The 129569-nt window shown below is 50.7% G+C and overlaps 37 protein-coding genes across 37 annotated transcripts; 17 read left to right on the forward strand and 20 right to left on the reverse strand.

Moving 5' to 3' along the window:
• Positions 1–7296: 7296 nt before the first annotated feature.
• MYCTH_37424 (uncharacterized protein) lies at positions 7297–7506 on the reverse strand (the record flags this gene model as incomplete). Its single annotated transcript, XM_003666342.1, has 1 exon — positions 7297–7506. A coding segment is annotated over one exon (210 nt), but the record flags the coding sequence as incomplete, so codon positions are not given.
• Positions 7507–11534: 4028 nt separating this feature from the next.
• Positions 11535–12350, forward strand: MYCTH_2130296 (uncharacterized protein; the record flags this gene model as incomplete). Its single annotated transcript, XM_003666343.1, has 2 exons — positions 11535–11616; positions 12253–12350. The coding sequence occupies 2 exons, from the start codon at positions 11535–11537 to the stop codon at positions 12348–12350; spliced, it is 180 nt and encodes a 59-aa protein (XP_003666391.1).
• Positions 12351–20386: 8036 nt separating this feature from the next.
• Positions 20387–22179, reverse strand: MYCTH_2311026 (uncharacterized protein). The gene is made up of 2 exons (XM_003666344.1): positions 21836–22179; positions 20387–21746 (listed from the first exon to the last, which is right to left on the reverse strand). The coding sequence occupies exons 1-2, from the start codon at positions 22059–22061 to the stop codon at positions 20935–20937; spliced, it is 1038 nt and encodes a 345-aa protein (XP_003666392.1). The 5' UTR covers positions 22062–22179; the 3' UTR covers positions 20387–20934.
• A 393-nt stretch (positions 22180–22572) lies between these two features.
• MYCTH_2311028 (uncharacterized protein) lies at positions 22573–23263 on the forward strand. The gene has a single exon (XM_003666345.1). It carries the CDS (start codon positions 22648–22650, stop codon positions 23125–23127), a length of 480 nt encoding a protein of 159 aa, XP_003666393.1. The 5' UTR covers positions 22573–22647; the 3' UTR covers positions 23128–23263.
• MYCTH_2311030 (uncharacterized protein) lies at positions 23264–26086 on the reverse strand. Its single transcript, XM_003666346.1, has 5 exons — positions 25393–26086; positions 24969–25264; positions 24490–24889; positions 24071–24362; positions 23264–23916 (listed from the first exon to the last, which is right to left on the reverse strand). The coding sequence occupies exons 1-5, from the start codon at positions 25901–25903 to the stop codon at positions 23400–23402; spliced, it is 2016 nt and encodes a 671-aa protein (XP_003666394.1). The 5' UTR covers positions 25904–26086; the 3' UTR covers positions 23264–23399.
• An 836-nt stretch (positions 26087–26922) lies between these two features.
• On the reverse strand, positions 26923–29676 carry MYCTH_2311035 (uncharacterized protein). The gene is made up of 3 exons (XM_003666347.1): positions 29341–29676; positions 28873–29289; positions 26923–28799 (listed from the first exon to the last, which is right to left on the reverse strand). The coding sequence occupies exons 1-3, from the start codon at positions 29392–29394 to the stop codon at positions 27114–27116; spliced, it is 2157 nt and encodes a 718-aa protein (XP_003666395.1). The 5' UTR covers positions 29395–29676; the 3' UTR covers positions 26923–27113.
• Position 29677: 1 nt separating this feature from the next.
• MYCTH_2311038 (uncharacterized protein) lies at positions 29678–31257 on the reverse strand. The gene is made up of 3 exons (XM_003666348.1): positions 30877–31257; positions 30419–30803; positions 29678–30353 (listed from the first exon to the last, which is right to left on the reverse strand). Exons 1-3 carry the CDS (start codon positions 31106–31108, stop codon positions 29912–29914), a joined length of 1059 nt encoding a protein of 352 aa, XP_003666396.1. The 5' UTR covers positions 31109–31257; the 3' UTR covers positions 29678–29911.
• Positions 31258–31518: 261 nt separating this feature from the next.
• Positions 31519–32223, reverse strand: MYCTH_2311040 (uncharacterized protein). The gene has a single exon (XM_003666349.1). It carries the CDS (start codon positions 32072–32074, stop codon positions 31649–31651), a length of 426 nt encoding a protein of 141 aa, XP_003666397.1. The 5' UTR covers positions 32075–32223; the 3' UTR covers positions 31519–31648.
• Positions 32224–33234: 1011 nt separating this feature from the next.
• On the reverse strand, positions 33235–34111 carry MYCTH_98480 (carbohydrate esterase family 12 protein; the record flags this gene model as incomplete). The annotated part of the gene is made up of 2 exons (XM_003666350.1): positions 33235–33881; positions 33967–34111. The coding sequence occupies 2 exons, from the start codon at positions 34109–34111 to the stop codon at positions 33235–33237; spliced, it is 792 nt and encodes a 263-aa protein (XP_003666398.1).
• A 1195-nt stretch (positions 34112–35306) lies between these two features.
• MYCTH_2311044 (uncharacterized protein) lies at positions 35307–37202 on the reverse strand. The gene is made up of 4 exons (XM_003666351.1): positions 36872–37202; positions 36494–36804; positions 36150–36437; positions 35307–36063 (listed from the first exon to the last, which is right to left on the reverse strand). The coding sequence occupies exons 1-4, from the start codon at positions 36987–36989 to the stop codon at positions 35434–35436; spliced, it is 1347 nt and encodes a 448-aa protein (XP_003666399.1). The 5' UTR covers positions 36990–37202; the 3' UTR covers positions 35307–35433.
• A 1130-nt stretch (positions 37203–38332) lies between these two features.
• MYCTH_2311045 (uncharacterized protein) lies at positions 38333–39453 on the forward strand. Its single transcript, XM_003666352.1, has one exon. It carries the CDS (start codon positions 38398–38400, stop codon positions 39439–39441), a length of 1044 nt encoding a protein of 347 aa, XP_003666400.1. The 5' UTR covers positions 38333–38397; the 3' UTR covers positions 39442–39453.
• Position 39454: 1 nt separating this feature from the next.
• Positions 39455–41745, reverse strand: MYCTH_2311046 (uncharacterized protein). The gene is made up of 4 exons (XM_003666353.1): positions 41178–41745; positions 41016–41054; positions 40854–40951; positions 39455–40796 (listed from the first exon to the last, which is right to left on the reverse strand). The coding sequence occupies exons 1-4, from the start codon at positions 41284–41286 to the stop codon at positions 39759–39761; spliced, it is 1284 nt and encodes a 427-aa protein (XP_003666401.1). The 5' UTR covers positions 41287–41745; the 3' UTR covers positions 39455–39758.
• A 601-nt stretch (positions 41746–42346) lies between these two features.
• MYCTH_2311048 (uncharacterized protein) lies at positions 42347–44038 on the forward strand. The gene is made up of 6 exons (XM_003666354.1): positions 42347–42589; positions 42655–42771; positions 42830–42917; positions 42979–43116; positions 43170–43637; positions 43698–44038. Exons 1-6 carry the CDS (start codon positions 42499–42501, stop codon positions 43963–43965), a joined length of 1170 nt encoding a protein of 389 aa, XP_003666402.1. The 5' UTR covers positions 42347–42498; the 3' UTR covers positions 43966–44038.
• Positions 44039–44509: 471 nt separating this feature from the next.
• MYCTH_110042 (uncharacterized protein) lies at positions 44510–46101 on the reverse strand. Its single transcript, XM_003666355.1, has 3 exons — positions 45801–46101; positions 45553–45726; positions 44510–45468 (listed from the first exon to the last, which is right to left on the reverse strand). Exons 1-3 carry the CDS (start codon positions 45963–45965, stop codon positions 44977–44979), a joined length of 831 nt encoding a protein of 276 aa, XP_003666403.1. The 5' UTR covers positions 45966–46101; the 3' UTR covers positions 44510–44976.
• Positions 46102–46549: 448 nt separating this feature from the next.
• MYCTH_2311053 (uncharacterized protein) lies at positions 46550–48685 on the forward strand. Its single transcript, XM_003666356.1, has 4 exons — positions 46550–47332; positions 47389–47482; positions 47537–48213; positions 48301–48685. Exons 1-4 carry the CDS (start codon positions 46631–46633, stop codon positions 48442–48444), a joined length of 1617 nt encoding a protein of 538 aa, XP_003666404.1. The 5' UTR covers positions 46550–46630; the 3' UTR covers positions 48445–48685.
• A 159-nt stretch (positions 48686–48844) lies between these two features.
• Positions 48845–51660, reverse strand: MYCTH_2311055 (uncharacterized protein). The gene is made up of 3 exons (XM_003666357.1): positions 51314–51660; positions 49549–51237; positions 48845–49480 (listed from the first exon to the last, which is right to left on the reverse strand). The coding sequence occupies exons 1-3, from the start codon at positions 51552–51554 to the stop codon at positions 48927–48929; spliced, it is 2484 nt and encodes an 827-aa protein (XP_003666405.1). The 5' UTR covers positions 51555–51660; the 3' UTR covers positions 48845–48926.
• A 952-nt stretch (positions 51661–52612) lies between these two features.
• Positions 52613–53467, reverse strand: MYCTH_2084107 (uncharacterized protein). The gene is made up of 2 exons (XM_003666358.1): positions 52874–53467; positions 52613–52795 (listed from the first exon to the last, which is right to left on the reverse strand). Exons 1-2 carry the CDS (start codon positions 52993–52995, stop codon positions 52687–52689), a joined length of 231 nt encoding a protein of 76 aa, XP_003666406.1. The 5' UTR covers positions 52996–53467; the 3' UTR covers positions 52613–52686.
• A 2704-nt stretch (positions 53468–56171) lies between these two features.
• On the reverse strand, positions 56172–56967 carry MYCTH_39233 (uncharacterized protein; the record flags this gene model as incomplete). The annotated part of the gene is made up of 3 exons (XM_003666359.1): positions 56172–56543; positions 56629–56727; positions 56785–56967. 3 exons carry the CDS (start codon positions 56965–56967, stop codon positions 56172–56174), a joined length of 654 nt encoding a protein of 217 aa, XP_003666407.1.
• A 3135-nt stretch (positions 56968–60102) lies between these two features.
• MYCTH_2311062 (uncharacterized protein) lies at positions 60103–62220 on the reverse strand. The gene is made up of 3 exons (XM_003666360.1): positions 61873–62220; positions 60888–61762; positions 60103–60800 (listed from the first exon to the last, which is right to left on the reverse strand). Exons 1-3 carry the CDS (start codon positions 61921–61923, stop codon positions 60305–60307), a joined length of 1422 nt encoding a protein of 473 aa, XP_003666408.1. The 5' UTR covers positions 61924–62220; the 3' UTR covers positions 60103–60304.
• A 907-nt stretch (positions 62221–63127) lies between these two features.
• MYCTH_2311065 (uncharacterized protein) lies at positions 63128–64904 on the forward strand. Its single transcript, XM_003666361.1, has 2 exons — positions 63128–63753; positions 63832–64904. Exons 1-2 carry the CDS (start codon positions 63339–63341, stop codon positions 64818–64820), a joined length of 1404 nt encoding a protein of 467 aa, XP_003666409.1. The 5' UTR covers positions 63128–63338; the 3' UTR covers positions 64821–64904.
• A 1781-nt stretch (positions 64905–66685) lies between these two features.
• On the forward strand, positions 66686–67908 carry MYCTH_2311067 (uncharacterized protein). Its single transcript, XM_003666362.1, has 3 exons — positions 66686–66836; positions 67101–67659; positions 67781–67908. The coding sequence occupies exons 1-3, from the start codon at positions 66834–66836 to the stop codon at positions 67876–67878; spliced, it is 660 nt and encodes a 219-aa protein (XP_003666410.1). The 5' UTR covers positions 66686–66833; the 3' UTR covers positions 67879–67908.
• A 1223-nt stretch (positions 67909–69131) lies between these two features.
• Positions 69132–71531, forward strand: MYCTH_2311070 (uncharacterized protein). The gene is made up of 2 exons (XM_003666363.1): positions 69132–69502; positions 69637–71531. The coding sequence occupies exons 1-2, from the start codon at positions 69325–69327 to the stop codon at positions 71385–71387; spliced, it is 1929 nt and encodes a 642-aa protein (XP_003666411.1). The 5' UTR covers positions 69132–69324; the 3' UTR covers positions 71388–71531.
• Positions 71532–72532: 1001 nt separating this feature from the next.
• Positions 72533–73350, forward strand: MYCTH_2019397 (carbohydrate esterase family 12 protein; the record flags this gene model as incomplete). The annotated part of the gene is made up of 2 exons (XM_003666364.1): positions 72533–72784; positions 72922–73350. Coding segments are annotated over 2 exons (681 nt in total), but the record flags the coding sequence as incomplete, so codon positions are not given.
• Positions 73351–73434: 84 nt separating this feature from the next.
• Positions 73435–74132, reverse strand: MYCTH_61415 (uncharacterized protein). Its single transcript, XM_003666365.1, has 2 exons — positions 74082–74132; positions 73435–74035 (listed from the first exon to the last, which is right to left on the reverse strand). Exon 2 carries the CDS (start codon positions 74018–74020, stop codon positions 73556–73558), a length of 465 nt encoding a protein of 154 aa, XP_003666413.1. The 5' UTR covers positions 74021–74035; positions 74082–74132; the 3' UTR covers positions 73435–73555.
• Positions 74133–74894: 762 nt separating this feature from the next.
• Positions 74895–78020, forward strand: MYCTH_2311072 (uncharacterized protein). Its single transcript, XM_003666366.1, has one exon. It carries the CDS (start codon positions 75213–75215, stop codon positions 77829–77831), a length of 2619 nt encoding a protein of 872 aa, XP_003666414.1. The 5' UTR covers positions 74895–75212; the 3' UTR covers positions 77832–78020.
• Positions 78021–78375: 355 nt separating this feature from the next.
• Positions 78376–79537, reverse strand: MYCTH_38939 (lactate/malate dehydrogenase; the record flags this gene model as incomplete). Its single annotated transcript, XM_003666367.1, has 3 exons — positions 78376–78825; positions 78959–79188; positions 79267–79537. The coding sequence occupies 3 exons, from the start codon at positions 79535–79537 to the stop codon at positions 78376–78378; spliced, it is 951 nt and encodes a 316-aa protein (XP_003666415.1).
• An 887-nt stretch (positions 79538–80424) lies between these two features.
• Positions 80425–81267, forward strand: MYCTH_2311075 (uncharacterized protein). Its single transcript, XM_003666368.1, has one exon. It carries the CDS (start codon positions 80539–80541, stop codon positions 80893–80895), a length of 357 nt encoding a protein of 118 aa, XP_003666416.1. The 5' UTR covers positions 80425–80538; the 3' UTR covers positions 80896–81267.
• A 1057-nt stretch (positions 81268–82324) lies between these two features.
• MYCTH_2311076 (uncharacterized protein) lies at positions 82325–83545 on the forward strand. Its single transcript, XM_003666369.1, has one exon. The coding sequence runs from the start codon at positions 82558–82560 to the stop codon at positions 83338–83340; it is 783 nt and encodes a 260-aa protein (XP_003666417.1). The 5' UTR covers positions 82325–82557; the 3' UTR covers positions 83341–83545.
• A 198-nt stretch (positions 83546–83743) lies between these two features.
• MYCTH_2311077 (uncharacterized protein) lies at positions 83744–85899 on the forward strand. Its single transcript, XM_003666370.1, has 4 exons — positions 83744–84381; positions 84455–84845; positions 84923–85362; positions 85492–85899. The coding sequence occupies exons 1-4, from the start codon at positions 83848–83850 to the stop codon at positions 85600–85602; spliced, it is 1476 nt and encodes a 491-aa protein (XP_003666418.1). The 5' UTR covers positions 83744–83847; the 3' UTR covers positions 85603–85899.
• A 345-nt stretch (positions 85900–86244) lies between these two features.
• Positions 86245–87875, reverse strand: MYCTH_98500 (uncharacterized protein; the record flags this gene model as incomplete). The annotated part of the gene is made up of 3 exons (XM_003666371.1): positions 86245–86760; positions 86839–87561; positions 87651–87875. The coding sequence occupies 3 exons, from the start codon at positions 87873–87875 to the stop codon at positions 86245–86247; spliced, it is 1464 nt and encodes a 487-aa protein (XP_003666419.1).
• Positions 87876–88872: 997 nt separating this feature from the next.
• MYCTH_2068912 (uncharacterized protein) lies at positions 88873–90103 on the forward strand (the record flags this gene model as incomplete). Its single annotated transcript, XM_003666372.1, has 4 exons — positions 88873–89100; positions 89184–89509; positions 89569–89816; positions 89895–90103. The coding sequence occupies 4 exons, from the start codon at positions 88873–88875 to the stop codon at positions 90101–90103; spliced, it is 1011 nt and encodes a 336-aa protein (XP_003666420.1).
• Positions 90104–92393: 2290 nt separating this feature from the next.
• On the reverse strand, positions 92394–94457 carry MYCTH_2311080 (uncharacterized protein). Its single transcript, XM_003666373.1, has one exon. The coding sequence runs from the start codon at positions 94237–94239 to the stop codon at positions 92725–92727; it is 1515 nt and encodes a 504-aa protein (XP_003666421.1). The 5' UTR covers positions 94240–94457; the 3' UTR covers positions 92394–92724.
• A 430-nt stretch (positions 94458–94887) lies between these two features.
• Positions 94888–98434, reverse strand: MYCTH_2311083 (uncharacterized protein). The gene is made up of 4 exons (XM_003666374.1): positions 98412–98434; positions 95662–98326; positions 95076–95600; positions 94888–95022 (listed from the first exon to the last, which is right to left on the reverse strand). The coding sequence occupies exons 2-4, from the start codon at positions 98264–98266 to the stop codon at positions 94940–94942; spliced, it is 3213 nt and encodes a 1070-aa protein (XP_003666422.1). The 5' UTR covers positions 98267–98326; positions 98412–98434; the 3' UTR covers positions 94888–94939.
• A 738-nt stretch (positions 98435–99172) lies between these two features.
• Positions 99173–99448, forward strand: MYCTH_2130327 (uncharacterized protein; the record flags this gene model as incomplete). The annotated part of the gene is made up of 3 exons (XM_003666375.1): positions 99173–99185; positions 99257–99358; positions 99411–99448. The coding sequence occupies 3 exons, from the start codon at positions 99173–99175 to the stop codon at positions 99446–99448; spliced, it is 153 nt and encodes a 50-aa protein (XP_003666423.1).
• A 408-nt stretch (positions 99449–99856) lies between these two features.
• MYCTH_2311089 (uncharacterized protein) lies at positions 99857–101488 on the reverse strand. The gene is made up of 4 exons (XM_003666376.1): positions 101127–101488; positions 100925–101057; positions 100183–100826; positions 99857–100113 (listed from the first exon to the last, which is right to left on the reverse strand). Exons 1-4 carry the CDS (start codon positions 101214–101216, stop codon positions 99991–99993), a joined length of 990 nt encoding a protein of 329 aa, XP_003666424.1. The 5' UTR covers positions 101217–101488; the 3' UTR covers positions 99857–99990.
• A 146-nt stretch (positions 101489–101634) lies between these two features.
• On the forward strand, positions 101635–102798 carry MYCTH_2311092 (uncharacterized protein). The gene is made up of 4 exons (XM_003666377.1): positions 101635–101736; positions 101828–102055; positions 102188–102320; positions 102381–102798. Exons 1-4 carry the CDS (start codon positions 101717–101719, stop codon positions 102522–102524), a joined length of 525 nt encoding a protein of 174 aa, XP_003666425.1. The 5' UTR covers positions 101635–101716; the 3' UTR covers positions 102525–102798.
• A 3899-nt stretch (positions 102799–106697) lies between these two features.
• On the forward strand, positions 106698–109084 carry MYCTH_2135772 (uncharacterized protein). The gene is made up of 4 exons (XM_003666378.1): positions 106698–107131; positions 107401–107982; positions 108045–108358; positions 108416–109084. Exons 2-4 carry the CDS (start codon positions 107417–107419, stop codon positions 108484–108486), a joined length of 951 nt encoding a protein of 316 aa, XP_003666426.1. The 5' UTR covers positions 106698–107131; positions 107401–107416; the 3' UTR covers positions 108487–109084.
• Positions 109085–129569: the final 20485 nt, after the last annotated feature.

A 129569-nucleotide genomic window follows, 5' to 3' on the forward strand; every position in this document is an offset into this window, starting at 1 on the left:
GTACAAGTCTCATATGTCTCGTCCTATTCTATAGTACCTAGGCTAGGCTTATCTTAGAACTATTGTAATACCTTCTAGATTATAGGCTTCAATCTTCTAGAGCAATTCGACTGCTTTGTTTCCTATATCGTAGACCTATTCTATAGGGCGTAAGCTTCTGTCTTCATTTCCTTGTTAGGTTAGCTAGTGATTATTTTCGAATTTGTTATAGAAGTGGTATTAGCATCTATATACTATATACTAGAACTAGGGCACTTATATATATGCCTTATGTCGAGGATATAGTTATATAGCGTTGCCTAGGAGGTATTAGAATTCTTTCCTAAATCCTTCCCATTATATATAGACTATAGGTACTCTAATGCTATAGTAGGAGTGTTTCTTCTAGTAGCTTCCCTATATATGCTCGTCTTTTCCATGGTTCGCGTATATAAACTAGTATTCTAAGTTCTATATATCGTTACTAAGTTACTAATCATTAAGGTACTTAGCGTAGCTATTAGGCCTATTATATATTATAGGCTATCCTCCTTTAATAGTTTCTATAATATATTAGAGTTCCTTCGTTTTATCCCTTATCTTATCGCTCTACTAGGCAAGTCAAATCAAGCATCTATCCCGTTCGCGTGGTTCTATATTAAGTCGGAAAACTTTATTATAGTACTATTCGATTTATTCCTAGAGGAATAGAACATTAGGTCTAGGTCTTTCAATTCCTTAAGTATCGGTTATCTACGATCCATCCTACCTCTGTATAACCGTAAAACCCTACTGCCTTAAGGCTAGGAGAATCGAAATTAGCGGTATATACTCTCCTACCGTGTCCTATTCAGCAAGACCTATCTCTAGGTCTATAGTGACCAGTTCGGAGTACGGTGCTTATTCGTCTTTACCATTGCTATTGTATCCGAGACTGTCTATATTACTACCCTTATCTTTATAGCCTATAGCTACTACTTTGATAACGTCCTTAGTAGTTTCGTTAATAATCGTAATTTCCTTTCCAGGGACTATCTTCTACTCTTTCTTTAGGCTTTAATATTCTTAGTGCCCTTTTTTTCTATAGTTATAGTAAGTAATATTAGACTTATCTTTAGTTGTCTTCTTCTAGTCTTGCTTCTATACTATATCTATATCTACAGCTCCAAGGTATATCCTATATAAGGTACTAACGTATGCTCGCTTTTTCTTATCGTTAGCCTTAACTATAGTTCTATTTATTCGACCTCATTTCTATTACTCCTATATATAGAGTTAATTATCAATTCTAATAGCCTATATAATATATTTATCTAGAGTCTTAAGCTAATCATACTTATATAGCTTATCTTTGACCTTTTCTTTTAAGCTATTATAGAATAGTTATATTAATACTTTATTATTAAACTAAGACTTAAATATGTCCTATCTAAACTATATGGCATAGGAGGTTACTAACTTAGTCTATTAAAGATTAGCAAGTCTTTCTTATATATAAATCTTCTTATCTTTATCACTAAAAACCTTCTAAAGCTCTTCTTCGAAATAGTCATAGGATCGAAAGACTGCCTATATAAACGCGTCTCAGTCGTCTTCGTCTTCCTTAATAAGATAGTTATTCTATATAGGCTTAAACTATCTAAGTACCTTGCCCTCTAATCTCGTAGCTATATAGAGGACTTTAGCTTTATTATCTAGAAACTTGTTATCATTAAGCTAAAAGTAAGATCGGAGATTTATTAGGAATCCTACAAGGTCCTCCTTGGTTCCTCTGTATTTACTAGGTAGTTCGATCTTAATACGGCTTGCTTTGGCGCTCTCGAGTGCCTTGATTTTGGTATAGGCCTTGTTAACTAATTTCTACGAGTGCTTTTTACCGTTCTCGAGTTCCTTGATTTGAGCTTAAGTAGCCTTATCTCTCTAGTCTAACTCCTAGATTCACTAATGGAGTTAACCAAGCTAGGTAAGCAGCTATTTGGCTATAACGTTAGTAGCTATGTCGATATCAAGGTCAAAGTTACCTCCATTCTAAACTATGATAAAATAAAGGGAGTAGTAATAACGTGTAACGAACCTAACTTAGACTTCTTCTAAAAGGGTTTAGACGAAGGTAGATTAAGTAGGACAAGTAGGCAGGTTGTCTAAGGGATTTGGTAAAGCTAAAGGGTTTATAATAATACTAGAGTTATCTCTTATAGTAATTAGTAATGCTTGGTATAAGTACTATAATTATGATTATTACTATTAGTAAACTCTTAGAGTCTACCTAACGAGTGACTAGCTAGCGATATATATATAATTGTCTGTCCCTCTTTAATAGTTATCATTAGTACTATTTCTCCTTTTACTCTGTGATTCCGTGTTATTGACGGTGATATGTTATTATTATTAGTGAAGACCTTAGTCTTAGTGGTGATAATTTTCTGATTGGTCCGTCAAGTGATTGGCTGTTGGAATGTCCTACGTCCTAGTTATAGCCTGCTAGGCCGTCTATATGCTTATCTGTGACATTGCTACTCTTATAGTATAAGGAGTTCTATAAAATGCTATTAGATCTAGGTATGGAACTATTAGGTAAAGAGAAGTGCCTCTTCCTAAGCTATAATAAACGAGTTATCCTAATCTTCTATATTAATGACTTCTTAGTCTTCTTTTATGAAAGTAACGCTATAGTGGCTAAGTAGGTAATAGAAGGAATTAAAGCTTAATACGACATCTATAAGTAAGGTAATGTTAGTTAGTTCCTTGGTATTAAGGTAATTTGAGACCGACCTATATATAAGATATAGTTAGTCTATAACTAATATATTAGAAAGGTAGTAAGAAGATATAGGCTAGATATGCCTAGTATATATAAGCTAACTCCCTTAAGCTATAAAGAACTTAAGAAGTTCGAAGGGAGTACTACTAGTACGTAGATTAAAGAGTATTAGGAGCTCGTTAGATTAATCCTATATTATATAGTTATACTATATCTAGATATTATATATATCTGTTTAATACTCTCTCGATACCTAACTAACCTAGGACTAGACTACTTATTATAGGTATAGCAAGTAGTAAGATATCTATTTAGGAGCTCTTGTCTATTAATCTAATATAGAGGTAAGCAAGCGCTAGAAAGTCTAACGCTTATAATTACTAGGGACACTTTATATATAGATAATCTAGATATATAGTATTTATTATAGGGATATATCTTCTTCTTATTTAGAGGTCCTATTATATAGAAGGCATTATACTAGGATATTATCATAATGTTAAGCACTGAAGTAGAACTTCTAACGCTTTTCCTTATAGTAAGAGAAGCTATAGCACTTAAAAGGCTATTTATGGATATCGATCTTAAGCTCGGAGAACTCTAGAATATCTATTACAATAATTAGTAAACTATTTGACTAGTAATAGCTAAGAACAAACGTATTAACACTTGCCTATAGTATATAGATATCTATAATATATAGTTATACCAGGAAACGGCGAAAGAAACGTTTAAAGCTATATATCTACTAATTAGTTAGATATTAGTAGATAGGCTTACTAAATGACTTAGCCGATAAGCCTTCAAGCGCTAAAAGGCTCTCCTTAATCTTTAAGATATTAGTTATAGGCTTATATAACTAAGGGGTAGAAGATAAATCAAATTTATTAAATAAAATACCGCCTAATACTCCCTATTTACTACTATTAGCTATTACTAGGATTAATAGCCTTGCCCTTACCTTTATCCTAGCCAGGTAATAACGTAATATCTAATACGTCATTAGACATGTTAATATAAGCATTATAAGCCTCCTTAATCTTACCTAACTAGTAGAAGATATTATATATGGAGTAGGCGATCTTTATAAAACGCGTGAGTTTAGCCTTATCAAGCTTATACTCCTTTATATCGTCCATACTAGCACATTTTAGGTCACTCCGAAGAACTATATATAACTTCCTAAGATCCTATATATAACTATTAGTAATTTACCTATATATTAGAGGTAGAGGTTTAGGATCTAGGGACTTATAAAAGCCTTAGCTCTATCTAATAGAGCCTTTATTAAATTGTAACGAACCTAACTCAGACTTCTTCTAAAAGGGTTTAGACGAAGGTAGATTGAGCGGGACAAGCAGGCAGGTCGTCTAAGGGATTCGGTAAAGCTAAAGGGTTTATAACAACACTAGAGTTGTCTCTCACAATAGTCAGCGATACTTGGTATAAGTACTATGATTATAGGTTGCTATTACTAGTAAACTCCTAGAGTTTACTATAACGAGTGACTATTTATATGTATATATACTTCTGTCGGTCGCTTATAGTCCCCTTCTATCCTGTCCTTAGATCGCCTTCGGTAGCTAGCTATCCTCCGCTATCTTTCCCTTTTTGGCAATTGTTCGCCCGTAGTAGCCTACGCTCCCTAGCGATCCTATGTTAGCCTCGCTTTGTGCCCTTCTTGATTGGTGGCTCATTTAGCCTGCTATACCCTACTAGGTCGCGGTATATAGTTAGCTTGTAACACAATGCCCCCTTTTTAGGGCTTTTGACCCGAAAGCTTCTTATGACTTGTTTTAAGTACTACTAATACCCCCTTTTCCTAGTAGGTAATGTCCTTCTTCTACTAACTTCCTTTTGCTATAGCTAATCGTATTCCTAGGAATTGTTACAATCTTAAACGTAAATGACATACTATTGTAATTAAGATTAAGTAAGAGGGTTATAAAGTTACTATACCTTATAAGCGTTATTAGAATATAAAGCTATGAAAGTGTTATATAATAATAGAAGGTTTAAACAAGTATTAAAATTATATTTATATAGGTAAGAAATATAATAGTCTAAACGTTATAGATACCTATAGGTTCCTTGTTATTTTCCTTTATAATCTTAGGTTACTAACTATCTTAGTTCTTTCGAATTTGTTAGAGTAAGAGAAGGTTTCAAGGGAGATTACTAAGACCGAGGCATTACTTGCTTAGACGTTAAGCCGTTTAAGTCAATTACGTCGTTTATAGCAATCCCTACACGATCGTAGTACTAAAGTTTTTCGTCGTGGCGTAGCTTGTCTAGAGGAGGAGGAAGAGCTAGATACTCCTTTGCCGATGTCAGAGACGTAGACCCTCGTAGGTCAGGCTTAGGCGTTAGGTACTTTTGATATACTTAATTAGAAGTCGATTAGGTTAGATCCTAGTCCTAATTCTAGTAGGTTCCCCTCTTTTTCTATTGGAGAATAGGCTTTAGAGCTGGTTTTTATAGCTAGTTAGGATTCTACTAGTAGAACTACTTTAGTTTCTTAAGGCAATTTAGGTTCTTAATAGGTTCCTATAAGTTGTCTTCTAATCCGAAATCAAGCTATTTAACTAGGTACTATAGTTCTCTATTAATAATATATAAATCTAGAATTTCTTTGACGTTCTATTCTTCTTCTTTATCTTTTACTTTGATATATATAGTAACCTTAGCATTTTTCGGTGCTAGTTCGAGAAGCGAAATATAAAAAATATCTATCTATAGTTATATAGGTAATAGTAATGATAATTAGTAGTTAGATGTCGAAATTCGTTCTTTGATAACAAAGGGTCTGACCTTCTTAAAGTCTAGCTTTATATTTAGTCATTTGGTTTATAAGTTTCGTATAATTAGATAGACTTTGTCTCCCCTCTCTAGGCAAGGTCCCTTGAGCCTATATTTATTGTAGTAGTTCTTTATTCTGGTCTTAACAAACTCGAGTTCCTTTTTAAGCTTTTTATATAGTGCGTATATTTGTTCTGCTTTGACTACTACTCTTAGTACTATGACCTCTAGTCCTTGCCTAAGGTCTGCTTTATATCCGTAGTTCGCGAAGAATAGTATGACTTTGGTCGTTTTCGTTAGTGTTATATTGTAAGCGAGTTATGCTATTGGTAATAGTATGACCTAGTTATCTTGCTAGTAGTTGATATAAGAGCGGAGGTATTGCTTAATAACTTGGTTTAGTCGCTCTATTTGTCTATTAGTCTACAGGTAATATATTGTTAATAGCTTACTATTGATACCTAATCATTATATTAACGCTTACTAGAACTTTAATATAAACTTAGTATCCCTATTAGTAATCTATTCTTATAGCTAAGCATATACTAATGTAACTTGCCAATAGATTATGTTTACTAACTGTTTTACTATCTAGGACTCCTTATAGGGAAAGAAGTATACCTATTTAGTTAGGCGATCTACTATAGTGAGAATACTATTGTAGATTACTCCTATAGCTATATCCTTAGATTTTAGTAGCTTTGTAATAAAGTCTATTGTAACTAAACTCTATAGTTTATTAGCTATTAGCAGTGGCTAAAGTAGCCTATACAGCTTATATTATACTGTTTTGCTTCGATTACAAATGTCATGATTCTATACGACTTCCTTAACTTATACCGTTAACTATAGAAAGTCGTAGTGTTTCCTAACTTATGTAATAGTCTTCGTAACTCCTTTATATCCTCTAAGTTTCGACTTATAGAGTTCTCGAATCATCTATAGCTATTGATCCTGGTCGTAGATATATGCTTTGCCTTGGTACTAGAGTTTCCCTTCTCTTTCTTCCACTTTGTTAGGTACTAGTGGTCCGGGTGCTACTTAATACTATACCTCGTTAATCCTTTCTTCTCGAAAGATTATATAACACTCTAGGAACAAGTCAAGTAGATCATCTTCTACGGGTGTCTATATTTCGTAATATAGCGTTCTGTTTATTCGTTCCTTAAATAACGGTGGTGTTGTTTCTGTTTATCTTTCTATATAATCCGTTTGTCGGCTTAAGATGTCTGCTTATACGTTCTCTTTGCCTTTCTTATAGCGGATCTCAAAGTTGAATTCCGTAAGGAATTCTACCTATTGTATTTGTCGTCTGTTAAGTTCTTTTGTCGTTATAAAGTATCGTAGGTTCTTATAATCTATATATACCTATACTAGTTCAGTTATACTGCTAAGGTATAGTCGCTATTCCTTAAAAGCTTTGACAATTATAAGTAGTTCCTTGTTATAGATTAGATAATTAAGACGTGGTCCCTGTCTTGTTATCCTAATTGTCTTCTAATGGTATAGTCTAAAGTGTCTATTTCTACCTTAAATGGCTTCTTAGGGTCTAGTAGTACTAGTATTAGATCTTTAATAATGGTATTATAGATCTATATAAATGCTTACTTATATTATTTTTCCTATTGGAATTTAGTATTCTTCTTAGTAAGTTCGTATAAAAGTTATACGATTGCTCTAAAGTTCCTAATAAACATTTAGTAGAAGTTTGTAAATCCGATAAAGCTTTATATTTCTATAACTGACGTCGGTTATAGCTAATTCTTGATAGCTTTAACCTTTAAAGGTTTTATCCGAATTTGTCCTAGGGATATCTTGTATTCTAAAAACACCGTTTTCCTAACATGGAATTCGCTCTTTTCCTTGTTAACTAATAGTTTATACGCGTATAGCGTGTCTAGCACTGCGTTTACGTACTTCCGGTGTTTGTCTATTATCTTAGAGAAGATAAGTATATTATCAAGATAATATACTATAAATTTGTCAAGAAAGGGGTAGATAGCTTGATCAATTAGGGCTTAGAACGTTGCTAGCGCGTTTGTAAGTCTAAATAGTATGACGAGGTACTTGTAATAGCCATAGGGTATCCTAAAGGCCGTTTTCTACTTGTCGCCTTCATTGATCTATATATAGTTATAGGCTAATGGCAAGTTAAGATATATGAAATATTAGGCTCCTGCTAACTGATCTCGGAGCTGTAAGATTAATAGTAATAGGTATCGGTTTTTCATAGTCTATTTATTAAGTTGCCAATAGTCAATATATAACTATAGCTTTCTATCTTTCTTAGGCATAAATAGAATTAGGTAGCCTGCTAGCGATGTCGATAGACAGATATATCCTCTTCGAAGGTTTTCCTTTAAATATCGCTTAAGTTCTTTATTTTATATCTAGCTTATATAATAGATCTTAAAGAACTTTAGTTATACTCCTTCCTTAAGCTTAATCTTATAATCCTATAGGCTGTGTTCTAGTAATCCTTCTAGATGCTTTGGTTCAAACACTAGGTATTCTTTATATTCTTTCGGTACTTCCCTAATCTTGTCTCGTCTCTTAGTTTTCTAATAGTATACGAACTTGGTTCTGTCTATAGCAATACTAGCAATTTCTCCTATCTCAACCTACTGCTCTAATTACAATGCTCTGTATTTGTTAATAGAGAGAACAGCTATTAGTAGTTTAGCTTGTTCCTCCTATCGCGATATCGATATTATTATACTGCCTCTTCTAGAGTCTATAGTAGTCTGCCTGCTACTATCTATCTCTTACGGTAAATCTATAGGATATACCTTCCCTTGTCACGGAAATATGCATACAGATGCCGCCTGAGCCACTGGCACGAACGGGCCAATCAAGCCAAAGGAATGATGGACCAATCAGGACGGGATCACGCTTGGCAAGAAATGATCCCAACAGAGGATCACTGGCTCACGATATAAGCCAGGTAAGCCAGTATAAATGATCACCACGACTACTAGTAATCCTAGGAGTATATATACATGTAAATAGTCACTCGTTATAGTGGACTCTAGGAGTTTACCAGTGGTAACAATCACAATCACAGTACTCATACCGAGCATTGTTAATTACTGTAAGAGACAACTCTAAGTGTTGTTGTGAACCCTTTGGCTTCACCGAATCCCTTAGACGACCCGCCTGCTTGTCCCGCTCAATCCACCTCCGTCTAGACCCTTTTAGAAGAAGTCTGAGTTGGGTTTGTTATACGTTATTACTACTCCCTTTGTTCTGTTATGGTTCAGAACAGAGGAGACTTTGACCTTGACATCGACATGGCTACTGACGTCACGGCCAAATAGCTGCTTACTTAGCTTGGTCAACTCTAGTAGCGGATCTAGGAGTTGGACTAGAGAGACAAGGCTGCTCAAGCTCGAATCAAGGAACTTAAGAATCGCGAAAAGTACTCGCAGAAGTTGGTTAACGAGGCCTACGCCAAAATCGAAGCGCTCGAGACCGCCAAGGCGAGCCACATCAAGATCGAACTACCTGGTAAATACAGAGGAACTAAGGAGGATCTTGTAGGATTCCTAACAAACCTCCGATCCTACTTCCGGCTTAATAACGACAAGTTTCCGGATAACAAAGCCAAAGTCCTCTATATAGCCACGAGACTAGAGGGCAAGGCACTCAGATAGTTCGAGCCTACGTGGAACGACTATCTCACTAAGGAAGACGAAGACGACCGAGACGCATTTATACAGGCAGTCTTCCAATCTTATAACCGTTTCGAAGAAGAGCTTCGAAAGGTTTTCGGCGATAAAGATAAGAAGATTTATACACAAGAAAGACTCGCTAATCTTCGACAGACCAAGTCAGTAGCCTCCTATACCGTATAGTTTAGATAGGACATGCTCAAGTCTCAGCTTAATGATGAGGCGCTGATGCAATTGTTCTACAATGGCCTGAAGGAAAAGGTTAAGGACGAGCTATACAAGTACGACCGGCCTAAGACCCTAGACAAATACATCGCACAGGCCATCAGAATCGATAATCAACTCTATACACGAGAGTAGCAGAAATGAGGTCAAATGAACAGAACCACGGTTAAGGCCAATAACAAGAAAAAGCGAGCATACGTCAGTACCTCGTACAGGACGCACCCCAGAGCTATAGATATAGACGTAGCGTAGAAGCAAGATTAGAAGAAGACAACCAAAGACAAGTCTAATGTTACCTACTATAACTACAGAAAGAAAGGGCACTATAAGCGAGAATGCCGGAGCCCGAAGAAAGAATGGAAACCAACCCCTGGGAAGGAAATTGTGGCTATCGACGAAACCACTAAGGACGTCATCGAAGTAGCGGCCACGAGCTACAAAGACAAGGGCAGTGACACGGACAGTCTCGGACACGATGGCAACGGTGAAGACGAAGCACCGTACTCCGAACTGGTCACTGTGGATCTAGAGACAGGTCTCGCCGAATAGGACACGGCAGGAGAGTATGCACCGCCAATTTCGATTCTCCTAGCCTTGAGGCAGTGGGGTTTCATAATCACGTAGAGGCGGGATAGATCGTAGACAACCGACACCTAAGGAATCGAAAGACCCGGACCTAATGCTCTATTCCTCTAGGAACGAATCGAATGGTACCGTAACGAAGTTTTCCGACTTAACACGGAACTACGCAAATAGGATAGGCGCTTGACTTGACTTACCTAGTAGAGCGATGAGATGAAGGACGAAATGAGGGAACTCCGATATATCGTAGAAACCATCAAAGGAGAATAGCCTGTGACATATGATAGGCCCGATAGCTACACCGAGTATCTTGACGGCTAGCAACTTAGTAACGACGTGCAGAACCTAGAATACTAGTTTATACGAGCGAATCGTGGGAAAGACGAACGTATATAGGAAAGTTACTAGAAGAAATACTCCTATCTTAGCACTAGAGTACCTACGGTCTACGTATAATGGGAAGGATTTGGGAAAGAGTTCTAATACCTTCTAGGCAACGCTATACGACTGTACCTGTGACACGAGGCACATACACAAGTGCCCTAGTTCCAGTGTATGGCATACGAATGCCGATATCACTTCCACAACAAATTCGAAAACAATCACTAGCCGACCCGACAGGAAAACAGGGACGGAGGCTTGTACCCTGTGGAATGGGTCTACGATGCAGGAAACAGAGCGGCCGAATTGCTCTAGAAGATCGAAGCCCGCGATCTAGAAAGCATCATAATAGTTCTAAGACGAGCCTGGCCTAGGCACTACGGAACCGGACGAGATATATGGGACTCGTGCTAGAGTAACGATTACCTCTATCACGCGGACGAAAAGAAATTGCGAATTCGGGAGCTTTAGACGAAGCTATAGCACGCACGATGGAAAGCAGAACAGACCTAATAGTAGGAAGCCACAAGCACCTAATGGCTTACGGAAATGAGTACGATCGACGAAGCCGCTATTAGCCGAACAACCGAAGAGGTTAGCACTAACCTAGGAAACGGGTCAGGGCCCTTCGAGGGGCCCGAAAACCATTAACGCCCGCGTAGCGGCGAGTGGTAGCGTAGTACAGGAGGAACTGGCGTAAGAGACCACTATACCGAGACCTCCTAGCAGAAACATAGGAAATCGCCGTAATCTTTGGACGACGGCGGCAAGACAAGCAACTATGGATAATAGCACAATAGAAACGGCACGAAATGCTCATACTAGTAGATAGTAGAGCAGAGATGAACCTGATTTCGCCGACACTTGTGAATTAGCTGCGGATACCCTGGAGAATGAAGCGGAAGTATAGTATAGTCAAAGGGCCATTTCCGACGTAATAGGTACGTAGAGAGACTAAACCGATCGACATCACTATGGTAGGGAAGACTATAGCAGTCGTATTTAGCATCGTAGACATAGGTAACAATAAAGATATAATATTAGGGTTACTATAGTATGAAGATTACGACCCGGACATTAGCTAGAAGAATGGTAGCTACCTACGACCCCGAACGGAGTCGTATTCGACCAGCGAGATGGGGAGCGTACAAGGATCGCGAGAGGACGATGCTCAAGGAAAGGCATGTCCCACGGATCCACCGCAAGAGACAGACAATGGTAGGCAGACCACTACAGACTCTGGAAGAGGCGGTATAACGACATCGATATCGCGACAGGAGGAACAAGCTGAATCGCCGATAGCTATTCTCTCTATTGACGAATGCGGAGCACTGTAATAGGAGTAGTAGGTTAAGACAGGAGAAATCGCTAGTATCGCCATAGACAGAACTAAGTTCGTATACTACTAGAAAACTGAGAGACGAGACAAGACTAGGGAAGTACCAAAGGAATACGAAGGACACCTAGCATTCGAACCGAAATATCTAGAAGGACTACTAGAACACGGCCCATGGGATCACGAGATCAAGCTTAAGGAAGGAGCACGACTAAAGTTCTTTAAGATTTACTATACGAGCCAGACATAGAACGAAGAACTTAAGCGATATTTAGAGGAGAACCTTCGAAGAGGACATATCCGCCCGTCGACATCGTTAGTAGGCTACCTAATCCTGTTTGTGCCTAAGAAAGACGGAAAGCTACGGTTATACGTTGACTATCGGTAACTCAACGAACAGACCGTGAAAAACCAATACCCGTTACCGCTGATCTCACGGCTCCAAGATCAGTTGGCAGGAGCCTAATATTTCACGCATCTTGACTTGCCATCGGCCTACAACTATATACGGATCAAAGAAGGCGACGAGTGGAAAACGGCCTTTAGGACACCCTATGGCCACTATGAGTACCTCGTCATGCCATTCGGACTTACGAACACGCCGGCAACGTTCTAAGCCCTGATTGATCAAGCTATCCGACCCTTTCTCGACAAATTTACGGTATGTTATCTTGACGATATACTCATCTTCTCCAAGACGATGGACGAACACCGGAAGCACGTGAAAGCAGTGCTAGACGCGCTATATGCGTACAAGCTATCAGTCAACAAGGAAAAGAACAAATTCCACGTCAGGAAAACGGTATTTCTAGGATACGAGATATCCCTAGGATAAATCCAGATAGAACCTTCAAAGGTTAAAGCTATCAAGAATTGGCCACGACCGACGTCAGTCATAGAAGTACAAAGCTTCATCGGATTTGCAAACTTCTACCGGATGTTCATTAGGAACTTTGGAGCGATCGCACAACCTTTATACGAACTCACCAAGAAGAATGCTAAATTCCAATGGGAAGAACAACACGAGCAAGCATTCATGTAGATCCGGAACGCCATTACCAAAGACCTAATACTAGTACTACCAGACCCCAAGAAGCCATTCGAGGTGGAAACGGACGCTTCAGACTACGCCATCGGAGGACAATTAGGACAACGAGACAAACAAGGGAAGCTACATCCTATAGCCTTCTTTTCAAAGAAGCTTAACAGACCACGTCTTAATTATCCGATTTATAACAAGGAACTACTTGCGATTGTCAAAGCCTTTAAGGAATAGTAACTATACCTCAGTGGCATAATTAAACCGGTATAAGTGTATATAGATCATAAGAACCTACGATACTTTATGACGACGAAGGAACTTAATAGATGACAAATACAATGGGCAGAATTCCTTACAGAATTCAACTTTGAGATCCGCTATAAGAAGGGCAAAGAGAACGTACAAGCGGACATCTTAAGCCGACGAACAGATCACACGAAAGGACGAACGGGAACAATACCACCGTTGTTTAAGGAACAAACAGACGGAACGCTACATCACGAAACGCAGACACCTATAGAAGATGATCCACTTAACTCGTTCCTAGAATGCTACGTAATCTTTCGAGAGGAAAGGATCAACGAGGTATAGTATCAAGTAGCACCCGGACCAGTGGTACCTGACGGAGTAGAAGAAAAAGATGGGAAACTCTGGTACCGAGGCAAAGCGTACATCCACGACAAAGATCAACAGCTGCGGATGATTCGAGAACTCTACGAGTCGAAACTCGGAGGATACAAAGGAGTCACGAAGACTGTCGCACAAGTCAAGAAACACTACGACTTTCCACAGTTAACGACACGAGTCAAGGAAGTCGTACGGAACTACGACATCTGCAATCGGAGCAAAATGGCACGATACAAGCCGTATAGGCTACTTTAGCCACTACCAACAGCTGACAAACCATAGAGTTTAGTTACAATAGACTTCGTTACAAAGCTGTTAGAATCTAAGGACATAGCTACAGGAGTGACCTACGATAGTATTCTTACTATAGTAGATTGCCTGACTAAATGGGCATACTTCTTTCCCTACAAGGAGTCCTAGATAGTGGAACAGTTGGCAGACATAATCTATCGGCAAGTTACATCAGTGTATGCTTGGCCGCAAGAATAGATCACCGACAGAGACACCAAGTTCGCATTAAAGTTCTGGCAAGCGTTAATGTAACGATTGGGCGTCAATAGTAAGCTGTTAACGGCATATCACCCACAGACTGACGGACAAACGGAGTGACTAAACCAAGTTGTCGAGCAGTATCTCTATTCTTACGTTAACTACTAGCAAGATGACTAGGTCATGCTGTTACTAGTAGTATAACTCGCCTACAACACGACGCCAACAGAAACGACCAAAGTTACACCGTTCTTTGCGAACTACGGATATGAAGCAGACCTTAGGCAAGGACTAGAGGTTACAGTGCCGAGAGCAGTAGTCAAAGCAGAACAGATGTACGCACTATATAAGAAGCTTAAGAAGGAACTCGGGTTTGTCAAAACCAGAATGAAGAACTACTACGACAAACACAGGCTCAAGGGACCTCGCCTAGAGAGGGGAGACAAAGTCTACCTGATCATACGAAACTTACAAACTAAATGACTAAGCACAAAGCTAGACTTTAAGAAGGTTAGACCCTTCGTTATCAAAGAACGAATTTCGACATCTAACTACCGACTATCGTTACCGTCATCTATACGCCTACAGACAGATGTTTTTCATATTTCGCTTCTCGAACCAGTACCGAAAAACGCTAAGGTTGCTATATATATCGAAGCAGAAGACGAGGAAGAAGAATAGGACATCGAAGAAATTCTAGATTTACGTATTATCAACAGGGAACTGTAGTACCTGGTCAAATGGCTTGATTTTGGACTAGAAGACAACTCATAGGAACCAGTCAAGAATTTGAACTACCCTAAGAAACTAGAATAGTTCCACCGGCAGAACCCGGATCGACCGTAGGCACTGGCTCGGACAAAACGGCCAAGTCGGCCTCCGACAAATCCAGGCCTAAAGAAGACCAGTCAAACGGGACATCAGCACCCTAGGACCGTATATCACTAATAACGCGTACTTCGGACTCCCGCACCCTCCGTTCTTCTGCCTCTATTTCCTCTAGAGACTATATACCTCGACGAAACAGCTCGGAACCCCGCTCCTTCAAGAAACGTTTCTGGCGACAAAGGCAAGCTAATCGACTGACAGCCGTCTGAAGTTGAGTCTGAAGGACAAAAAGGGCCTCTTTAGCATCGGCCTCTTCTTGTTCCACACGCTTTTGTTCGGATATAATCTTCGTTACTATAAAGAATTAGCTACGAACATTAAGGCAACAAACTAGGTTACGAACAAGCAGACGCTACGTCGGAACCATCGTAAGAACGACCCTAACGTACGTACTCGCTACAACGAGAAGAGCCTGACGCCATACAACAAGCCAAGTTCTGCTTAAAACACCACAAATACGGTATAACGTCTACACCAGAAGAATCAATAAAAGAAGCAAGCGTAGCGCGCTGTTAGGATTTCGAAGATCGGCGCTTAGAAACACGATCTGCCATCTTGTTAGTCACCAGCAGTACGGGAAAAGGGAAAAAATTACGAGGCATACGTGGAAAGGATGTTGGCGCTATTTGAAACGGCCTAAAAGAGGGCTTTCGGGTCGAAAGCCTCGGAGGGAGGGCATCGTGTCACGGAAATATGTATACAGATGCCGCCTGAGCCACTGGCACGAACGGGCCAATCAAGCCGAAGGAATGATGGACCAATCAGGACGGGATCACGCTTGGCAAGAAATGATCCCAACAGAGGATCACTGGCTCACGATATGAGCCAGGTAAGCTAGTATAAATGATCACCACAACTGCTAGTAATCCTAGGAGTATATATGCATGTAAATAGTCACTCGTTATAGTGGACTCTGGGAGTTCACCAGTGGTAACAATTACAATTACAGTACTTATACCGAGCATTGTTGATTACTGTGAGAGACAACTCTAAGTGTTGTTGTGAACCCTTTGGCTTCACCGAATCCCTCAGACGACCCGCCTGCTTGTCCCGCTCAATCTACCTCCGTCTGGACCCTTTTAGAAGAAGTCTGAGTTGGGTTCGTTACATCCCTTAAGTATTGTCTGCTTATAATCTTTATATACTCCCTATCTTACTAGTTAAATATAACTCCGTTTAGAGTTATAGGTAGCTATTATTCTTCTAGCTAATGTCCGAGTTATGATCTTTATACTATAGTAACCCTAATATTATATCTTTATCGTTACCTATGTCTACGATGCTAAATATAACTACTATAGTCTTCCCTACTATAGTAATGTCGATTAGTTTAGTCTTCTTATATACCTATTATATTAGAAATAGCCCTTTGACTATGCTATACTTTCGCTTCATTCTCTAGGGTATTTGTAGCTAATTTATAAGCATTGGCAAAATCAAGTTTATCTCTGCTCTACTATTTACTAGTACGAGTATTTCGTGCTGTTTCCATTATGCTATTATCTATAGTTGCTTGTCTTACCGCCGTTATCTAAAGATTGCGGCGATTTCCTATGTTTCTGCCAGGAGGTCTTGATATAGTGGTCTCTTACGCCAGTTCCTCCTATACTACGCTACTACTTGCTGCTATATAGGTGTTAATGGTTTCCAGGCCCCTCGAAGGGCCCTAACCTGTTTCCTAGGTTAGTGCTAACCTCTTTAGTTATTTAGCTAATAGTAGCTTTGTCGATCGTACTTATTTCTATAAGCTATTAAGTACTTATAGCTTCCTATTATTAGGTCTGTTTTGCTTTCTATTGTATATACTATAGCTTTATCTAAAGTTCCTAAATTCGCGATTTCTTTCCGTCTATATAATAGAGGTAGTCATTGCTCTAGCACAAGTCCTATATGTCTCGTCCTGTTCCGTAGTACCTAGGCTAGGCTTGTCTTAGAACTATTATAATGCCTTCTAGATTGCGGGCTTCGATCTTCTAGAGCAATTCGGCTGCTCTGTTTCCTATATTGTAGACCTATTCTATAGGGTGTAAGCTTCTGTCCTCGTTTTCTTGTCGGGTTAGCTAGTAATTGTTTTCGAATTTGTTATAGAAGTGGTATTAGCATCTATATACTATATATTAGAACTAGGGCACTCATATATATGCCTTGTATTAAGAGTATAGTTATATAGCGTTGCCTAGGAGGTATTAGAATTCTTTCCTAAATCCTTTCTATTATATATAGACTATAGGTACCCTAATGCTAAGGTAGGAATATTTCTTCTAGTAGCTTTCCTATATATACTCGTCTTTTCTATAGTTTATATATATAAACTAGTATTTTAGGTTCTATACATTATTACTAAGTTACTAGTCATCAAGGTACTTAGCATAGCTATTAGGCCTATTATATATTATAGGCTATTCTCCTTTAATAGTTTCTATAATATATTAGAGTTCCTTTATTTTGTCCCTTATCTTATTACTTTACTAGGTAAGTCGAGTCAAGCGTCTATCCCGTTTATATAGTTCTATATTAAGTTAGAAGACTTTATTATAGTACTATTCGATTCGTTCTTAGAAGAATAGAATATTAGGTCTAGGTCTTTCGATTCCTTAGGTATTAGTTGTCTATAATCTATCTCGCTTCTATATAACTATAAAACCCTACTGCCTTAAGGCTAGGAGAATCGAAACTAGCGGTGCATATTCTCCTACTATGTCCTATTCGGCAAGACCTATCTCTAGGTCTATAGTAACCAGTTCGGAGTACAGTGCTTGTTTGTCTTTACTATTACTATTATATCCGAGACTATCCGTATTACTACCCTTGTCTTTATAGCCTATAGCCGCTACTTTAATGACGTCCTTAGTAGTTTTGTCGATAGCCGTAATTTCCTTTCTAGGGACTATCTTCTACTCTTTCTTTGGGCTTTGACATTCTTGCTTATAGTGCCCTTTCTTTCTGTAGTTATAGTAAGTAATATTAGACTTGTCTTTAGTTATCTTCTTCTGGTCCTACTTCTATACTATATCTATATCTATAGCTCTAAGGTACGTCCTATATAAGGTATTGATATACGTTTGCTTTTTCTTGTTATTAGCCTTAACTATAGTTCTATTTATTTAACCTTGTTTCCACTACTCCTATATATAGAGTCAATTATTGATTCTAATGGCCTATATAATATATTTATCCAGGGTCTTAGGCCGATTATACTTATATAGCTTGTTTTTAACCTTTTCCTTTAAGCTATTATAAAATAACTATATTAATGCCCTATTATTAAGCTAAGACTTAAGTATATCCTATCTAAATTATATAGTATAAGAGGCTACTAACTTAGCCTATCAGAGATTAGCAAGTCTTTCTTATATATAAATCTTCTTATCTTTATTACTAAAAACCTTCTAAAGCTCTTCTTCGAAACGGTTATAAGATTAAAAGACTATTTATATAAATATATCTTAGTTATCTTTATCTTCCTTAGTAAGATAGTTATTCTATATAGGCTTAAACTATCTAAGTACCTTACCCTCTAGTCTTATAGCTATATAAAGGACTTTAGCTTTATTATCTAGAAACTTATTATCATTAAGCTAGAAGTAAGATTAGAGGTTTATTAGGAATCCTATAAGATCTTCTTTAGTTCTTCTATATTTACTAGGTAGTTCGATCTTAATATAGCTTGCTTTAGCGCCCTCGAATGCCTTAATTTTAGTATAGGCCTTATTAACCAGTTTCTATAAGTGCTTTTCGCCATTCTCGAGTTCCTTAATTCGAGCTTAAGCAGCCTTATCTCTCTAGTCTAACTTCTAGATTCGCTAATAGAGTTAACCAAGCTAGGTAAGTAGCTATTTAACTATAATGTTAGTAGCTATATCAATATCAAGGTCGAAGTTACCTCCGTTCTAAACTATAATAGAATAAAGGGAGTAATAGCAACGTGTGACAAACCTAACTTAGACTTTTTCTAAAAGGGTTTAGACAAAGGTAGATTAAGTAGGACAAGTAGATAGGTCGTCTAAGAGATTTGGTAAAGCTAAAGGGTTTATAACAATACTAGAGTTATCTCTTATAGTAGTTAGCAATACTTGATATAAGTACTATAATTATAGGTTACTATTACTAGTAAACTCCTAGAGTTTACTATAATAAGTGACTATTTATATATATATATACTTCTGTCGGTTGCTTATAGTCCCCTTCTATCCTGTCCTTAGATCGCCTTTAGTAGCTAGCTATCCTCTGCTATCTTTCCCTTTTTGGCAATTGTTCGCCTATGGTAGCCCGTGCTCCCTAGCGATCCCGTGTCAGCCTCGCTTCGTACCCTTCTTGATTGGTGGTTCATTTAGCCTGCTATACCTAACCGGGTCGCGGTATATGGTTGGCTTGTGATATAAATCCCTTATTAACCTAATATAAGAAGTAAGATTACTATTATAGTTAATATAAGTATTATAAAAGCTATTAGACGTATAGGTAATTAGTATATATCTCTTTATACTTATAGGAACTATAGGTATAATAGTAATAGTAGGAGCTAATGTTAGAATAATTATAATATTTGCTAAAAGAATATTCTACTAAAGCTAACTATATATATATTCTATAAGATATCTTATAAAGCTTACTAATAGTAATGTTACTATATTTAGTTAGCTTAAACGATCTTAATATAACTAGTAAAGCGCTAGAAAACTATAAAACTAGTATAAAACTAATTAAACAGAGATAATAGGAATACTTATAGTTTAGAAGCTTTAGTATACTTACACTTTCAAGGCATTATAAGAGCAGGAGTCAACCTACTAGTAGTTATAATGTTCGCGATAGGTATATCTAATAAGTTATTTATTAATTCGAGCATAGGAAGCATTATCCTATTATTATTATCATAATTAAAACTAGTAATACTATCACTACTATAGTTATAATAGCTATATTTAATCTATAGCTTCAAAGGAATCGCTCTACTATACTCGACTCTTTCAGACTTCCGAATACAGAAGGCAGGCCTGCTAAAGGAGCTATCGAGGTAAGAGCGACAAAAGATATAACACCAAGAATAGTATCACTACAAAGCGTAGTTAAACGACTATCGCCTTTAACTAGGGGGTATGTCAGAAGCTGTAGAGCTTCCAAACGTATTAGCCACGCGTTTGCCATAGCTATATAATGTTGTTTAACGCATTGGCTAGTCCCTTTGTCTATAAATACCACTCTTTTTGTCTCCTTTGTAGATAGTTTCAATAAGGCACTCTTTCCTTCGTACAGCTACCTACTACAAACACTGCTTTCAACGCTCCTGGAGCTCCTACTGCGTTCGGCAATATCCGTGCAGATGAATGAATGCAGGATAAGAAGCAGAGCCCTGTCAAAAGCCATAATAAGTAGATTTGAAACTCGTGCTGCAGCAGAAACTCAAAAAAAGAAGCTTTTTCCAAAGATAAGGTAGCAATGCCTCAGACTTGGGCGCATCAGTGGTGGCAAGCTAATGTAACCACTTGAGCATCTAATTATCGGGAGGTAGGCTCATGGACGGAAGGGTTTTTCATTTGGTACCAGCCGGCAACAGCATGGAGTGCTCTCAGCAAGGAGTTACCCAGAATGCTACATTCAAGCCCCCGAGACGTATGAGCTCCCAGATTGCCGGGACCACTATTAAACAGGCCATGATCTAAAAACTAATCCTCTCCGGCGTAGAATATTCAAGCTGTCGTATGGCATTGTACTGCCTAGTTAGGTACTTTAGGTATACTTAGCCATCGAGGAGCTGACAATACAAGAGGAATCTCCTGAGTGGCTGGAATACTGGTGAGCTAAATACCTAAACATGCGTATTGGGAGTCTCGGACAGAATCATGGAAGTGAATCTCGATGTTAAGTCACATTGCGCTCTGTAGTCTGCCACGCCGCCCATGCACGCTAGGTAAGCTCGATCGCTATGCTATGATAATGAGTATGATAAGCCTATTGCAACGCAATTGTCGCACAGGCTGCTGCACCGCCGCCTTGAATCGGGGTATCCTCCAAACAAGTCACCTCTGACCACCGTGCGCCCACCACCACCACCACCATCAACAACAACAAGAAGCACCCGCTTGGATCCAGTCTCACTGTATCATCCTCCTCTCTAAACAAGACAAAAAAAAAAAACAACAACCGCGGCCCTTCAAAAGCCGGGCACCTTGCTATAGAGTCCGTCATAGAGCGTCCCAACCCAGCCCAAGGTCGGCCCGCCGCGCGCGACGATGCCGAGGCCGCCGGCGGCCCAGAGCGCGGTGGCGGCGAGGGCGACGGCGTTGATGGCGACCAGCCTCCTCCGGCGCGCCTTCTTGGCGGCGCGGTCGACGGCCCGGTTCCCCGTCGGGCGGTCGAGCACCCAGCCGGCGCCCTGTGCGAGGCCGACCCACCTGGCCCAGCCCCAGACCATGTGGCCGCAGCCGGCGCCGAGGAGGAGGGCGTAGGCGAGCCAGGAGACGGCGCCGTGGCGGGCGAAGCCGTGCGCGACGTAGGCGAGGCCGATGTTGGCGCTGTCGCCCTCCACCGCGAGCGGCAGGCCCCGGTTCATCCACGCGTGCGCGGCCAGCGCGCCGGCGAAGACGTACCCGGACAGGGAGATGTTGCTGAGCGGGGGCCAGCCCGAGTACCGCGCCGCGGCGGCGGTGGCGGAAGAAGGGGAAGGCAAAGGCAAAGGCAGCGGCAGCGGCAGCGACGGCGGGGGCTTGTCGCCGTAGTAGCGGCGGCGGTTCTGGGCGCGGCGGACCAGGCGCAGGGCCACGCCGGAGCCGACGTGGGCCAGCACGGGCAGGAAGACCAGGAGGGGCTCCGAGAGCGGGGTCTGGTAGATCTCGCGGGCGAGCAGCAGGTACGACTCGGACGCGGGCACGGACCGGGCCGCGAGGGGGATCAGGGAGGTCGTGGCGAGGTGGAGGGCGCCGAAGAGGCCGAAGGTGTAGGACGAGTAGCGCTGGATGCGGGTCACTAGAGAGCACAGCAGACTTAGAGTTAGTTCCTTTTTGTCTTTCTTTCTGCTGTTAAATTCGTGGAAGGGGAAACGGGGGAAGGCGTACGGTAGTAGATGGCTCCATGGCCGCTCCCACTTAGGCCGAGAGCGGTGGTGGAAGGAGAAGAGGACGGGAGAGACGGTGTCGAGCCGGCGGCTGGCCCGTCGGGCTGTTGCGGGAGCGGTGGGAGGTCCTTGTTCGTGTCTGGGGGGTCCATGGGCGCCGGGTCGAGCTCCATCAGCGACAGAAGGGTGGCCTCCGACGCCTTCGATCGTAATGATTGATTGTCCATGATGGCGGGGAACCGCGGCCCTCGCAGTCCGCCGGGGTGGAGTGGAGGGTACACTGGCTGGTGTTGCTGGTCTTTCGGGTTGTGCGTTTCACTGCATTTCTGTTGGGCCTGGGGCGGTTGCAGTTTGGTTGAGCCGGCATCTTGGCAGAGACCCCGAGAGGCGGCAGGGCCAGCCGAACCGCTTACTTACCTTACCCCACAGCGCTTGCACAGGGGCGTCTCTTGGCACACATCAGCGCTTGACACCGAATCCTTGCAACAGCAGGCAGGCAGTTCGATCAACTTTCAGCCTCGACTCTTCACAAAGTGCCGACTGCATATTTATCGCAACAATACAGAGCCGTTAACGGGGCTATCGTGCTGCTTCCCACCGCACAAACCAAACAACCATATTCATCACATAGAAGAAGAACCACCAAAATGCCACCGGTAAGACTACATCTTTCCTTTTTTTTTCCCTCCCTTTCCCATTTCACCCCGCGCCCTCGCTTCTGTGTTTCTTTCGTTCGGTCTCCTAACGGAAGAAACTATCTCGCAGCGCCACCAAACTCTCCCCCCGGCGCAGACGTCGTCGGCGCGCGAAGCCATGCAGTCCTTTTACTGCCAGCTCTGCCAGAAGGGCTACTCGCGCATGAACGAATACGAAGCCCACCTCAGCAGCTACGACCACAGCCACAAGCAGCGGCTCAAGGACATGAAGGCCATGGTGCGCGACCCGACCGCCGCCGCCCGCGCCCGGCGCCAGGAGCAGAAGGCCGACGGCGTCATCAGCATTAAGCTGGGAGCCGCGGCGGGCGCAGGAGCAGGAGCGGGAGCAGGAGCAGGAGCGGGAGCCGGCGGCGGGTTCAAGAAGGGCGGGTTCAAAAAGGCCGGGTTCAAGGCCGCCTTTGTGCCCGTCGGAGGAAGCGCAGCTCCGGCGGCGAAGGAGGAGCAGAAACAGGACGAGCAAGAAGCGAAGCCGAGTTTGCCGGCGGCGGCGGCGGCGGCGGTGAAAAGTGACCTGGTGGAGAGCGACACCGAGGATGAAGGGTATGAGGTATATGACCCGCGCAAGCCTACAGACTGAAGGAGGGAGTTAGGCGAGCAGGGAAGAAGCAGAGACGGCCCCAACAGCAACAGGCACCATCTCGGATGGGATTTTCGAAGACGGTCCTCGAAGACGAGGAGGCTATCCAGACGATAACACACTCGTCGATGACGAGACCACCACCTTCCGAGGACAGAATTCTTTATTACGCCTTCCAGACCGCCACCCCTTTGACAACGCCAAACACCGACAAAAAAACAAGCCAGCCATTCTGCTTATACACACATACACACCCGACCACGGGAAACCTTTTACTGCCCTCCCATAGCCGTCCACATACGCGGCTCGAACTCGGACAGATCCTCCTCCAGCAGTCCCAGGATGTGGGTATTCCCCGAAAACCAGTTGCCCAGCTCGCTCGCCTGGGCGGCGACACCGAGACCCGCGGCCGCCATGCCGCCGCCAAACTGTCCAGAGGCCGCCCCGGCCGGGGGGGTGTTCCCGGCGGCACCACCAGCACCGCCAAACTGGGGCATGAAGCCGAGCTGGCTCAGGTACATGTCGATGTTGTCGCCGACCATGGCCATGTCCTGGTCGCGCATGTGGGGCTCCTGCTGGCGCTGGGCCTTGGCGCGGATGCAGAGGCTGGCCACGTTGTGCAGCACCTGGCAGATGCGGTGGAACTTGGCGACGGCCTCGGACGCGTCGCACACGGGCTGCAGCGATTCGACAAAGTCGGCGAGGCGCCGCAGGTCCGCCTCGTCCGACGTCTCGACGATGTGGCAGAAGAGGATGATGACGGGCGTGAAGGGGACGTAGATGATGTTCCTGTTTTTTTTTTTTTGGGTGGGGGTTTGTTGTTAGAGAGAAACGGCGACAGGAGACAACCGTGTCGGGTTGTGCATGATGTGCTGGAGGGAATCATTTCTCAAATAGAAGGGGAGAGGGAAGAAGAGGGAAAGGAATGAAAAAAAAAAATTACCATCGGATACACCCTGCTCTGACAGCTAGGCTGTCGCCCGCCATCTCCATGTACTCCTGGTGGCACGCAAAGGCCTGGCGCGCCGCGTGGATGCACTCCTGGTTGAAGGTGCTGGGCGACCCGGGCGGGCTGGGGATGGCGCGGTAGACGAGCGTCAGGGCCGACCAGTGCATCAGCTCGTCGCCCAGGATGGCCATGTCCATGGGGAACGGGCTGTTGGCGTCGAACTTGACGCCGCGCATCTTCTCCCGCGTGTGTCGCATCAGCGGCTCTTGCTCCTTGGCTAGGTCAACTGCAGCGCCCGAGTTAATTAATTTATATTATATTAGGTGAGGAGGCAAAGAATCAAACGAAGAGGGGAGTGTTCGACGAAAAAAAAAAAAAAAAAAAAAAAAAAAAAAAAAAAAAACCCAACGTACGCATCGTCTGGACGAGCTGCCTGGCGCTCTCGGCCCTACTCTCCTGCGGCCGGGCCAGCGCGGCGGGGCTGTAGAGCTGCTCATACGCCCTCCCGAGGAAGTCGGCGTACGAGATCCACTGGTTCAGGACGACGCGCCAGGACGTGTCGGGCAGGTCGATGCCGTCGCCCAGGCCCCGGCGCACCGTGATGTCGTAGTCCTGGATGACGGGGGCGCGGCCGGAGCGGATGGACAGCGCCTTGTCGAGCAGGTAGGCCGACCAGAAGAGGACGGCCTTGGCGGCCGTGTCGGCGCCGCCGCCGCTCATCCGATGGTACCCGAGATTCTGACACAGCGTGGCCGCCTTGGTGTTGAGGTCCCGCGCGAGCGAGAACTTGGAGATCTCGATGGCGTAGATGGCCTGGCAAGGTCGTCATCATCAGCGGGAAAGCACGATTTTTAGAGTTAGAAAAAAGAAAAAAAGAGAGAGAGACACGCACGCCCAACAACAAAAGTTCGATGCTCTCCTTGCGCGCCGGCATCAGCAGCGGCAAGTTGGTCAGGGCGGTCTCGAGGTTGTCGCGGCAGAGGGACTGGTACTCGAGAAGCTGCGTCCGTTGCGGCCCTTCGGCCAGCGAGGCCTTCTCCTGCAGCAAGAAGTACAGCCCGGCATTGACGACGCCCCACGACATGAGGCTGAAGTCCTCGGTGGCGAAGTAGACCTTGCTACACCGCTCGGCAAAGTTCTCGGCCGCGACAAAGGTGCAGATAGTCGCGAAGCTTGCGAGGCCGGCGTCTGCGGAAACGTGGGGTGTCAATGTCTGCTGGTAATTATGTCTTATAGTACCTTATTTGACCAGGGAAAGGGGAAAGGGGAAAGGGGAAAGGGGGAAAGTAGTGAGGGAGGGGGGTGTGCGGGTCAACCTTTGGCCTCGCGCAGGGCGGCAACGACGACGTGGGCCGGCGGCATGGGAAGGTCGCGTAGCCCGCCTTTCGGCAGCGGCTTCGCGTTCACGAAGCGGGACTCGTGGGGGCTAGGCCGGTTCTGCATGCTGACGATCTGCTGGAGCGAGGACAGGGCGGACTGCATGTCGGGCTCGAGATCCGGGGGGAGCGTCCGGGTCACCGTGTTCTCGAGAAACTCGCTCGCGAAGGCGGTCTGGGCGGTCATGGAGGAGTCCCCTTCGAATGCCGAGACGGCGTCGTCGTCGTTGTCGATGCCGTACACAATGTCGGTGCTGTCCGCGGCTGGTGACGCGTTCGAGACGGGGCCGGCGGGTGCGCTGTCGGCGGCCGACACCGACATCGAAGGGCTCCTGCTGTGGATGGAAACGGTCAACTCGCGGAGCATGTTCTCGATGTTGGTGAGGCGGGACTCGAAATGGTCTATCTTGCGCTCACTGTCGTTACGTGACGAGGAGGGGAAAGGGGGCATGTTGTTAGTATCGCCATCGACGGAGACAAACAAGACCGCACCCGGGATCTCAGCAGCCTCACTATTGGGTCGAGATCAGCACCCGCTGGCGGGCTTCCTTGGGTCTCTGCCCGACACCGGTCGAACTACATGTCCGGTTCGCAGTCCTGCAGTTGGAACATGGTGACTCCTTATCGCATCGGATCTGAAAACAAAATCAAAACCAGTCTCAGCTTCCGATGTCAAGTGAGCGAGCGTCTCACAACGGGGAACCTGCTGCATCAAGAGACACGAATCGCCGAGCGACTCCGTTCGGGAGGGCTATTACTTGCCTTGCGGAGGCGGCATTGATCACACTTCACCGGGCCAGTCGAGTCAGCATCGACCATTGATTAGATTCCTAGCTAAAGACCGCGGTAGAAAATGAGAGGGGCCACCGCAGCCGAGTGACTTACAGCTCTCTTGGCCGTTGTATCGCCTTCGTTGGTGTCACCCTCCACCATTGCTTGTAACGTGACTAATTATGCTTTGATTTGCCGACTTTCAACGATAAATCAAACGCCGAACGAGTGGGTGACAGGTGGCCACGCTAACTGGCGTCTGGTCGATCGAGCAATACAAGACGTCCACAATGAATCTGTCGCTGGCGTCTATAGTGACTTGCACCAATCCCAAGAGGCCTAGACCTACTGCGTAGCAGTAGACTGTGAGACGGGGGCGCTAGAGTCGCACGTTCTTGGGATGCGGAGTCCGCGGGCACCGATGAGTAAGATACGAAGAGGAATATGGAGGCTGTGTTCTAGAACTGACGTCGCTAGAGAAAAGTAATAGAGTGTAGCAGGGATTAAAGCACCAGGAACAATGGAGGCGAATAATTATAGGTTCGGAGTTGAGCCCGGTAATTTTTGGTTTCAGTTGGCAACCGGCTTTCTTTGGAACAGCCAAGAGCAGAGAGACGAGGCTAAAAAAAAAAAAATACCTACGGGCTTCCCGAATAAAGCCGTATAGCCAGTCAGGGTTAGGGTAAAGATGCCATGTGGTGAGCAGCGAGGTTCCTGAGACGATTAATTAATACAATATCCAGCAAAGGCAGGCTCCACGAGAGGATGGAATTTTCTTTTTTTCCCTGCTCTTGAGTAGAATGTTCGAGGTCAAGATTCCATGCATACATCTTACACACTTGACCCCTCCCCATTTATACCGAACCCCTCTTCTAATACCTCGTTTGCACTTACCGCCCCCTGAATCTCTCGACACAGCACTCCGCCTCTTTCTCTTCCTTCCGTTCCTCTCCAACCCCGCCCCCAGTTTCAACCAACACGCTCAGGTTCCTCTCCTGTGTCGACGGCGGTACGTCCAGAGCCGGGTTCCGCTCAAAGAAGTTGACCGGCTTCAGCCCGACAACCATCTTCTCGGCCGGCATGATCGGCCAGTCCTCGACGCGGGGGTTGTGCGTGGACCCAAAGGTATGCCACACGACAATGTCTGCGTTCCTGACGCACGTATCATCCTCTTCCTCCACCACGTTCCCTTCCTTTCCGCCTTTCTTCTCGTTTCCCCTTCCCTCTCGGTTGCTGCTGCTCCCTCCGACCTCTTCTCCTCTCCTTCGCTCCCTGCGCTTGCGGATCCACGAGGCGATCCCCTCGCCGCCCGCCGACTGCATGGTGAAGCGGCCGGCGGGGAAGGCCTCGTCGTCGGCGTGGCGCGTGACCCAGACCGCGTGGGCGCCGAACTCGGACCGGCGCGCGTGCAGGCTGTCCGGATGCGCGAGCAGCAGCTGGCTGTAGCAGGGCAGCAGGCGGACGCCGACGGGGGTGCGCGCGACCGGGTGGTGCCTGCGCTCGTTGACGATCTTGAAGACGCGGTTGGTGGTGTGGTCGAGGTCCAGGCCCGTCTCGTGCTCGACGTACGTCTGCCGGGTGACGTAGCCGACCCCGTGCGGGTTGTCGGCCGCCGAGGGCGGCAGCGGGTGCGACTCCTCGACCAACAGCGAGTTGGCCCGGTAGCCGTCCACGGCCGGGTCGATGCGCAGGCAGAAGAGGTGCTGGTGGAAGGGGGCCAGCACGCCGGGGGCCACCGTCGTGCCGTAGGGGAGCGGGGCCGGGGACGAGAAGTCGGCGGGCGCCGTGGAGAGGATGCCGGTGGCGCGCACCTCGTAGTGCAGGGACGCGTCCTGACCGAAGTAGAAGCAGAAGACGTACTCGTAGTTGCTGGCCGTGATGATGGTCTGGAGGACCAGCACGCGGGACCGCGCCACGGCGGCGTTGCCGGTACGCGGGTTGGTGTGCTTCCAGAGGATGCCGTCGTCGATCTCGTGGCAGCAGATGACGTGGGGCATCTTGAGCGGAGTGCCGTCGCGCGAGACGAGCCAGCCGTCAAAGTACTTGATGTGGCCCAGGCAGTCGCAGCCCAGCTGGAGGTTGTTGGCGCAGACGCCCGCCCCGTCGTTGCCCAGGTCGAAGGCGGCCTTGCGCGGGTACGGCGTGCGGGGGTCGCCGTAGGGCACAAACATCTCGGCCAGGGACAGCCGGTAGTACAGGCTGCGGTCGTCGAAGCGGACGTCGTGCAGAGTCATGCCCTCGCGGTAGTTGAATCCCACCCGCATCGTCCACTTCTCCCAGGTGATCTTGTTCCCCTCGATGGAGAAGGACGGGCCCTCGGGCTGGGAGACGTGGTAGGGCTTCGTGGTGGTGCGCTGCTTGGTATTGAGGGTCGGGTAGTACTCGCTTCCTTCGTGGATCTTGCGGCGGTCAAACTCCTTCGGGTTGCCTTCGGTCCGCACACGATCATGCTCCCCTGACGGGAGGTGCAAGATCTTGACCACTTTGAGATCGTCGGACACCTCGACGCATAACTCGAGCGGGTACGCGTAGTAGTTGGCGTCCTTGTCGTCGGAGAGGCGCATGTAGAACCAGCACTGCGAAAAGCCTTGTTGTTAGAATATACAGGACTCACGGGCCCGAGAATTCTCCCGTCGCATTCATTCATACCATGGTCATCCGCTTGGACATGTCGTTCATGCCGTCGGGGCCGTACGTCCACGGCTCGACTACCACTGTGGACCCTTCTGGGAGGTTAAGGGCGGCCACTTGCTCCTTGACGCGGGGGTCGGCCATGCATGCCAGTTCGACCTTGCGCATGTACTCTCCGTCAATGTGCGCATGCCGGCCGTGGAGAGTCTCCTCGGCGACCACGGCTTGCTGGTCGAGGTTGACCTTGTACTCGGTGAAAGTGCTGTCGACATATGCCTGCACCCTGGCCATTCGCGCTGGAGTTTTTGCTGTCTCGGAGCCCCCATGCTCCATTTCCAGGAAAGGGACCATCTCGGACTTGGGAGGCTCCCAGAGGGTGATGACCCGGAAATGAATGTCCGTGCCAGGGACATAGCGTCGCAGAATATCAGCGGCCTGCGCCCCTCAGTATCTTGTCCCGTGATTCTTTGCGCGAACATCTCTTACCTGCCGGATCTCGCTCGACGTCAGGGGGTCAAAGGGATGATGCCGCAGACTCATCGTGAAGGCTAGGTTGATCCAGCAGCCCAATGTTTGGCCTTTCTCAATTTTTGAAATTTTGCGAGGGGGGATGCGGAATACCGGATCGAGGAACGGGGTGTCTTGCCGGAGAGACTTGCAGCGAAGAGGCGGGAAGAGGTTGACGAATTTATGCATAAGGTACGCAGTCTTTCCTCCGTTTTGGGCGGACCGAAAGCCGGTGTTGGCCGAGTCGGAGCGGGGGTGATAGCGCTAACGGTATGTGTAGCCGGCCCGAGCGGGATCGGCTCCGGAGCCGGATCCGCTAAGGTTAGGTTGAGCCGAAGCAGAGGCAAAACCTCGGTCAAAGAACAGGTCAATGTCGACTATCCTGCCACAGTGGCCGCCAACCTGCTGAGAGTCTTGTGCAGCCCCTTTGCATTGCATGTTGTCGCACTCTTCCATCTCTATCTTCCATTTCCCTGGGACGTGGGAACTCTGGGTTCATCAACCCAACTAGCGGAGATCGTTCCCCCCGGCCAAGTTTGATAAGGTTTTCTCAAACAGATTTTGCGCCGAGGAAAGCCTTTGCACTATCGACCACACTCTGGCGAAATCCAATCCATTCCCTACCAAGCAGTGATGCCGCCTTGCTCGAGTCAAATTTCCAGGTCATACGGGGATACCTCTCCCCAGGATTCCCTTCCCCGATCTTCTCTCGCCTCTCCGGAAAGCTCTCCCGCAGTACGTCGGCGATTTGCTGGGGAGATATCGGTGGCTGTGCAGTTAGCACATACCGGTTACGAGCACCCGGCTGCTCGCCGTGCTGCTCAAAGACCCTGAGGACCAGCTCGGCCACGTCGCGCACGTCGATGAAGGTGCTTCGGATGGGGGAAAACTCGGGTATGGGGCCCCCCTCGAAGATGTCGTAAACTTCTTTGATTCGAATGCTAAGACTCGAGATAGGTTCGGGGAGGTACAGCGGCGGCCCAAACACCGGCCTTGGGTTCCGTTCGTACTCGAGATCAGTCTGAGTTTGTATCAAGGAAGACAAGGGAGAACTCACGCAGGGCATAGGCTCGTCATAGCGAACTCGACCCCGGTCTCCTTCCCATATTTCCAGAACGCTCTCTCAGCAGCCGTCTTGCTCGCCTGGTGAAAGGTGTACCCGGGCGCGCTTGTTCCCAGCCTGCGGAGTTCCTCCTCAGCGACGTCATTCCAGTCGCTTTCGGTAAAGACGTGTCCTGCTGGCCTGTTCGGGGAGAATACGGCACTCATGCTAGACATGAACACCACCGACTTAAGCGCGTCTTTCCCAGATCTCTTCCTAGCCTCGACAAGGGCCGAGGACAAAAGGGAGGTGGTTCCCTGGACAGCGGCCCGCATCATGGGTGCCGGGTCTGTCTCGGTCGTGGATACAGGGCTCGCGATGTGAGCTATCGCTTGGACGCCTGGATCAACGCACGACAGTCAGCAGCTGGAGTTGTCGATCTATGATGAAAAGAAGGAAAAGAGGAAGCGAACCATCCACGGCGCGGTCAAAAGCTCCATCGGCGCTGATGTCGGGAATTTCCACCAGCTCCAGTCTGTCTCCATCGTGGTACTCATTGAGCTTGCGGACAAGGTTCTCGACGTTCGCCGTCCTCGCACGCACAGTGCCCCGAACAGCGTATCCGTCCTTGAAAAGGGCTGCTGCCGTGTGTGCGGCGATGTAACCGTTGATGCCTGTGACGAGCACGAGACGCTTGCGCGCCATTGTAAATAATAATTAGCGAAGCTTTCTGATTATTATTATTATTAGCACTGCTGATGGGAAACTGTGACAGTGTAGCTGGGAAATCCCGACCTGGCCGAGCTACTGTGCAACTACAATACGGATGATTGGGTGTGTTAATTCCGAAGTCGCTGCCAAGATGGGCATCGGGTGTGTGGGTGCATTCGAGGAGAGATGGAAAGATGGGCGCTGCTTGTGCCGCCGATGCCCTTCCGAAGCCTCAGCAGCAGCCTTTACGGAAGCAGCAGCGACACGCACACGTTCTGTAGGTGCCTAGGCATGTATGAAATCAAACCCGAAACAAACTTCGGGGAGAACTTCCTGCCAAATAGATAATTAATTAAGAGTATTTTGAGATTTGCACTGTCAACGGAAAGAAGCTGAACACAAATCAATTTTCGTTTTCCTTTCCGCTCCAGGTTATTTATTAATTTAACTCCTAAAATCCGACTCGACACCAGCGAATTCGCATAATCAACTCTCAGACAAATCTTCTTCCAATGATTTTATTTCATTCATTCTTCAGTACACAACCCATACGCCCCTTGTCATGATCTCGACGAGATGCCCCTCGCAGTCTCGGACGTACACCGACTTGCCACCTTTCTCCCACTGCATCCTGCCGGCGATCTCGACGCCCTTTTCCTGAAAATGCCTTTCCCACTCGCCGAGCTCGTTGGCGTCGGCGCAGGCAAATGCGATGTGCTGACCGAGGCCCGTGTCGGCGCCGTGCTTGGGTATGACGCCGGCCTCGGACACCTTGTCGTTTGTGGTCGTGGCCCGGTCGAAGAGGAGCAGGATCGTATCGTTTGGCAGCGAGAATCCGACGACGGCGGGAAGCTCGATAAAAGGCACGAGGCCCAGCACGTCCTTGTACCAGGCTGCGAGCTTGCCCAAATCCGAGGTGTACAGGACGGTCTCGACGATGTGGCCCAGCTTCGGTGGCATTTTCACTTTCCTGTCAAATTCCGAGTGTTGACGACTGAGATTGGTAACGGGAGTTCACTCTGCCTCTTGCTTTCCTGACCCTTAGCTGAGCCTCTGCAAGTGCGACCTTCTACGAGGGAGTGGTTTGGTGGAAGGGAAAAGAGGAAAACTGATGGAATAAATTTATATCGTTTGCTCACAGCTCCGCGCGATCCACTTAATTAGCCTTCCATGACGACGACAATAAGGGCGTAATACGACCGGTACTTCGGCATCCGTCGGTTCTCCGCGAGACAGCTCGATGTCGGAGCTGCGTCGGTAGCTACCCACTTGCCTTGCCTCCATTGCCCATTGAGGTTTGGGTTGCATGTGGGCGCCCACTGAATGGACTTTCCAATCAGCGCTCAACACGCGCATCAAGGTAGCTCAACCTAGAAGGCGTCCAAAGGCTCCAGATCAAGAAGAGGCTCCCCGGACACATTTTATTCTGGAAGCTCACAACAGCAAGAAACCGTCAAGCATGTGGCTGATTGACACGATATTAATGCTGCAGCTCAAGTTCTTCCCGGCAGCGAGGGAGGGTCCGGTACGCAATCCTCTGGCACACCTGGGGAGATGGAGACGCTGTCTTGCAGAACATGGCCAACATCGCGTTGGTGTCTCTGGAGATTGGATGGAGTAATTAAGCTCTGAGCGACACGCAACATCGAGCACAACGATTTGTGACCTCGGCTTCGTTCAGGGTCGAGACCTCCCTGATTTAGCTTGAACATTTGGGGGCGCCCGCCGAACGACGACGAGAGATCAGTGCTGAAGTGCTCCAGACACGTCGATTACCTTCGGACGGCTCATGTCGGGACAGAAGATGTCTTGGGCTGCAACTAGACAAACAACGAGGATCGAGGATGTGGCGTATCGCTTGCTCGCTCCCGACGTGAACTTGCCGCTTCTCCACGGCGAAGGGGAGAGACAGAGATAATTAGGTTTCCGCCGGTTGCTCGGGGTTCTTTTCCGTTTCACTAACACTTCCTTGCACTGACTAATAATGGAAAAGGCACGGTGCGACTGAGTTTTGAAACTATTTTTGATATCTCTTCCCCCGGATAACTGCAGATAGATGCTGGCTTGCGACTCCCCCTTCCCCCTGATGACCCGAAACGAAGAAAAACACAAGGCAAAGCTTAGAACACCTGAGGCACCGGGGTCTTGAGATACTCCTTGAGCGGCGTTGTCCCGTTGAAATCGAGGCTCACGGCCTGCACGAAGGCCTGAGCGACCAAGTCGGCGCCCTCGGGGCTGGTGTGGGTGTGGTCCTGCGGGTAGAGGCCGTTGGTGGCCGCGTTGCCGAGGCGCAGGAACATGGCGCCGACGGCCTGGAAGTGGTCGACAAAGCTGGCGCCGGCGCCGACGTTCTTGGCGGCCGTGGCGGCGTAGCCGACGAAGCGCGAGGGCGCGTTGTTGTAGGTGCCGCCCTCCCACATGTTGTTGGGCGTCTGGCTGCTGATGATGACGCGGGCCCCCTTGGCGATGTAGCTCCGCGCCGCCGCCTCGACGTAGTGGTTGAAGGTGTAGACGATCTCGCCCGTCTTGCCCGAGTAGCAAATCTCGTCGGCCGTGCCCGGGCAGTCGCTGCGGCCGTTGTCGTTGGCCGAGTTGGGCGACCCGCCGTCGTTGTGGCCAAACTCGATCACTACAATGTCGTCGGTCCGCACCAGCGACTCGATCTCGGCGAAGCGCCCTTCGTTGGTGTAGCTGCGGGCCGACCGCCCGGAGATGGCCTTGTTGACTACGGGGAGCGTGATGTAGTTCGGGAGGTACTCGCCCCAGCCTAGGTAGGGAGAGAGGGTGTGAGCCAGATGCTCCCAATCAACGGGGCGGTTTGCATCCGGCTTCTGTCCAGGCAAAGTACTTACCCATAAGCCCGTTGCCCGTCTTGGCCATGGTGCTGTCGCCGGCGAGGTAGACCGTTGGCGTCGCCCGCCGAGCGGCCTCGACCGGAGTGGCGTGAGCCCCCGAGGCAGCAAGCCCCGCGGCGAGGAGAGTCGACCACGGTCGCATGTTGTCAAAAGAACTTTTAGCGGCACTGCTTTGTCTCTTGGCTGGCGAAGCGCCCGATTCGAGCCCAGAGAGAAGAAGCAAGAATAAGGTAACTAGGTAGGTAGGTAGCTAGGTTGTACGCCGCCGCCCCCTAATATCTACGCTGCTCTAATTATGTGTATGTACATACATACAGGTGCATATATAATTATATACAAAACATGCCCCTGGGCTTACAAGACGAAGCTAGATCGCACCATAGCCCCCGTTCTCTCTCCTCACTCCCCAGTTCGGTGTATCAATACCCCATGACACCGACCTAGTCGATTCCACGTTTCTGGCATGACGGATATTGAATAGTTTTGGCGTGCTGGAGCATGCCAAGCCCGTTTTCACGGTGGTCCATCATCCGCGCTCACCCAGAGGCTGGCCCCTCCCCCACGAGCCGTAAAACAAACGGCGGCCGCGGCGTTTCATGTTTGGTATTGGAGGAAAAAACCGCCGTGTAGTAGCATTCTCGTTTACAACCTCCCCACCGCACAAAACGCAAATGGCCGAGGCACGGGCAAGCGGATGAAGAGCATACCCAACTTCGACACGGAAGTCAAGCGCAGAGTAGTTGACTTTGTAGGCAATCGGTTCATCAGCCGGCAGAGCTGGCTGCGCGTCAGCAAATACGCACCAATCGAGTGCCAGAACCAGCTCTTTGAGATTCACTTCGATGCTATCCTACATGGCCCTCATCCGCCGGCATTTACGCGCCATTCCCAGTTCCCACTTATCCCGAAAGACCGTTCCCCTTCCCCACAAAGCCATTACGAACCGGAGCACGTTTCCCCGGGAAGAGCATAAACCGAGCCTCTTAAGAAACAATCATTCGTCTTGGTTGTACCAACAACCAACCCGAGCCCGATACGGTTCCGCCTGCGAGATCATGTTACTTAACCCCCGAGAGAGAGCAGCGAGAGAGCCAAAAAAAGACAGAGCTTCTTGGAAGGCCCAATGTGTGAGAGAGAGAGAGAGAGAGGGAGGGAGAAAAAGACAAAGGAAGGAGCCAGCCACCAGGGCGAGAGGCGACTTCGTTTCGTGATTCGTTGCAGAAGATGGCAGCGCACCATCATCGAGGGTCGTTCAACAGTTACACCCTCTCAATAACACCTCGCATCTAGCTCGGTTGTGGCCGAGAAACTCTGTGAGAGCCCTGTTCGCACTGCAACCGCCCTTCCCGCCCACACCCCTCGTTCTCCTCGATCGCTCTGCAGGTGCTAGTCACGCACGAGAGAAGGAGAAAGAGAGAGAGAAAGGGAGAGGGCGAGGGAGAGAGGAACAATAACCTCCTTCTCTCACTCCACCTGCTTCTCACACCCAATCCTCCCCAGGAGCTCCTTGCGATCGCTGTGCCCCGGCAGGCTGACACCAGTAGTGATCGGGGCCTGCCGCTTCACACCCGTCCTGCGCTCCCAGTTCTTGAGGTCGATCTCCTCGACGCCGACCTCCTCCTCGAGCGGCCGCGCCTCCTCGTACACATACTCGTCCTCGTCCTCGCCGTCGTCCTCGCCGTCGCCGGCCTCGTCGTCGCTGCGCACGTCCTCGGCGGGCGCGCCCTTGATCACCTTGACGGCAACGCGGAGGATCATGGAGAACCACATGATGGTCAGGCACTGCAGGAACAAGAGCATCGAGAGGAACGACCACTTGACCGTCTCGTTGTAGCAGAACATGCCCTCCGAGTCCCACAGCGGCTCCAGGAGGTAGGCGATGCCCTTCTCCGCGGGCGGCTCGAACGGGCCCGTGAGGTTGCCGCGGGCGCCCTTAAAGCAGCCCGTCGGCATGATGTTGGGCGTGTGCGCCCAGACCGAGTAGCACACGGTCAGGTACAGGAAGTGGCGGGCAATCAGCCACGAGACCATGAAGATGCCGAACATGATGTCGCAGAGGGTGTGGTAGCCGAGGTATTTGAGGCACTTGGCAATCTGTCGCGGCAGCACAAGGCTTGGTAAGCAAAACTCGAGTCGAGGGCTTCTTCTCAGGAAGGGGTGCTTGAAATGTCTCCACGTACCCCCAGGGCCAAGTCGGACACGTCCATGAGCACGAGGATGAGGTTGCCCACCCGGGTGTGGCCGTACCGGTACGAGGTATAGATGAGCACGCTCGTGACGATGTGGTGGGTGAACATTTGCCAGTGGTCTTTCCTGCGCTCCTCGATGTTGATGACGACCATCTGCTGCAGCCAGAAGCCCAACTGCGCGAGCATGTAGCCCTTCATGAGCCCGGTCAGCTCGCGGTCCGGCCACCCGGTCCACAGCTCGTGCAGGTTGAGGTAGGCGGGGGACTGGCAATAAATGTACTGGGGATGCCTGTTAGCGATACCACGGGGAAAGGCAGATGGTCGACAAAACGTACCAGTCCCAGCGGCCAAAAAACGGCGTAGTAGATGGACATCCACGCCTGCTCGCTAAACCTGGTGATGTCCTTCCTCTTGGATATGCCCTGGGCCTTGGCGAACGGCGCAAGTATATACTCCATGGTCGCGGCGCGGAGACCGGTCAGCAGAACGACGCAGAAAAGCACGACGTGGCCATCGGCCCAGCCCAGGCCGTAGTTCCCGGTGCTTGGGTTATAGTAGGACAGGTTGAAGTATTTAGCCGTGTAGTCTCGTGCGCGAGGCATGCCGTGGGCGAGGAAAAGGAGGGCGAGCAGGTTGAACGAGAAGCCTTGGTTAAAGTTAGCTTCTCTCGTCGTCTTCGAGGGTCGGCGCGGGACTAAGGAGCCTCGACGCACCAATCTGGTTGTCGACAAACCAGCGGGTGAGCTGCTTCATCGGGCTCTCGTTTTTCCTCTTCACTCTCCGCACCAGGACGACGTTGCCGTTCGCCTGTTTGTAGAGCGGCCCGTTCATGTGCTCGGGTTTTCCACTCCTCCTCGGCGCCCGAGCTGAGCGTCTTGCTGAACCGTTTCCATTATTGCTTGGTGTCGGGGCGGTCGGGGAGCTCATGGTCGCCGCTCTGATCGACTGGCAGCCCGCCAATTGATCGTGCCGAGGTGTGCGTCGACGGGCCGGGAAGCTTGTCGTCGGGATGCTTTGCGCAACGGCTTGCCGCTTGAGCTGGGTTTCTCTAAACCGGGGAATTTGCCGGGTCCTCTTAAAAAGCCAAGGTGGTGAACGCACTGCGAACCTCGGCCGTTCGTAGTCTGTATGCCTTCTGAAAAAGCAAAACTACGAAAAGAGGATGCGCCTTGAAAGAAAAAAACAGACGAGGGCGCGCGGGACTACAATACCAGGGTTTGCGTCAACGGCGAGGAGAAACACAGCGACCGGGAACAACGAGCGACAGGAGGTGGACAAGGGCAGCGGGATGTTGCTCCACCCTGGTAGTAGTCTGCCCAGAACAAAATGTTGATTTCGGAGGCTGCCCCACTGAAGATCGAAGGCGCACAAAGGCGGTGGGCAGGTCACAATGCAGCTTCCGGGGCGTCATTAGGGGTCTGCCTCAATTGAAACGAACGATTGGACCGCCAGGGACTTCGCGTCCCCAGAGCACCACCCACAAGTCCAGCCACAATCGTCTCCAGCGATACGAAGTACTTTTGCCAAGTGCCCCCTATATTGACTTTTTCACTCCTTCGCCAAGCAGAGAGTCTGGAGAGGCAACCGTTCAACAGCGTTTGAACTGTTGTTCTGTCTAAGACGACTAAGGAATGAGGAAAAAAGGACGTTTATATTGCCAGTTATTCGATATGTCAGGAGTTGCGAGCGTCGAATTTCGCCGCCGATTGCAGAATTGGACGAAGCGGTTTGGTTACCTTGCGCATATCCGGGGTAGTTTGGAGATGCATGAATGCGTCGGGGCGGCCAGAGCAATGTGGTCAATCCCCCGCCTTTCCCCCCTCGGTGTCCGCGGGGTGCTTGGCCTCTCTCAGGATGTGTCTGCATCTGATCAGCCCCCAAGGATAGGCAACCGAACTTGCAGCTACCAATGAGATGGTCTGGTCAAAACATGCTCTTGATCTGGTGATTTTGTGTTGCCGCCTCGGGAAACCTAAAACAGCAATAGCACAACACCTTTCCCAACTTCCCACAAACAAGAGGTACGTCCGTACATTACCTTATTAACCAACCAGGAGAGGAGACCATGGCGCCTTTTGTCGAGCAACATCTCTGTGCATAACCCTAACCCTTATCTTATCACCACTTCGAACATCTGGTTCTTGGCAGCCTTGCGCCTTGGCTGACCTGAGAATCTCGCAGCCTTTCTTCCCTCCGCCAGTGAGCCATTGTTGCACACGTGCGTGGCCGCCATCCAACCATGAACCAAATACGGGCTATACAGGCGCTCAACAAGCGCGAGATTGAGAATGGCGTGTCGCCAGAAGCATCCTGGCACGCAGATTACCGCGATACGGCCTTCATCTACTTTGGCGGCCTGCCGTACGAGCTCACCGAAGGCGACGTCATCACCATTTTCAGCCAGTTCGGCGAGCCCGTGTTCCTCAAGCTGGTGCGCGACAAGGAGACGGGAAAGTCCAAGGGCTTTGGATGGCTCAAATACGAGGACCAGCGCAGTACCGACCTGGCCGTCGACAACCTTGGCGGCGCCGAGATTGGAGGGCGCCTAATCCGCGTCGACCATGCCCGGTACAAGGCGCGAGATGATGAGGATCTGGAACAGTACAAGGTCGGCTGGGAGGATATGTTGCGGCGAGAGCGGGCCGAGAAGGGGTTGCCGAGCGAGGAGGAAGATGAGACGGACGAGGAGGACGAGCGGCGAGCGAGGCCCATGATCAAGGAGGAGCGGGAACTGCAACTGTTGATACAGAACCACGACGACGACGATCCGATGAAGGAATTTCTGATTGAAGAGAAGAAGAAAGAAGTGGAAGAAGCACTACGGAGGGAGAAGAGGCGACTGGAGAAGGAAGACAGAAAACATCGTGACAAGGAGAGGCATCGGCACCGCGCGCACCACTCGCGGAGGCACGACAGCGACGAGGAGGGAAGAGTGCGGGACCGATACAGAGACAGAGACGACCTCGACGCCGATCGGAAATCCCGGTCTCGGAGGGATGACACTCCGGTCGACGACGAGCGGAGGAAGCGGCGCCGTGATACACCCGACCCTGACGAGGGTGAAGGCCGCCGGGGAGAAAGAGACCGGGAAAGGAGGGATGACCGTCGCCGCCGAGAAGACCGTGGCGATGACAATCATCGTAAACACAGGGATGACCATCGACGGCGGCATCGGGACGAGTCGCGCGACCCTGGTGAGCGTCGACATCGCGATCTGGAGGACAGGAGGCGACGGGATAGGGAGAGGAGTCGAAGCCGTTCCCCGCGTTCACGTAGAGACTGAATATGACCCTACTCCAAAAATCTGCCCAAGCTGGGCTTGTTGGCAAGGTCGATGATACGCCATTGAGCAGTACAATACTGAGATACCCATCGAATTGTAATCGAGATCAATAACAACCCAACCTTTGTACTCTAGCGATTTCGCCTAGTCTTGCCCAAGTGACTTTACCGGTTCAGTATGGTTCTCTAGTGCCCAAACCCTTCCATTAACTCCGTCTCCTGCATTCTCGCCATAAACGCCATACTTCGCAGAGAGGAGTTCGTCATTGCACAAAAACAAAACAAAACAAAAAGAAAAGACAGAAAGGAAGACAAGCTTTAGAGACCAGAGAGGTAGCGCTTCCACCCCTCCCGTACGCAACGCCTTCGCCCGTCCGGGCCCTCCTGCACGACAAACTTCTCCCACCTGGCGTCTCTGCCCGCGCCGACGACGAGCAGCGTGTTCTCGCCGATCCACCCGATCACGCCCTTGGGCGGCTTGGACGTGCCCAGCGTCGTGCTCTCCGACACGGGCAGGCCGCCCAGCAGGCCGCTGCCGGCGGTGCCGTCCCCTTCGTCGTCCACCTCGAACGGCGCCGACGCGAACGAGTAGACGTCCGAGAACATGCGCGGCATCATGGGGATCTTGGCCAGGATGCCCCACTTGCCGCGCCCGTCGCCGCCGTTGCCGCCCCCGTCTGACGCTGGGCCGGCGCCGGCGCCGGCGTTCTGTTGATGTGACTGTTGCTGTTGTTGTTGTTGTTGCAAGTACTGGCGGGAGGGGCGTTTGGGGTGTGGTATGTCAAAGATGTGCAGCGTGGACTTGTCGGAGGTGCAGGCGAGCATGGTGCCGGACGGGTTGAAGGCGAGAGAGAAGATGGTTGCCGGGTCGATCCCGCGACGGAGCTCGACTAGCCGGGCACAGTTGCTCGTTGCGAAGACGCGGATCAGGGTTCCCTGGAAGCAACCGTCAGCAGCCATGCAGGGACGGGGGGAACAACACCTCGAGCGTCGACTGACCGTCTCGCTCGCTGTAGCCAAGAGTTCGCCGTCCGGGCTCAACTGGATCGCCTTCACGGCCGATGTGTGAGCCGGGATGATGCTGACGTTCCCTGTGGCGGTCTCGACCAGCTGCACGTGTCCCGTCGTCCTCCCAGGAAAGGCTATCCTCTTCGGAGAGAGACAGCACAGCCCCCAGGGGTTGTTGGCCGTCTCGTAGGCCGACAGCAGGTTAGGCGGCTTGGCAAACTTGTAGACACGCACGCTGTTCTGCAGCACGACCACAATGTGCTCCTTGGACAGCTGGACGCCCCGTACGGGAGTGAGGGCGCTGATCTCAAGGGCCGCCTTGCTCTTGAGGTCGTCCCAGATGATGAGCTGCAGGTGGTGTTAGTCAATACTTCCTTCTTGACTGGAGATCATCCTCCTGCTCGCCTTGTTTGCGGCAAACTTTGGCTGCCTGCCTCCGCCGACGAGGCCGACGTAATTAGCTTTGCCCATCATTTGGACAAGGCCTACGCCGGCATTGAAGTCTGTTGATGCGTGTTAATAATCACCATTGGCTCTGTGAGTGCGACATCAGCTTTGGCTTCGTACCTCTCGTCGTTCGCAAAGTACATGTTTCTGCATGGAAAACTGTCCGCCATTAGCTGTCAAAATACGAGCGACGGATGAATGGCCGACAGGCTCGAGGAGCGTTGTCGTATTGCAACCTTCAGGTGGGGTCTGGATTGTGCCCTGTAGTTGCGGGGGACTCACTGCAGAATCCCGTGTTGAGTCCTACGGCGAAACAACTGCAATCATCATTGAAGGTGATGGAGAGGACGACGGTCGCGCTGGGGTTCTCGAGCGGAGTTCTGGTGTTCATCTTGGCGGCTGGCGTCGATGATCTGCTTTAACGAGTGCGAGTGGATGGTGGCCCGAGATGCGGCAACCTGCGTTCCACGGCGGCGGCGGCAGACAGCAGCCGGGCCCGTTTCTGGATGATAAGCTGCTCTTCCGACCCCAAGTTTTCTGCTGCGATGCAATTTGGTGCTACAATTTCATTCTAAGCAATGCTGCTTGGATGCTCGTGAAATTTGAACACTGATGAACTAGAGCCGATGTCCCTGCTGCTTCGACGGCAACCAAGAAGTCAACAATGGTGGAATGATTGACGGGCAGTTAAATAAATGTTCGAAAGCGCTAGGTAGCCGGACAATCGCAGACTAAAAGGCAATGTATAGCTCCCGAGCCTGGATGCACTTCTAAGATCGAACGGTGTTTCAAGATATCAAGGTGACGGAAACTTGGGTTTACAAAGGAGGCATGCCAGTGTTGTCACAAGCTGCCTGATTGCAATACGAAGCATTCACAGGCAATCAGTGACCTGGGGTGTTTCTGGAACTGCAGGCTGAGCGAGGTGCAGCAGACCAATGGGCACGCCAAGAGCCTGACAGCTGGTGGTCAGCTGGGCAGCTGGCTCTTTATGTGGGCCGTTTCCGACGAACAACCGGCTTGAGCCTGGGGTTTTGGAGCACGCGTTGCCGTATTTGCGCTAGCGCAACCTGGAAACGACCGACCCCTGAATTGCGAGCTGGCCATTGCTCCCTGGCCTTTGGGAAACAGCTCCCAGTCGAGGTGCTTGCTCCTGCTGTCCAGAAACGTTAGCACCGCAACATTTTGTGAAATTACCATTTTCCGACAACGCCCAATTCCCGAACCTCTCTCCTTTTCCAACCTGCAACTGCTGTCGTTCGAGCTCGACGACCGCACTCGCAACCACGTTTTCGACCCCGACTTTCCGGCCACTCGATAGAGCCGCTCGTCTTCTAGTTTTATCTTCCCTGTTGCGTCTATCTGGCCGGCGCTAGTTTTACCGGCGGCCCCCCCAAAACGCGACTCGACTAGGCGACTCCACATCAACATCATGTCTTCTCCGGCCGTACGTCTAGCCTTTCCCTGTCTTTCCGTCACCGTCTTGAGAACCCCCCAGCTGGACTCGCCTCGGCGTTTTGACTGAGCAACCCGCTATTCGCGACCGCGTCACGCCTCTCATCAGCGACCAATTCTCTTGTACAACTCAGGCGACGGAGCTAACATGTTCACCGCACAGAAGATGATCCGTCGAAAGAAGAATGTCAAGAAGGGAATTCAGTTCTGCCTGATGGTCTGCGGTGCCTCGGGCACTGGTGAGTCGCTGGCCCAAGCCCGCATCTACTCGAGACCCCAATTAATTGCCAACTGTGTCTTTCAGGCCGAACCACCTTTGTCAACACTCTCTGTGGCAAGACCGTCCTACCGCACAAGGACTGCGACGATCCTAGCGTCGCTCATGTCGAGGACGGCGTTAAAATCAAGCCCGTGACTGTCGGTACGCAATTCGCCTTCGGTCAGAATATGGTTGCTGGATGTGCCTAACGTATCAACAGAGCTTGAGCTGGATGAGGAGGGCACGCGCATCTCCCTGACCATCGTCGACACTCCCGGCTTTGGTGACCAGATCGATAATGAGGCCAGGTAAGCATCTGCATGGTGGCCCACGCTTTCAGTTGCTTGATCGCTGACGTTGAGCTTTCAGCTTCTCGGAGATCGTTGGCTATCTGGAGAGGCAATACGATGACATCCTTGCCGAGGAATCGCGTATCAAGCGTAACCCTCGCTTCAGAGACAATCGTGTTCACGCCTTGCTCTACTTCATCGCGCCCACTGGACATGGGTAATTGCATCCGTCGCGCCTTTCTCTCAAGAACATGCTGACCCTGCCGCCAGCCTCCGCGAGCTCGACATTGAGCTGATGAAGCGCCTTGCCCCTCGCGTCAACGTGATTCCGGTGATTGGTCGCGCCGATTCCCTTACCCCTTCTGAGCTGGCCGAGTCCAAAAAGCTCGTGATGGAGGATATCGAACACTACCGCATCCCCGTTTACAACTTCCCCTACGACATCGAGGAAGATGACGAGGACACCGTCGAGGAGAATGCCGAGCTTAGAGGGCTGATGCCATTTGCCATTGTTGGATCGGAGGAGGTGGTTGAGATCGGTGGCCGCCAGGTGCGCGCCCGCCAATACCCGTGGGGTGTCGTCGAGGTCGACAACCCGCGCCATTCGGACTTCCTGGCTATCCGGTCTGCCCTGTTGCACAGCCATCTTGCCGACCTGAAGGAGATCACCCACGATTTCCTGTACGAGAACTATCGTACCGAGAAGCTTAGCAAGAGCGTTGAGGGCGGTGCTGGAGTGTACGTATTCCCTCGTATGGTGGGTATTTGCGAGTTGAACCATGCTAACCGGGTATCCAGCGACTCTTCCATGAACCCCGAGGATCTCGCCTCGCAGTCTGTCCGCCTCAAGGAGGAGCAGCTTCGGCGCGAGGAGGAGAAGCTCCGTGAGATTGAGCTCAAGGTCCAGCGGGAGATCAACGAGAAGCGCCAAGAGCTGCTGGCTCGTGAGTCTCAGCTGCGTGAGTTTGAAGCTCGGATGCAGCGCGAGGCGGCTGCTGCTGCTGCGGCGGCGGCGGCGTCTCAACAGCAGGCTGCTGCCAACCACGAGGCCAACGGCGCCGAGTAGCGCTCAAACCCCTTTCCCTCGATTACTCGGAGGCAGCGTGATATCCGGTCGCTGCTGCACCGATATGGCCGAAACTCGACTGTTCTTAGGCGATCTCTCAGCGATCAGACCCAATCCTTCCGTGCAGGCGTTGGTGCTCCTGTTGCTTAGGGACAAGATTTTACCCGCTGTTTCTTGCGCATTTTCCAAGATATCCGCTGCTCTAGCTTATCACGGTGTGGGCGACAGCTGGAGACGACCGGCCCGGCGGTGCTGCGGTGCAATTCGAGAGTTGTGTGTTTAATGGACTTGTTATGGCGATCATTCCAATGGTTGTCATGATTACCTGGGTCCATGGTTCGGTTATCAGAGATGCTCGGCTTGTTTCGTGGTTCCCTTCGAAAGCTGGTGCCGAACCACGGAAGCTGGACTGGATGAGAAAAGGAGCTCAACACCTGACCAGACACACTCTCTTTGCTCTCAGGAACATCTCGTCGGGTCATAGCTCCGCCAGTCCTTCACTTGACCTGTTTGTTTTTCTTAATTTCTCTATTGGACTTCTAATGCAGATATCAACTAAATTCAATTTTTCTGCTCGCATTCTCCTGCCTAAGCACCAAAGCCATGGACTGTGAAATTGACCGAATGATCCCGGGAGCATGTTGGTAGGTTCTCGAAATGCGATATTATCGGTAAACATTCCAATTGCCAATCTTGGCCGTCGAACATATCATTGAACTTAGCAAAGTAGCTCCAAAGAGAAAATTATACTAAACATGCGATGGTAGGTTCCACAACGGAACCCACGACAAGTCACAGCGTACCATGCAAAGCAGTCAAACTAACAAGCTGCTCAACCCAAACAACATCCTTCAATCCGAAAGAACCGAACCGATTCCCCCCCAACCTAAAAAAAAATAAAATAAAAATTGCACAATACACCTCCAGTGTTAACAATGCCACCCAGGAGACGGTGAAGGCCACATCACTTGGCAGTTCCTCTCATCGCGTGCCCCATCAACCCGGTCGCACCTAGTTGTTGTTTTGGCTGTTGAGAATGCGGAGGATCGCCAGGAACAAGTTGATGATGTCGAGATACAAGCTGACGGCGGCAGCAATTTCCTCCTCGATGTGGTGCTTGCGCAGGACGAGCTGGGTGTCGACCAGGATGTAGCCGCTGAAGACCAGGGCGATCAGGAGGCCGTAGACAAGCTCGCCGGTGCTGGAGTATGGCAGGAAGAAGGACATGAAGCCGAAGATGAGGAGACCCCAGAGCGCGCCGAACAGGTAGGGCATCCAGCTCGTGAAGTCGTACTTGGTCTGGCAGGCAAAGGCCGTCAGGAAGATGAAGATGCCGGCCGTGAGGAAGACAGCGTTGAGGACGACAGGCGCGCTGTAGAAGGATACGACCACGCTGATGGTGTAGGCCTCTAGGAGGGTGAAGGCCGACAGGAAGAGAAGGTTTGTCGGGTAGGAATGGCGCTTCCAGTAAGTAAGGAACATAAAGATCATGGAGCCGAGGAGCTGTGGTGGAAATTAGGGTTAGGAGATGCGCGCGTCAACCGGTATCACGGGAAAGGGGGGGGGGGGGGGGAGGATGGGACGCACCGAGCCCCAGACGATCGCGGGATGTGACTGAATCCAGGACTTGTACCCATCGCTCATGAAGCTGAGGGCGCTAACGACGCCAGTGGCGATGAGCTGGACGGTCAAGATCGTGTAGACCTTTCGGATGAACTGATTGCGAATCTCGATGGTCGCTTCGGCGACGGAGCCTCCGAACTGCGGGGACTGGTTTTAGCAACGCTGAGATGGAAGACAAACGCGGGACAACGGTATCGCGACGGCGCGCCTACCTTGAAGTCATCGGGAATATTGTCCTCGCTGCTGCGCGGGCCTCCAAAGAGTCGTTCCTGGTCCTGCGCGGAGCTACTCTCGGCCTGGTAGGACGGGGGCGGCTGCGTGTAGAGGTGCTCCGGGTCTTCCTGTGGAGCGGGCGTGTACTTGACGTTGGCCGACATGGTTGCTGATGGCTGCAAGAGAAATCGCAGGGAACTCGGATCGTCTCGGTTATCACTCTGCCGTGGCTATTGATTTTGAGAGAGTTGCCAACGCGCCGTCTCTGTCAAACGGGTCAAGAGAACGGATGGATGCTGCGATGACGCTGGTGTTGGTTGCCCCAGAAGGTGCTGCTGTGGAGGTGGGGGTGCCTGCTATCAATCAAGCTAGCAGGTGGCGGGCCTGTGACCACATTGTCTGCAGGTCCGAACGTTCCAGATTGAACGCTGGGTGGCTCAGCTCGAAGCTTGGTGATTCGATGCAGCAACCCAATGCACGGACACCCTCAGGGTTCGGGTTGAGCTAGTGTAGTGCTCGTTGTGCGGTCTGCTGGCCTGCTGCAATTTGGGGGCCCCCCTGACTTCCTCCATCCCGCAGAGATCCACTCGCGATTTCGAAGGTCAAGTCGCGTCTCCGTGCGTCTCAACAGCGAATCGTGTTTCGGCAGGACGGAACGTCCCCTGAAGCTGACGCACCTTGGAAGGCATGCGCAAAACGAAGTCAGACGGCGAGCCAGCAACTTGAGCCTCGATCTGGCCTCGTGTGCGGCCTTCCTTCATCCTCCTTTTCGACAAACAACCGGTTACCAATGCGCAAGACCGCGGTTCAACGTTGAGCTAGCGCAGCCATGGCGGGCAACACGAATCGCTATTCGACCTACACGACGGCCTCGGTCGGCTCCGGAACCGACTCAAAATCCGGGGACAAAGGCGAGAAGAAGGAGCTATGGAACTCGATGCTGTCCTCGGTGGCCAGCGGGCGGCGGCTGCCCGAGAAGAATCTCATAGTGCTCGGCGGCTCCGTCGACTCGCAGCGCGAGTTCTTCGAGACGCTCTCCAGCAATGACCGCCGCGCACACGACCGCAACGCCTCGCGGGTGCCCCCCGTCGCAAATAGTTTCGCTTTGGGTTACACGTACTACGACGTCCTGGATGCGGACCAAGAAGACACCTTGGCACGCATTTCTCTCTACACTCTCACAAGCCCCTCTCCCGCCTTCGCCTCTCTACTTCAGCCGATCCTCACTCCCCAGTCGATAGCAAACACCCTGATCGTGATATTGCTCGATTGGTCTCAGCCGTGGAAGTGGATGCGACAGCTGCGGGAGTGGATCCTGCTCTTGAGGACAGTGCTGGTCTCCCTGAGCAACGAGTGCAAGGAGACCATGGAGGAGGTAATGCTGGCGTGGCGTGATCGGGGACGGGGCGGCGGAATAAATCTCGACGGCACCGCGGCCGTTCCTACAGGAGACAGTGAGATAGGCCTTCCCCTGGGGCCGGGAGAGTGGGAAGACGCGCTCGGTTTGCCCCTGTGCGTCGTCTGCCAGAATGTGAGGGCCTCCGATAGCCGCGCCAACTTTCATTTCGTCAGTTAACAAATGTGCAGGCCGAGAAGATGGAGTACTTGGAAAAGACCCAGGGTTGGAAGGAGGAGGAGTTTGACACTGTCCTGCAGTTCATGCGAACGGTGCTATTGAGGCGTAAGTATGCCGCCACCCAGCCGGTTTCGGATCCTGCTAACCTCGCTGTTAAAGACGGGGCCTCCTTGATCTACACCACCCCTTCCGTCCCCTCTCAGCTTCCGACACTCATCCATTCCAGCCTGGGGATACACTCTCTTCTCAAAAAGCAGCCTCTCAGACACAACGTCATCGACCGGGACAAGGTCGTCATACCGCCCAATTGGGACTCGTGGGGCAAGATTCGGGTCCTCCGGGACGGTTTCGATGTCGACCGCGTGAGCAACGGCTGGTCCATAGATCTTGACCAACCGTTCCCGCGCTCCCGGCAGAACGGCACTGAGGGCGGAGACGGAGAGTCCAATGGAGCCGACGAGCGCGAAGTGGCCGAGCCCGACCCCGAAGGATCCACGGTCGCGCTGTATGAAGAATCCGTTCATGATCCCAGCATGGACGCGCTCCAGCTCGCAGGGCGCAACACCCACTCCACGGAGCTCGAAGTTGAGACGGTCGACACGCAGACATTTCTCGCCCAGCAGCTCAAGGTCCTGGAGGCGTTCAAGCAAAAGAACGAGGAGGCCGCCCGGGAAGCGTCGCACCATAGACTCCACAAGAAGTTGGCCGACGACGACCACCTCGGGGACCACTCGGACGCCAAGACAGACGCGAGGGTCCTCGAGCACATTGGCCCCGTGCAGTTCAATATGGGCGGCATTCAGGTGGATGCCGACGATATGGTGCAGCGTCTGAAGGTGAGCCTACTCTTTTGCCGTCGCAGTCCTAACGCGCGCGCACACACTCTCCCTCTTTCTCTGCGAAAATGCTAACATCGCGTTTAGGAACGTCAAGCTCTCGGCTTGTCGTCTGAACCCGACAGCCCAACGGCCGAGGAAGCCGTGGACTCGACGCCCGCCATGAACACGGAGAACCTCCAGGCCTTCTTCCACGGCTTGATGAACAGGAGGGGAGCGTCGGCTAAGTGAACCCCATAGGAGGCGCTGATTCCCGCAATGAAACGAGGCTGTGGGACCACGCATCGGATTGAAGAGCCCGCAACGTCATGAGTCGGGCACAACTCACGGCTATCACATTTGTGGGCAGTTCCTGTGCTGTCCCTCCTTCCTTTGTTATTGTATCGCTGCGAGTACATGGACAGAGGGATAGTAATCGTGCGGTGGTGGTGTTGAGCGGAGATACGAGAAACACATTGAGAAATTGTAGACTAGATACCCCATTTGGAGAAGTTAATCGAGAGAAAAGACGGCGTCGGGCATCACTTGTCAGCATCCCTACTCTCCTCATTGCAGCTAGTTTACCTGCGATGCAGCCCTTATGGAGGGCCTATGTGAACTAGTTCTCTAAATCTCACCATTTGTTTTTATGCAGCCCTCCCTCCCATGTCTGATGCAAACCTCAAGAACGCCGATATCATCAACGTAGCACGAACTTTGCAGTTCCGTCTTGGTCACTCCTCACGACCCGATCGATCCCCAATCGCCAACCCTTTCACCCTCTCCTCGAGCCCCGCTTCTGACGAACAGCTCTGTCCTTGCCCCTTCGCAGTGGTCTCCTTGGACTCCTCGTCCCCGACCAGGATCAAGACGGCGGCCTCGGCCCTTGGCGTGGTGTACCACCTCTGCAGACCCTCCTCGTCCCCCTTCCTCAGCTCCACCCTCTTCACGCCCAGCCGCGCCGTGACGACCCCGGTCAGCAGGCTGACAAACAGCCACGGGTACTGCAGGATCTCGGCCTCGAAGGCGTTGACCGTCTCCCGCGCCTGTATGAGGTAGGCATCCACCCCCAGCAGCGTGCCCAGCCGGAACAGGTTCGACGCCGACACGGCGTTGGTCGAGGGCTGAGACTTGTCCATACCGCTCTTAAGGCGGAGGATCGTTGGGCTGAGGGTCTCCGACTCGGTAGAGTAGAAGCCGCCTGAATGGGCGTGTCGCGGAGAGGGAGCGGTGTCGGTGGAAACGGGACCTGTTAGGGGTGCGTCGTAAAAAAGATTGGTCTGGGCGTCTGTATATTCCGAAAGGGGGGGCCGTCTGTTAGTGTTTAGTCTATGAATTGGAAGGGATGTTCCGTACCTTGCAGTTGTCTTGCCCAGTCAACCCACTCCTGCTCCAGGGTCGCGTTGTAGAGATCAAGAAGACCGTCGATCAGAAAGGCGTAGTCATCTGCGAAAGCGAGCACTTGACTTGGTCTCTCCCAGAAGAACCGATGTAGTGGGTTACCTTTGCTGTTGGCTCCATCCCACAAGTTCTCCTTGATGAAGGCGGCCGCATCTCTCGCGGCCTGGAGATACCTGTCCGCTCTTTCGCCTTCAAGCGACCGAAGAGCAGCCGCTGTCCTCGACAACGCCGAGATGACCATCCCGTTGGTGCTCACGACGATCTTCTCGTCCCTCGGTGGACGGGGACGCTCCTTTTCCCGGTGCGCACGAAGCTTCTCGCGCGCAACCGAGACAAGATGTTTGATCTCGGATGGGGGGATGCCGAGCTGCTTCGACAGCTCGGCGGCACTCGCCTTAACCGAGAGGATATTCTGGTTGATGAACTCGTCGAACGGGTCCTGCTCTTGCGCCACGTTTCCGTCCTCCTGCACGTCCCAGTACGCCGCAGCAACTGTGCTCGCGTGGTCGTCGCTGGATCCGCCACCAACCACCTGGTCGAATTCCCTGCGCGTCCAGGTGTAGAACGCTCCTTCTCGCATATGCCGGTCGCCTTTGCGGTAGAAGGAATCTGCCGCCTCGCTCGACACGAAGCCGCCTTCGGCCACGCGCACAATAGGGCTCGTGAGGTAGTCGGCGAGTTCAAGGACCACGTCGGCGAACTCGTCGTCCAGCGCCGGCCCCTTGCCAGCGTCCCGTGGAAGCCCTAGCCAGGCGTCGAGAAAAACGCCCAACAGCAGCGCGTTCTCTCCGACCATCTTTTCAAAGTGCGGCATGCTCCAGTTGCTCGTGACACTGAACCGCATAAAGCCGGCGCCGACGTGGTCGCGCAGCGCGCCGTCCCGGATGCGCCGCAGCGTGCCCAGCGCCATCCTGACCGCGTTCTCGACCTCCTCGTCCCCGATGACATCACGTACCTCCCCCGGAAATTGGGCCAGGCGCAGCAGGAAGGACAGCCGGGCCGGGTTGGGGAACTTGGGCGTCCCGAAGCCGTAGTCTACCGGGTCAAACATCTTGGTGATCCTGGCGAGCGCCTCGTCGAGCTGGTCTAGATCCAGATCCCCGGGGTCCACGCTCACCGGGGCCGGACCCGCGCCGGCGCTCGCCACGGGGGTCGCAGAAACCGGGAGCGTGGCGCCGGCGCCAAAGGTCCCCTCCTGCGCGAAGTCCTGTAGCTTGTGCAGCATCTCGAATGCCTCTCGCCGGCACCGCTCCTCTTGCTCCACCCAGAACTTGTGTATCTTCTTGGCGATGCCCAGGAAGTCGCTGTACGACTCCTCGCCCGCCGAGCCGCGGGAGATGGCCCCCGTCCCGCTGCCCCCGCCGCCGCCGCCACCACCACCACCTGCCGCCGATGCCGCGGCGCTGCTGTGTTCGGTTCCCGGGCCGGGCCAATAGGTGCCGCCAAAGATGGGATACAGATCCGGAGTGAGGAAGAGGTTGAGCGGCCAGCCGCCTGTCGCGTTGACGGCCTCGCTATAGTTCTGGTAGATCGTATCGAGGTCCGGGCGCTCCTCGCGGTCGACGAGAATGGGAATGAAGGAGTTGTTGAGAAGGGCAGCGACGGATGGGTTGGAGAAGGAGTCTTGGGTTGTCAGGTGGCAGACTGGTTGGAGTTTGGTCTGGTTAGATCGGGCACATGGAGAAAAAGGGTGGTGACGCAGGCTGATGCGGGGACTCACAGTGGTCTGCTTGGAAGCCGATGTGCATGAAGATCGGCTTGTTTTCGGCCGTCGCCCTGGCGAGGGTCTCTGCATCGAGCACCTGCCATGCTACGGGGGTATCGGCGTGGCGGCGGACATAAGGGCTATCGCTTTCGCCAGCCCGGTTCTGTAGCGGGGGGAAGGCGGAGCCGCTGATGCCGGCAGCACCACGTTCGAAGTGCTGCCGCTGCTGCCTCTGTTCAAGGTGTGCCCTCATCATCTTGTTGGTGCGTATCGGACACTATGGAGGGATGATCAGGACTCGGGAGTGAGCGAGGCGCCAGTTTGCCAAGTGTCTGTGTGGGCGACCCAACGCTGCGGGGTAATTAATCAGAGAGAAGCGAAAAGTCGGGCAAAAAACTTGAACGTTTGCCGAAAGATCCGTTGTCAGTGAGCAAATGCACTCGAGAAGGAATGAAGGAGGGGTCGGTGTTATGAATAAGTTAGGATGTTAAATTGACCGGGTTTGGGGAGGTTGCGGGCCAAGACGATAGGAGGGAAACATGCTTCTCCGGCGCTTTGAGCGCTATCAAAGTCGCTGGGCCAGGTCGAACAAGGCATGGTGCTTGATGTGTGGGTTGGCGATTGACATGGTATCCCCCACAACGAAGACGACGGGATTCCATGTTAGTACTGTAGTATAACTGGTAGGTACCCTGCCAAACTTTCGGAACAGGTGTAACCGATGTAGATTAGCTAAGGTATGTATGTACGGATTGCTCACAGTAGCATACTGCGAAGCAAATCACTAGTTTCGTTGCCACATTGGTTGGAGCCTGGACTTGGGATCAGGGTTAGGGTTTGAACTTGGGCTCTCACACATGGAAATGCTTTTGGCCTGGTTGAAAACCACACGGCCCAGAGCCGCAAGCGATCCTTTCGGCGACTGCAAAGGGGAAAAGGAGAGAAGGGGGAGGGGGGGGACATGTTTCCGCACGGGCACGCCCAAGGCGAAAAGTGGTCTATATTTTGTACTGTACTGGATATTTGCAGCTGCTGTAGCTCTATGTGAAGACAATGCCCTAGACAATCTCGACAGCCGACCATCAGACGCAGTGAATGAACTGATGAACAAGAAATCCAGCGCTCAGAGAGGTACGGCATGCTTCTCCCTCCCGTTTAATCCCCAAAGAAAGAAACCGTAATCAAAAGAGATGGGATGTTGCCTCTCCTCCTCCATTGCGCCCCCTCTTCAACACCTTCAGATTCAGACCAGACGCCAGCACAACCCGAATCCAAACCCAAACGCCAATGCTAGCACGAGTAAACAACCGAAGTCAGGCATCTCTGCCTGGACACTCGAGAGCCAAAATACAAGCCAACGCCATACCCCAGCCGCAGTAGAACGAGTGTTAGAGAGAAGAGATGGCGCGATTGTTGCTGTGTCGCTTGATCATAGACTCCCATGGGACAGGAGGCTGGTTCTTCGCCTTGCAGTCGCCGCAGAGTAGTTGTGGGACACTAGAGTTGCGAGATTCCGTCAGTCACACAATTGTATGAGGCCTTGGTGGAGAGCTCTCTGGCCCTGGAGAGACGTACTATTCATAATGTGTTATCTCGGGCGGGCATCGCTTGTGTGTCATGGTGTAGACATCGCACCATTCCGAGGCGATGAACCGTTGATGTCCGCAGAGATACTCCCGCTGGATAAATTTGCACATGTTGTTCGAGAAAAGCTGTGATGAATGCAGTGAGAATCCGGCAGCGGGTCCGAGGCGCGACGGCAAGGCGATGTTGGGAAAAAGAGCGGCACACTTGAATTGACGGGAAGTCTTGAGAGGTAGAACGGAGGCCGGCCTGTTGGTCTTGTAGCGTAGGGAAGTTAGATACCCGCTGTAATCGGCTTGAGAGGAAGGTCACTTTTTCAGGTAATCCTCAATTGCACCTAGCCGCCTGACTCAATTGCTCGATTTGTCGGGCTGCAGCGAGGTGAGAACGAGGCGCTCACGAAGGATTAAGGTTGCGCCGACTTTGGCCCAGAAATCTCCGATCGGGGAACGGAAGGCAATCCGGGAGTCCCAAGACGGCGACTTGGAACCGGCTGGTGTCACCGAAGACGTTGGGACAGGGGCTTGCTCCATGCCATTCACAGCAATCTTTTGCCGTACACAAGACACGCCATGAGGCGCGCGCATGCCCATGGGGTAAAGGTTCAGCTGACCGTGGCGAAGAGGAGAAGTCGTAATTTGGGCCCTTGTCGCTAACTTTAGCGCAGTGGGCACTGATCCTTTTGGTGCCTTTTGCTTTTGGCGTATCCAGGTGGCCGGCCTGCCGGCTTCCCGGGACCAGGGACCTGGGAGCAGGAGGCGTTTCGTCGAAGGGCAGCAAGCACGCCACCATACGGAGAGTAACTACACAGTAGTGTTTTACACCAACTACCTACTGTAGTAGGGAGCGCTGGGGAAGTGGAGTTGACCTTTCTGAAACGTGCAGGAGCCCCGACTCTAGTGTATATCAGGTCTCCAGTAGCTTTCACTCCGGCGCGCTGCCCCGCAGCTGTCTTCAGCAGGCTATTATTTCGAGCTACAGGACAACCAAACTTGGTCGATTCCATTGGTCTCGGAAAATAATCGCGATCTGAGTCTTGGAACGTTGTTCAACCTCGCCACTGCAAAGTTCGCTGTGGGGGCAAGACATATCAGACACGGCGCTACGTTTGAAGCACAAGAAGGCAATGGCGTACACTTTACGAGTGTTGTGCTGATCAAGATGTATCCCAATTAGACGATGATTATCGCAGCTCACGACAAACGAGACAAAAAGCAAGAGCGGATTGGATGATTTGTCAAGCAGCGCAAGCCGAGGGTTTGCGCCTTTGCTTTCCCAAGATGGCAGGAGCCTCCCGCTCTCTGGGGTTCTGGACCCCCACGAGACAAGGTTTGGAGAGAGTTGGTTCCCCGACGCCGCCCAATTGCGTGCTGTCAGTTGACCAGTGCTGCATTGATCGCCCTGAACCCCTGTATGAGGTAGCAGCAAGCGAGGCCGACGCGAGATCACGCACCAAAGCCGCTGTTGCGCGGATCAAGGGTGCCCGCGGCCTGGCTCCGACCAGCAGAGATCCCTCAAGCGTTGGAGCAGCCGAAGAAAGGGGGGAAAAGAGCCCAGCTCGATAGCCAACGATCCATCCCAGCTGTCACTCTTAAACCTATCCAAGTGGGTAAAGCTGTCATTTTGTGAGTGAAACTGAGCCTAAAATTCGAACAGCGTTGAGGGAACCAGTGCACATCTCAGCACCAGCAACGCGACTTCCCTGCCCTCAACCAAAGCGACTATTTTTCTTTCCTCTGTATCATTTGCTCTTTTCTCCTTTCCTGCTCTTTTGCTTTGTTTTCTTTCCTTCCTTTTTCTTTTTCTTTTTCCTTGTCTTTTCCCTTTCTAGTTATTCAAGTTAACGCTAACTATTCACTACGGAGTATTCCGCACATACGTAATTACTGCATGGTTGTGGTGCACACGCACAGCATGGGGCGAATCTCGTCCCTCCCGCAACTAACCAGTTTCACCATCGTCATTTCCGGGTGCCGGAACCGAAACATGGATATTACGATTAAGCAACTTGCAACGCCACCTCCAAGCAACTTGGGACACTATTACCCTGCCGTTTTATAAACCGCAGCAGCAGTAATCAAAAATCATTGGCGGAACAAAGGCCGACCATGGCATCAGCATCCGACATTGCACGCGAGCAGCTTCTTAGCCAACCGAATCCAGGGATCTCTTTTCCAACACTTCATTACGCTCCGAGCTCTCCCCTGTCGAACCCCTTCTCTGCATGCCTAGCCCAAGCCGCATAAGGGCCATATGTCCATACGGAGTACAGCGTTGGTTTGTGCTACGGAGTAATTATAGGGCATTGCCTTACGCTGCTGCCCAGCTTGAAGCGATACCCACACTGGAAGACAAACTTTAGGCGACCCAGGATGCCAGCAACCCTCTTTGCGGCATCTCACCAATGTTCAACATGGCACGCGCTGGAAACACATCCCTCGTGAATGGTCCAGAGTGGAGCTTGCCACGAGAGTTCTACGGCGTCACGCCAACCCCCACCGGGACATCCGAATACCCACTGCCGATTTGGTCTACATGATCACGATCTATCCCACTCTGGTTCTCCCAAAGATCTGGTCTGGTTACATCCAGTTCTTAGCTGGCCTGTTCTGCCCTTGTGCGTTAATGAGGCAGCCTGACTTTCCCCACCGGTGGTCAATGCCTCATGAGTGAAGCTCAACGCTGACAAGAAGCCTCCACATTGAGTTCTCCGGATATTGAGGTACTGGCACAGCAAGGATACTCCTCTTGCGAGTCTCTCGGCCCATTCTCATTTGCAGATAGCAAGCTACCCGGTCGACGGATTTAACACACTGCTTTGCTGGGCGAAGTCACTCCCGCCCGATATGCGGTTATTTCGTTGTCGACCGGACAATCATATGTCACGCACCCTCGGAGACCAGTCCAGCATTGTGTGATCGGCTTGATTGACTTGGGCTACTAACAGAAAACTCGAGACATTGCGGAAAAAAGGAAATAGGAGGGGAATTTCAAGAAAGTGAGAAAGCGGACAGTCCCGCCCAAGGACCTCCCAAGGCGATCAAGCGTCCCGCCCGGTTCAGGCCACTGCGTCTGCGCTTCGGATTACATCCGTTTTGGTTCCGCACCCGCCATCTTTGAGGGATGGAAGACCGCTGAAACTGCCAGCCACGCGTCCCAAGGCCTAATGCAGTCGTATCTTCCGAGTGGGAACGGGTGACCACCACCATACCGCCCCTCCCAGGCCTCCAAGAACCAACCACCAGGTGGACTACCCTATCCGCCCACGACGCAGACGACTGGGGAGCACTTAGTTGCCGCACGAGCGCCACGCGATGTTGATCTGCTGAGTGAGGGCAACGGTGGCATCGTCGTCAGTGATGAGGCCGATGGCGGACGAGTTGGTGCTGGTGAGGGCAATGCGGTTGTTGATGTTGAGGATGCCATTGGCGCCGCACGGCGAGAAGATGTAGCTGGCCGTCGGGATCTGGTCCGTCTTGGTGTACACCTGGCCCTGCTCCCAGATGCCGCCGCCCGTGATGGACGTCTGCGTCGTCGTCGTGGCCGACGCGTCCTGGCTGAAGTAGTACGTGCTGTAGAAGGTGCCCGTCACGCCCGTCTCGAGCTGTGCGTAGCCGTGGTACGTGCTCTCGAGCACGGCAAACTGGAAGCCGCTGGGGTACTACGTGGGAGGCGAGACAGGTCAGCATCGCGTTTTTGGGCCGCCGTCTCTCGAGAGGAGATACTGGTCAGCTGCTGCCACCTACCTGGAGGTTCAAGTGGAGCTGGCAGTTCTTGCTCCTCTCAGTGGGGTTGAAGCCAGGCCCGATGTAGGTCTGGAACGCGTCGAAGCCGAAAGTGATGACCTATACGGGGTTGTCAGTGTCCGGTAGATCGAACCGTGGAAGGCAAGAGAGACGCACGGTCTTGTCGGGGGAGATGCTGGTGGACACGGTTCCCTGGGGGCATCCGTTGCCAGAGAAGCTGGCCGAGACGATCTGGATCTCCTTGGGGTCCGGAGCATCGGCCCAGCCATCATTGCCAACGACCGGACCGATGGGGCCGGCGGCGACGAGCGCGGGAAGGAGGAACGCGATGGAACGCATTTTGGCTGACTTGGAGCAACGAAACCGGGTTGTTCAAGACCTGAGGATGCTTTGGGGGAGTTTGAGAGTGCGGACAGGGGCTGTGCTGGTGCTGGAAGAAGGAGAGAAGACGGCGTTGTCGATGACGATGATCGGTCTTTATATCCCTTTCTCGCACCTCAGCTCTGGCAACCAGACTCTCTTCGTGCTCCCCTCGCCAGCCCCGCCTCCTCCCACATTCCGTCCACATTGCGACACAGACGGCAGCCCTCCCGACCGCGGAGGGAATGTTGCGCGCGTCGAGGTCGTCCTTGGCGCCCCAAGTCTGACTTCGTTAATTTGCATATCCAGATTGATGCATCCGCCCTATGGGGTCCAGCGGCCTGCGCCGATGTCCCTGCCTCCGTCCTTGCGGAGGCCGCTAGAGCCTGTTTCCGGAACGTAAAAATTCGCGTCGTCTTTGGTGGCTGGTCCGGGCCCCGAGGTCGTTCTCGCACGTTCGTTAGGCTGTGGTGGTTCGGTGGTTCGCGGCAAGCCGAATTTGCGGATGAAGTGAGGATAAATGAAACAGATATTAAGACGGGACGCACAGCTCTTATGTGCTCGCCTCACAGCGTACCATCGACCCGACCTAGCCCGCTTCGAGACCCAAGTCGGTTCGTGTCGGTTCGGTTTCGCGGCCTGGTCGCTGACAAAACCCCATTCACTTCATGAAGCTGATTCTTTTTATAGAAACCGTTTCCAAACTTTGCCATGTCAACATCGCCGCCCACCGGATCGGGGGCCAGTCCCTGAACCTTGGAGTCTCGGGTTTGCCGGGCGGTGAGCTGCACCGTTGCATCGCCCCGAATTCCAGATCCAGCCACGGGAGGCGCCGGGCTTATACAGTAGACGTAGTCTCGAGTCTGCGTGGCAATGGCAGGGCGAGTCGAAGTTGCAAATCAGCCCATCGATCTTCCCTGAGCTGCTCAGACCCGGCAGAGTGGGCAGAGGCGACATCCAACACATCGACGGGGAAATTCCCGTGCTGATCTGTTCCTGCAACCCGGACCTGGCAGCCCGCGTTGAGCCGTCCCACCGTGCTACACAGAGACTCACCTGGCTCCGTCAAAAGGTACTATTTTTGTGGCGGCGCAAGGGGCTGGTTGATTAAGCTTAATTGGGGATCCACTGGGGACGTTCCCTGCATGGCAAACAAGGCGAGTCTGAGTCGTGGCATGGTTGCATCTTTGCTGCGTCGGGGTAAGCTGGGAATGCAAGTCAGCTGATACAAGTGCATGAGGGCCCCAAAGGTCCTGCTCACCCTATCTCCGCGTCCGCCGGCAACGGCAACTCGGCATACGCCCTCACGAGTGGTTTGGATTGGCTGTGGACGTCACCGTCCCTCTCATAGGCACCATCACAATCGACGGTTTTGCCACAAGAACGGCGTTTGCCCGTTGCAGCCTGGGCTTGCCTCTCAATAGCTCGCACCAACTTTCGCTCAACCATGGTTCTGCCATACCGTTCTTGCCATACGGAGGAGTAATGGGAATACCTGGTCGAGCTGCCAGTCGCTGCCCGGAGCGTCCCTCAGCCTGCACTGCATGTACGAGGTAAGACACACACCACTCCATTTACCGTGATACCCGCCTCTTCGGCTTCCTGTCAGAGAAGTCCGGTTATTCATAACGCCTCATTTTCCAGAGCTTTCTAGGGCTGCTTGGCCTGTGCAATTCTCCCCTCAATTGCGGAAGTCCGGGTCTGAATCTCGGGATCGGATCCAGACAATGCCCCTGGCCCACAATCAGCAGGATCAGGTTCGATGTAACGTCGACCAACCCGGAACGGTCCTTCGTGGCATGCAACAGAACCTCGGACGAGTAAGTCCCGTTTAGGAACAGTCAATGAATAGCCGGCCAAAAAATGAAGCCGACTCAAGTACCAGCCATCACGGTCCTTCATTCACTCCGCAACCAACACCGCTGGGGGAAAAACAATCCAAATACGGTAACCCATGTTGGTGCCAGGCTAGAATCCGGGGCTGAGCTCCCAATATTCCCCCTCTCATAACCATGGAAACGCCATATTGCAGTTGCAAGTTGAAGTTGCAGTCCTGTCAGCCACCTGCACGGTACCGCTCCTGCTGCTCCACGCACGAGGGGGAGGCAGTTGGCGCGCATCGTACCTAGGGGTCGTCTACGAACTTTCGTGGCTGATCTTGCTCAAGGACCCTCTCGTCATGGCAATCTCCATGGACGGCCCTCTCACCACTGGTGCACTTATTTGGCACGGAACCCAATATGCCTTCCACGATTTTGCTGGTACCCTCCCTCTTGAGTCGTCGGTATCACAAAGATAAGAATAGCAACAGGGTATATTGTAATCCGTATATATTGTGTGATGCCAGTCGGCGAAGCAACAAAACCGGGCTCGATGAGAAGAGTGAACCGAGTCGTACGCTTCGTGTTCGCTGTGATAAATCGACGTTAGTAGCGAAGGTCCACGTCCTGTTCGCGCAGACGCTGCACACTGCCTGCCTACTACCACCACCATGTACATAAGAGCAGTACGGATCCACGGGCATGAGAGCACGGGATCGAAAATATCGTTCGCCAGCACCAGAACGGTCAAGTTCTGGGCCCTGGACCTGGTACACATGTGCTCATGTCCTCCACGGGCAGGACCCCGTTCCGGATAGTTACCAGGCTGAGGAGCAGCGGATGTGAAGGCGAGCTGCTAACCGTAAGGGGATGAGACCCCGGGGCTCGACCGGAACGCCGGAAGACACAAAGTGACCACTGCCCATGACTGACCGTCTTGGGGATGGTTGACCGCGCATCAGATCGGATTACGGAAACCGCCATGCCGTCTGCTGCACCCATGATCGACATGATCCTCCCGCCAAGAACCAAGGGGAGGGGGGTAAAAAGGGGGGGGGAGGCCCCCATCCCAAAAGACTGGTACCGCACAGCGCATGAAGCATCTTCATCCGCCAGGACGTTGGAATGGATGCGGAGAATGCGGAGAAGCAAAGGGGTTACAACGATACGACAACCTCTGAACCACCTCCCTTCTCCGCTCCCCTCTTCCCTTTTTTTTGTCTGATCTATCGTCGGGCGGAGGCTGAAGGTCGGAGAGAGGGTTAACGTAACAGACAGACCATGGAAGACGCTGCGGAAGTGGCGTGACTTGACAAACGCCAATGCATTTTCCCCGCGCAAAGACGGCGCAGAGACACAAATGCATGCCGCCTGAAGCAAATGCATTGCAATAATAAGTACGTTGTACATACATCTCTCAACAGAGCACGCTACATGATCAACTTTTCCCATCCTCATTGACTTCCCCGTCTGCTGGCCCCAGATGACCCAACCCCTTACTGCTTCTCAACCTCCTTGAGGATACCAGCCAGGTTGATGCTCTTGGGCCGCTCAATTGGCAGGCCAAGGGCCCGATCCCAGATCAGCTGGGCCAGGGGACCCAAGCCGCGGCTCACGCCAAAGGTGGCAGTGTAGTAGAGGGTCTCGTGGAAGCCGTAGTGGTGGAACAGGACGCCGGAGCTGCTGTCGACGTTGGGGTAGGGGTTCTTTGTCTTGCCGTGCTTCTTGAGCACCTCGGGCGCGATGCGGCTGTTGGTCTGGACCAGCTTGAAGACCGGGTCGCGGGCAATCTCCGGCCGCGCGGCGGCGTAGTCCATGAGGGCCTCGAAGCGCGGGTCGGGCTTGCGCAGGACGGCGTGGCCGTAGCCGGGAACGACCCGTCCCGAGTTGAGAGTCGCCCAGAGGTAGTCCTGCACGTCTTGGTCGGTGTAGGACTCCGGAATGGCTTCCTTCATCTGGAGGATCCAGCGAAGGACTTCCTGGGCGGCGAGGCTGTGTGGGAGGTATGTTAGTTAGTGTTTCTGTCTTGTCCACAAAGAGGGCGAGCCGGGACTGAGGATAGGGGGGGGAGAAGCATACCCGTGCAGCGGTCCGGCCAGACCCTGCAGACCGGCGCTGTAGCTGAGGAAGGGGTCGCTCAGAGCGCTACCCACTAGATGTGTCGTGTGGGCCGAGACGTTGCCGCCCTCGTGGTCGCCGTGCAGGGCAAGGTACAGGCGCAGGAGGTCCTGGAAGTTCTCGTTCTCCGGGCCGCCCTTGCCGAGCATGGCGGCGAAGTTGTAGGACCAGTCCTGCTCGAAGTCGATCTCGGCAGGCAGCGGGCCGCCGCCGCGGTAGGAGTTCTGGTAGATCTTGGCGGCAATGGTGGGCAGCTTGGCGAGCAGCGAAATGCAGTCGTCAAAGGTGGGCTCCCAGTAGTCGGCCTTGCTGAGGCCCTTCTCGTAGGCCTTGGCAAACTTGGAGGTGTAGTTGAGGGCCGAGACGGCAATGGCAAACTGGGTCATGGGGTGCAGGTCGCGCGGGAAATTGTCGAGCATCTTGTTGACGAAGTCGGGCAGTTGACCCTGCTCGGCAAGCTCGCGCGAGAACTGGCGGACCTGGTTGACCGAGGGCACCTTGCCGGTCAGCAGCAACCAGAACATGGCCTCGGGCAACATCTCGGTGCCCGTCTTGCCCTTGGGCAGCTCCTTCTGGCAGTCCTTGATGGTGCGCCCGTGGAAGCGGATGCCCTCGTTGGCGTCGAGCACGGAGCCCTCCCAAACCATGGCCTTGAGCCCGCGCATGCCGCCAATGGTGTTCTCAACCTTGACCTCGCCGATGACCTTGGACCCGTGGGCCTTGACCTTCTTGAGCAGCTCACGCTTCTCGGGGATAACCTCCTTGAGCGTCGTCTTAAGGTCAGGCTCGGCGGTCGCGTATGACCGGCGCGCATGGCAAAGGGGAGTCACAAAGGGCTGCTGGCAGTCAGCGATTGCTATCCTCTCGACGTTTTCCTCTCGATCGGCCAAGACAAACGGGGGGATGAGGAGAAAATCCGGGGCATCACTATATTCGTCTGGCTTACCCGCAGGGCCCCGGTCAGGGCGCGCCGTCCCGTCCTCAGATTCAATGCCATTGTGTGATGTTATGATGTTCCTCCTGCCACGAAATGCGGACTTGATGATCGAGAGAGATTTGGCCGGTTCCCAATTTATTTACTCGGGTTCTGGCAGCGGCGTGCGGGGTGCCGAGCTATCCCTGTTGCTGGCGGCTTCGCGAACGTGACAAGCGATCGCGGGTTAGAAGGCGTAGTTGTCTTACGACAGCTTTCGAATTCTCTATAATAGGGAAAAACAATTGAATTCAAATTCTCGAGTGATCGGAGAGTTTTAATTGTCTCAGCGAATGCCCCTTCTTCTGCATGTGCAACTGCAGCCGGGGGCCTCTTTGATTTGCCGACCCCAGCCCTTCGCACGTCACGCATCCCCAAGCCGAGGAAAGCCGTCGGTGCCCCGCATGGGCTGCCGTTCCCCGGACAAACGGTTCTGGGGAATAACCCATTGGCCAATGGAGCTGGGGCAGCATCCCTCGGCTTTTGCGGCTCGCCACTCAAGCTGACCGCTCCCCATCCCCGACCTTGTGAAAGGAGGACGGATTTCACTACGATTGCCCTGACTCCACAGCAAAGCCCGAGAAGGCAGTATAATTACACTGCAATGTGTGTGTGCGAGCCGTGCCCAAGTGTTAACTGCTGGTTTTTATTGAGCCATCAAAACAAGTTGATCAATCTGCAGGGTATCTCTCTTGGCCAAGGTCCGGATCTCGTTTATCTCACAAGCAACTCCTTATCATGAATTGCACGTGGAGTGTGCCAGTACGGATGACGGACTCCCCACCACGCATTCCGTACCTGAATGTCCTCGAATGCTACAAGTTTTGGACCCGAGATATGATGCATATTGAAGCATCAAGACAGACAAAGATTTAAACGAAGAATATTATGTTTTAACCTTGGTTTTAGTGCCACCCTAGCAGGTCGTGTACACCTCCTCCAGGATTCTGAATCCTAGCGTGGTACATGGGTCGCCCGCAAAATCTCCTATTGGCGCAAGTACCGCGCTAGGATTCAGAATCCTGGAGGAGGTGTATATCCTCCTTGCCTTCTTTCCTGTCCTCACCGCCAAGACCTTAATCAGTATGGTTCCTTGGCCGGGCCCCAGCGCATGACGCTTTTTTGGGGTTCCCACGAGCGTGTCCACATCCTTGATTGGCCAGTTCAATTCATCAGCTCTGCCCCTCCAAGAACCCTTATCGCGAGACCCTGCGCATCTCCTCTCTGCCCCCGCTGACGACATCAACAGCAAAAGGTTCGACCTTTTCTCGGAGGCACATTTGTTATCTGCATGCGCAACTTCTCACCGTGGTCAGATTTTTTTTCCTCGGTTTTGTGACCCTTTTTTTTTTAACTGCGCATCGTCCGAACCTACAAACGCCCAACGATTTTTCCACTGCGAGATTAGGTAGTCGAGACGCGAAATAGAACTCTTCACCATGGAGATAACCGTAGACGACTTGCCGGGCCTGCTTGAGAATGACACGTCGGTTAAACTGGCCGGTATTGACGCCGATGGCATGCTGCGCGGCAAGCTCGTCTCCAAGAAAAAGTTCCTTTCCATCGCCCAGAGCGGCTTCGGTTTCTGCTCCGTCATTTTCGGCTGGGACATGCACGACATGACCTACTTGCAGGAGCTGAAGGTCAGCAACAAGGAGAACGGGTATAGAGACATCATTGCCGTGCCGGACCTCAGCAGCTTTCGGCGTATCCCCTGGGAGAACAACGTGCCATTCTTCCTGGTCAGCTTCTTCGATCCCCTTACCAAGGAGCCGGTGCCGGCATGTCCGCGGGGATTGCTCAAGACGCAGCTGGACAAGCTGGCAACCAAGGGCTTCGGCGCCATGGCCGGGGGTGAGTGACGGGGATGGGGATCAGATCGTCCCGTTACACCAGCGATCGGGACGCGCAGCTGACGCCGTCATGCCACAGCCGAGTACGAGTTCTACCAGTTCAAGACGCCGTTATCCAACGGCAAGCAATCCACCGCCGCATACCTCCAAGAGAACCCACCCCACTCGCTCCCGTCCTTGACTGAAGGCATGTTCGGCTACAGCCTGACGCGACCCGTCCACAACCAAGATTACTACTACGACATCTTCAACACGTGTCGGGCATTCAAGTGCGACATCGAAGGGTGGCATACCGAGAGTGGGCCGGGCGTCTACGAGGCCGCGCTGGAATTTGGTGAGCTTGGACAGATGGCGGACCGGGCGAGCCTGTTCAAGTATGTCGTCAAGTCATTGGGGATTAAGCACGGCATCACGCCTTGCTTCATGGCCAAGCCCAAGCAGGGGCTCCCGGGCAACAGCGGGCACATGCACATCTCGCTGGTCGATGCGAACGGGGACAACCTGCTGTACCGCGGCGAGGCGGACCCGAACCCGCCCTACCCGGATGTGGCCTACCTCTCCGACCTGGGGCGGCACTTTCTAGCCGGCATCCTGGAGGGTCTCCCGGACGTCATGCCCATGGTGGCGCCCACGATCAACAGCTACAAGCGCCTGGTCGAGAACTTCTGGGCGCCCGTCACGGTCTCGTGGGGCCTGGAACACCGCGCCGCCTCGATCCGACTGATAGCCCCGCCGACCTCCAAGCCGGGGGCCACGCGGTTCGAGGTCCGCGTCCCGGGGGCGGACGCCAACCCCTATTACGTGCTGGCGGCCGTTCTCGCGCTGGGCTGGCGTGGCGTCGAGAAGAAGTTGGACTTCCCTTGCCCTCCCCTCGGCAAGGGCGAGGATGTGGGCGGCAGCTCGGATATGGGCGTCCGGCTGGCCAAGACGCTGCGCGAGGCGAACGATAGGTTCATGCGCAAGGGCAGCATCGCGCGCGAGGTGTTTGGCGACGAGTTTGTGGACCACTTTGGGGGCACGAGGGCCCATGAGATTCGGCTGTGGGATGAGGCCGTGACAGACTGGTGAGCTCTCTCTCTCTCTCTCTCCTTCCTTCCCTCCCTCCTCTTTCCTCCCGCGCCCCCTTTTTCTGCATCCCACTCTCTTCTCCCCTTTGGTTATGGAAGGAGATAGCTAGAGACAAGCTGACGTTCGTGGAAAAAAAAAGGGAGATGAAGAGGTATATCGAAACGGTCTGAGTTTATGCATCAGCGTTGGGCGTGGTTTGAGCGGTTGGAGGTGGCAATGTCTCACCAGCTCTTATGACCGCCAGCTCTTACGATACCCCATTTGAGGCATTGCATGACGGCGTTGAATGACGAGCATAGTCTTTGATCAGCATCACTTTCTACATGAACTAGCCGCGGATCTCAATACTTCAGGTGAGGTTCTCCTAGCCCCAGATGGCACAATCTAGAACCCTCTCATTCTCCCATTGTTCAAGGAAAAGGAAACCAAGAATGGAATCTCTGGACTTCATATTCTCCCTGCCTCTCTTCACTCTTCGACATCCCCCCCCTCAGGCAAGACGCTCTGCGCCTCTGTTTTTTTCCTCTGCTTTGTTATCACTTCACTGTCATCCCTCCATAACTATTGGACAACTGAAAGTTGGAGAAAAAGGGCATCCTGGCGTTGATCGATCAAGTGCGATGCCCTGTCCCCAAGCCGCGGTGTCGACGCGGCGGTGTGTCGCCGAGCGGGTGAGCGGGTACGTGATTCGCCCATTCTCCACCGCATCGTCAAGCAAGGTGCAGTCGGCAGTGGCTTCCGGTCGAAGTCGTTGCCTGGCGCGGATCTTGCGACATGCATACCTAGCCCAGCAGAGATCGCGTTGACAGCTGGCTGTGCGCCATCTGCACCACAACCGCGACCCACGACGGGGACATGGCCGTTCAGACGGGCGCGCTGTAAGTACCTAATGTATGTCTTGTACTTGTCCACGAGCAGCGGAACACCAAGGGTTAAGGCTTTCATCTAGTGCGGGTTCGCACGACACATTATTAAGAGGCATCACTTAAGAACGAGCGGCGACAGGGATCATCATAGAAGCAGCCGAGAGTGACTTCAGCCGGGGGGCGGGGGCGCGGGGGGATGGTGAGCTGTAGAGTCTGCCATGATCTTTCCCCATCCGGACTTCGAGGTAGGGCTGCCGCAGATGCTGAAGGCGCACGATGGTAGGCAGGTGGAGAGGGCGACAGCTCGCCACGTCAGAGCCAAGGCATGCTTCCTCTGCAGCAAGCGGCATGGCAGGTATCCGAGACGACGCCGGGACGACAATCCCATAATCCGTGACAATGCTTACCTACGCGACCAAGCCGTCTAATTTTGGTTTTGGGAGTTGACTGCAACTCGAGGAGGGCAATAGCTAGCAGCTGGGGCCCCTGATTGGATGCCGAACGTCGACACTAGGGAGTGGCGGGGAGATTGAAAAAAAAGAAAGACTGTATCGCAGTGCGTGGCCCATTTGAATGCGGTCAATTAGTCTAGATCTACCTCGGCGACGATCTAGATCTGTGGACTACTAATCGCATCACCACGGAGGGCTAATTATAGGTTTGCGAGGAACCCCCCTGAATCAACAGATCAGCATCCCTCTTACACCAACCTGGCTGGGTAAGGTAGGTACTACTTTCGGGGACGTCCGCAACAGCTATGGACGCACTTCGGGACGTATTAGGTTGCCTTCTGTCAAGTGAGGATTATAACTACCAATGTGTGGACGTACATGCGTATTCGGCCTTTTGAGAAACGGCGTGGCCCAGACAGCAATACGACGCCGCAAGAATAGGCATCCTGGTGGTATCACAATCCGTCTGAGCCTCCTTGTGCTTCCCGTCTTGTTGGTAGCTCCCTCGCCGTAGCGCGGATACACGTTTCTCTCTCGGGTCGAGAGCTCCCAAGACACTAAATTCATCCCGCTGCCAAGCTTCGCGTCCCCATCATCCCCCCACGACCAAGCCTCACCAGCAGGTACCAGCTCGTTGTTAGAGACATCGTCGGCAGCTTTGACAACAAAGTGATTAACTAACACCGGCTGAGGCAATGGTGAGTGACCACGCTCTCTCTCTTTCTCCCTTTGCTATCGGATGGGGGACTTCACCTCGCCCGATAATTATCTTGTTCTGCTCCGTTTCCGTTTCCCGTCTCCTCCATCCAAAATTGTTTTTTTCCCACCTGGCCTTTCCTCCTCCTTCTTCCTAAGTCATCATCCCCTTCTTCATCTTCTTCTCTCCTCCTTCCTCCAAAACAAAAAGCGCCGGACCCAGCCAACCCTATCAAACTGACACGGTAAACGTCCCAAATAATTAGGTGTCCCCCACCGACCCCCTCCCGGCGATCCTATCCCAGGCACAGGTGAGCCTGTCGAGCATCCTGCAGGCGCGCGCCCTGCACGCCTCGCGCGACGCGGCCGTGACGGGCCGCCTGGCCGCCGTCGCCGCCCGCGCCGACCGGCTCCTCGCCGTCCTCGCCCTGCTCCAGGACTGCCCGCCCCTCCACACCCCTGCCGTCCGCGCCCGCGCGCACCATCTCATGCGCCTAGCCGCCGACCACGCCAGCGCCCTCATGGTCATGGCCGCCGACAGCATGCGGGGCGCCCGCGAGCGCGAGCGGGAGGAGGAGCAGGAGCAGGAGCCACGCGAGGAGGAGCTCCGACATCTGGACGCGGTGCAGGCCTGGCTGGAGGGGTCCGCGCGGGAACTGGAAGGGCTGGTCAGGAGCGTGTACGTGGGCCTCGGGGGCGATGTCGAGGAAGGGTGGTGGGTGGAGACTGGGGAGCTCGTCGAGGTGGCGGGTAAAGTCAGAGAGGTGCTGGGGTGCGAGATGGTGCTTGTCGAGAACTTGAGGGATCGGCTGCGCGAAGGAACTGGTGAGTTGCCGTGGCCCAATAATAACTACCTAACATTGATACCAGTTTTTCCTCGGACGGTCGAGCGGGAGAGAGATGCTTGCTGAGACTGACGGCGGTCCTAATTATGGTTAATTAACAGATGAAATCATCCGGCTCGACGATGACGACGCGGCGGCTTTGGGGCTGCCACAGACGACCATTGCTAGGATTGAGCAGTGGCGGGCTGGGGTGAGCTGATAGGCGCATGTCGTCCTTTTTTAGTTTTTTTTTTCCTGTTCAGGGAAACTCATTATTGAGCTATCCTAGAGCGGGAGGTGGTAGGTTCGACTTAAAGTTGCAGCATTGGCACGGCATGAGGCGGCTCTCTGAATTCTTTGGCGTTCGTTTAAGACAGTACTCTCGGCACATGATAGATATTTGGGGCCTTTGTCTCGGGAACTTGAAAGCAGTTGAACTTTCTGGTGACATCGTTGTATTTCTGCACATGGTTGCTTGAAGCCATCCGGTTAGGACAATGGAGGTCAATCCCACGGTTTCGGCGGTTACGTCGCACAGAGGACGTGCCGTGGGACGTAATATGGACATATACATTCGGTATGGAGTAGGCAGCCTGATACCAGCAAGATGCCGAGTTAACTGCTTAATTAATTATATGTTATGCTATTCGTACGTCCGTGAAACAGACCGCTCCATGGCATACGCGAGGACGATCTCGCCATTGAATGAGACATGATTATGGGCTCAGAGTAACTCGACTTTAAACTCTTACCCAAGAGCCACTCTTGGCACTTGGCAACATGCTTTGGGTCATGCCCTTGGTCTGGTCTCCAATTCGACCAGAATCAATCATGAGACCTGCTACATTGCAAGACTCGAGTCTAAAAAAAGATTCGAACCGAGCCGAGTGACAAATCCTGGATGTAACATATTAATCCCGAACAATTCAAAACACAAAGGAAAAGGTAGAAGAGAAAAGTTTCAAAGGTCCCCAAAAGGATGGATATTAATAAATACGTAAACCTTGAATTGTCGCTTGTGTCCGTGGCTTGAAGTTCCAAATTTGCGCGGGTGCGAAGTCTTGCGGTGGGAAAGGCAAGAAGAGCCCGCATGCCACAACTTTAGCCTGATTATAGGCAACCACCGGGGCTGGTCCGAGGTTATCTACGGAATCCTTTCTCTGTACGGAGTGTGGAATCCGGAACCCACCGAAACTCGCAGACCTTCAACAAACCTTGAAACCCCGTGGGGTGACGGGTTTGGTCCCCACCGCCCACGCCTCGCCCAGGCTCCGTGGCCCCCATCTTGACGGCGGATCAACTGCCGTCCCCTGTCGAGCATGCCAAGCGGGGCATAGCCGGGGGATGAAGCTGATGGCACAGGGTCAACTCTGCATTTCCCGAGCGAGCGAGCCGGCGTTCGGGCAATGGCAACCGAGCGGTTAAAGCAGCTTCGGTTGGCCCGATAATTGATTGTTAAAATTCCGAGTGGGCGCCCTGGACGCTACACCGCTTGCAGAGTGTTGTTCGGTTGCTGCGTTGTCATCTCCAATTGTCTGGCGATCTTCGAACTGAGGGCAGTCTGAGTTCTGTTGAGAAATCCATTCCGCATAACTATCAGTGGGTTCTACAAAGGACAGCAAGAATTTCCAAACCACTTCCATAGCGCTTTCCGTCGCTGCCCACAATGGCCCCCGCAGTGGGAAAGTCCTATGTGGGGTCGCCAGCGGGCAACATGCCCGTCACCGACGCCTTCTCATTCGCCTTTAGCCAACCCTTTCAGAGAGCCAGCGATTTTGTGCCCCGCGAACACGCGCTGCCGCCGATCGAAGAGCAGCGGCCCATCTTTGTCGACAACAAGTCGGGTACGTGCAGGGTGCAAAATGCAGGGTGCATTGGTGCATTGATTGTCTGAACCAAAAAAAAAAAAAATTATGCAACACAATTGAATCGAGATACTGACGCTGTCCAACCATACGGAGAAACATAAAAAAAACAGACCGCGCGCTCACCTTCGGCCAGATCTCGCAGGATGCGCTCGCCGTGGCCGCCGGGCTGCGGCGCCTGGGCCTCGACCCGAACGATATCGTCAAGCTGCCGCCGACGCCGTCATGCCCCGCGGGCCCCGAGATTGCCCCCGTCGTGCTGATCCAGTTGCCCAACTGCCTGCCTTTCGCTCCGATCCTGTTCGGCACCCTCGCGTCGGGCATGACGGCCACCCTCGTCTCGCCCGCCCTGACCGCCGCTGAGATCGCATGGATCCTGCAGAACGCCCGCCCGCGCGCCATCATCACCGCCACCGCCTGCCTCGCTGCCATGAAAGAGGCCCTCTCCAAACAGGCCGAAGCCTCCTTCTTCTCCACCGTTCCCATCTTCACCGTCGACACCGCCGCTGACACCTACCCCGAAGCACGACCAGCGCCGCCGCCGCCCTCCGACTGGCGCGCCCTCCCCTCCCCGAAACCCCCTTCGGTCTATTTCTATTCCCCAACCTTCCCAGCCTCCAGCGCCCCGGCCCGCACCGCCGTGATCCTCTGGTCCTCGGGCACATCAGGCCGCTCCAAGGGCGTGCTGCTCTCGCACCACGCCCTCAACTTCTCTCTGGCCTCGCTCTGGCACGACGCCGACTACTACGGCGCCCGGCCGCAGCGGCAGGTCTGGCTCGGCTACGTGCCCTTCTATCACGTCTTTGGGCTGTGCAACGTCTTCTTACTGGCCGTCGCCGCGGGTGCCACGGTGTACACGATGCCGAGCTTCCACCTCGAGACGGTGCTGCGCGCCATCCGCGACCGCGGCGTCACGTACCTGCACATGGCGCCGCCCGTCGCCGTCATGCTGGCCAAGGCGGCCATCGTCGAGCCCTACGCCCGCGGCGGCGGCTTCCGCACCGTCGTCGCCGGCGTCACGGGCGGCGCCCCGCTCGGGCACGAGGTCGTCGAGGAGGTCTACCGGCGGTGCGGCTTCCGCGTCCGGCTGGGCTACGGCCTGAGCGAGACGTGCAGCACCGCGCTGCAGCGGGGCGTCGGCGAGCGCGAGATGCGCGAGCAGGCCGGCGACACGGGGCGGCCCCACTGGGGGGTCGAGGTGCTCATTGCTGGCAGCGGCGAGGGTGCGTACGCGAGGCGGCCGGGCGAGAAGACGGCCGCCGCCCCGGTGGACGTGGAGGGGGAGGTGCTGGTGCGGGCGCCCGGGCTGCTGTCGGCGTACCTGCCCGTCGGCGTCTTCTCCTCCTCCGGCGGGACGGCCAAGCCGGACATGTCGGCGACGGAGGACGCCCTGACGGCCGACGGGTGGTTCCGGACAGGCGACGTGGGCGCGCTCGGTCCCCACGGCCGGCTGCGCATCACGGACCGGCTCAAGGAGCTTATCAAGGTGCGCGCGTACCAGGTGGCGCCGGCCGAGCTCGAGGCGGTGCTGTGCAGCAGCGGGGCCGTCGCCGACGCCGGCGTCATCGGCGTCTACGACGAGAGCGAGGCGACCGAGTGGCCGCGCGCCTTCGTGGTGCCCCGCGCCGGCCGCGAGAACATGTCGCGTGCCGACCTGGAGAAGCTGGCTGGCGAGCTCAAGGTGCTAGTCGAGAAGCGGACAGCAAAGTACAAGTGGCTTGTCGGCGGCATCGTCTTTGTCGACCAAATTCCCAAGAGCCCGAGCGGCAAGATCCTGAGGCGGGTGCTGAAGAACGGCGGACCCGAGACCAAGGGGGTCGAGGTGAAGCTGTACGAGAAGAAGAAGCGGGATTCCAAGCTGTAATTAAGGCGAGAGAGGACGTGGGGATGCATGTAGTTATTTACCTTGGGCACCTTTGTCTCGGAATGAAAGAAATGAAAATCTCGAAACATGTAGGTTTCAAATGTAATTACACATGGATACACGTCTTGTTACATTGTCTCCTTCACTCATTCTTCTTCTTCTTCTTCCTCCTCTTCTTCTTTTGCCTTGTGCTTACTGCTGCAGCTCGCGCCAGAGAGTCAGTCCGTTTATCAATATCCAACTCTCTTCGTCTTACATTCCCAGAAGAGGGAGACGCTGCGCTGCAAACTCCACCCATAACGTCAATCGAGCTGCTGATTATAGTTACTACGCTTCTGCTTGCCTCTCCGGTCAGAAACACACCGAGCTCCTTGTCGGGCCCCCACCCCGCGTTGCATTTCCTTTTACCTCGGCCGGGTCAGGGGTTTCACCCGGAATCCCTGGGGTTATAGCTCTCCACCAATCCGTATACAGTCCGTCTGCGGGGCAGACAATCTACATGGCGTCGATTTTTTTTTTTTTGTACAAATTCGCTGACTCTGGATGAGACGTGCTCTTGGGCCGGGGAAGTGGCAAAGAGGCCGTTTCCACCCCCTCCCCCCCCCCGCCCCCCGCGGATAGCCAGAGATGCTCCTTTAGCGGAATGTTTTTCTCCGCAACAAAACAATGTGACCTTCTCTTACAGCTTACAGAGTAGACATCGGCCGAGGGATGCTCGGTTTAGACTAGCCCGACCAACCGCCATATCCTTAACTAGGTCTTGTGTGTATTACTACAGTTCGACTGCCTTGAGCGAGCCCGAACCGGATTCGAGACCGCGTGTCTCTCTGCCGACATATTAAGACAACGTACCGTGCCTTGGCTACCGGGACCATGTTACCACTCCCGCTTCACTGTCCTCCGAGGTGTTGGACGTTTGTGTCATACACTGCAGCTATTATCTGACACCGCCCGGCTCACACCCATAATTAATTACTAACAACACACCCCCGTCTTGCTCAGCCCCTGACGTCACGAAGGAGACAACAACAACAATAACAACAACAGCAACCACAACCACAACCAACACCATGAAGATCCCGCTCGCCACCGGCCTCGCTTCGGCCTTGCTTGCCGTGTCGGCGGCCGCCGCCCCGACTCCGGCCGCTCGGCAGGCCAAGCCGGCTGCCTTCTTCCTCGCGGGCGACTCGACGACGGCCGTCAATGGCGGCTGGGGCGACGGCTTCGTTGCTCTCCTGCGGAACGGAGCCATCGGCCAGAACAAGGGCCACAGCGGCGCCACGACGGCGTCGTTCGTCGCCGGCGGCGACTGGGCAAGCGTCCTCGACCTGGTCGAGAGCAACAAGGCCGGCGGATACGACTGCTACGTGACGATCCAGTTCGGCCACAACGATCAGGTATGATTAATTACCTACTCAACCCAATCCCGCCGTCCCTCCCCGTCTTCCACCCTAGGGGTTGTTGCCAGACGCGTGCGGGATCCGTCATGCTCACGTAAATACCGGAAACCCACCACCACACCCACCCTAATTAGAAATCCACCTCGGGCATCAGCATCTCGCAGTTTCAGACCAACCTCGAGAACATGGCGCGGGACGTCGAGCGGGCAGGGGGCACGCCGGTGATCCTGACGTCGCTGACGCGGCGCACCTTCACCAACAACGGCGTGCTCGACGACAGCCTGGCCGACGTGTCCGAGGCGGCCCGGAAGGCGGCGGCCGCCGCCGCGGGCGTCGCCCTGCTCGACCTCAACGCCGCCTCGCGCGCGTACGTCCAGGCCATCGGCCAGCAGGCCGCCGACCGCTACAACCTCGCCGACGGCGACCGCACCCACCTCAACCCCCACGGCGAGGCCGTCTTTGCCCGCATCGTCGCCGACCTCGTCGTCGGCTGGAAGCGGGAGCTCGCCGAATACGTCACCCCGGACCCGGAAATGTCGGACAAGATCGCCCGGGGAGAGTATGTCTGAGGCTACCGGTAGGTTGGCAGTTATGTGCATATGTATGTACATGTACATAATGGCATATTATGATGTCCGAATACAGCTAGAATTCAGGAGCATCTATTAATTAATATATCTACGCCCGCAGTAGTCTTTGTATCCTTATGCCCAAAGTAGAACTCCTCGACAACTAATTACTGGATGTATGTGTAAACGAAATCCGAAATCAGATACTTTTATGCACATGCATGTAACGCCATCGCCGAATAGATCGCCGAATAGTCTCCCGGCTTGGCCGTGTTCCACCAAGCTGATCAGCAACCGTATCAGCAATCTGCTGACAGGAGTACTGTCTTCTGGTACTGTTTTTGGTTACAAGCTGTTCGATGACTTGGGTAACAGACTCGGTTATAACCTTCGGCCTCCCAGACTTTGGTGCATTGGCGACATGTTCCTCCTTGATAGGGCCACCTGGTATATATCCCCGTGCCTTGGCCCTGCGAAGAAGAGACTTCAGTGCCTCTTTTTTGACCCCAGTTTTAGCTTCGATTTCAGACGTTTTGACTCCCATACTATGGAGGGTCAACGCCTGTGTCCGTTGGACAACAGTGGTACATTTGCCCTTCCCAGGGGGCACTTCGGTGACTGCAGGCATTTCGGGCATTGCGGGCACTTCGGACTCTCTGGGCATAGTAGGCTCTGGGTACTAAGCTAGTTAGAGTAGGTCTATTAACCTTGGAAAGACAACTTACCAAAACGCTCCAGAATTATCACAGCTACTGTATTTGGGAGATTTGTAGGCTCTGGCATCAAGGTTGGGCGGGGAAAAACCTAGATGTGCGGGTGGAGATCAATTTGCAATAGAACACTTTGCACGTTGTCAGCAGCCTGGGCTTGGCATGCCTGGGGTTGGACTTTTGTGGCCAACCCTAACCCTCCTCTCTCTCTATCTCTCTCTCTCGGGAGTCATTTCTACGAGTCTTTGCTTAATTAGAGAGCTTATCGCTGCGTACGGATTTCCTTGTGCCAAGCACGCTGAAGGGTGCAGAGAATCAAAGAGAGTACCTTACCTTGGTAGGATCTTTTCCCCTCTCTTATCCTTGTTGTCTTTCCTTTCAATCCTTCTTTTTTTCCCTTCTTCTCCCTCATTCATTCATTCATTCATTCTTTCTTCCTGCATTTTTGTCTCCCTTCATTGCTCTTACCCTATTCGTTCAATCAAGAACGGCGTGCACGAGGCACCCGGGCCTTCCTCTCTCTTCGCTTGGGCCCCAATAATAAATAATAGTCTCCTGACCGGCGGTCCGCTTTTAGTTCCCCACAGACACGTACTTATATGTAATTATTATTAGTAGTGCGCCGAAAATGGCGTTACTGCTCTCTAATCCAGAATGCGGAGAGGATGCAAAGGCCGTTCAGGTACCTTCCTGAGCTCGAAGGGCACATGTGGCCTGACCTAATTAAAGACACGCCACACCATGAAGAATGAATTAGTCGTTCGATTTTGAGCGAATTCAATCGGCCAGTTCCGGGCTCGGCTGGGCAGCCGAATGCGTCACGCTGACGCTGACGGTTTTCGGATCCTGCTCCCCCTCGCCGAGTGAGAGATGGCGAGCCTCCTTTTTTTCTTCTTCCCTGGCTCTGACGGATAAACGAAGATGTCTTGATGATGCTCTGACGTCGGTCTACCTTATGATGGTTGGTTTCAGGTGGTCGACACTTGTGGACCATATAAAATCATATTAATATCTCTTGGAGCTTGCACCGCAAAACTTATGTATATAGCTAATAATCAACTTGAATCGTCATAGTTGCAGAGAGCACAGAGCACAGATTAATACAGAAAAGGCAGCAAGAAAAACGAAGGGAAAAACCGAAGAATCATGGGTACCGAGGGAGAGCTGGTCCGAGACCTGGCGCAGCTGACGCGCCGGGACGTGGCGCTGGTGGGGGGAAAGAACTCGTCGCTGGGCGAGATGATCGGGGCGCTGACGGCCGAGGGGATCGCCGTGCCGCCCGGGTTCGCGACGACGTCGCGGGCGTACTGGCTCTTCGTCGACGCCAACGGGATCCGGGACCAGATGGGCCGGCTCCTGGCCGCGTGGGAGCGCGGCGAGGCGAGCCTGGCCGAGACGGGCCGGGCGGTGCGCGCTCTCTTCCTCGGCGGGAGGTGGCCGGTCGAGGCCGAGGCGGCCGTCCGGGCTGCCTACCGGGACCTCTCGGCCAGGTCCGGGTCCGGGTCCGGGTCTGAACAAGGGCAAGGGGTGTCAGTGGCGGTGCGGTCGAGCGCGACGGCCGAGGACCTGCCGGACGCGAGCTTCGCCGGCCAGCTCGAGTCGTACCTGAACGTGACGGGGGAGGAGGCGGTGCTGAGGGCGTGCCGGCGGTGCTACGCCTCGCTCTTCACCGACCGGGCCATCAGCTACCGGCGGGCGCGCGGGTTCGACCAGTCGGGCATCGCGCTCTCGGTCGGGGTGCAGCGCATGGTGCGGTCCGACGGGGCCGGCGCCGGCGTCATGTTCTCGCTCGACACCGAGAGCGGCTTCGACAAGCTGGTCCTCATCAACGCCGCCTGGGGGCTGGGCGAAAACGTCGTCCAGGGGACCGTCAACCCGGACGAGTACCAGGTCTTCAAGCCGCTCCTGGACGACCCGGGCCTCGTGCCCATCATCGACAAGAAGCGCGGCGACAAGGCGGTCAAGATGATCTGCCATAGCGGCGGCGGCAGCAGTGAAGAAGAAGAGGAAGGGAAAGGAAGGGGAAGGGGAAGGGGAAGGAAAGAAGCAAAAGAAGAAGTCGAAGAAGAAGACGCAAGACGGACACGCAACGTGCCGACGTCCAAGGCGGAACGGGATGCGCTGGTGCTGAGCGACGACGAGATCCTGCAGCTGGCGCGCTGGGCCTGCACCATCGAACGGCACTACGGATGCCCGATGGACATGGAATGGGCCAAGGACGGCCCCGGCGGCCCCCTGTTCGTGGTGCAGGCCCGGCCCGAGACGGTGCACTCGCGGGCGCGGGCCCGGGGGGAGGCGGCCGTGCTCCGGACCTACTCGGTGGGCAACAAGGGCGCGGTGCTGTGCCGGGGCCTCTCGATCGGCGGGGCGGCGGTGGCCGGGCGGGTGTGTCTGATCGAGCACGCCCGGGACATGGACCGGTTCGAGGACGGGTCGGTGCTGGTGACGGGAGCCACGGACCCGGACTGGGTGCCCGTCATGAAGCGGGCGGCCGCCATCGTGACGGACCACGGCGGCCGCACGTCGCACGCGGCCATCGTCAGCCGCGAGCTGGGCCTGCCCGCCGTCGTCGGCACGGGAAACGCCACCTACCTGCTGCACACGGGCCAGGACGTGACCGTCTCGTGCGCCGAGGGCGACGAGGGCTTCGTCTACGCCGGCCTGGCCGACATCTCGGCCCGCACCGTCGACCTGGCCGCCCTGCCGCCCGCCCGCACCCGCGTCATGCTCAACCTGGCCAACCCGGCCGCCGCCTACCGCTGGTGGCGCCTCCCCGCCGACGGCATCGGGCTCGCCCGCATGGAGTTCGTCATCGCCAACGCCATCCGCGTCCACCCCATGGCCCTCGTCCGCTTCGACCGGCTCCGGGACGCGGCCGCCCGCGAGGAGATCGCCCGTCTGACCGCCGGCTACGACGGCCAGAAGGGGGGGGATGATGATCGCCCGGGAACCGGAACCGGAACCGGAACCGGAACCGGAACCGGGACCGGGACCGGGACCGGCGGCAAGACCAAGCCCGACTACTTTGTCGACCGGCTGGCTCACGGACTGGCCGCCCTCTGCGCCGTCGTGTGGCCCCGGCCGGCCGTCATCCGCATGAGCGACTTCAAGACCAACGAGTACGCCGGCCTGGTCGGCGGGGCCGAGTTCGAGCCGGCCGAGGAGAACCCGATGCTGGGCTTCCGGGGCGCGTCGCGCTACTACTCGCCCCGGTACCGCGAAGGGTTCGCGCTCGAGTGCCGCGCCGTCAAGCGGCTGCGCGAGCGGATCGGCTTCGCCAACGCCGCCGTCATGATCCCCTTCTGCCGCACCCCGGACGAAGCCGACCGGGTGCTGGCCGTCATGGCCGAGAACGGGCTGGTCCGGGGCGAGAACGGGCTGCGGGTGTACGTGATGTGCGAGATCCCCTCCAACGTGATCCTGGCGGCCGACTTCGCCGCCCGCTTCGACGCCTTCTCCGTCGGCTCCAACGACCTGACCCAGCTGACCCTCGGCGTCGACCGCGACTCGGCCGACCTCGCCGGCCTCTTCGACGAGCGCGACCCGGCCGTCCGCTGGATGATCGCCCGCGCCGTCGACGCCGCCCACCGCGCCGGCCGCCCCGTCGGCATCTGCGGCCAGGCCCCGAGCGACCACCCGGCCTTTGCCCGCTTCCTCGTCGAGGCCGGCATCGACTCCATCTCCGTCAGCCCCGACAGCTTCCTCGCCGTCAAGCAGCACGTCGCCGCGAGCGAGGCCGCCCTGGCGCGTGACGTGAACAGATAGCCATTTTTTTCTTTTCTTTTTTCTTTGATTATTATTATTATTTACGTCTGAAATCAGGTAATTAATCACGGGGGTATTTCAATAAAGATGGTGGCTTGTATGTATGCACCTACGATACGAGATTGTTTTTTATTATTAGGTGCAGAGGTACGGTAATTATTATTAGTACACAGAAGGGCGTCATCAAGTCCATGTAGAGTACATGAATGACGAATATTCTGGGTTGAATTTCGGTTTTTTTTTTTTTTTGGCTCACTATTCAACGAGCAGTTCAATTGATTAATTAGTTATGATTAATTTCCAATAATTAACTCGTTTTGCCAATACTCAGTCCATTGTGTTGCCCATCTGTTGTTAACCCCTGACACCCCTGACTTCAACCTCCCCCCCCCCCCCGCCCCCCCCCCCTTTTTTTTTTTTTTTTTTTTTTTTTTTTTTTTTTTTTGACAAGCTAACGAGACCTACAAGTAAGTACCAACCTTACTAGCACGGTCCGTACATAACATGTATGTACATACTGTACCTATGTATCCGTACTGCACTCTCACTGGCTCTTGTGCAATCGCTCAATCGTCTCCTTGAGCCTCTGGGCCGACCGGGACACCGTGGCCTTCTCACGCTCGTCCAGCGGCATCGCGATCGTCCGCATGATGCCCTTCCTCCCCAGAACCACGGGCAGGCTGAAGCAGCAGCCATAGTCGGGCTGGTAGTAGCTGACCGGCCGCACGTCGCCCTTGTCCCGGAGGACGGTCGAGCAGAGGCTGGCCACGACCGAGCCGATGCCAAAAGGTGTGCCCCCCTTGGCCCGGATGATGTGCTCGGAACGGAACTTGCACTCGTCCTCGAGGTCCGCGTGCATGAGTTCCACGCCCGACACGACTGGAGCCACGAACCTGTCCAGCGGCACCCCGTTGACCGTCGCCGTCGACCACGTCACCACCTGCGAGTCGCCGTGCAAGCCCACCACGGACAGGTGGATGGCATCGGCCGAGACCTTGGAAAACAAGATTGTCAGTCGGATGATGCTTTTACCTCGAAGGTAATGACTAATAAAGTAATCGTGAAAGAAGGACTGCTTTAGGACCGAAAAGGAAGGGGCAAAAAAAAATTGAGGAGTAATTACTCACCCCGGCCTTGTCGGCCACTAGACCCCGGAGCCGCACCGAGTCCAGAAAGGTGCCCGAGCCAAACACTTGGAACCTCGGGAGCCCCGAGAGCTCCTGCGCGATGGAGGTGAGCAGGTCGACCGGGTTTGACACCACGATCACGATAGCGTCGGACCGGAACGGCGTCATGTCCCGCATCACGCTGCGCATGACCGACACGTTGCGGTGCATGTGCTGGACGTTCGTCTCGCCTAATTAATTATTCTCATGCGTGAGCCCCTTTTTGCATCCCCTGAGATGAGAAAATTAATAATTAATCAGAAACTGACCGATGGACCACTTGGAGCCGGCGGTGATGACCACAATGTCGCACTGGCCCGCCTCGCGGTGCGTCGCCGCCCGCACGCGCGTGCCGCTGCCGATGCCGTACGCCACGTCGGCCAGATCGCGTACCTGCCCGTCTCGCCAGTCTGCTTTGATGTCCACCAGCAGCAGCTCGCCCGCGACCGACTCGAGGATCAGCGCGTACGCCGCCGCCGCGCCCACCTGGCCCACCCCCACGATCGCGATCCGCGACGTCGGCTTCTCGTTTCCGCTCATGGATGATGGCTTTTTAATTAGGCGTCTTGAAAATTAAAGGTGTTATCAATATCCTGCTTCAAGGGTCTCTTTGTTTCCGACAAGTCGTTTTTGTTTCTTGGCCTAATTAATTATACGCAGTACTCGTCAATTTTCCCTTCTACTTTTCAAAAGAAACAGGGATAAATATAGATGCTGCGGTGGGTTTTACGTGTGGTTAACGAATCAAAAAGGTATGTTATCGCAAAGCAGGACCTTGGGAAAGGTGAGGTAGGTGCTAGCTTACATAGCTGGTTGCCTGTCCTGGATTGCTGAATCAGTCCGAGTCATCCGCTGCCCCTCCCGATCTCGACCAGTCGAATGACCGACTGATCTCACCATGACAGCGAGGCCCCTATCCAAAATCGTTCTCCACACCTCAGCGGTGCTTTCTGAGATCCGGCTTCTGTTCGTATTGCGTGTACGTCCGTAATCCACATAACTGAACCTGATGCTTACAGTTACCTGACGCAATCCGACCTCGAACCAAGACCACCTCGGCCAGAGTTATAGGCACCCCAGCCATGCCTTTCGTAAGACGAGACAGAAATCCTCACCTGATGTTCACCCGATGGTAGACAAGATCAAGATCGTTCCTTGCCCGTCCGTTCTAGAACTGAAGAGACCTGGGGGGGGGGGGGGGGGGAGGGCAATGAAACAATCGAAGTTCATGAGTTAATTATTATTTACGGCACTTGCGGACTCCTGGCTTGATTAATTTGCACCCAACGTTCCCGATCGCCTGCTTGACCATCTCAACCCATCAATCACCAACATTCTTCAGCTCCCCCGATTATTATGCATGAACGTCGCGTACCCAATCGGAACCGGAAACCCAGAGCAAAAACAGCCACGCGACACTCTCGCATACAACAACGCATACAACAACCTGCCTCTCCTCTCAAACCTTCATTTAATTAGACCACGGATTCGACTCCGGTAGACGATGATCAGATAATATGGACATGGCTTGTCCGCTCAGAATGATCGCTATAGCCGTCGAAGATGACGACCTGATGTTCGGCGGCAGGCCGCTGTGCGCGTGGCACGAGGAGCACCGGAGGAGCCTCATCTCGCGCATCGTCGACGACAGCGACAACAACGACGACGACGACGAGGACGAGGAAGAGGAGGAGGAGGCGGAGAAGGGGGAGGAGAGAGAGAAGGAAGAGGAGGATAGGGGGGAGGAGGAGGAGGAGGAGGAGGAAAGAGGGCGACAGCGCGAGAGGCGAGGTCGGAGCGAGGGCGGGCTGCATCATGATCGCCACCATCATGACCATCGTCGCGGCCAGGGCGCCCCCAACACGCGGCATGGCGACCAACAAAGTGATACTTGGTAAGGTAAGCTGAGGTAGGTACCTAGGTATCTATGACCGCTAAATATTCATCACAAACATACCTAGGCACGTCGTCACACGGCAGAATCAGGGGGGGAATACTGAACTCCTGCTCTGGCATGTCTCGCTTTCCACCGCACCAATCTTCCTTAATTGCATCCTTCTCCTTCTCGGAGGCGCAAATTCGAGTATCGAGGATTCTTGAACCGTTTGGGTAATTACTTCACAATGCTCAGTCCGTATGTGGGAGAGGTACGTCAGCCCGCCGCTCCCCGCGAGGGTGACATCAGACGATATGTAATTACTTATATTAATATCAACTGTGTGGATAATATCCCAATTCTCTTCAGTTAGGGTTTCAATAGCATGGTAGATAATTTTATTCTTTTGCTCTTTGTTCTATTACATGAGCTTTCTACTAGTATGAAGCCCGTGCAATTTGAGCTGTGCATGTCGGGGTCTCGACGAGACTCTGGAGCGTTGATTCCCAGGGGGTGCTTTTGGGTTGCCTAATGTCATCCCTAGTAATTATCTAAGTACATGGCTAATTGCCTCACCCCAATCATTCAGAAGGGCTTTTGTCATCACGATGGTGCTACAAAAGTATCGAGCGGGATACTTGCCCATCTTGACGACTTGCTGCGGGTCAGACCACACACATTGCCAGAGCCGCCCGTGAACAACGGCGTCACGGCAGATGTCGCCATGGGAGCCTTGTTAGATATGGAGGAAGAAGCGATTCAAGAAGAGCTCGAGAATCCGGAGACGACCGAGGAAGAGCGTGTCGAGATGAGGCAGCGACTGAAGTGAGACCACTAATTAAGACCCATACCTGGATTTTCACGCACCGGCACTTCGTGGCCTATTAATAGGACGAAACAAAGCAATATAATTATAAGGTCAACGGCGCTGGCTCGACTTTATGAAAACTCTTGGACCACCTTCGTAGGTGTTTTCGCTGGTTCTTTGTCAGGGAAGAGGTCATGGCTACAGTTGCCTCGCAAGCTGGATCCGGGTCATCAGACAAAATCGAGTTGGCAACTCTCCCCTGGAACCAGTTCGGCTGGTGCTTCCCAGCCTGATGATATAAAGCCATCGAAAAGGGGGAATGAGCCATCTCATTGAACCTGGCCGTCTTTCTCACGAGCCTGTTGTTTCACCATGTAATTAGGCCAGACGTTAAGCTCCTACTAATTCTATTGTCCAAGCGCTGAATGTCTCTATTAAGGATGATAGCATGTCGAAGCCACTGTAGTGTGGCCATGGAGATATGACTAGGGCTCGAGCGATGAAGAAGTTTTCTGGCACCGGCTGGAAGATGATGTGGCGAATGCTTGCTCAACCGCTTGCAGATTTCTCCTCCGAGCCCTACAGAGACATGTGAAACGGCCTTTCCGAACCCTGCATCGTGGAAAGGGGTCATATGCGTAAGGTGCGCAGCAGGCCTGCGAAAGGCTTGGGACTCGAGAGTTTACCAAGAACTTAATTATACTTTGCTTTAATATTAAAAGCTTGACCCTTCCCACCGCCCTTGGGATCCCCCCCCGTCTCTGCACACTTCACAAACCTCGTCAACACAACCACCCGATCTATCTCACAACCACTGACTGATCCCTCAGCATCCAAGCCTTTCCAAAGCTCAAAACGAACAAACTAAAAAAGAAAATGCGCGCCAGTGTCCTGTCCCCCGTGCTCGCCGGCCTCGCGGCGCTTGCTTCCCTCGTTGCCGCCGCCCCCATCGCTCCTGGAAACGATAATCCTGCTCCTTCCCTTCGTCCGGCCCCCCCTCGCACCCGCATCTTTGCCCAGCTCCTCCGCCGCTGGGGTAAGCCCAAGGGCAAGGGCAAGGGCATCGCGGGCTCTTCCGGCAGCCACGGCGGCTCCAAGCTGAACATCTGGGAGCCCGGCTACGTCGTCTTTGAGCGCCCGGGCCCCTGGACGCCGACGACGACGACGACTACGACGCCGACGTCGTCCTCCTCGACCTCCTCTTTCTCGCATGCTGACTGGGATGCCGCGGTGGTCATGGTGACGGTGACGGTCACGGTGGTCACGGCGACCGAGACCGGGCACGAGCTTGGTGCAACAACGGAGCCTTCAGCCACCGCCGCCGCCCTCTCCACAGATCCGGGCACTACGAGCTTCTCTGCCGAGTTGGCGGCCACCGACGTCGTCGTTGCTCTCGTCGCTGTCGCCGGCCCCGTTGCTCGCCCACGTCCTGTCCTCTGTTTCCAGCTCTGCGACGTCATCCTCTCTCGACTGAGTTCGACAGCTATTCGGTGCGAGTCCCGTAGGAGTTTCAGTTTTTGGTTCTGTCGGTCGATGGGCTCGTTTATTAACCGAATTGGCAGCATTGAGGTGGAAACCTGGTCTCGGACTGCCTCCTCAGGCTTCTGGAGAGGTATCTGCCTCCTATTCATATTCCCAGGCGTGCTGGCGAGGGCATGAAGAGATCCTCCTAGAAGTGTGTACAGTCACACGAGGAGATGGCAATGTTAGGTGAGATGTGATTAGGCTAGGCACAGGTACCGTGGCAGCGGAGCGCAATAATAGAGGGATTGTTAGAACCAACAAACCAGAGCAGGTGCCTTGGGAGAAACAATGAAGGTGCCAAGGTACCCCGAAATTTCACGGGAGTGGAGCAAATGTCAACTTTTCTTCTGTGTCAGGCACCCATCGTCTGTGCAATGCGGACTTGCAACATCATTTTCCCAATTGAGTGATGTAGAAGCAACCGAGACCTCGGATGCCTGCTGCTGCCTGACACACTTGCCATTTCCAGTTATCCCCCAGCAAAATGGCTTGCTTGCGCTGTTGGATACTTAAAGGCATCGTTCCCAGACTTTATCTTCAGACCGGTTCGCCGTTCGCTAGAATCCTCATTCATCAACTTTTGACACAGCTATCGTTTGGCTACCTCTAATTAATTAACCATCTCCCGCGAGCGACAAAGCAATGTCCAATACATCTTCGGGCGAGTCGACAATGCCGACAGCTTCTCAGTCCAAGATCTCCGAAAGTCCTCTATTTCGGGAACTTCGCGAGTCGGTCGCAAAGGAGACGGTGGCCTTCACTTTCGCCTGCGGCGGCACTATCCCTATCGTGTCCAGCCCGCTCGACACGGCCGAAGATGTCGATGGCGACAAGCTCCGGGCCACGGAATGCCTCCCCATTGACCTCCGATGGGACCCCAACGATGAGTCGGTCTTGTCGTCCGAGACCAAGCTCACGTTTCCGCTCGAGCCTAACACCGAGAAGAATCTGGACCGGCTCATCAAGGACACGGTGCCCGCTACTTTCGGCCTCGGCGGCGAGCATGTTTACGACGAGTCCTACCGCAAGGCTACCAAGCTCGATCCGACCCGCTTCTCTTCCACCTTCAACCCCTATGAGCTCGGCATCATCGACGCCATCGCCCAGACCCTCTTGCCGAGCCTGCGCCACTCGAAGCAGACCAGAAGCGTCAAGGCCGAGTTGTACAAGCTGAATGCAAGTTTCTTCCCCGCCCACACTTCCAGCATCCACATCTCGCCGCCTAATTACTGACAGTTGAAACGCGCAGCTGTATTCTGGACCGTCCGGCAAGTTCAAGACGCACGTCGACACGCCGCGCTCTCCCGCCCAGTTCGGCTCCCTCGTCGTCTGCCTCCCCGTCGAGCATCGTGGCGGTGCCCTGGAGGTGAGACACAAGGGCAAGACGGTCACGTTTGACTGGAGCAACTCCGAAGGTGACGACAAGGGTCCGTCCATCGGCTGGGCCGCCTTCTACAGCGACTGCGAGCACGAGGTTCTGGAGGTGACGCACGGCCACCGGCTCACGCTCACCTACAACCTCTTCTGCGTCCGCGGCAACGGCCAACTGGGCGGCAACTACCCCTGGCTTGACCCCACGCATCTGCCGCTGTACAAGACCATCCGCTCCCTGGTGCAAGAACACGATGGTTGGCGTGATGGTGAGAAATGCCTACATGAGTCACCAGACAAACTCGTCGAAGAGATGGAAGGGGGGTTGCTGACCAGAATGATCCAGGCGGCTATCTCGGATATAACTGCAGCCACGTGTATCCACACACCAGCAAAACGAACCTCAACTTCCTCGCCCCCGACAACCTGAAAGGTGCCGACATGCTCATGTACGAGATCTTCCGGTCCCTCGGCCTGAAGGTCAGTTTCCGTCCCGTCGTGACGGACCTCCGCTATTACGATCCTGAAACCGGCGAGGACGCGGCTCCGGTCGTTGGCCTGAAGCTGGAATGGACAACGTGGCGCTTCCCCCGCGACAACGTCGAGGAGGAATACGACAAATGGACCGGAAAGGTGTACAGCAACCGTCGGAGGTATTATTGGCGAAGCGACTCGGAGTCGGAATCAGAGCCAGAACCAACGCGGGAGCCGGGCTATATCCGTTTCGAGGATGTACACTGGCTCAATAACTTCGGACATAAGGAGCCACAGATTTCCTGGGTTGCCGTAAGTTTTTTTTTTTTTTTTTTAAAAAAAAAAAAAACTCATCCCCTTCCACCTGCCCATAGAGTCGTCCATTGCCGCGAAAGAGTCATGAATCATGTCTGACGCTCAAACTCTTGCAATGTTTAATAGCACGGAAATGAACCTGCAGGCGTGACGACCTACTCTTGCTGTGCCATCATTGCCGAGATTCCTTCCCGTGGCAGCCAGGAAACCGGCAACAAAACCGTACAGTCCCCGTAAAGCGGGATGTCTAAAAGATGTTTCAACACGAGTTACCTGCGATGGACTGATGGTGAAGTTTTAGTTGCTTGGTCGTTTGCGGCAGAAAGGGGGAGGGTTCCTTACTTGTCAGAAGCGACTAAGCTTCTGGGGAATTAGCCACGAGCGATGCACGCCACTTTGCATGCTCATCAGCACACGGATCATCTTTGTCTATTTATATCGCTCTTTCTCTCCTTTATAGATAGTTTAACAAGGCACTCTTTCTGTTCCTTCCTTGCCACTACTCTCAACGCCTCCCACACGCTTATTCGAGCTTGCAACTACGTTCGGCATTACTTCACTGTTGAGAGTGCCAAGAAAGGACCTCTTGAATCAGAAGCAGCTCTTGTGCATCAGCATGGAACGTCCTGTGATCTTGTGTGCCTAGTAAAATTGAGCACCATCTGTGATTTAACTGCATTTGGTAGCTAAGAGGTGTAGCGAGGAAGTATATGGAACATCGTTCCCGTTCTTGTTCCTGAGGAGAGACTGAGACACCGGGTAATCACTACGATAACCAAGATGGGGCTACCCTCGGACTGAAACTCGACCTCCGTGAGCATGTCCAAGTACCCAATCTCCGGTATCATAGCTATTGGCCTTCTCGAACTCGGTTACTAATTAGATGTTCTCTCTCGCCATCTCTGCCTCCATCATGTTCCAAAGTCCCTTAACCCTATATCCGGACAGCCAATAGTTTCCCTCGGCATCCCTGCCTACAATGATAATGCCGTCGGTGAAGTTGTATGGGCCCTGCATGCTCTGGACATACGACGGCATCAAGGGAGCATCCCTCGGCTTGACGGCAGCCGCCGACAGATCAAGTCCGTACATGTTTGCCTTGCGCCAATTAGAAAACATCAGCAGCTGCATCGAGCTTTCGCCGAACATGGGCGGCGCCCTATTTTTGGGGTCTTGCCGGATGATCGATGCGTAGGCCTCGATTTGTTCTCGCGAACCTTGCTCCACGATCGACCGGCGGATGTGGGAGGCAAGGTAGCCGAGTGGTTTCTGGAGGACATCCTTTGCCGGCATCAAGGTAACGAGAAATCCGAGGCAGTTGCTGAGGAAGGGCGTATTTGCAGGAATGAGATCTTCCAAGACGGGACGCCACTGATATACCTGCTGTACGGCGATCTTCACAACGGCACGGCACGTCTTATCAGCATTTTGATGTAATTAATTATTAACCTTCGGTCTCGGACGTGCGCTTACTGTTGTTTCGGAATCCTTAGAGATATTCGCCACTGCTAGGCGCGTCATCCAGGCCAATAGAACATCTCCCTCGCTCAGGAATGCTTCTTCCTCCTGCCCCGCGGCAGTCGCTTGGGCATTGAGCTCCGCCAGAGCGCTCTCTCTCAGCTTTGCGAGGTACGCAGCTGGCACGCAGACCATGCGATGTTCTTTGGGACGAAAGAGCAACGAGTTGGCATTCCGGAGCGCCCACAAGACCAGAGCGGACATGGACATGCGGCGATCGGCGAGGACGTGCGGTTTGGCCGGGTCGTTGCCGATATTGTCTAGGACGTAATTGTCGGGTGCAAGCGGCTCGGGGATCTCGTCTTCCCTCCCTCGAAGCATTAGCATCCAGGCTTCGAGAAGTGCCCGTTTTGCCGTGGCGTCGCAGGCTAGATGGATCCAATGCAGGACGACGACGGTTGAGTTCTTGAAGGAGACAACTCGAAGGCCGAGCTGAGGCCGGTCCGAGTAGAGATAGTCGTCGAGCCGCCTGGGGACTTCGGGGCCGTATACGAGCTCGGATAGGTCGTCGGGGTCTCCCACAATCGCCGGGCGGCCATTGCGCGGCGGGCGCGGGATACGCAAGCCGGCGGGGTGGTCTTCTACGGCCAACTCGCTCAGGTCCTGGTGGTCGAATCCGACGGCGGGGCGGTTTTGAGAGAAGGCCGCCGGAATGTGATGCTCCAGCTCTCCGCGGTCCTGGCCGGAGCAACCCGGGTCAGATCATCCCGTAACCCGTAGATGGCGGGACGTTTTGGCTCAAGTGATTAATGAATAATAGAGCTTACATTTCTTCTTAATCTGGCTCCAAACTTCTTCCAGCCGGGGCGGGCGACTACGCGCTCTAACGAGCTGTGGAGCTTCTCGACGTCGAGAACATCGTCGAACACAAAAAGAGTGTACAAGACGAATGTCCTGAAGATGATGGTGTCGTCAAAGAACCCTACGGGAACGACATGATCGGTTGGCACGCGCTGCGGCGCTGTAGGCGGCCCGAACAAGAAATTGAACATGTCGGTTCAGCGTTACGTTGTGTTGTCACTCTCACACCTGTTGTGGAAGAAACGTTGGTTGCACGAAACGCACAATGATGCAGGCAGGGACACTCCGCTCTCCCATGAATTAATTGTTTCCTCCGTTCCCACACCAAAAGTCACCCATTACAGTAGAATAAATTCGATCACTCTTGTCGTATGAAATCAGCTCTCGCTCGCTTCCCGCCGTTTTTGGTAACGGCCCTACCAGAACGCGGTAAGCCCCTCGGGACCAACCACTTACACCCCTGGTATTCTAGGCATGGGTGGGAGGATGGAACAACGCTGAACCAACAATAATGCCAACGGAAGGTCATTCCGCCAGCCGGTGTGCTTTTTCCGGTGCTGATCTACCAAAGTGCCCTGGCTCCTTCCACTCTCCAAATCATTCCACATTTTATCCCTTTGCTTTCCTCGAGTATAGTTATGCAAGAGCTCGAGACCATTTGCCACGATGACTGCTTGAACGCGGTCAGGCACGCTTTGAACGAAGTGGAAGGAACAGGCTTCATGAATCGTTTTCCCGTGAAAGGTCGGATCGTGCGCTCGAGCTGCTCTCGTCGCTGAAATCACCTACTCATCTTACTGCTGCCGAAACCGCAGCTGCCACTCCAGCCAGTGTACCTGCGGTTTGCTCACTCAGTCGCAGTTTGGCCTTATCTTCAGGGGGACTTTGTCTCATTAGGGAGGGGCGTAGTAAAGGGGATCCCGCTTGTTTCGGTGGGATAATTAGTGTACAAGATGCCCAACAAATTAACCCGGTTGGCACCGAACCCCCTGCTGCTATTACAACCCTCAAGCATTCGGTCAGGGGAAAGTGCTTGGAAGACACAATGTGGTTTTGGGGCGTGAATCCACGATCATCATCAGGTTATGGCTGGTCTCCTTCATCACGTCCCAGACACCTGAGGAGCCGAGCCGCGGTCCTCTCTGCGCCTTGTTTAAAATATACGATCAGGTCCGCTGCCCCTCCATCATGGAGTCGTTAAGAAGTCGAAGCGAAGAAGGCGAGCGCATATCAGAAATTGCTCACAGCCTCCCACCAATACCTGTCGAGGGTTTTACGAGAGCTATCCAAGCAGTATCCTACCTTCTGTACGCTCTCGCCACTATCATCGTTGGCCTTCGCGTCTACGTCAGAGTCCAGCGCTCGGGATCACAACGAGCATGGGGTTGGGACGATATTTTCGCCGTGGTCGGATGGGTACGTTTGCTTCTCTCTGACTCTCTGCCTCTGCAATTGCTTGTTATTTGTCAGCTAATTGATTAACAAAAACACCGGAGCAGTTCCCCTTATGGCCGTCCATCGTCTTCCTTACATTCGCCACTCAATGGGGTTTGGGTGCCCACGACAGCCAAGTACCCGACGGGATGCTCCCCTACTACCAGATCAGGGTGAAAGAATACATGTTCTACTTTGAGATGATCTACTTCGCCTCGTCGGTTATGACCAAGCTCGCCATGGCTATCATGATCCTCCGGTTGAGGGCAACCAAGCGCTATGCCTACATCATCTGGGGCAACATGGCCGTGCTGGGCGCCAACGCGCTCGTATGTCTGGTCATCATGTTTGTCAGCTGCTCGCCCGTTCCGGCGCTGTGGAACGAGAAACTGTATGTTTTGCCGCGTTCGCTTGGATCTCCCAGTCTGATGTCTAACTGTTAGTTCCAAGCGGTTATTGTCGCATCAAACAAGGCTGGATCATCATCAGTTATGCAGGCTCTGTCGTCCTGGCCATGGTGGACTGGACATGTGCGATCACGCCATTCTTCATGCTACGGAAGCTGCAGATGCCAAAGCGAAGGAAGATAACGATACAAATCATTCTCAGCCTAGGCATGTTTGGCAGTGCTGCGGGCCTAGTTCGCTTGGGTTACTATCACGCTTATGACACCGAAAAGTACCCCAATGAGTCTCTATGTAAGAAAAAAAAGAATACCCTCTACCCCCAATGGCGTGTTTGCTTGAGTTAGCTTTAACTCATCATCTTCTACCTAGATAACTGGGGTTATACAATCCTTTGGACCGTGTTTGAGGGTGGCTTAGGCGTCATTGCCTGCTCCTTGCCTCCGCTCGGCGTATTCTTCAAGAAGTTCTTCTACAACTCCCGCGGTAGTTCCGGCACGAAATCCGGCCCCGCCACAAGCAATGTAAGTGGATTTCCAATATTTCCTGCGGAACCTCAATTTGGACTCGGCACTCAATGAACCAACCACCTTTGCTCCTACAGGGCGGCACCCAGCTCGAATCACTTGGTGGGCTGCAGAAAGGAGGACTTCCGAGTCTTCGCCGAAAAGAGAGCCCTCCGTGGAATAGATTGGATGATGCACATTCGGATTCTAGCCAACAAAATATCGTCAAGACGGCCGAGATCTCTGTCGAGACAAATAGCGTCGAGGGTGATCGGCCTCGGGACGGGCGGAAGGTGAGTCGTACTTACTGGAGCGATGATGTCTGAGAAGAACCCATCGGAATAGATACCGGAGCAGAATCAATTGTCTTTGCGACATCTCTATGGCGGTGAATTTGGATTGCTTCAGCGATCAGATTCTTAGTGTCACAGGCTCGGCCCGTGAGTAATTAACATTACCTAGGTTCTGCGATGCCGGAATGGTACCCCGTTGGAAAGATCGACGAGTGCCATGAGAACGCTTTCTTTTGCATGTTCGTGAACTTCTGCTCTTACCGCTCCGGACGTAGGCACGGCAACGACAACAATGACGAACCCGGCAGAAGCCACCAACATTGACCCAGTCAGTATAGTACCCAAAGTATCGGAATAGTTGCCCCATACCAGCAAGGACCTCTGTAGCCCCCTCTGTCAATCTTGGAGAATCTGTCACACTGCCTAGTCACACTGTCAGACGGCTTCAACAACCTTTTCTCCACACCTGCCCAGCGATCGGTACACCTTGGGTGCCGCTATCGCCCCCCGGATGGAGGCAAGGCCGAGAGGGTTCGAGATGAACAGCTTTGCCATTTTTTCGTGGGTTGGCACGAACGAAGAGTTGCTATATGGAAGGAGGCTTGGTTGTAAACTGGGGAAAGGGGCCAGAGGTGCCGAGGGGTGATGAACGTGTTATTCCAGTATAGAGAAAGACCCTGGACTCACAGTAGGCCCACCGATGACCCTTTTATACCCGGGTACCTTGTCCCCTCACGACAACAACCTCCGTCGGGCTTTGTCGTGGGTCTCATGAGCCGACGAACCTCTGATGTGGCTGGATCAAGCAGCGTTAAGTCCCCCATTATTGAGTTTCATCGAGGTCCTCTTCTGTATCTACTAAGCACCGGTCTTACCTGCCTAGCTCGAGTAGATTAGGCGATCTAAGCCTATGCACAACTTCTTGTTTTGGGCAAGTGGCCGGTTCCTAGGCTCCGGCCTCAGCCGCTTTTCCGTAGTAAGATGCACTACCCTGGCGCTTCTCGAGCCTCAGTACTGTACTGTAAATACCCCGCCAAATACTTGACCGAAGGAACAGGCTGAATCCTTGCTGTCGAAGCTGGGATAGCCCGTTTCCAAGACACGGAAAGCATCTAGTGATGGGGTTCCCGTCCCGAGAGGATGAGATCGGGGCTCACAGTCATCTCACTCCCGTAGCTAGTTTGATTGTCGAAAAAGAAGGCGAATCTCAGGGCTGAGTACTCAATCTTGGTATAGGATGCTCTACAGCGAACTCAGCCGTACACACTCGTGGGAACACTCAGGTCTGCAGTGCAGTGCAAATGAATCAACTCAATTGAGTCCAAGGGAGGCAAATGGACATGCCAATATCTAAATAGATTATCAACTCTGACCGCCTTCCTCAAGTGTAGTGCAAGCCTGGCGTGCTGATTGAATGTTGCTCCAAAGAAAACAAAGAGTGGTGTAGTTTTTGTGTGTTCAGCAATGATTACCTAGGTACCTGAGGTAATCAACCGTAGTCGTCTACCAAGAAGTTGAGGAAACATGGTTGACACCTCACAATTTTTCAGCAGACACGGCGTAACGTGGAGTTCAGGTTATCCGAAGTAAATATTAGGCAGACCAAGAAACTGGATGCCTTGAGCTATTACATAGATCCTCGCAGAGTCGTGACACACGCAAGTGTCGATTATCAATCGTTAGCCATGTTTAAACGAAGGCAAGAGCAGTCAACTGTGATAAAGTATCCTGCCTCTCTGCTATGGCCTCGACTTAACCGTCAGCCACCGCGCGTAACCATCAAGCTGTTACCCTCATCGGCCTGGCCCTGTCCGGCGCCTGGGCTGGCCGAAGCGTCACGCCCAGTTACGACTACTATGCGCCCCCCGAATACCGGCCATGACCTGACGCTGCATCACTGAGCAGCGGACATGGCCGACAGGATCCATGACTGGTTGAAATCGAAAGTTTTTGGGGGAAAAGACTGGAGCATGGGCGGATAATTATTAGAGTTCACAAGGCAAATGGAAGTAGATATCTTACCTATCCATGTATCCTCAGATGAACGACAGAGTCAAGTGGGGTTGGCTATGGGAAGGATGAGGGACTCGAGTGAAAAAGGTCCTAATGGTATGACCTGCTTAAAATAGAACTGAAAAGCGTATAGGTCTCAATTGCCTGCGCTCTCAGGTTGAGAGTAACGGTTCCACTCCAAGTGCGTAATTAACCAACATCCATCGGCCACAACCTCCAGATCACCGCTACTGCACGCCTTGGGAAACAACACCCAATAAGATGCGAAAGTAGCCAAGGGAAACCCCCCAAAACGCCGGATTCACGCATAACATCTCCGCTCTAATTATCTACCGAGAAAACACATCATCATCCCCCCCCTGTCTCGTGTAACATCCTGTCCCAACCGACCTATGCCTCAAACACCAAGACCAGTCCGTCGTCCCCGGCCGTGACGATCCTCTCCCCGGTCTCACCCTGGACGAACCCCAACACGCCGCCGCCCTCCCCGCCGCCGCGATGGCCCTTCCACTCCTTGACCAGCCCGGACGCGGCGCCGCCCGCGACGGCCGCCTGGCTGGCCGTGGCGCCGCGCAGGTCCCACCGCCGCACCACCCCGTCGAGGCCGCAGGAGGTGAGCAGCCAGCCGGCCGCGGCGGGCGTGGTCGCGGCGCGGACGAACTCGACCTTGACGACCGACTCGCCGTCGTGCACGCCCTTGAGGTGCCGGCGGACGGCGAAGGAGCGGCTGGCGTCGAACACGGCGATGCTGCCGTCCACCGAGCCCGCGGCGAGGAGCGGCGCCGCGGGAGAAGGGGAGAAGGCGAGCGATTCGACGCTGTCCTCCTGGACGGCGAGGGCGGCCAGGATCGTGCCTGCCTGTGTCTGGGCCGCAGCGGTGGACTGCTGTCGGGATGAGGAGGAGGTTGTGGGTTGGGAAAGCCGGGGCAGGTTGACGACGCGTATCGCGCCGTGGGCGCCGCCGGCGGCGAGCAGGCCGCCCGACGGGGAGACGGCGACCGAGTAGAGGCCGCCTTCGACCGCGAAGCGCTGGTCGGCGTCCGTCAGCGAGACGACGGTTTGCCCGTTGTCGGTCACGAGGGACTTGGCGGCCGCCGCGCCCCACACGTCGTACACGTGCAGAGAAGAGTCCTCGCTGACGGTCGCCAGGAGGAGCCCGTCGGGCGTCCAGACGCCGGCCGTGCAGGGCCCCGTGTGGAGGAAGTAGGTTTGGACGATTTGGATCGGGTTGGATGGGTCGGACGCGTCGAGGGTCAGCACCCAGACGGAGCCGTCAGAGGCACCGAACGCGATGGTGTTGGGATAGTTGGCGGAGGGGCAGGGCGCGAGCCAGTTGATCTCCTCGGTTTCTTGAGACTCGGCGAGGAACTTGAACTGCGGTGCAGATGAAGAAGAGGCGGCAACGGCATAGACACGCAGGCGTCCGTCCATGCCACCGCTCACGAGGAACTCTCCGCGCGGGAGGGTGAAGGCAAGGGCATTGATGCTGTCGGTGTGGCCCTCGATGGGGAAGAGCGGTTGCAGCTCGGTGGTCTTGGGAACGGCCGAGGCGCTGGGGTCGGAGTTGTAGCTCGCAGGAAGGACGGGGCGGGAGGCGGCGGCAGAGGTGTCGATCACGTAGCCTTTTCCGGGAGCATCGTCTGCGTCGCCTTCAGAGCCGCCAGTCGCGATTAGATTCGGGAAGAGAGGGTGCTGAGCAATGGCAAAGACCGAGTCCTTGTGGCCGTCAAAGTAAGCAATGCTGTCATTCTGGAGAACAAATTCCTCGCCCTCGTCGTCCGAGCCCATGGCCATGTCTCCGTCGGCATCAACGTCCTCGACCACCTCCTGAATGTCGTCCTCCGCGAGCATCTCGACCTCCTCATCGTCCTCGGGATGGTCTTGGTGGGGATTCGAAGACGACATTTTGCAAGTACAAGTACTGTGTGAGAATGAAGACGTGCGAAGGGCAAAAGGTAGAGCGGTCGAGAGGTTGGGAGATTGGGAGGTCGTGAAATGCGCTCTTGTCCAAATCCTGCGACCCCGAAGTGCTAATTGTAGAGAGCCCAAGTGGGATGATGGCGGGGTTGTGATTTTTAACCCTTGAAGTCGCTTATCGGCCATGCTTGATAAGCAAACCCCAACCCTCCTACCCCTCCATCAGGGCCCAGCAGTTTTCCCTCGACGGATTGCTGCTCCGAATGGGTAGGTACTAATTAATTACTGACAATAGACATTGACACGGGACCGAGTCCGTGAAGCTTGCTTTTAATGAATTCCAAGCGCCATTGCAAACGCATGCACGCTCTATGTTTATGGCAATACCTGACTGTTGAACTCCGCCCGATAATTAACCCCTGCCCAGATGCTCACAACATCCGTTTATCGTGCCCATGTGTTGAAAACAAGTCCACTTGCGCTCCCATGTCCCCCCTGTTGAATCATCCCCTGTTCCGGGTCTCGTCTCGGATAAGTCCAATCCAAAACGCTCAATGCATGCCGGCCGGGTATATGAGTTGTTGAACCTCGAAGTGTTGAAAAGCCGTTTTGTCCCTGAATTAGATGAATCGTGGATACAACCATGCGCCTGTTAACTCCGCAGTAACCTCCCGAAGTGGGTTTTGAATTAGGCCTTGACGGAGGAGGGGTTCTCGCCAGTGGTGTCCTCAACCGGAGGGCAGGTGCAGAAAAGGTTGAGGTCGCCGTAGGCTATTCGCAGGTCAGCGAGGAAACCCATAGGTTGTTAGAAGGGGAGGACTTACCGTCATCAACCCTCGCCACACTGGGCCAGAACTTCTTCTCCCTTAGCCATGGCAACGGATACGCCGCCTTCTCCCTAGTATACGGCCTGTCCCACTTGGCGCCACCCTCCCCGTCGCCCGCGATGATATCCGCCATGGGGTGTGGCGCCATCTTGAGCACATTTCCCTTCCTTGGCGCCTTGCCCTCCTCGATTTCGCGAATCTCCTGGCGGATGCTGATCAGTGCCTCAACGAAGCGGTCCAGCTCCTCCTTGGACTCAGATTCGGTGGGCTCAATCATGAGCGTGTTAGCAACGGGCCAGCTCATGGTGGGCGCGTGGAAACCGTAGTCCTGCAGACGCTTGGCAATGTCGATGGCCTCAATCCCTGCACTTTCCTGGAACGGCCGCACGTCAAGGATAAACTCATGCGCACACCGACCGTGGTTGTTGGTGTACAGGATCGGATAGTGGGGCTTGAGCTTGCTGAGAAGGTAGTTCGCGTTGAGGAGTGTAATGGTGGTTGCCTTCTTGAGACCTTCGCCGCCTGGTTACGAATTGTCAGTGGGCTGCAGAGTGCAAAAATAGTGGGAGACGTAGAGGCTTACCCATCAACGCGTTGTACGCCCAGCTGATGGGGAGGATGCTGGCACTGCCAAACGGCGCGCTGCTGACGGGGTGGTTCGATTCCTCAACATTTGTGACCTGCTTCGTCGGCAGATGTTCGATCAGATGCTTCTTGACGCAGATGGGCCCGACACCCGGGCCGCCACCGCCGTGGGGGATGCAGAAGGTCTTGTGCAGATTCAAGTGGCACACATCGGCGCCAATCTCGCCCGGCGAGCACAGCCCGATCTGGGCGTTCATGTTGGCGCCATCCATGTACACCTGTCCGCCGTGTGCGTGCACAATCTCGCAGACCTTCTTGATCTGGGGCTCAAACACACCAAAAGTGCTGGGATACGTAATCATCATGGCGCCGATCTCGCTCGAGTGCTTCGCGCACTTGGCCTCGAGGTCCGCCAGGTCCAGATTGCCCGTCTTGGGGTCGCACTTGACGGGCAAAACGCGCATGCCCGCCATGGCGGCCGATGCCGGGTTCGTGCCGTGCGCCGAGACAGGAATGAGGCAAAGGTCCCGCTTCGTTTCACCCCGACTCTCGTGGTACTTGCGGATGGTCCGCAGGCCGGCAAATTCGCCCTGTGCTCCCGAGTTTGGCTGCAGAGACACGCCGTCCATGGCAGTGATTTCTTTCAGCTGGTCTTCGAGGGCACTGATGATGCCCTGGTAGCCCTTCATCTCTTCAGGAGGCGCCGCCGGGTGGAGGTTGGAAAAGCCGGGGAGCGTAATGAGAGCCATCTCCGCGCTGGCGTTGAGCTTCATGGTGCAAGACCCGAGGGGGATCATTGAGTGCACGAGAGACAGATCCTTGGACTGAAGGTGGTGGATGTATCGAAGAAGTTCGGTTTCCGAGTGATGGGTATTGAAGATGGGGTGGGTGAGGTAGGGAGACTGCCTGCGCAGAGGCGCGGGGATATGCTCAAGACCGGTGGCCGACTGGGACTCCTCCAAGAACTGCTTCAGCAGAGGAGCGTATTCTGAGAGAGCATCTGCCGACTCGTTGCCGCCGGCCCGGGCAAACACCTTGATCAGCGCGAGAAGATCCCGCTCCTCGACTGTTTCGTCAATGCTGATGATAATCCTATCGGCACCTTCCTGTCGGATGTTGATGCCCTCATCCTTGGCGAGATCCTTAATCAGTTGTGCCTTGCCGGGGCAGGAGATCACAGCCGTATCAAATGGCACTGGCTCGGAGCCAGCGTCCAGGCCAAAGTGGCGGGCAGCAGACTGAACGACTCTTGCGCCCAGACTGCACCTCTCCGCGATCTTCTTCAGGCCTCCAGGACCGTGGTACACGGCATAGAGAGCGCTGATGTTGGCAAGCAGGGCCTGCGCAGTGCAGACGTTACTGGTGGCCTTTTCCCTCCGAATGTGTTGCTCGCGGGTCTGGAGAGAAAGTCTGAGCGCCCGATTCCCGAGCCTGTCCTTCGAGACGCCGATAAGGCGGCCGGGCATCTTCCTCTTGTGCTTGTCCGTGACGGCGAAGAAGGCGGCGTGGGGGCCACCGAATCCGAGAGGAACACCAAAGCGCTGGGAGTTACCGAAAGCAATGTCGGCCCCCCACTCTCCGGGCGGCGTAAGGACGGTGAGGGCCAGCAGGTCGGTAGCGGCGCTGAGCAGGGCACCCTGCTTGTGCACGGCATCAGCAAGCGCCTTGAAGTCGCGAACCTGGCCGTATGTGTTTGGATACTGGACCAAAGCACCGATCAAATCATCTCCCACACTTTCCAACTCGGAGAAATCGGATACCGACAGGTCCATGACCCGTACGTTGATACCGAACCCTTCCGCACGGCTCCGCAGAACGTTTAGAGTCTGGGGGTGGACGTGCTTGTCAACAACGTAGGTCTTGCCCGGACGCTTGGCCTTGGATGCGGGGAGGACATTCATCGAGACGGTCATGGCTTCAGCGGCGGCAGTGCCCTCATCCAGGAGGCTGGCGTTCGAAATGGGCAGGCCAGTCAGGTCCGAGACCATGGTCTGGAAGTTGAGGAGCGACTCGAGGCGGCCCTGGCTGATCTCGGGCTGGTAGGGAGTATAGCTGGTGTACCACGCCGGGTTCTCGAGCACATTGCGCTTGATGACCTCGGGGGTGATGGTGCCGTAGTAGCCTGCGCCGATGAAATTCTTCCTGCTGGACTCGTTGCTCTCGGCCGCGGCCCGGCCCAGTGCCAGGATCTCCCATTCCTGGTGTCCTTCTTTGACTGCTTGGCTCGCGGCCGAATCGAATACGGCCCGGCGGCGGGGAAAGAGCTCGCGGGACGAGAGGATATCGGCGGGGATCACCTGCTGGATGAACTGGTCCAAGGACTCGACTGGGGGAGAGAGAGCTTTGAGCATCTCCTGGGCGCTTGCATCGTCTGGACCAATGTGACGATTGGCGAAGTTCTCGTGCGTCGGGAAGAGCTCTGGCAACCTGACAAACGGCCGTGCCACGGTCGTATCGGTTGCTGAGCTCGTCCACCGGATGGATGTGTTACGGCTGCAGGATGCGCATGTCCATGGCCGTCTCGCGGGTGTAGCAGCGCGAGATGCGAGGACGGAGGCGCCCAGGGTTCGGCCGAGACGGCCAATCTGCCGCGACGCAGCCATTGTTACAAGACGGTAGCCCCGGAAGACCCCAGGTGTGAATTGTCCGAAAGTTGTAAGCCGCTGTTGCTGTCAGTCGGGCGTGTGCAAAAACAATGGAGAATCTAAAAGGAACCGGGATGAGCCCCGAGGGAACTGCACCACACACCTGCCGACAATTTCGTCAGGTTCGAACCTTCAGACTAACGGCCCGCCACCACTCCGCCAGTCGGGACCCGAGTCAAGGAAAAAAGACACGAATTGATAATGCCAAGACTAGGAACAGCCCGAACAATTTGACGTCAGGAATCTGGAGCCGGTACGGAGTACCCCACGTTGTTTGCCAATTGACCCCGGATTTACCAATTCTTGTCCGGAGAAGAGGGGAGACGAGACGGCGAACCCGGCGAGGCAAATGATGGAGATGCAAAAGTCAGACATGGTCCATGGGCGGACAGCACTCCGCCGGGGATGTGTCAGCAGATACACTATCGAAACCCACCGCTATCGGTGACCGTGTTCGGCTCCGGTCGCTGGCTGTCCAGCTCGAAACTGATAACAAATTCCGACGATATCGGGTATTCTCGGGCCGAGCAGGGGGGAAGGGGAGCACGCCGCTGTTTGCTGCACCGGTGTTTTGCTGGTGCAGCTCGGCGAATGGCGGCGTTGCTGAAAGAAGGCTGCCAACGGCTCCAGCTTTTTGCCAAGCCTCTACGTCCCGGGCAGGAGGCGCTGCACGGCGCACGGCAGGGCATCCGCGGACGCCCAGACCGTTTTCACCCCTGCCATTCCAAGCATGGCGTCACTGACCCCAGACATCTGCCCAAAAAATTCTGGACTTCCAGCGTCGAGCGCGTAGCGCAGCATCGCATTACCAGAACAAACCTACTTTCCAAACATCCATTCACATCACCTTGAAACAGGATCAAAATGTTCGGAGGCTGTGAGTAGCAAACCCGCTGGCGACCAATGTCTAGTATGCGAATCAATATTTGCTAACCTCTGTTAATTCAGTCCAACCCCCCCAAGCCTCGCCCGAGGAGATTCGCGCCGCTGAGGCCGAGGCCACCTTCACCCTGCAGCGTGTCCTCGCGACCGCTGCCGCCCTTTACCTCTGTTAGTCCTTCCCCAAGTCTCTCGTCCACTTCCGGTACTAACGAGCGACCAGCTCCCTTCGTTATCGACGCCGTCTCCAAGATGTTCTAAATCTTCCGCCGTCACACACACGCGCGCGCTCTAACGCAGCGTACAAAGTCATCTTCCGGTTTTACGACCGTGACATAGCCTAAGCAGCGGAATCGCTGCTTAATATATGGCGAGCATGCCTTCAGAGAAGGCCGGCGGCTAAACAATAACGATGGATGGCTGCTTTCGGTTGTCACATTGATGGACGTGGCACGGAGTTGATACGGTGACCTGTTTCGTGGGGCTGTGAGATATGATGATGGGAGGACGGGCATGGTAATGTTTTGTGTCAACATGTGTACGAACTGCCTGGATCACGTGGTGGGCATCTACAGCCATGGCCGCATAATCACAACTACAAATCAACAAAGGTACAGAGCACCCAACACCCGAGTGACCTATATTGGCTCTCAGCGAGAGTTGATAGGAGGCCTTGACTGGGTGTAACAACGCCGAATGAACCCTTCGGACGCTCAGTATGACATGCTACATGACCCCGGCTAACATTACACCACCAAAATCTTCCTGGGTATCATCATCCCGAAGCTAGAAACCCCCTTTCATTAAGCAGACGTGGCCGGCGCCGGTGTCGGATTGTGTTGGGCTTCCCATGCCTCAAAGTCTTTCTTGGCCTCCTCGACCTGCGTCTTGAGATGTTGCAGCTGTTTGTCATAATCCTCGAGGATCTGTTTTCCGGGGTCAGTTGGAACCGCCCACGTTTGACACAAAACTTCGGCGGCCGGGGCGAAACGTACCTTTTTCGCCTTGGCCTCGACTTCCTCATCTAACCCATCGCCGTCCGCAAAACCGGGCTTGTTGATCTCGTCCTTCAAATTTTCCGCATAACCCCTCAGGATAATCAGGCGGCTCCACAGCTCCTCCATGCGCGCGCTGAGGGCCGGGTCCTGGATGCTCTTGTCGATGCGGGCCAGCTTCTGTTTGAGCTCGTCCTCGTCGCCGCTGAGGGCGTACCCGCGGTTGCGCAGCACCTGCACTCGCGAGGCGAGTACCAGGCAGCGCTTGCTCAGCTCGGCGTGGCGGCGGCGCGCATTGAAGGCACGCACCGTGTGCTCGAGGTCGTGTCGCGACAGGATCGCGTCCAGGCTGGCGTTGATGGCGTGCAGCTTGTTGTTGAACTCGACGATTACGCGCCTCTGCAGCGTGACGCGCGCGATGATGGAGGGGAACCCTGCGCAGAGCACGGGGATGTAGTTGGGCGCTGGCTTGCGCTGAAGCGCCTCTTCCCACTCCTTCGGGTCCTCATTGGGACCGGGACCGTACAGTGGGACAGTGTGCTCGTCGACTTTGTTGTAGAGGTAGGTCTTAAAGGCGCAGTTAGGGTTGGTCGGATCCCATTTTTCCATAATGAGCTTCATCTGCTCGGGGATCGGCTTCTGATCTGGTTCGGATGGGAAGAGCATGTTAGCAGGTTATTCACGGGTATGATCATGGCATGTGCCAAAGTTCTCGGTCGAGCGATTGAATGCGACAACGTACAACTCGTGTGACTGTTGGGTTGCCATAATGACCCGCCGGGCTGCGGGTTTGGGTTCAGCTGACCAAGCACCGGCTGCTGCTGTTGCTGCTGCGGCTGCGATTGCGGCTGCTGCTGCTGCTGCTGTTGTTGTTGCTGTGATCGTCGCGAGTTACTTGCATCAGCATCCCTCTTCATCCCGCCTCAGCGCCGCGCGGAGCTCACAGTGGAAGTGCCAAGCGCTGGCCCAAACAAACTAGTCGAACCACCGCCGAAGGTCGACTGGCCCGCAGGCCGGTTCAAGGAGGAGAACATATTTGAATCTTGGAGCGTCAGACGTTGACGCTGCGCGGTTGATCGAACCCCGGCGCAGGCTCGTGAAGAAAGAAAAAAAACCGTCGGCGACAGACAACTGTTGAACGAACCCAGTCGCGAAACACCAGCAGCTTCTAATCTAGCAAGCGACGGTCTTTCTCCGAGCACACAGTAGTCGGGCAGTCGGTCCGCAGGACGCACGCAATTGGGCCGTGGTGAGTTTGACTTCAAACTTGTTATCGGTTGCCGTGCGTAGATGCGTGAGCTTGTACGGATGCTTTTTGGCCAAGAACCACACTCCACCGTCAGGCAGCTCGAACTAATGCCGCTCCCAGTGCGTCCGCTGAGGATGGTCCGAGCGTCTTGACAGAGTCGCCCAATCACCGCCGCGTTAATGAGACCCACACATTGTCAAGCCGAACCTCGCAGGCTCAAGCGTCACCAGCTCCAAACCACGCACAGCTTCGCATCGCAGGAACGGACCTGTCCAGACAGTCAACATGGCAGCGCGGAAGCCGGTGTACGTGACTCCTCATACGGTGGCAGCCACTGCCGACGCCAATTGAGCCGGCGGAACACGCCGAGCCCGGGCTGTGCTAACAAGAATCCAGCTTCAACCAGCAGGTCCTCTACGACACCACCCCGCTACCAGACTCGATCCCCAAAGTCAAGGAGATTGGTGCCAGCTCTGCTCCTCTCCTGTCGGCCTCGTTCTTCATTGGCGCGCGATGCAAGGACTACAATGACGACTTCATGCAATGCAAGACCGAGAATCCGGGCAGGGGCGAGTTTGAGTGCTTGAAGGAGGGCCGCCGCGTTACCCGGTGCGCCCGCAGTGTGTGCGTGGCCCTTCCCTTCTTAGGCCTCCAATTCCCGGAAATCTGCTATGCAGGTGGTGGCAAGAGATGGATCAATCGAGGGGAATTTATCCGGCTGTGGGTGTGTGGGTGAGCTGACATTGCGACTTCTAGGCTCGAAGACATCAACAAATCCTGCCTGGAGCAGTTCCGCGCGCACTGGCAATGCCTCGAGAACAACAACCAGCAGCTGTGGCAATGCCGTCCTGCCGAGTGGAAGCTGAACAAGTGTGTCTACGATAATCTGGTGGGTTGGCTTCCTCTCTCTCGACATGAACATACATTGACACTCCGGTCTCTCATCTAGCACCTCGAAAAAGTCATCCCCGATCAACCCAAGAACTCAACTCCCGTGCACCTACGACAGAAGCAGATCTTCGCCCACAAGTGGATCCAGCGGTGGGAGAAGCCTTTCGTCCCGGGACAGTCCGAGGCATCCGAGTCGTCCTGAGTGCATCAGAAAGTGGGATACCTCGTGGCATAATAAAGCTGTCTCTTTGGGCAACCCGAATGACGTGGCGGGAGGCTGGTTCTGGGCTCAGCCCTGTACATACATACTAAGAGAGTTAGACAGGCTCTTCCGGCCCTGCCTGGGAAGTTTCCTTATTTTTCATGGAGGGACTATGCCATCCAAATCTCGCTGTGCACCGCTCGTTGGTTTTTCCGAACCCTATAAGACCATCTTCAACCCTAGCCTTACCCTTTACCATGAAAAAACGTAGAGAGGACAAAGCGCGATCAACTCCTGGTTCCCCGGGGGGGGGGGGGGGGCTCCGGGCTTCATAACCAGTGCCTTGCAAGGCTCCTAGAACATTGCTGGGCTGGTCATCAAGAAGCTCCTTGAAGAACTAGGCGGTAGAACAAGCTAACATGACCCAAGCGTAGTCTTGGTAAGATTCATAAACCATCTAATCATAGTTCAGCTTTTTGTTTTCCCCCGGCTCCCAAATGGACACCAGACGAGGGAATAGTCCTCCTCCTGGTCTGCATTATATTGTTTTTGCTCGTGTCACATTCACTGGAGGGCTTGGGGTGAATTCGAACCTTGTATGCTCGAACACCCCCACTGCTGTGATGGTTCTGGTAGAATAGCAACATTCATCGCAAGCCTCTTTGCTGCTGCTGAGAGGAATGGCATGAGAAATTAAGATACTTCCCATCTTGAGCACAGCTCCTGATAACATTGTCTAGATGTCAAGAGATGGAGACCAACGCTAGAGGTTTCGTTTGTGTGAACTACCCTACCTATTTGGTACCTTTCACCACGACGCTGCGGGAACTTGCACTGGTTAGCACCCTAGCCTGGCTCTCGGCCTCACATAATATGCGCAGACAAGCTTGGGAAGTAAAACTTTTTTTCTTATTTTGGATTGTCGTTGCCGTTGTAGTTGCCTAGAAGACTATTTTGCCAAGTGGGTTTCTCCCTCAGAGTGAAGGAGAGCGAGATAGAAATCCTTCGCCTTTTGTTGTTCTCCTGCATGGCAGCGTCAGGAAGACTTCATCAATACTTGGCCAGCATTACCCTTTACCTTCCCTCCCACATGCAGCAGAGGTTCGCAAGTCCTCCAAGTCACACATTGTCTCGGGTGGACGCGGGCTCAATCTACTCATGTTTTGTCGTCCTCCGAGGACGTGCTGAACACTACAGTGGCGATGGGCCGTCATTAGATAGGCTCAGCTAATGGGGTAAGTCAACCATAGCGTATGTCACAATCATACGAGGTAGGCAGCAATTCGAAACTTAATCCTTGTAGCAATACCCGATTCCATGTTCCAGGATGCGTATTGCTGTGTTACTCAGTTGGTATATCAAGCAAGATCCACAGCTTTCTGGCCGTCAGGAGTCAACTGCGTCATTGCGTCGGGCGACAGCTTGCTGGGGTAACACACACACATCTGCACATACGACAAATAGAGACATCGTCTGCACACGAAACCGCAAATATCATTCCAAAACCAAAGAGATGCGTATTGGGTTGACAATCTGTCCCGATAGCGTACGTTGGCTGCTCAGGTGAGGGAACGAAGGCGTGTGAGATCAAGAGTAAGCAAGTGCACAATGTTGACTCGCCAACTTCAAACAGGCCAAGAGTTTCCTTCGCAGCCTTCAAATTCCGCGGCCCATGGCGGGGTTACACAAACAAACTGAGCAGCAGGTGTTTGCTCATCAAATTGTTGCCATGAGTTGTCTGAGGCTCGTGTGCATCAGCCCGCCCGGCCAGCGGCCGCGGCCTGCCCCTGCATCATGAAAAGGAGTCGAGTATTCGGACTGGAACCTGAAGAGCTTCGCAAACACGCAATTTCTCGTACCTCATTCGAAAGGATTCTTGGTACAACCATCTGGCCGGAATGGGTCGACAAAAATGTTGCCTTCATGTTAGGCAAAAAGAAAAGTGAAAAATGCTGCTTGTCAAACAGCCACAATCACGGCATCAGGGGCCACGGTGGCGGGGTGTGATCAACTCCCTACTCAGTGTTCTGACTAAGTCATAATTGCTAGATCGCTATGGTGGAACGTTAGTTTGCGGAGCAAGTCCTCTCTTCCCGGTGACGCCGGTGCTACGGTTCCTGATCTAGAATGCATACGAAGTATGTAAAAAGTGTGCCCGGAATGCGTATTCCGTCGTGGTGTAGATCGACCTCATCGGCGCCACATGAGCGATTTGATGTTTGGCTTGCAGTGGATGTTAAACGTCGAGGTGGAGTCAAGTGGAGGTCTCCTTAAGGTTTGTGGGGATCGGCGTGCAATCAGGCTGACTCTCAAGATCAGACGTTTGGATCTTCAGATCCGCAGAAAGTCGTTGCCAAGATCGGTTGAACCATTCCAGAAAGCACTTTTAGACGAAACACGAATTCCATGTGACGCAGTGCTTTGAAATGTCCAGGTTGCGGCATTCTGCTGACGTTTCCCTCATCTGTAGGTCCACAGGTACATATGCGCTCCGAGGTACCCGACCACACGACCGAGTACTATGCATACAAGTATACGACCGAACTCCTGAATGAGAGGACTCGGAGCCTGAGAGTCGATAGACGGTGACTTGGAAGCCATGCTGGAAAAACCAGACACTGCCCAAAATATTTCTACGGTTTTCTTCACTATCAACCTAGCGTTAATAATCAGCAACTCCCTATGGCCAAACTGAACTGAAGGATAGGATTTTCACTGTTCTTCTGGCGGTGCTGGTTGCAAAGCCATGGACCAAGGATAGAGGTTCGATCCAAGCTGTGGAGCTCTCAAGTCCATTCTAGACTTCGTTACAAAGCAGTGGAAGATCGATTTTTAACCTCACGCCAGGCAAACCATACTTTGACATGGGAATGCTGGGGTCTTTCTAGGTGATACACTATTTTGATGGAGTATTGGCAATACAGTTTGTCCATAACACTTCAATCTTCGCTGCAGGATGATGGGGAGTGCATGCCAAGCTACTACCGAGGAACGCCTGGTGGAGACATTAGTAGAGTGTACTGATCCCACCCGTTTCTTAGCGTGTTTCAGGATGACGCTGCTTGCTTTAATTGGGCAACACCCCTATTTCAATCAAAACAGCGAGTTGCATAGAAGTTGTTTGACAGCTCTTGGCCCGAGCTGGGAAGGTTTACAGACCGAGGATGCTATTCCAACTCTCGAAAGCATAGTGTACACCCCCTCCCTTAAATAAACACCGGGTTTCCTTTTGCAAAGTCACAACAAAATCTCCTACACTATGATGAGGGATGGCTTCTGCCGGAAACGAAGGCTTTCGTCCCCTGTTTCCCCACTCGCATTCTTCTGCAAGGCACGGCTTCATGATTCGCTGATGCTGATGCCAGGGGCCCCGCCAAGCGAAGTTGCAGCGGGAGAGTGGAGACCCAATTGACGCCGCGCTTCCGGGAATTGCACCCCAGGCGCCACAGAGCGTGATTGTGTGAGCATACTTTGGAGTGTGGCACCAAATCGAAGGCGGTTATGAGAAATGGCCGATTCAGAAACTCGGGATGATGACCGTTTCTTCCGCCCTGAAGACAATGAGCCAATGGTGCTGTTACCGTGGCACCCTGCCTGAGGTGGCCTTGAGACGCGCGGCCAGGGCGCGAGAGCCCGGAACACATTCAATGGGCAGCCTACCTCCCTCGCTGGAGACCCGCGACGTTCCAACGCTTTGTGCGCTAGTTATCTGAAAGAGCACTCGACGGTCATGGATAGTGGCCGCCAACGGACTTGAAGTCCGAGCATAATAAGTAATTTGAGCCGGACCTCGCAATGACACCCAGATCGGCCCGCCCCCTCCCAGGCTCTGCTGTTTAGTGTATCCCGCCTGATCCCAAGCCGATGAGTCTGCAGAAATCCCTCTGGCCTTTGATGCGCAACTTCCCCACCCAAAATCCCGGCTCATTTGACGGGGTTCCCCCGCAATCGAATCTGGCGAAAATTGAAGGGGCTCCAAAACGCGGACCTGCTTGTTGCTAGGAGTTCGGGACCCTTTCAGGTTCTGGCCTTCTTGGGTCCGCGTGGATCGGATTCTGGCCCCACCTGCTCCTTCCTCCATCTCATCCTCAAGTTGTCGCCTTTTTTTACACCACGGGGCCGCCGAATTTGAACCTCAACACGCTCTCTCTTCCTTTCTGCCACGCCACTTTTCGAAGTTTATCACTTCGGTCCACTCCTTTCTTTGCGAACATTACCACACTCGCGAGCTATTAGCCCACGAGTTTCACTCTCCTTCCTTTGTTCGGCCTTTCACGTTTACACTCCTTTGCAACAACAACATTGACCTTTTTTGGTATTCTCGACGGCGGAGCTGTCACCAAAGTTTGGAGCACCCGGAACCTGTGTGTGGTCGGTTCAGGACACTCGCGCATCCCAGTAGGCATCGAGGAGCATAGTCACCCTCCTGTTCCTCGATAACCCCCCTCACAGGCTAGTCATCCGACTCTCACCGTGCGGCGAGAGACTCGACATTATCCGGATCCTTGACGGATCGCTAGCGACAGCAGTGCTGCCTCTCCAGCTGGCTCTGAGTACTTGAACTCGGCTACTCGCCCGCCTCAAAGGAAACCAACCAAACATTCAAGGTGTGTTTGTTCGTTAACCGCGTCCCCTGCTCCGCTTCTTGTTCCCAAATGTCTGCCTGGCACCTTTGTCGGGATACGGTTTCCGGGCAATGCCTTTGAGGGCGGTCATCTCCGAGGGCAGGAGATGGATCCCATATTGACTTCATCGGAGCATCGAAACTTATCCTGACATCTGCGACGCGATACCTTGCGTCTCCATTGACCCATCTGACGACATATCCTTCATCAAACGCTCAAAACACACGAAACCTGAGCTGACTTTCTTGAAGGCACAACATCCCGACAATGAAGTCTTCCATCTTCCTTGCTGGTTGCGGCGCCATTCTGGCGGCTGCGAGCCCCATCCTTCAGGATCGCAGACTCTACTTCGAGACGGACATCGTCACCAAATGGGTTACCGTTACGGTGACTGAGGGTGATCAACCGACCATCCTCCGTGTCCTCAACCGACCTCATCGCACGAAGACAATCACGCGGGCTGAACCTTCCACCACCTCTTCGCCACCGCCGCCTCCGCCGTCGACTTCTTCCCTCGTGGTCCAAGATGACGACGTGCCAACAGCCACCAGCTCACCCAAGCCTCCCCCCACAACTTCTTCGGTCGTCGAGTCGCCAAAGCCCGTTGAACCTTCGCCTGAACCTGCTCCTGTCTCCTCTGAGCCGGCATCTGCCCCCGCACCCTCCTCAACCAAGGAGGTGACTGTTCCGCAGCCCTCCGACTATGCCAGCACCGCCGTCTACCATCACAACGTCCACCGTTCCAACCATTCTGCTAGCGCCCTTACCTGGAGCGACGAGCATGCCGGGTACGCCAAGACCTTGGCTGAGAGATGCGTCTTCGCCCATGACACGTGAGTTCACATTGATGTCCACGGAGCCCGGACAAGGCTTGTTGCTGACCGGTGCTATCTAGGAGCATTGGCGGCGGTGGTTATGGTCAGAACCTCGCCATGTGGGGCTCTAGCGGCGACCCCGAAGCCGTTGGCGCCACCACATCGGTCGCTCGTGCTATTAGCGACGGTTGGTACAACGATGAACTCGAATTGTTCCCTGCCAGCGACTACGGAAAGGACAACCCGGACATGTCCAACTTCGAGAAGTGGGGTCACTTTTCGCAGCTCGTCTGGAAGGGGACCGAGAAAGTGGGCTGCTACACCAACTTCTGCGCTCCTGGCACCCTGTCCAGCTATGGCTCTTGGTACACCGTTTGCAACTACTACCCTGCCGGTATGATATGCTTCATTTCCATATGTCCCAAGCTCATGTGCTAAAAATATCTACTAGGCAACGTGGCTGGCGCTTACGCTAAGAACGTCCTGCCCCCCGAGGGCCAAGCCGTCGTGAAGGCCGCCTAAGCGCAGCAGAGCGAAAGTCACAACGGGCGTCCATCAGGACTTGATCGTCTTTTGATATACAAGGCCCGATTAGCAGCGGCGGCCAGTTAGTTTTCGCTTCTCCGTACTGTATCTATCTGTACACATTTCTTAGGCCTCGACCAGATCGAGATTTCCCCATTCTTTGATTTTTCCTTCGCATCCCTGCGCGAGCGACGTCCCTCCCCGATGGAACCCGTCAGAGGATGACGGTCTCAGCTCCACAGCCACCTGTACGACAAGTTATCAGGCAGGATAACGGCATGAATTTTCGGGGTATACCACAGGTACCTCTGGGATATAACGAGGTACTTTTCTGGGACGCTTGCTTGCTTTTTCTTCTGGTGGGGACGTCCGTTTCGGTTCCGTCCGCTGCCTGTTCGTTTTCCGAACATTTTTTGCCTCCTTTTTGTGTTCACTTCGGCTCCCTCGCGTTCCCTTCTTCCCCTCCAGCTAGCATGAAGGGGCTGATCACACGCTTTTATATTTGGCCGCCGCTGCCCTTTTGGCAGTATGCGCTGCCTGCATTTGTTTATAGACGTGCAAAGTCATGGATTTCACTTGGAGTTTTGCGGTTTCGAAAAGTCGTTCCCTGCTTTGATGTTTGCCGCCCTTGTGAGTTGGTGATAAGCGCGTGAATGCGCAAAGACCGGATTATCAGCTCAAGTGCATGTTTCGATGATTGGGTTGGTGCCGCGCTGCCCGCTCAAGTCCATGGGCTGGCCGTACCATACTGTGTATTCGCTGAAGCCTAATTGTCTCACCATGTAAGTCGGACCCCCCATATACCGACCACCCCCATTTTCCGACCGCTTGGCAAACCTTGGCACCCACAACTACCCATCTTCTTCAACCACATATATTACAGACCTGTTCAACCAACTATAATACAGGAAGCCGTTGATTCTACACTTTCTGAGCCACTCTCTTCGGCAGTAGGGTCCTCTATACGGCTGGCTTCCATCTAGGCCTGGTGGATCTGTTCAATCATCGCAAACTGCTCGTTTAGATCCACTATTACCCTCTTCCTCTTCGACGGCCGGGCTACTTCCAACTATACCTTCAGAGCTTCGTTTTCCTGTTATAACTAAGCCAACGTAAAGTCCTTCTAGTCGAAAGCTTTCTCAACCTTCCTAAATAGGAGCCTACGTATAGAGGGGTACTAAGTCTTGGTAGATAGGTTAGTCAGCTGACTACGTAAGTCTGACTTCCTCTATAGTATACTGAAAATTAGGTTAACGGCTCCTTTTAAAGGCTAGGAGTATTAAACAGGTTTTGGAGTCTATATAGAAGCTAGCTGTTCGTTAGGATTGGTTAGGTTGTTCGAATTTTCTAATAGGAGTCTACTCATTAGGGGTTTTACTATATTGACTAGCTATAACCTAGATGCCTTCTATCCTACCTTGATATTCTAGGCTATAATAGCCTCTTTCCGAGCCTTAACAATATACCTAATTATTATCTGTTTACCTAAGATAGATGATTCTACCTAGGATATTATATTATTAAAGAGCTTCTGGTAAGTGTACTTTAGGGGGGAAAAGACTAATAGATCTAATAGCTAGAGGATATAGGAGGTATATAAAGGTAAAAAGAGTAACTAGATATTATTCTTATAATATAGCTATATAAAGTCGTTGATTATATAGCTATTATAGCTATCTAATATTAGAAGTTTTTATTAGGAACTATCCTCTAGCTAGCTAAAAGGAATAAAGACTTCTTAGAGCTATTTAACTATAATAGTTCGATTAGTCTAGCCTGTCTTTATTACTATAAATCTCTAGTCCCTTAGTTCCATTTTATCAATAGGAAACCACTATTATTAAAGACTCTTACCCTTGAAGATGATAACCAGGGGGAGGGATATCCCTATTATAGAGATGTACTTAAGAAATAAAGTCTAGGTATATAAACTAGGAGCTTTACGCTAAATTATATACGTTTAGGCACTTCTAACTACCAGACCGTTAGTTCCCTGCCTTTCTATAATACTATATTCGTCTATATTCTAACGGTTAGCTAGTAAGATGCCCTTAATGGCTAGGATGTTTAGCTATAGCTACTAACTATATATAACTAAGTTAGTAGCGCTATTAATATAGACTAAATCTATCTTACGGGCTTATTAGGTTCTAAGAACAGGGTTCTTACGAAGAAACCGAGCTAACTAGCCTTTTCTAACTATTATATACCTTGCTCCTTATACCTAGAGAATATAGCTAGCGAACTCCCTAATTTACATATACGTTAGTAGGACACCTAGGGCAGCCTAGATCAAAACCTACTTGGTAAGTCGTTCTTCTTATACCTGGCTAAGAGATTGCCGTGGTTCGGAAGCAATCAAATGTAGTTAAGAGCTATAGAGGTAGTTATAGAAAGTTATCCTTAGAGTACCGAATTCCTTATAGATACTTCGTTATAACCAAATACCCTATTGGTATTATATAATCGTATCCTGTAAATCCTACTTAGTATGAGCCATTATAAGCTAACGAATATATATTCCAAAGATAAGCTTATTTAGTATAGAATTAGTAGAGTTATAGTAAGTTAAAGTAGTTAGGTTAAGGAAGTGGTATAGGTTTGCTAAGCGGTCAGAAAATGGGGGTGGTCGGTATATAGGGGGTCTGACTTAAATCGTGCCTCTCTATAGATTTCGAGCAGATCAGGCAAGTCCGCACGTAGCTAGCTAAGCAGGACGAACCGGCCAACCCTCTACTTATGTTACGGATAAGCACATAGGCGGCCTAGCAGGCTGTAGCTAGGACATGGGACATTCCGACAGCCAATCACCCGACGGACCAATCAGAAGATTATTACCGCCAAGACTAAGGTCTTCACTAGTGATAATAACATGTCACCGTCGATAACGCAGAATCACAAAGTAAAAGGAGAAGTAGTACTAGTAATAACTATTAGAAAAGGATAGACTATTATATATATATAGCTAGCTAGTCACTTATTATAATAGACTCTAGGAGTTTACTAGTAGTAACAATTACAATTATAGTACTTATACCAAGCATTGCTAATTACTATAAGAGATAACTCTAAGTGTTATTATAAACCCTTTAGCTTTACTAAATCCCTTAGACGACCTGCCTGCTTGTCCTGCTTTACCTACCTCCGTCTGGACCCTTTTAGAAGAAGTCTAAGTTAGGTTCGTTACACGTTATTACCACTCCCTTTGTTCTATTATAGTTTAGAACGGAGATAACTTTGACCTCGACACCGATATGGCTACCGACGTTACGGCCGAACAACTGCTTGCTTAGCTTAGTCAACTCTAGCAGCGGATCTAGGAGTTAGACTAGAGAGATAAGGCTGCTTAAGCTCGAATTAAGGAACTCGAGAACCGCGAAAAGTACTTATAAAAGTTAGTTAACGAGGCCTATGCCAAAATCGAGGCACTTGAGGGCGCTAAAGCGAAGCGTATTAAGATCAAACTACCTGGCAAATACGGAGGGACTAAGGAGGATCTTATAGGATTCTTAATAAATCTTTAATCTTATTTCTAGCTTAACGATAATAAGTTTCTAGACGAAAAAGCTAAAGTCCTTTATATAGCTATAAGATTAGAGGGTAAGGCACTTAGATAGTTCGAGCTAATATAGAATGACTATCTTACTAAGGAAGACGAAGACGACTAAGACGCGTTTACATAGGTAGTCTTCTAATCTTATAACCGTTTTAAAGAAGAGCTTTAAAAGGTTTTTAGCGATAAGGACGAGAAGATTTATATATAAGAAAGACTTACCAATCTCCGATAGACTAAGTTAGTAGCCTCTTATACCGTATAGTTTAGATAGGACATACTTAAGTCTTAGCTTAATAATAAGGCATTAATATAATTATTCTATAATGGCTTAAAGGAAAAGGTTAAAGATAAGCTATATAAGTATAATTAGCCTAAGACCCTAGATAAATACATTATATAGGCTATTAGGATCGATAATTAACTCTATATATAAGAGTAATAGAAACAAGGTCAAATGAACAGAACTACAGTTAAGGCTAATAATAAGAAAAAGCAAGTATACGTTGGTACCTTATATAGGACACACCCTAGAGCTATAGATATAGACGTAATATAGAAGCAAGACTAGAAGAAGACGACCAAAGACAAGTCCAATGTTACCTACTATAACTATAGAAAGAAAGGGCACTATAAGTAAGAATGTCGTAGCCCGAAGAAAGAGTAGAAGATAGTCCCTAGAAAGGAAATTACGACTATTGACAAAACTACTAAGGATGTTATCGAAGTAGCGGCTACAAGCTACAAAGACAGGGGCAGTGATATAGATAGTCTTAGATATAATGATAATAGTAAAGACAAATAAGCACTATACTCTAAACTAGTCACTATAGACCTAGAGATAAGTCTTGCCGAATAGGATATAGTAGGAGAATATATACCGCTAGCTTCGATTCTCCTAGTCTTAAGGTAGTAGGGTTTTATAGTTATGTAGAGGTAGGATAGATTATAGACAACTAATACCTAAGGAATCAAAAGACCTAGACTTAATATTCTATTCCTCTAGGAACGAATCGAATAGTACTGTAACGAAGTTTTTCGGCTTAATACGGAACTACGCGAATAGGACAGGCGCTTGATTCGACTTACCTAGTAGAGCAATAGAATAAGGGACAAAATAAGGGAACTCTAATATATTATAGAAACTATCAAAGGAAAACAGCCTATAACATATAATAGGCCTAATAGCTACGCCAAGTATCTTAATAGCTAACAACTTAGTAACGATATATAGAACCTAGAATACTAGTTTATACGCGCAAACCGTAGAAAAGACGAGCGTATATAGGAAAGCTACTAGAAGAAACATTCCTATATTAGTACTAGAGTACCTATAGTCTACGTACAATGGGAAGGATTTAGGAAAGAATTCTAATACCTCCTAGGCAACGCCACACGACTATACCCTCGACACGAGGCACATACGCAAGTGCCCTAGTTCCAGTGTATAGCACACGAATGCCAATACTACTTCTGCGACAAATTCGAAAACAATTACTAGCCGACCTAACAAGAAAATGAGGACAGAAGCTTACGCCCTATAGAATAGGTCTACAATGTAGGAAACAGAGCAGCCGAATTGCTCTAGAAGATCGAAGCCTATAATTTAGAAAGCATTATAATAGTTCCAAGACAAGCCTGGCCTAGGTACTACGGAACCAGACGAGATATATAGGACTTGTGCTGGAGTAACGATTACCTCTATTACGTAGAAGAAAAGAAATTACAAATTTAGGAGCTTTAGACGAAGCTATAGCATATACAACGGAAAGCGGAACAGACCTAATAGTAGGAAGCCGCAAGCACTTAATAGCTTACGGAAATAAGTATAATTAACAAAGCTGCTATTAGCCGAATAACCAAAGAGGTTAGCACTAACTTAGGAAACAGGTTAGGGCCCTTCGAGGGGCCCGGAAACTATTAACGCCCATGTAGCGGCAAGTAGTAGCGTAGTATAGGAGGGACTAGTATAAGAGACCACTATATCAAGACCTCCCGGTAGAAACATAGGAAATTACTACAATCTTTGGACGATGGCAGCAAGATAAGCGATTATAGATAATAGCATAGTAGAAATAGCATGAAATGCTTGTACTAGTAGATAGTAGAGCAGAGATAAATCTGATTTTACTAACACTTATAAATTAGCTATAGATACTTTAGAGAATAAAGCGAAAGTATAGTATAATTAAAGGGCCATTTCTAATGTAATAGGTATATAGGGAGACTAAACTAATCAACATTACTATAGTAAGAAAGACTATAGTAGTTATATTTAGCATTATAAATATAGGTAATAACAAAGATATAATATTAGGGTTACTATAATATAAAGATTATAACCTAGACATTAGCTAGAAGAATAGTAGCTACCTACGACCCTAAATAGAGTTATATTTGACTAGCAAGATAGGGAGCGTACAAGGATCACGAGCGGACAATGCTTAAGGAAAGGCATATCCTATAGATCTACCACAAGAGACAGATAGTAGCAGGCAGACTACTATAGACTCTAGAAGAGGCGGCATAACGATATCGATATCACAATAGGAGGAACGAGCTAAATTACCGATAGCTGTTCTCTCCGTTAACGAATGTAAAGCACTATAATTAAAGTAGTAGGTTAAGACAGGAGAAATCGCTAGCATCGCTATAGACGGAACCAAGTTTGCATACTACTAGAAAACTAAGAGACAAGACAAGACTAGGGAAGTACCGAAGGAATACAAAGGATACCTAGCATTCGAACCGAAACATCCAGAAGGACTACTAGAATACGGCCTATAGGATTACGAGATTAAGCTTAAGGAAGGAGCATAACTAAAGTTCTTTAAGATTTACTATACGAGCTAGATATAGAACGAAGAACTTAAGCAATATTTGGAGGAGAACCTTCGAAGAGGATATATCTGCCTGTTAACATTGCTAGCAGGCTACCTAATCCTGTTTATACCTAAGAAAGATAAAAAGCTATAGTTATATATTAACTATTAATAACTTAATAAATAGACCGTAAAAAACCGATACCTATTACCGCTAATCTTACGGCTCTAAGATTAGTTAGTAGGAGCCTAATATTTTACGCGTCTTAACTTACTATCGGCCTATAACTATATATAGATTAAAGAAGGCGACAAGTGGAAAACGGCCTTTAGGATACCCTATGGCCACTATAAGTACCTCGTCATACTATTCGGACTTATAAACGCACCGGCAACGTTCTAAGCCCTAATTAATCAAGCTATCCGACCCTTTCTCGACAAATTTGTAATATATTATCTCGACAATATACTTATCTTCTCTAAGACGATAGACAAACACCAGAAGCATATAAAAGTAGTACTAGACACGCTATACGTATATAAGCTATTAGTTAACAAGGAAAAGAGCGAATTCCATGTTAGGAAGATAGTCTTTTTAGGATACGAAATATCCCTAGGACAAATCTAGATAGAACCTTTAAAGATTAAAGCTATCAAGAATTGGCTACGACCGACGTTAGTTACGAAAGTACAAAGCTTCATCGGATTTGTAAACTTCTACCAAATGTTTATTAGGAACTTTAGAGCGATCGTACGACCTTTATACAAACTTACTAAGAAGAATGCTAAATTCTAATGGGAAGAGTAATATAAGTAAGCATTTATATAGATCTATAACGCTATTACCAAAGATCTAATGCTAGTATTACTAGACCCTAAAAAGCCATTCAAGGTAGAAACAGACACTTTAGACTATACCATCGGAGGATAATTAGGATAATAAGACAAATAAAGAAAGCTATATCCTATAGCCTTCTTTTCAAAGAAGCTCGACAGACTATGTCTTAATTATCCGATCTATAACAAGGAACTACTTGCGATTGTTAAAGCTTTCAAGGAATAGTAACTATACCTTAGCGGCACAATTAAACCGGTATAAGTATATACGGATCACAAGAACCTACGATACTTTATAATGACGAAGGAGCTTAACAGACGACAAATACAATAGGTAGAATTCCTCGCGGAATTTAACTTTGAGATTCGCTATAAGAAGGGCAAAGAGAACGTACAAGCGGACATCTTAAGCCGACGAACGGATTATATGGAAAGACAAACGGGAACAACACTACCGTTGTTCAAGGAACGAACAGATAGAACGCTATATTACGAAACACAGATACCTGTAGAAGATAATCTACTTAACTCGTTCCTAAAATACTATATAATCTTTCGAGAAGAAAGGATTAACGAGATATAGTATTAAGCAGTACCTAAACCACTAGTACCTAATAGAGTAGAAGAAAGAGATAGGAAACTCTAGTACCGAGGCAAAGCGTACATCTATAACAAAGATCAATAGCTACGGATGATTCGAGAACTCCACGAGTCGAAACTCAGAGGATATAAAGGAGTTACGAAGACTGTCACACAAGTCAAGAAACACTACGACTTTCTATAGTTAACGGTACGAGTTAAGGAAGTCGTATGGAACTACGACATCTATAATCGGAGCAAAACGGCACGATATAAGCCGTATAGGCTACTTTAACTATTACTAATAGCTGACAAACTATAGAGTTTAGTTATAATAGACTTTATTACAAAGCTACCGGAATCTAAGGACACAGCTATAGGAGTGACCTACGATAGTATTCTTACTATAGTAGATCGCCTAACTAAGTAGGTATACTTCTTTCCTTATAAGGAGTCCTAGATAGCAAAACAGTTAGCAGATATAATCTATCGGCAAGTTACATTAGTACATGCTTAGCTATAAGAATAGATTACCGACAGAGACACCAAGTTTACGTCAAAGTTCTAGTAAGCATTAATGTAACGATTAAGCATTAATAGCAAGCTGTCAACGGTATATTACCTATAGACTAATAGACAAACGGAGCGACTAAACCAAGTTATTAAGCAGTACCTCCGCTCTTATATTAACTACTAGTAAAACGACTAGGTCATACTATTGCTAATAGCATAACTCGCTTACAACACGATGCTAACGGAAACGACTAAAGTCATACCGTTCTTCACGAACTACAGATATAAAGTAGACCTTAGGCAAGGACCAGAGGTCATAGTGCCAAGAGCAGCAGTCAAAGTGGAACAAATGTATATACTATATAAAAAGCTTAAAAAGGAACTCGAGTTTGTCAAGACTAGAATAAAGAACTACTATAACAAATATAGGCTCGAGGGACCTTACCTAGAGAGGGGAGACAAAGTCTACTTAATTATACGGAACTTACGAACCAAACGACCAAGCACGAAGCTAGACTTTAAGAAGGTTAGACCCTTTGTTATTAAAGAACGAATTTCGACATCTAATTACTAACTATCGTTACTATCATCTATACGACTACAGATAGATGTTTTTCATATTTCACTTCTTAAACTAGCACTAAAGAACGTTAAGGTTGCTACGTATATTAAAGCAAAAGACAAAAAGGAAGAATAGGATATTAAAGAAATTCTAGATTTACGTATTATTAATAGAGAACTATAGTACCTAGTTAAATAGCTTAATTTCGGACTAGAAGATAACTTATAGGAACTAGTCAAGAATTTAAACTGCCCTAAGAAACTAGAATAGTTCTATCGGCAGAACCCGGATCGACTAAAGGAAAACCCGGGACAGAACCAAAGACAGCGCCCTAGTCGATAGCATCGACGGTATCATTAATCTATGACGAGGGCATAGCAGGCGTCTCTTGCTGCTTAACCTCCTCTAACTTGTCTAAGGTCGATAGACTACGCGCTACCATATTAGTACCTTTCTCTACTAAAAACTCCTTCTATTGACAAAGACGCTAGAGCCGTATAAGCTTTTCAGATAACTTACGCTAGGCCTCTTCTAGATAGTGTTAGGATTTATCTAGCTTAAGTTTAGTACGACGTTTAATATCTTTAATATAACGCTGCTCCTAAAGAATATAATCTACTAGAACAAATATTAGGAATCATAGTAAAAAAAAAAAAAAAAAAAAAAAAAAAAAGAGGAGATAAGCTTATAAGAAGAAAGCGGGATGCTAGAGCCATTATAAGAACGACCTTAACGAACACAGGCCTTATAACACTTTATACGTGCGATCATTTTGCAGACAAGGCCTTATGACGCGTACTAAGAGCAAGGTATAACAACAAAACCGTTCTTAGCGATGTTCTAAGCAAGGGAAGCATAGTAACGTATAGAATGTAACTTCTGTTTCTCTATCGGCATTTTGTCAGTATAGCGACCACGATATAGAAATAGGGAGAATGTAATATTTATAAGCGAAGGGTTATTAGCGCTATTTGAAATGACCTAAGAAGGCTTTCGGGTCGAAAGCCTTAAAGGAGGGGCATTATGTTATAGATAAGTATATAGGCGGCCTGGCAGGCTATAGCTAGGACACGGGACATTCCGACAGCTAATCACCCGACGGACTAATCAGAAGATTATCACCGCCAAGACTAAGGTCTTCACTAGTAATAATAACATGTTACCGTCGACAACGCAGAATCACGAAGTAAAAGGAGAAGTAGTACTAGTGATAACTATTAGAGAAGGACAGACTATTATATATATATAGCTAGCTAGTCACTTGTTATAGTAGACTCTAGGAGTTCGCTAGTGGTAATAATTACAATTATAGTATTTATACCAAGCATTGCTGATTACTATGAGAGACAACTCTAAGTGTTGTTATAAACCCTTTGGCTTTACCGAATCCCTTAGACGACCTGCCTGCTTGTCCCGCTTTACCTACCTCTGTCTGGACCCTTTTAGAAGAAGTCTAAGTTGGGTTCGTCACAACTTACCGTAGACAAATTCCAACATATTAGGGATTAAGGGAGCAGCCGATCCCCTCTTCCGCCAAACCATTTAAGTAATATAAAGATGAACATCGTTATATCAGAAGCTATAGAGCTTCCAAACGTATTAGCCACGCGTTTGCCATAGCTATATGAGGCTGTTTAACGCTTTAGCCAGCTCCTTTGTCTATAAATATCAGTCGTTTTGTCTTCTTTATAGATAGTTCAACAAGGCACTTTTTCCTTCGTATAGCCACCTACTACAGACTGCTTTCAACGCTCCTAGAAGCTTATCACTATGTTTGGTAGTTATAAGCCCGGCGCCTTGACTACTCCTTTACTAACGTATCTTTAATATTGGTAGTAGCTTCTTCTATTATAAACTCTCTTACCTTGCTTTAATATGCTTTTGATAACGTATCTATCTATTATATCTAAGATCCTAGTCAAGACTTCTATATGCCTTATAAGGCCTAGTTCCTGGAACTTATAGTATATCGAACTATAGTTATAGGCTAAATTTGCTAGTATATAGGGATTTGTCAAGCTTAATAATGACTATAAGCTAGATCTAGAAGTTCTATAATGCCTAACTTGTAAGTAAGCTAGAGATAACCTTATCCTAGCTTCTTAGGAGTAGCTCTAAGAAGGATTATCGCCCTTAATATCTATAGATTTAATACCTTCTAATATAGCTATTATAGCCGAATTTATATAATTATAAGACTCCTTTTATAAAGATATTATATATACTATGGACGTTAGTAAGCGGATAGAATAGCTATAACGCTAGCTAGTACATATTATAGATTCTAAACTCTATAAAGCTATAAAAGTATATAGGAAGAAGGATATTAACCTTATTAGGGGGATTATTTAGGCATTTTATTCTATACTTATACTATCCATTATAATACTCTATATAATAGTTATAGTATAATATATAATTAGTCTTAATATAGCTAAGTATTTAGGAGTTAATCTATAGCACTAGATTTATAACTTTAATATTACCTTCTAGTAAGCTATCTAATATAATATCTTGGAAGTATAAGGTATATAAGAACTTTACGCCTTTCTTAATGCTATCGCTATATATATTCTATTAACCCAGGTAACGAATAAGAGAATAGAAATCGAGCTTACTAATAGTATAAGATAGCCACTTCTAGAGCTTAGTACCCTCGTTATAAGGGTTAAGATCTTAATTAATAATAATATATAACCTAGAGTCTCTTAGAAGTATAGAATCTTTTTAATAACTTATACGCTAATACTTCCTATAGCTCAGAAGAGTGGTAAGGAGAGAGGTAGAGACTTATATAGAGACTCTTATAGCGGTTAGTAATATAATATAAGATGTCCCTATAAGTGTCTAAGATATCTATAGGATCTAATAGACTATTATATACTTAAGTAAGCTATCTATAGTAATAAGTAACATTTGTACCTTTCTAATAAGGAGTATAAGAGGATTTATTAAGAGCTTGATAAGCCGAAGTAGGCTAGACTAAAAAATTAACTTATCGCTAAGTAGGGGGAGCTATCCTATTCTAGGTAGTTAGGGGTAGGATACCCCAGTTCCCTTAACGTGTTAATTATTAGCCTTTAGCTACTTAGTAAGCTCTTAACTTACTATAAGGTATTTAGTATAGTCGCTCTATAGCGTTATCCTCTTTTAGAAAGCACTTTACTAGACTTATATAGCATGACTTACTTAGTTAATAATAAGAAGTTCCTTTTGCCTAGGACGTTTATTAAGGTAGAAGATCCTAAGTTTATTAAAGTAGGTATAATAACCTTTCCTATTAGTAAAAGGGGTACTTAGGTAATTAAGAACGTTCTAGATAGACTATATAGACTATATATTAAGAACCTAACGCTTAAGGATATCACTATCGTCAAAGGTTTCTATATTAATATTGTCTTGGAAGCTCTATTACTTAAGGTAGGCGCTTAGTACTATAGCTTAGATTGCTTACTATATTTTGGAACACTAGAAAATAACGTTATACTTCATAAGTTAGAACGTAAGTATAATCTTACCTTCCTTAAATATAAGTTACTTTCCTACTACCCGAGCTTCCTAGATTATGTCTTAATTAGTAAAGCGGATATTGTAAACATTTATATATCCTTATAGAATATATTTACTATATACGGTAGAAGGTCCTAGACGTAAGCGTTACCTACTATAAGAGAGGATACTAAGGATCTTTAGCACTTAAGAGCTAGTTACCTCGGACTAGAAGCGTTAAAAGCGCTTATTAATAACGCTAGAAATATCTATATTAAAGGGATAGCGTGTATTAAGTGTAAGAGCTACGCTTGTACTTATATAAGTAAGGTTATCTCTAGGAAAACACTACCTAAGTAGAAGTCTACGTGCCTGTTCTAGTAAGTAGCCTAGGATCTATTTAACTATCCTAAAGCGATTAATAGATTGCGATAGCTACTTATAATTATTAATAAGTATAGTAGGAAGCTCTTCCCTTTCCTCTTAATGACGAAGTCGCTAGACTAGATTATAGGAGTCATCTAGAATTTCGAGAGCTAGGTAAGACGCTAATATAAGCTTGCTATCTATAAAATCAAGTAGAACAATAATACTATAACGATTAGTTTAGTAGGGCATATACTAACATATTATTAGACTTAGGCTATAGAAAGCGATATTGATCTTAAACTCTTACCTTTATATACCTATAAGCCTAACAGACTAGTAGAGCGAGTAGGGCAAGAACTAATCTTATGCTTAATTAAGATACTTAACGGCGCGAATCTGCCTATAAAGCTCTAGTTAAAAAGCGTATAAGTAGCGGTATACTTATATATAATAAGCCTAAGCCGTGCTTACTTATTTAGGATTCCTAATAAAGTGCTCTATAGCTAGTTTAAATAGTATTTTTATTAATATAAACCTAGCTTAATAATTATATTAACTAGTAACTTATACCTAGACTAGAGTAGTATCTTTATATATAGATGCTAGGTATATATTCTTTATAAGGATAAGAAAGCTAAGTAGCATATAAAGGACTTTAAAGTGCTATTATATAGGCTAATAGGGTATCTTATAAGATATTATATATCTAATATCCATTACGTTTAGATACCTAAGCTTAATAAGGTTATTATAACTTGTAATGTTCACTTCGATAAGAAGACTTTCTACTATCTAGGTAAAGAGTAGCTAATAAAGTTATCACTAATAGTAGTAAGCTAGTACTAACCCTCTAGGGCACTACTTAGCACCTCTAGAACCAAACCTCTGTCTAGTTAGATAAGGAGGAGCTTCGGCTTAAAACGTCTAAGGCGTCTAAGTATTCGTAGTCATAGCAGGCAAGTCCGACTATTTAGACGGCAATGACAATAGGGGTAAAGGCGGCAATAGTAATGCCCCTCTAGACAGATGTAAAAGAGTCTACTTACGTAAAAAAAGATATCCCTAACTTATAAAGAAAGAAGAACTATATCCTACTACTCTAATCTATTAGAGCAAACGAATATTAAAAGCTATCTGTTGTTCTTGTCTCTTTTATCTGGCGCCCCTAGATAGGCAACCCTTATTTATACTTATTATATATAGTAAAGCTCTATAGAACTGGAAAAACAAAACTATACCTTATGTCCCTCTAGTTATATTAAGAACTTCTAGCCCTAGTCTATACTTCCCCTTCGAATTTGCCCTAAGGCTCCTACTAGCGAATTTGGACCTAAAACTTTACTTACGTTCCTTATAACGCCTAGCCTACTTAGCTCTACTATTACCTTTAGGCAAGGGCCGTTTCTTAGACGCCTAATGCCTTTACTAGGCTTTTACTTTGGTATCTAGCGTATCCTAGCCTATAAATTACGGTAGGTACTTAGGGACTAGCTTAAGATCTTTAGACCCTAAACGCTCGAATAGTAAGGGCTAAGTCTATTTAGTAGGATTATCGTTAAGATAATACTAATAAGCCTATCCTTTCTTAGTAGCTTAGGTTAAGCGTGTCTCCTATATCTATACTAGCTTACTTGGCTTTGTCTTAGTCTAACTAGGCGGTTATTATATTACTAAAGGCGTTTGTTTCATTAACTGCTACTACTATAACCTTAAAGGTTTTCCTTATCCTTCTATAGCTATAAGTTACTCCTCTACCTATTCTACTATACGCTAGTAAATAGCTATCCTTGGTTTATAGGGATACTTAAGCGCCTATTAAAGTAGCTAAGGCGGCCTAAGTCCCTTAGGTACCTTGCTAAGGAACTACTAGACGGTATTGTCTAAGGGAACCTAGCGATCCTTTTTTATAACTAGTTGCTCCTTTGTCAGTAGTAGATTGTCTTTTCCTTCCTCTGTCCGGACGGAGATAACCGATTTCGCCTATCTTAGTTATAGCTATAGCTATGGAACCGGCGGCCTGTAAAGTGGCTTACCTATAGGCTACCTAGGTAGTTAATAGGGATAGATATCCCTTTAAGGGTTCTTTAGCTTTTCTGGCTAGAGGGAGCTATTAGGTAGATAGCCTAAAGCTATCCGGATTGTTCTAAGCTAGAGCGTTAATATCTTGTTCTTAGCCTCTGTTACTTTTAGCCCTATATATAGACGGCCCTTCCACTAGGGGAGCTTAAGCCGTGCCTTATCTCTTTATTATATCTCCTAGAAGTAGAAGCAATAGAACTTAGCAACCTAGATACTATATTCCTACTAGCCCTTTTACTTTAACGTTGCCTATATTGTCAGCTAGTATATATAACCTCTAGGCGGTAGAAAAAGAAAGCTAGAGAGAATGACCTTATCCTATAGAGTCTTAAATAAATCTTTTCGGCTCTACTTATTAGAAGGATAAGAATCTATATAATAGAGATAGGACTCTATTTAGTTATATATAGCTATAGCCTAGTATAATTGTCATAAGTAGTAGAGAATTACCTAGAATCGTTTTCCGGCTGTATCCTTCTATTTTCGTAAGGGTAGTGCTAACTACTTAGGCTTTAGGTTACTAATAGCTTCTAGAAAGATATAAATATATAGCTTATAAGATACTAATATATACTAAAGTAGGTTTAGAAGGTCGTAGCTATTTAGGTATTCCTTTCTTAATATAAGCCCTTTAATATTATATAGGCTTATAGGAATATTATATTAATACTAGCTAAAGTATATCTTCCCCTAACTATATAGCCTAGTATATAAGGGAAATAGGTAACTAATAATTCGCTCGTTAGTCTTAAGACTAGGACTTATAAACCACTCCAGCCTTCTAGCTATAACTTCCCTAGAATAGGGAATAGGCCTAGTATATAGTTCGTTAAAGAGCTTCTAGGTATTACCGCTCCCTAGGTAGTTAGCGATTTCTTCCCCTAGAACCTAAGTCACAAGAAGGTACCAAAGAAAGAGCCTTAGGGTTTTAGGATCCTCTCTTAGGAAAAGTAAAGGTAATCCTACACTTAGTTAGCTTAGCCCTCTAGTTAGAGGGAGAGGAACCGATCCTTCTCTTCTTCTTTGATCTAACTCTCTAACGTTATCCCTATATATATTTGCCATCGGAAGACTTACGTAGAGTCGCTCAAAACCTAGACTACTAACATTTGGAAATAAATCGCTTAGTAGAATACTTGCCTAATAGTACCTAGCCATCTGACTAGGCAGAGAAGACATTTTATTTAGCGTTTTTATAAGTCGGCGATTTGTAGTTTATAGTTATTAGTTATAGAAAAGAGAGAAAGGAAGAGGGTTAAGTTAGGGGTATTTATAGACTTTCTAGTTCTTCTTAGATACCTTCCTTATCTAGCTATTCTAGGCTATATTTACCGGTTTCGGTACTATCTAATAGATAACTATATTAACCTCTATATAACTAGGTCATTCTTTATTATAACCCTAAGGAATAACCTTAACTTACATTTTATCCAGTAGTAATAAAAGAATATAACCTATTATATAATACGTTATTCTAGCCTAGGTATACCTTCTTTAAATAGAAGTCTAGTAGTTCTAGTACTTTAACTATTAAATTATTTAAAGGATAAGTATCCCCTATTTCTCCTTAAACTTCTTCTTACTTTTCTACCCTTCTAACTAACTCTTATTTATAATTGTCTTCCTTTACTTAGATAGCTAATACTACTTCTTCCTATATTACTTCCCCTTTGAACTTGCTATAAGCTCCTATAAGCAAGTTTAACCACTATATTTACCGAAAGAGTTAAGCGCTAGAGATATAAATCCTTTGTCTAGGAAGATATAGAAATTAATAAAGATACTAAGCCTATACTTCCCTCGATAACTAACTAGCTAGTAGATTTGACGACTACCTAGGATAATCAGTTCCTAGCGCTTCCTAAGTTTGTATAGGTAGTAAGAGTAGCTTACCTAGAAGATCTCCTAATGCCTTTAGATTATCTAGAGGTAGCCTCGATATAATATTAGTATAAACCATTCCTTTCGTATTATAGATTCTTTTTTATTAAGCACCCTAAGATATAGGTAGTCCTATATATTTGCCAGGAGCTAAACCTTAATCCTAATACCTTAGAGCAGATATTTAAAATCCTAAGACTTGCTCCTACCTATATAGAATTCTTCTATACCCATAAGGGAGCTCTAGTAAAGCGGTTATACCTAGTTTTCGCGGAAATTAATAACGGTAGTCCGTTTGGTCGGTAGATATATACTATAGTTACCTGCTAAGCCCGAGTCCTTGGTTTATTTATCTAGGTATTTAGGGACATATAAGAACGACTTCTTCCCTCTAATTAGAGGAAGAGCTAATTAGAGATATAGGAATCTAATACTATACTAGGCCTATAAACAGTCCTACCAAAGGTTAATAACTAAGGTTATTCTTTTAAGGAATAAGAAGCCTATTACTATCTATACTATATAGCTATTCTATAGCTACATTTTAATAGGTCTTGTCCTAGATAGATGGTATAGAAACTGCTACTGGAGTGATAAGAAGTGCTTATAGGAAGATATAGTTAATAATAGCTCTTAAGATCTTAACCTTTAGCTTATAGGTCGGGCTAAATTTGACCTTAATAGCTAGCTAAAGAATATCTAGCTAGTAATATAGAAAAAGAGCTCTCTAATTTCAACAGATTTAGATAGTATAGTTAGGGATTAACAGGTAGCTTATAAATAGGGTAAACGGCAATTGTAGGTAGGAAGTTAGGGATTTAGGGAAAAGGGGTAAAGGTAGTATAGAAAAGGGGTAATTAGGGGTTTAGGTAATAAAGAGTAAATAGAAGTAAAATCAAATAGGGTTAACTTGTATTTCTATTAATAGCTCGAAGGTCAAAGTCCGGGTGGTTTCCCTCTAGTTAGTTCGACTATAAGCTCCTACTATTGCCGTTATTACTCTTAGGCTTTAGATCTAATAAGTCGGTCGCTTAGTTATAGTTACCTAGTTCGTCTAGGAGCTTCTTCTTCTACTACTACTTCTTTAAGCGCTTCTAGTAGTAAAGAACCTACTTCCTAGTTCTAAGGGTTCTACTTGCCTAGAAAACTATTAGATCCGTTAGCTTTAAGCTAAACTCTATCCTACTTAAAAAACTTCTTAATACGGTTTATGGAATATAATATCTATATAGTTATACTATTAAGAGTCTTTAGGTAGTAGGTATTTCTGTTCTTAACTTCCTAGACCTAGTATAGACTATGCTACTAGTATTAGAGTTTTTGAAACGAGCTTATATCGATCTACCGAATGTTATTATATATTAGAATAAGATTGCCTACCTTGATTTAGGCATTCTTGGCTCTGAATTCATAGTAATAGGCTTTATTTCGGCGTTTAGCCATTTTTCGTTTAGCTTTAGCAACTTTTTCAGTGGCGACTTTAAGATTAAATTCTATATCTAATAGTACCTTAGTACAGAGTTCTAGCAAGTGTAGACAGGCTTCTACTTGATTTTCCCCATCTAGTCAGACGGCTATAGAGTCCTAGTAAAGGATTTACTAGGTAGGAATATTATTTTCGATTAGGCTAATAGGATTATAGTTATAGATAAGGTTAAAGGGTAAGCGGCTATAGTTATTTCGAACGGTAATATAGTTAGTATATGGAACATAAGGAAGAAGCTATCGCTAGTTCTTTCTAATTCCTACGGTTATCTTTACTAGGGTAGCTATAATAGGTATATACCTAGCCTTACTAATACCGTTAGCCCTAGAGTTATAGAGAGAAATGATAATACGTTTTACCCTTAGTTCCTCTAAGATAGCTTTCGCTTCCCCTTTGAATTTAGATCCCCTATTAACGACTATAACTATTAGGAGTCCTTAACAAAGGAGAATATTACGGTTAATAAAGTTCTTTACTACTCTAGCTGACTTATTAGGTAAGACTTTGGCTTCTACAAATCCTAAAAGATCGTTACGTGCCTTGAGGAGGAAACAAGGCTTCCCCCTTTGGTTAGAGGGTATAAACTAGATATCTAAGTGCCATTTCGTAAATGGGATTAGAGAAGGTTCTGAATGCAAATGTACCTCCCTAAATCTTTTAGTATCTTATATCTAGCACTCTAGATAGGTACGAATCTACTTTACTACGTTAATATATATTCCCTTCTAGTAATAGTAGTTAGTAACCCTCTAGTAAGTAGCTTCTCTGCCCTTATAGCCTATCTTATTATAGTAAGCCTAGAAAATTTGTTACCTTTCTTTTAGGGTATCTACTATATAATAAGGATTTTAGGTATCGTTTACTAGCTAAAGGAATGGATAGCCCTTATCTACTAAATATTTAAGCGTTTCCTTCTTAAATAGATATTACTACTAGTATAATTAGATAGCTATAGGTTTTTCTAGAGTGGCTAAGTACCATATAATAGCTCTAGAGTGTTTAGAGTATCCTTCCTTAAGGTTTAAGTCTATAGGTTTAGGAAGATTATTAATACGGTTAGTATAGATTTATATATTAACCTAATTATCAATATCCTCTTTGTTTGCTTTCTCTATCTAGTTAGATAGACTAGGAGGCTTCTATAAAAGCCTATTAGTAATAGCGTTTTTGGAACCTAGAATGTACTTGACCTTAAAGTCAAATAGCCGAATGTATATGATCTACTATATTATCAAGGCTCTAGGTATATTACTAGCTACGCCATTTAACTAGTAAACTAGGACAAGAGCGTCTATCTCTATAATAAAGTAAATGCCAAAGAGGTACTATCGGAAATATTTTAATAGGAAAAGTAGTCTATAGAACTCCTATTTAGTAGGGTTATACCGTTTCTCTACCTTAGACTATATCCTACTCTTAAACTAGTATAGGTACCTTTTCTTATTAGGGCCGACTTATTTAATGACTCCTCCCTAACCAAAAAGACTTATATTAGTCATTAGGTATATCTGACTATATCTAAGGTTATCGAAAATAAGCAGTATATGTCACGGAAATATGCATATAGATACCACCTGAGCCACTGGCACGAACGGGCTAATCAAGCCGAAAGAATGACGGACCAATCAGGACAGGATCACGCTTAACAAGAAATAATCCTAACAGAGGATCACTGGCTCACGATATAAGCCAGGTAAGCTAGTATAAATAATTACCACGACTACTAGTAATCCTAGGAGTATATATACATATAAATAGTCACTTGTTATAATAGACTCTAGGAGTTCACCAATGGTAATAATCATAATTACAATATTTATACCAAGTATTGCTAATTACTATAAAAGACAACTCTAAGTGTTATTATAAACCCTTTAGCTTTACCGAATCCCTTAGACGACCTATATGCTTGTCCCGCTTCACCTACCTCCGTCTAGACCCTTTTAGAAGAAGTCTGAGTTAGGTTCGTTACACGTTGTTACCACTCCCTTTGTTCTATTATAGTTTAAAATAGAGGTGACTTCGACCTCGATATCGACATGGCTACTAACGTTACGGCCGAACAGCTGCTCACTTAGCTTGGTCAACTCTAGCAGCGGATCTAGGAGTTAGACCAGAGAGACAAGGCTACTTAAGCTCGAATCAAGGAACTCGAGAACCGTGAAAAGTACTTGTAGAAGTTGGTTAATGAGGCCTACGCTAAAATCGAGGCGCTCGAGACTACTAAAGCGAGCCGTATTAAGATTAAACTACCTGGTAAATATAGAGGAACTAAGGAAGATCTTATAGAATTCCTAACAAATCTCTGATCCTACTTCTGGCTTAATAACGATAAGTTTCCGGACGATAAAGCTAAAGTCCTCTATATAGCCATAAGACTAGAGGGCAAGGCACTTAGATAGTTCGAGCCTATATAGAATGACTATCTCACTAAGGAAGACAAAGACGACCGAGACACGTTTATATAGGTAGTCTTCCGATCTTATAACCGTTTCGAAGAAGAGCTTTGGAAGGTTTTTAGTGATAAGGACGAGAAGATTTATACGTAAGAAAGACTCGCTAATCTCCGATAGACTAAGTTAGCAGCCTCCTATGCTATATAGTTTAGACAGGACATGCTTAAGTCTTAGCTTAACGACAAGGCGTTGATGTAATTGTTCTACAACGGCTTAAAGGAAAAGGTCAAGGACAAGCTATATAAATACGATCGGCCTAGGACCCTAGACGAATATATCATATAGGCCATTAGAATCGATGATCGACTCTATATATAAGAGCAATAGAAATAAGGACAAATAAACGGAACTATAGTTAAGGCTAACAATAAGAAAAAGCGAGTATACGTTAGTACCTTATACAGGATATACCCCGGAGCTATAGATATAGACGTAGCATAGAAGCAAGAAAAGA

Source organism: Thermothelomyces thermophilus, chromosome 6, assembly GCF_000226095.1.
Source record: "Thermothelomyces thermophilus ATCC 42464 chromosome 6, complete sequence".
Lineage (NCBI taxonomy): Eukaryota > Fungi > Ascomycota > Sordariomycetes > Sordariales > Chaetomiaceae > Thermothelomyces > Thermothelomyces thermophilus.

What these genes read in the sequence shown, in the direction of transcription:
- MYCTH_2311030 (XM_003666346.1), bottom strand. Translation starts at nt 25,903, where the DNA reads ATGCCCCCTTTCCCCTCCTCGTCACGTAACGACAGTGAGCGCAAGATA. An exon ending in CGCCCTGCGCGAGGCCAAAG is followed by an intron (nt 25,265 to 25,392) that starts GTTGACCCGCAC and finishes ACGTTTCCGCAG; the next exon opens with ACGCCGGCCTCGCAAGCTTC. An exon ending in GCAGCTCGTCCAGACGATGC is followed by an intron (nt 24,363 to 24,489) that starts GTACGTTGGGTT and finishes CGGGCGCTGCAG; the next exon opens with TTGACCTAGCCAAGGAGCAA.
- MYCTH_2311038 (XM_003666348.1), bottom strand. Translation starts at nt 31,108, where the DNA reads ATGGCGCGCAAGCGTCTCGTGCTCGTCACAGGCATCAACGGTTACATC. An exon ending in TTTTGACCGCGCCGTGGATG is followed by an intron (nt 30,804 to 30,876) that starts GTTCGCTTCCTC and finishes GCGTTGATCCAG; the next exon opens with GCGTCCAAGCGATAGCTCAC. An exon ending in ATGACGAGCCTATGCCCTGC is followed by an intron (nt 30,354 to 30,418) that starts GTGAGTTCTCCC and finishes ACGGAACCCAAG; the next exon opens with GCCGGTGTTTGGGCCGCCGC.
- MYCTH_2311072 (XM_003666366.1), top strand. Translation starts at nt 75,213, where the DNA reads ATGGGTACCGAGGGAGAGCTGGTCCGAGACCTGGCGCAGCTGACGCGC.
- MYCTH_2311046 (XM_003666353.1), bottom strand. Translation starts at nt 41,286, where the DNA reads ATGAACACCAGAACTCCGCTCGAGAACCCCAGCGCGACCGTCGTCCTC. An exon ending in ACTCAACACGGGATTCTGCA is followed by an intron (nt 41,055 to 41,177) that starts GTGAGTCCCCCG and finishes AATGGCGGACAG; the next exon opens with TTTTCCATGCAGAAACATGT. An exon ending in CAAAGTTTGCCGCAAACAAG is followed by an intron (nt 40,797 to 40,853) that starts GCGAGCAGGAGG and finishes CACCACCTGCAG; the next exon opens with CTCATCATCTGGGACGACCT.
- MYCTH_2311053 (XM_003666356.1), top strand. Translation starts at nt 46,631, where the DNA reads ATGGCGGGCAACACGAATCGCTATTCGACCTACACGACGGCCTCGGTC. An exon ending in GCGAACGGTGCTATTGAGGC is followed by an intron (nt 47,483 to 47,536) that starts GTAAGTATGCCG and finishes TCGCTGTTAAAG; the next exon opens with ACGGGGCCTCCTTGATCTAC. An exon ending in ATATGGTGCAGCGTCTGAAG is followed by an intron (nt 48,214 to 48,300) that starts GTGAGCCTACTC and finishes CATCGCGTTTAG; the next exon opens with GAACGTCAAGCTCTCGGCTT.
- MYCTH_2311075 (XM_003666368.1), top strand. Translation starts at nt 80,539, where the DNA reads ATGATCGCTATAGCCGTCGAAGATGACGACCTGATGTTCGGCGGCAGG.
- MYCTH_2311077 (XM_003666370.1), top strand. Translation starts at nt 83,848, where the DNA reads ATGTCCAATACATCTTCGGGCGAGTCGACAATGCCGACAGCTTCTCAG. An exon ending in ACACGATGGTTGGCGTGATG is followed by an intron (nt 84,846 to 84,922) that starts GTGAGAAATGCC and finishes AGAATGATCCAG; the next exon opens with GCGGCTATCTCGGATATAAC. An exon ending in CACAGATTTCCTGGGTTGCC is followed by an intron (nt 85,363 to 85,491) that starts GTAAGTTTTTTT and finishes AATGTTTAATAG; the next exon opens with CACGGAAATGAACCTGCAGG.
- MYCTH_2311026 (XM_003666344.1), bottom strand. Translation starts at nt 22,061, where the DNA reads ATGGACAATCAATCATTACGATCGAAGGCGTCGGAGGCCACCCTTCTG. An exon ending in CCATGGAGCCATCTACTACC is followed by an intron (nt 21,747 to 21,835) that starts GTACGCCTTCCC and finishes TGTGCTCTCTAG; the next exon opens with TGACCCGCATCCAGCGCTAC.
- MYCTH_2311040 (XM_003666349.1), bottom strand. Translation starts at nt 32,074, where the DNA reads ATGCCACCGAAGCTGGGCCACATCGTCGAGACCGTCCTGTACACCTCG.
- MYCTH_2311044 (XM_003666351.1), bottom strand. Translation starts at nt 36,989, where the DNA reads ATGAACGGGCCGCTCTACAAACAGGCGAACGGCAACGTCGTCCTGGTG. An exon ending in TTTTTTGGCCGCTGGGACTG is followed by an intron (nt 36,438 to 36,493) that starts GTACGTTTTGTC and finishes AGGCATCCCCAG; the next exon opens with TACATTTATTGCCAGTCCCC. An exon ending in TGTCCGACTTGGCCCTGGGG is followed by an intron (nt 36,064 to 36,149) that starts GTACGTGGAGAC and finishes CTGCCGCGACAG; the next exon opens with ATTGCCAAGTGCCTCAAATA.
- MYCTH_2311045 (XM_003666352.1), top strand. Translation starts at nt 38,398, where the DNA reads ATGAACCAAATACGGGCTATACAGGCGCTCAACAAGCGCGAGATTGAG.
- MYCTH_2311062 (XM_003666360.1), bottom strand. Translation starts at nt 61,923, where the DNA reads ATGGCATTGAATCTGAGGACGGGACGGCGCGCCCTGACCGGGGCCCTG. An exon ending in CCCTGACCGGGGCCCTGCGG is followed by an intron (nt 61,763 to 61,872) that starts GTAAGCCAGACG and finishes GACTGCCAGCAG; the next exon opens with CCCTTTGTGACTCCCCTTTG. An exon ending in CTGGCCGGACCGCTGCACGG is followed by an intron (nt 60,801 to 60,887) that starts GTATGCTTCTCC and finishes CCTCCCACACAG; the next exon opens with CCTCGCCGCCCAGGAAGTCC.
- MYCTH_2311076 (XM_003666369.1), top strand. Translation starts at nt 82,558, where the DNA reads ATGCGCGCCAGTGTCCTGTCCCCCGTGCTCGCCGGCCTCGCGGCGCTT.
- MYCTH_2311067 (XM_003666362.1), top strand. An exon ending in TCGGCTGCGCGAAGGAACTG is followed by an intron (nt 67,660 to 67,780) that starts GTGAGTTGCCGT and finishes GTTAATTAACAG; the next exon opens with ATGAAATCATCCGGCTCGAC.
- MYCTH_2311055 (XM_003666357.1), bottom strand. Translation starts at nt 51,554, where the DNA reads ATGATGAGGGCACACCTTGAACAGAGGCAGCAGCGGCAGCACTTCGAA. An exon ending in CGGCTTCCAAGCAGACCACT is followed by an intron (nt 51,238 to 51,313) that starts GTGAGTCCCCGC and finishes AACTCCAACCAG; the next exon opens with TCTGCCACCTGACAACCCAA. An exon ending in CTGGGCAAGACAACTGCAAG is followed by an intron (nt 49,481 to 49,548) that starts GTACGGAACATC and finishes CGGAATATACAG; the next exon opens with ACGCCCAGACCAATCTTTTT.
- MYCTH_2311070 (XM_003666363.1), top strand. Translation starts at nt 69,325, where the DNA reads ATGGCCCCCGCAGTGGGAAAGTCCTATGTGGGGTCGCCAGCGGGCAAC. An exon ending in CTTTGTCGACAACAAGTCGG is followed by an intron (nt 69,503 to 69,636) that starts GTACGTGCAGGG and finishes TAAAAAAAACAG; the next exon opens with ACCGCGCGCTCACCTTCGGC.
- MYCTH_2311089 (XM_003666376.1), bottom strand. Translation starts at nt 101,216, where the DNA reads ATGTTCTCCTCCTTGAACCGGCCTGCGGGCCAGTCGACCTTCGGCGGT. An exon ending in CAGCGCTTGGCACTTCCACT is followed by an intron (nt 101,058 to 101,126) that starts GTGAGCTCCGCG and finishes CGACGATCACAG; the next exon opens with CAACAACAACAGCAGCAGCA. An exon ending in ACCCAACAGTCACACGAGTT is followed by an intron (nt 100,827 to 100,924) that starts GTACGTTGTCGC and finishes CATCCGAACCAG; the next exon opens with ATCAGAAGCCGATCCCCGAG.
- MYCTH_2311092 (XM_003666377.1), top strand. Translation starts at nt 101,717, where the DNA reads ATGGCAGCGCGGAAGCCGGT. An exon ending in ACCCGGTGCGCCCGCAGTGT is followed by an intron (nt 102,056 to 102,187) that starts GTGCGTGGCCCT and finishes TGCGACTTCTAG; the next exon opens with GCTCGAAGACATCAACAAAT. An exon ending in AGTGTGTCTACGATAATCTG is followed by an intron (nt 102,321 to 102,380) that starts GTGGGTTGGCTT and finishes TCTCTCATCTAG; the next exon opens with CACCTCGAAAAAGTCATCCC.
- MYCTH_2311028 (XM_003666345.1), top strand. Translation starts at nt 22,648, where the DNA reads ATGCAGTCCTTTTACTGCCAGCTCTGCCAGAAGGGCTACTCGCGCATG.
- MYCTH_2311080 (XM_003666373.1), bottom strand. Translation starts at nt 94,239, where the DNA reads ATGTCGTCTTCGAATCCCCACCAAGACCATCCCGAGGACGATGAGGAG.
- MYCTH_2311035 (XM_003666347.1), bottom strand. Translation starts at nt 29,394, where the DNA reads ATGAGTCTGCGGCATCATCCCTTTGACCCCCTGACGTCGAGCGAGATC. An exon ending in CGTCGAGCGAGATCCGGCAG is followed by an intron (nt 29,290 to 29,340) that starts GTAAGAGATGTT and finishes TGAGGGGCGCAG; the next exon opens with GCCGCTGATATTCTGCGACG. An exon ending in TGTCCAAGCGGATGACCATG is followed by an intron (nt 28,800 to 28,872) that starts GTATGAATGAAT and finishes GGCTTTTCGCAG; the next exon opens with TGCTGGTTCTACATGCGCCT.
- MYCTH_2311048 (XM_003666354.1), top strand. Translation starts at nt 42,499, where the DNA reads ATGTTCACCGCACAGAAGATGATCCGTCGAAAGAAGAATGTCAAGAAG. An exon ending in AATCAAGCCCGTGACTGTCG is followed by an intron (nt 42,772 to 42,829) that starts GTACGCAATTCG and finishes ACGTATCAACAG; the next exon opens with AGCTTGAGCTGGATGAGGAG. An exon ending in ATCGCGCCCACTGGACATGG is followed by an intron (nt 43,117 to 43,169) that starts GTAATTGCATCC and finishes CCCTGCCGCCAG; the next exon opens with CCTCCGCGAGCTCGACATTG.
- MYCTH_2311083 (XM_003666374.1), bottom strand. Translation starts at nt 98,266, where the DNA reads ATGGCTGCGTCGCGGCAGATTGGCCGTCTCGGCCGAACCCTGGGCGCC. An exon ending in GGCGTACAACGCGTTGATGG is followed by an intron (nt 95,601 to 95,661) that starts GTAAGCCTCTAC and finishes ATTCGTAACCAG; the next exon opens with GCGGCGAAGGTCTCAAGAAG. An exon ending in TGTGGCGAGGGTTGATGACG is followed by an intron (nt 95,023 to 95,075) that starts GTAAGTCCTCCC and finishes ACCTGCGAATAG; the next exon opens with CCTACGGCGACCTCAACCTT.
- MYCTH_110042 (XM_003666355.1), bottom strand. Translation starts at nt 45,965, where the DNA reads ATGTCGGCCAACGTCAAGTACACGCCCGCTCCACAGGAAGACCCGGAG. An exon ending in ATATTCCCGATGACTTCAAG is followed by an intron (nt 45,727 to 45,800) that starts GTAGGCGCGCCG and finishes CAGTCCCCGCAG; the next exon opens with TTCGGAGGCTCCGTCGCCGA. An exon ending in CCGCGATCGTCTGGGGCTCG is followed by an intron (nt 45,469 to 45,552) that starts GTGCGTCCCATC and finishes TTTCCACCACAG; the next exon opens with CTCCTCGGCTCCATGATCTT.
- MYCTH_2311065 (XM_003666361.1), top strand. Translation starts at nt 63,339, where the DNA reads ATGGAGATAACCGTAGACGACTTGCCGGGCCTGCTTGAGAATGACACG. An exon ending in CTTCGGCGCCATGGCCGGGG is followed by an intron (nt 63,754 to 63,831) that starts GTGAGTGACGGG and finishes GTCATGCCACAG; the next exon opens with CCGAGTACGAGTTCTACCAG.
- MYCTH_61415 (XM_003666365.1), bottom strand. Translation starts at nt 74,020, where the DNA reads ATGCCCAGAGAGTCCGAAGTGCCCGCAATGCCCGAAATGCCTGCAGTC.
- MYCTH_2135772 (XM_003666378.1), top strand. Translation starts at nt 107,417, where the DNA reads ATGAAGTCTTCCATCTTCCTTGCTGGTTGCGGCGCCATTCTGGCGGCT. An exon ending in TGCGTCTTCGCCCATGACAC is followed by an intron (nt 107,983 to 108,044) that starts GTGAGTTCACAT and finishes GGTGCTATCTAG; the next exon opens with GAGCATTGGCGGCGGTGGTT. An exon ending in TTGCAACTACTACCCTGCCG is followed by an intron (nt 108,359 to 108,415) that starts GTATGATATGCT and finishes AATATCTACTAG; the next exon opens with GCAACGTGGCTGGCGCTTAC.
- MYCTH_2084107 (XM_003666358.1), bottom strand. Translation starts at nt 52,995, where the DNA reads ATGTGCAAATTTATCCAGCGGGAGTATCTCTGCGGACATCAACGGTTC. An exon ending in GAGATAACACATTATGAATA is followed by an intron (nt 52,796 to 52,873) that starts GTACGTCTCTCC and finishes TCGCAACTCTAG; the next exon opens with TGTCCCACAACTACTCTGCG.